At 49.4% G+C, this 144,179-nt stretch overlaps 1 long non-coding RNA gene across 1 annotated transcript; it reads left to right on the top strand.

The window, feature by feature from the left end:
• The first annotated feature begins 21,142 nt into the window (after positions 1-21,142).
• Positions 21,143-80,941, top strand: LOC144367069 (uncharacterized). Its single transcript, XR_013426275.1, has 3 exons — positions 21,143-21,229; positions 79,106-79,168; positions 79,792-80,941. It is a non-coding gene; the product is annotated as an uncharacterized LOC144367069 (long non-coding RNA).
• The last annotated feature ends 63,238 nt before the right edge of the window (positions 80,942-144,179 follow it).

Below are 144,179 nucleotides of genomic sequence, written 5' to 3' on the forward strand. Positions count from 1 at the left end.
CAGTTCTTCCCCGGCCTCTGAATGCCCTCTACCCTCTTTCTCAAGGGTCTCCCCCGTAAGGTGGGGATTGGGCCTCTTCCTCCTGTTCTGGGCGCCTGTGACCTGGTCCAGCCGCCATTGACGGATCTTGCTGTTTGCCAGACACAGAAAAAAGAGACTGTCAGTGTTTCCTGTCCTGGGGCCCACGGAATAAATCCCTGTCCCCGTGTGCCTGCGCCTTCCCCTGGGCCTTGGGACTCAAGAGGCTTGGCTTCACCCAAAGCGCCCACCGCCCAGGCCTAGACCACCAGGAAGACGTGTTTCAGGATACAAGCAAGACCCAAAGGCCCCCTCTAATCAGCCGGCGGTGACTAATGAGGGGCTTTGCTGTGCGGGGCCTTTGGTGGTGGTGACCACCATAGAAATCTGCACGCTGCTGCACACAGCCGCTCCCCGGCCCGCTTCCCCGGGAGCCGGCTCCCCGCTGCAGAAGCAGCATCTGGGTTATCGACACTGTTTGTGAGTGAAATAAATGGACAATTAGAAGCCAGACAGGTTGAATCCTTGTTGGAGCGAGGTTTTACCTACATCCATCCTGGGGTCTAATTGATGCTGTTGTCCTCGCCCGAGAGGAAATCATTGGAAGGTGATGAATTCAGTTTGGATGCATCCCCTTTTGCAAAGCCCAAGGACAGGAAAAAATGCCTAATTAGGAGGCCGACGTTTCTGTCTTTTAGAGGCAGCTGCTGGGTTTGTCACACGGTGTGGAGGCTTTTCATTTCTTTCCTTGCTTTTATGCACAAATATGATTTGCTCCACCAGCCGGGGGGGGGGGACCCTACCATCATTCTATAAGTGGGGTCCAAAAATCTAATCTTGTAGAGCGCAGGATTGACTTCGTGTGGAGGTTACTAACTGAGAACAGGGGCTGGGCGAGGTTTGAGAGCTGTATCAGTCAGACTCTGTTAGGCTTTGCAGCGATAACAAGTATGTCCTAAAATTCCTGCAGGCGTCACACAATGAAGGTCTCTTAATGGGTCATGGGAAGTTCAGTTGTGGCCAGGCAGCCCTTTTGTGCTGTGTGTCTGTGCTGCCTGGGACATGTGGCCCTTTAGTTGTAACAGGAGGGAAAGACGAGGATAGGCTAAGTATCACTCTGGTCCTCAATGACTGTCGTTCATTTATACACAGTGCCTTAGCCACGTGGCCCCCAACCCAACTCCAAGGGAAGCCGGGAATTATGGAAGGGTGTGGAGTGTTGGTAGCCTCCTCTGTTCCTGCTGGAGGAGGCAAGGGATTGCATCTGTCTTTGTAACACCATGGTGCACTTCTCTTACTGAGGCCTGGCACCAGGATGCAGATGAAACCTGAGAGGTGTTTAAGGAGACACACGAACAAGCCCACACAGAAATCAATGAGTGAAGACCAGTTTGTAGTAAATACTGTGAACAAATAGAACCGACTGATAGTGTCTGGGGAGCTCTAAGTTAGATGTGGCAGCCAGAAAGGCCGCTCCGTGGAGAAGGTGGCTTTTAAGATGAGACTTGAATGCAGAGGAAGAGTCAGCAGTAATTTTCTGATTTAATTAGCCTGGGCCAAGTCTGGACACCAGTATTCTTAAAAAGTTTCCCCCCGTTGTTCTGATACTCAGCGAGCAGGCACCAACGGGAGATCAGCGTGACTGGAATAGTGAGTGAGGAAAAGTGCGGTGTGTAATGAGGTCCTGTGAGCCCGGGTGTGGGTGTGCGCTGGGTCATGAAGTACTATTCAGTTCCTACTGGAGGCCCTGGGGAAAAGTTTTGAAAACTACCATAAGAAATAAATGTTAGCTGGACGCGGTGGCAGCACGCCTGTCATCCCAGCAGCAGAGAAGGATGAGGCAGGAGGATCGTGAGTTCAAAACCAGCCTCAGCAACTGCGAGGCACTCAGCAACCCAGGGAGACCCTGTCTCTAAATAAAATACAAAATAGGGCTGGGCATGGGGCTCAGTGGTGGAGTGCCCTGAGTTCAATCCCCAGTACCCCCCAAAAAGAAACAAATCTTACTTCGTAATCTGGCACTCATACATGATGGAAACTAAAATTTGACACAATAATACGCTTAGTAGGAGTGAAGAATGCTCCTTGGTTCACTCCGCTCCACTCTGCCTCTTTCCTGATGTAGCCAGGATGAGGTGAGGTGATGCCACCGTAACAAGTAGCCCCGAGAAGTCGGTGGCTTATTACTGTGCGTGTTCATGACTGATTCATACCACAGCTTCCAGGCAAGTGTGAGTGTGTATGTGATGTGAGCTTGGAGGGCCGTCTGCTGGAAGGACACACAGACTGAAGGTTGGCAGGGCTTCACCTTGACAAGGACTTCTGAGGTCACCTTAGGAGGAGGAGAGAACTCGATGAATCCCACGCAGGCTCTTGGGAAAGATTCCCTTTGGAAGTGGCACATGTTAGTTCTGTGCAAATTTCACTTATCAGTGCAAGATCCTGGGCCACATTTCCTTTACAGGGAAAGGGAACGTGGGCACACCGTGGCCCCCGGGAGGGCTGGAAGCCAGACAAAACGTGGTACGCGGCATTAAAGACGAACATCTTTTCATCCCATTCCACTTTCTGACTCGGGAGTTGTTTGAAAGAACAGCAGGCGGGGCCTGGAGCTAAGTAGCGCAAACACAGGGGCAGAGAGCGGGCAGCGCTGCCCCCTGAGGACTCACAGACGGTGGGAAAGACGGCTGGACACTGAGGAGCTGTGGTTGCTTCAAGCTACACAGGATGTGGAACAGAGGGCGGCTCCAGCACGTGGAGGAGGGATCCGCGCTGGGTGGCCGGCCTTGTCCCCAGGGCTGGTGGGCAGTAGCTGTCCCTCCTGGTGGCTGCTTCTCTGCATCTCAAATCTTCTCTCTGGCTTTACTTTTTTGGGTGGAATCATCTCTTCTCTGCAGCCCATTAGAACAATTGGGTGAGCTTCTTCGGAATCTGGGTGCCCAGGTTTACCCCCAACTTGTTAAATCAGAATCTCTTTTACAAAGCTGCTCCCAAGGGACCCGAAGGCAGCAGAAGTTGGGGGCCACTGCCATTAGCCAGAGCTTTTAATGACAATCATGTGGCCACATGGCAGTGATGATGGAAATCGTCATAGCTGTGGCCCTTGGCGGGGATGTGGCCAGTGGACTTACTGTCCTCGGTTCCATACCCCCTTAGTTTGCTCTGCTCGGCCTCCGGGATTCCCGCTGTTTTAGACCAAAGAACGGCAATGCTGTCCCCTTCCCTGGGAACATTTTTCCCACTTCCTGGATATTGTGTTCCATTTTCTCCTTTGCCAACTGGGAGCCAGGACTGTGTGTGTCCACAGTACTCGCAGCTAGACTCCCCTGGTTTGTGACTCAACCAATCAGCCAGGTATTGGGGTGCACACGCCTGTTATCCCAGTGGCTTGGGAGGCTGAGGCAGGAGGATCACGAATTCAAAGCCGGCCTCAACCAAAGCGAGGCCCTAAGCAGCTCAGTGAGACCCTGTCTCTAAATAAAGTACAAAATGGGGCTGGGGATGGGGCTCAGTGGTCGAGGGCCCCTGAGTTCAATCACCAGTACTAAAAAAAAAAGAAGGCCTGTGGAATTGGATGTGAACCTTAGAAAATAGGCGTTAATCACAATGTCACGTCAGAGCTCACGCTAGGGGTGGGGCTGGAGATTTTCTATTGTGCACATACGTGCTCATGATGAGGAAGGTAGAAGTCACCGGTCAGCAAATCAAACCAGAGGAGACTCTCAACAAGGACGGACAGTTCAGCATTTCTGTATCTGCCTCCCTGTCTCTATACGCACTCTGGATATTCCAGGATCCACGTCTCTGTTATATAATATCGTCCTCTGTTCTCCATCAATAAATGCAGATGCGTATTCTTTTGAACGGGTGAATCACCATCTTCTTCTGACCACTCCTCTATTGTTGGATATTCCTGTAGCTCACATTTTTTGTTATCCTCACGCTGTTGTGATGAAGATCTGTGTCCAGGAACCTTTGGGCTCTGGTGCCATTATTTGCTTGAGGAAAACCGAATGTTGAAAGGATCCGAGTTTTGAAATGGAAAATGTTCTCGGCGAAAGAGGCAGATGAAGCAGAGGCCTGGATGTGGGGGTGTACGGGGGGACACCCGTACCGAGACGCCACCGCAGGAGAAGAGGTCAGGGAGGCCCTGTGAGGGTCCACCTTCACTGACTTCTAGCATCTTCTTAAGAGCCATCTGAAGAGAGTTTTGCTGCCTGTTTTACCGATGAAGAAACCGATGAACAGAGAGGTTGAGTTCCTGGGCCAGATTACTCAGTCAAGAATTAGGAGTGGCTCTTAGTTAACTGGAGCCCAAAGCTCAGGCTCAATTGACTGCGGAGCGGTGAACAGAGTTCAATGTCATCATGCTGGTCATTTACAAACGGTGGCCTCATCCTTTACCTGGACGTGGGCATCCTTCCGTGGGCAGACAGATGTGGATAGACGTAAACCCCGGGGTTCCTCGTGAGCCCACAAGCCCTTCTCACCAGGACGGGGGGACGCCAGCAAAACTTCTTGCTTGCAAACGTGTTGTCTTGAGGTGGGCAACCTGTCAGCTGGTTGCCATGGTGACCAGAGAGCCCCAGGGAATGAGGGACACACAGGGTGAGCTGGAGACACCAGCCTCGGTGGAGCTGGTGACAGCAGGTGCCAGACCCTCAGGTGCTCAGAAAGCCCACGGTATCCACGCGCCACCCCGTGTGTCCACGGGTCACGGCTTCGCTATTTATGGGGTGTCAGGGCCAAACCCGTTTTGTGGGTGATCTTACTTACCTCTCCCTTGCTTGACAGACGATGGTACGGCGACCCCACTTTATTGGTGAAGTCCCAGGGACATGGAGAAGCTCAAAGATCCTCTCCCGGGTCTCAGCTACCGACGGCAGACAGCTCCCGAGCTCAGACACCCTCCAGGTTGCAGAAGAGTTTCCAGCAGACAGCAGCTCCAGGGCGGGGCGGCCCTTAGCTTTTCAAGGTGCCCAGAAGGAAGCGCGGGTTCTTGCAAGAAAGACTTGGGGCATTAGCGGGGATGTACAAACCACAGTCGGGGTGGAGAAATAGAAAGAACCTAAGTTCAAGACTCTCCAGGCTGCAATCCTTGTGCCTGCAGGTCCCTTGAAGGTCCTCCCTGGGTGTGAGGCTGGGGAGAGTGGGAGAGAGGGGGTCTCTGTCTGGCTCTTTCCTGTTCAGCCTGGGGATGCTCAACCAGGCCAGCGCTGCCTGCCCGCGGGGCCCAGGTGGGTAAGCCAGGAGCCAACGAGGCGACACTGGACCAGGCGCCCTGGGTGGGCAGCTGCAGCTGGCCCAGACCCCTCTCTGCCCACTGTCCCCCAGGTCACTGTCTCCCTCTGGTTTCCAGATCTGATTATTTTAGAAGTTGGAGATCTGGATGCTTCTTTGAGTCTTCTGATTTTTAAAAATGTTATCAGCCTTTCAAACCCAGCTCTGTGCTGGGAGATAAAATAATTCCACGGGCTAAACTCAAGCTCTGGGCCCTTGAGGGAAGGTCTTAGTTCTGAAGTTTGGTTCATGTTTAAAGAGTCCTCTGCTTTTTTAAATTTATTTATTTATTTTTTGGTACCGGGGATTCAACCCAGGGGTGCTTAGCTGCTGAGCCCCATCCCCAGCCCTATTTGGTATTTTATTTAGAGACAGGGTCTCACTGAGTTGCTTAGTGCCTGACTTTTGCTGAGGCTGGCTTTGAACTCGAGATCCTCCTGCCTCAGCCTCCCGAGCCGCTGGAACGACAGGCACATGCCAACTGCGCCTGGCTATTCCTCTGCACTTGCACTGAGGGAAGCGTGCTGAGGGCAGGTCACAGTGGTGAGGCAGCCCTACACTTCTGTAACTTAGAGTCCAGCTTGGTGTCTAACTGAGGACCATGATGAATTAGCGTCTCTCCAAGTCAATGAACAGGTGGCAGCCAGTTCATTGTAAAAATAAGACAAAATAAGGCAGAAGCCGGGTGCAGAGGTACCCTGCGATACCAGCAACTCCGGAGCCCGATGTAGGACAATCACAACTTTGAGGCCAGCCTTAGCGATTTTGCAAGGCCCTCAATAACTTAGCAAGACCCTAAGCAACTTAGGGAGACCATGTCTCATAATTAAAAAAAAGGGGGGCTGGGGATGTGGCTCTGTGGTTAAGTACCCCTGGTACCAAAAAAAAATCATGGAAAATATTAATAGCATATAACAAAAGTAGGAACTGGTTTGTAGAGCACTTGCTATACTATGGATCAAAGTGACTAAATAAATAAATAAAAGAGAATTAGCTTTTTCAAAGTGATTGACAGGTAAAAGAAGGGCATCTCAACATTCCACTTCTGTTCAACACTGGGCAGGGTGAGTTTCAGTCTGCTTTTACATTGTGGTTAAGATCCTGAGCTCTGCCACATGCCAGCTGTGTGACCTTGGAGAACCTGCTTAACTTCTCTGTACTTCTGTTTCTTCATTTATAAAAATAAAAGGAACCGGGGTACGGTAGACCACATCAGTAATCCCTGCAACTCAGGAGGCTGAGGCAGGAGGATCGCAAGTTCGAGGTTAGCCTCAACGACTTAGCAAGACCCAAAACAATTTAGGGAGATCATGTCTCAAAATGAAAAAAAAAAATAAAATAAAAATGGGAGCTTAGGGATGGCAGCTCAGCCGACGAGCAGCCCAGGTTCAATCCCTAGTATTAAAAAAAAAAAAAAGAAAAAAGGGTTGGGAAGATTAAATGAGTCAATGCATGAACACATTGGCACATGGACATTCTCGGTGGCTGTGAGTGCTGCTGCTGCTTTTCCTGAAGTCCCGCATCCAAGGGCGGGTCTGGGTGAGGTGCCCGCGGGTCCTTCACTTCTGCACAGTGGAATCTGCTACGTTCCAGCGCCCGACGGGGCTTTCTCTGGGTCAGTCTGAAGCAGTCTGAGCTGTCAGCAGTGCTTTCCTCCAGGCTCAGAGATGCACTTGACGGTGGAGGAAGAGACCAGACTCTTCAGAGAGGGGGAGCTCGCGATCGAGGTCCTGCAGGAGGTGGGCAAGGCAGGAGCAAGGTCACGCAGGTGCCATCGGTCTGCCTGGGGCTCCGGGGTGGGAGAGTGTGGAGCCGTGTGAAGCCCCAGTGGCCAAAAAACACAGTCAGAATCAGGGCATCGGATGCCCAAGAGGCACTACTGGATGATTCCGCCAGATCTTGATTCTCTCAGTAAGGCCCATTCCAACACGTCAACACAGTGGCTCCCTGTTTGATGAACTCTGGTTTTTCTGTATTTGATGAGCCCGTCTCTTCATCCCCCAGTGATAAGAGAGTTTGCCCAGTTACTTTTGGAAATTCAGATTCTGTTCTCTGTTTAGCTAGAACGACCCCCAGGGAGGCAGCTTTACATAAGGTTGTCACAAAACCACTTGGTTATCTTAATTATCTCACATCCTCAACTGAATTAAAAAAAAAATAACACAGAAAAACAACAACAAGAAAAAGTCTTTAGAGGCTGGAATCTGGAAAACAGTTGGGTGGTGTATGAGCAATGACTACAGAGACTGCTTCCCATGTTTGAGCCCTGAGCACTGTGCCTGAATTATCCCCTCAGTCCTCACCGTGACCTTGGAGAAATTGTTGTTATTTTCACTTTATAGATGAGGCAACTGGTTAGTAGAGGTGAAGTAATTGACCAAAGTTCACAGGGATAGTTCATCCTTGTGTTAGTCAGTTTTCCATCACTGTGACAAAATGCTTGAGATAACAACTTAAAAAGTGGAAAGGTTTGCTTTGGATGAAAACCAGTTCTTGGTCACTTGGCCCTTCTGCACAGTCCATACGGTAGTAAGACATGATGGAGGAGGTCTGTTCACCTCACAGCAGCTGGGAAGCAGAGACAAAGAGGACAGGGCCAGGGTCCCCATACCCTCTTCAAGGGCTTATCCCTAATGACCAACTTCCTTCCACCAGACGCTGTCTCTTAAAGGTTCCACAACTTCCTAGTGGTACCACAGTTTGGCGAGCAAAGCTTTAGCATGTTGGCCTTGGAGGAACAAGAGAAGACAGCAAACTCCCATCTTACTGTAGCAATAGTAAAGATAGGAGTCGGACCCAGAGCCGTCGGATTCCTCTTGGAGAAAACACTGTCAACTTGCACCCTGCCTGACTACTTCCCACTCCAGCTTTGGAACCTTCTCCCCTTCTCCTTCTCAATGTGGAAATATGGGAGAGCATCAGTTTTGACTTCCCTTCATCTGTCTCCTTCTGGTTGAAGCAGATCCCATGCACGGCATCCGAGAGCGAGCAGAAAACGAGAAACCTCCTGTCCCCAATCCAAGACGGACAAACAATTCTTACTGAGATTGACAGACGGCAGCATCCAGGATGGACGGAGGAGGGGCTGGGGTGGATCAGTCATGTCTGCCACGAGTCCTGGATGTGCAGCCTGAAGTGGGCAAAGCCCCCTTGTCCTTCCGGCTCTTGTGTTATTTTCCCCCACAAATCTACATTTTTCTAAAGCATAAATAAACACCTACACATATTATTACAGCTTGATCTTCAGAGCAAGGTTCATGGTTTACAGCTAATATCCAAGCTGGGTGGGTGATATTACTGCCGATTACTCTTTATATTATAATGTTGAACCCCTGCTCTTTCTGTCTAACCCTCGTAAAGCAAACTCTCCCCACAGGATGGTGTCAGCACGATGCTTGGAGATGATTGCCAACACCCACGGGCCTGATAAAATAGAGCTCAACCTGAACTTGTGATGGATTTGCCCTGATTTTTTTTTTCCCCCTTCTGGCTTCTTTGTTGCTCAATTGTAGTCTAGATCTCTGACATTGGCTCAGATACTTTCCCTCCAAGGTGGGACTCAACCAACAACTGGAACAGATGCGTCCCAGCACCAAGGGACGATAAAGACCCGATTCTAGGCTGTTCCATCAGCTACGGCTTTCAAAGAAAGATCACCATCAAATGGCAAAATGTGGAAATGGAGCATATAAATAAAAACACTGTTGACTTACGCTTCTAAAACAGAGCCAGGAGGCCAGGAAGAGAAGACACTCAGATGACAATTATTCTCTGAAGCCTCTCACCAGGCCAATCCAGCAAACCAGCCTGCCTCATCTTTAAGACCATCTTGTTCCTCTTAGCAATTGTCAAGTGAATGAATGGCCAGCCACAGGCGGAAGGCAAGCTTCACATAGAGGCTGCTGACACTTTTCCCTCGGAGCTGGACACCTCCCCTGGACCCGAAAGTGCCAATAAACTTTCTTTCGTAAGAATTTGCACAGATTTCTTCAAAAATCCCCAAACTCTGCTTGTCTGCCTCAGATTGTCGTTCTCTTCTTTATTCCCCAATAGAGGTTCTTTATTGGCGATTCTTCTTGCATTTTTTCTTCTTTTTTTTTTTTTTTTTTTTTTTGGTACTGGGGATTAAACGCAGGGTCACTTAACCACTGACCACTGACCACATCCCAACCCTTTATATTTTTTATTTTGAGACAGGATCTTGCCAAACTGCTGAGAGCTTCATCAACATTTTGAGGCTGGCCTTGAACTCGAAATCCTCCTGCCTCAGCCTCCCAAGCTGCTGGGATGACAGGCGCGTGGCACCATGTCTGGCCTCTTCTCTGGACTTTTCTTCTAGACATGCTATTTTTTTTTCCTGCTTAGAATCCACACCCCCTCCCCCAATAAAACAAACACAAGGATCTTCTGTGCAGAACCATCCCCTTTCCTGTGCAGGTAAGTGCCCCACCAGTCTCCAGCAATAGACTCACGACACATGACCAGGTCTGACCAATCAGAGACTGGAGTGTACTCCTCGGGCACAATGATTGGTTCAGGGTTGCAAACTTGACTGAAACCTGGCCAATGAGGCCCAAGCCTGAAATCCCCCTCCCCGCCCCTGCAGGAGGGCTTAACTGACAGGTTGCAAACCTGGAGCTGCTGCCCCCCCTTCCTCCCCAGTCGGCGCGCTAATCCCTTAAGCCCCTGGATCTAGTCTCCTCTAGAGCTAGCTTTGTTACAGGAAGGCCCAGTCATGAGCGCCTGCAGAGTTAGCTAAAGCCAGTTTGAGTGTGTTTCTGCCCCTGGGGACATATGTAGAGCTAATGTCCTCCACAAAAACCTCAGGTGATTTTCCATGCAATGAATTGGATATTTGTGTCCGTCCTCTCAAATCCACATGATGGAATCCTGATGCTCCAGTAAGGGGGGTGGGGGGCCTTATGACCCCATTTCCATTTCCACATCTGCTGCCCCTTGCTGCACTCGGGTCACATGGATCTTGTGCTGCTTTGTAGCAAATGACTTGCTTTCTCCGTAGCATGCCAGGCCCTCCCCTGACCCTTGCCCGGCCACTCTACCCTCCAGCAGCAGCCCAGGGCTGGTCTAAACTGTTACCCGCTGACCTGCTTCACGGGGACCCTATGTTCCTTGGATAAATTCCACAACGTGGAACAGGACATCGGCTGCATAGCATTCTCTGGTCCCTTTTGAAATAAAAACAGCCAACAGCTCACATTTACTGAGCATATACTATATACCATCTATGCGCCCTCCCCCTGGGGTGGCTTAACTGACAGGTTGCAAATCTGAGCGGCTGCTGGCTGTCCTTGTCACCAGGCGGGGGGAGCACTAATCTTACCGTAAGCCTCTGAGTCCAGTTTAGCTAAGCTGGTGTAGAGCTAGTCTACCCCAGGAAGATGCAGTCACGTGAGCCCATATGGTTTGCTAAAGCCAGTTGGAGCCTTGTTTCTTACTCTTGGGACATAAGTAGAACTAATAGCTTACTGTCTTCCAAAGCCACTGCTGGAACAGTGAGGACGGACGTGCTGGGCACCCCTGAATTGGCCAGGCCACCAGGACTGAGTGGGTGAGCCGTTCCCCGAGGTCAATCACTTTCCGGGGCTCCAGGCCCGGGGCCTCATCTCTCTGCCCTCGGGTCCTCTGCAGCCCACGGAGCAACCTGAGCACTGATTGTCTTTCTGCTTCTGTTCTCAGAGCTGTGAAGGGTTAAGAGAATCTGCAGCCTTTTCCCAGAGCAGCAAGGGCCGCAGAGCGTGCCGTGGTAATTGGGCTTGTTTTGTGGGGAGGAGACGCCTGTCTTGGTGTCAGGGCACCATGTAAAAATGTGTTTTTATTCCGTATAAATTAGTCTGTGTGCTCGCCCCGTGCTGCCGACGGCCTCGGCTGAACAGGGCTTGGCATTCCCCGTGCCCATGGAGATGACTCATTAGTACAGAGCAGGGCCCTGTCCGCATCCTCCTTTGTCTCTTTCCCCAGAGCGGAGGGGAGCGCGGGGTCTCACTGGGAGGCAGATTGCAGACCAAATGCAAACGGGGGCTTTCTTCTCTCTCTCTCTCTCTCTCTTTTCTTCCAGATATTTCTTTCCATCCTGTCTACACCCGCAGAGGACTCATCTGGGGCAGAGGCAGGTTCATTCTGCCTGAAAGTCAGAGACTTAGAAGGTTTAGTCATCAATTCAGAGAATCTTAATGAAGAGCTGTTGGATCCTAGATGCTCAGAATTGTGGCATCTCAGAATTTTGCGTTCCTAGAATCCTAGGAATAAAGATAAAGCCAGACGCTGGGACCACAGATATCTCCCTCTGCATTATCTGATTTTTAGTTGGGTGGAACCCCCCTCCTTTCTCATGTGGGCCAGCACAGTCTGCCTGGTTCCTATCGTCATTCAGGTCTCAGCCCAAATGTCCCCACTCATGGGCTGCTTCCCTCCACCTGTGGGCTATTATGGGATGAAAGCATCTCATGGTTAATGAGATCTTTAAATGTTGGCTGGTCACTGAGTCCCTGGGGCTGGGCACACCCCTGACAGTGTGGAGGTAGTGGGTATGTATTTGTCGGATGAATGGAAGGAAGGCTGATCTTGCATTCCATGGCTCTTGGGACTGGGAGGAATGTGAGTGGCTGCCACTTGGCTCCTCCCGCCATATCTCTGCAGAGTCGCTGAGAAATCCTCTGAATAGGATGGGTCCCCGCAGGAGAGGGGCGCTTACCGCTCCTGGAGCAGCGATCCACCCCATTCTACAGACACTCGCCAGGTTGTGAGGTTCTTAGTTGCCTAAGTCACATTGTTGGACCTGTGATGTGACTTCTCCACCCTTGGATGTCACTGTTGGTGAGATGGAGCACAGAAACGCTCGCGCTCACAGTCCCCAACAACTCACACAAGGAATATTTCCCAGAAGGTTTAACAGAGATGACCTAGGAGTTGTGTTTGACATACAATATCATTTTCTATTTCATGATTTAAACAAACAAAATTTCAACTACAGAGAAGTGCGTGTGTCCCAGGCATACGATTCAGTGAATGACACAAAATGAGCAGAACTGTGACTAGCATAGGTCCAGAAACAACATGGCAGCTGGGCGCGGTGGCACATGCCTGTAATCCCAACAGCTTGGGAGGCTGAGGCAGGAGGATCACAAGTTTGAGGCCAGCCTTATCAATTTAGCAAGGCTCTAAGCAACTCAGCGAGACTGTCTCCAGAATTGAAAAACTAATTCATGAAAAGGGATGGGATGTGGCCCACTGGTTAAGCGTCTCTGTTGCTGCCCTGTTGGCAGGTCAGCTCTGGACCACGTAGAAGAATCTACATCCAGATCTGGCAATACCGGACTGCAAGCGGCTGCCCTCTTGGCCGGGGATCCGCCACGTCCAGCCAACCCCCTTCTCACATCTCTGGCACTCCTGACCTCTCCCCTCAGTGTGGCTCCTGTGGGTGTTAGACCTTCCAGTTCCGGTCAAGCCATTTTCCCTAGTCACCGGCCCTTCTGACAGCTTCATTGCTTCCCGTGGGAAGGGAGCAGGGTGGTGCAGAGCCAGGGTTTGTTTGGGAATTGGACAGGAGTTAGAACTCGATTTGCTACCAGCTCAAGGGTTTCTGTAGGATCAGGCTTGAGACCCTGGCCTCAGGAGACAAGCTGGGTTGAAGTAAGTATCGTGGGATCTTGAGTCACTTCACCTCTCGGACCCTCAGTTTCCTCATCTATTCAAGGGGATAAAGGAATGGCCCACACTCCCCAGAACTGTGGGGAGTAAAAGCTCTACAGAGTGCTCAGGACTTTCCTCTGAACAAGGGAGAAGTGTTTGTTAAACAGCTGGCTACTACCCATAGGTGCCTCCCCCCGGAGACTCAGTTATCTCCTCTGTAAAGTGGGGTTGAATAATGCTTGCTTCTCAAGTTTGCTATGAGAATTAAATTACTTATTTTCAGAGGCTCCACAGGGTGACGTCTTCTTGATCTTGATTCCGATCACCCACCCACAACCAGGACTGGTTTTCCCCTTTGGTTTTGAGTTCCACATCAACAAGCAGATATCCGCAGGATAGAGCTGTGCCCTGGGTGTGGTGGCCCTGAAGCCACCATGCACTCTCTCACAGTGCCAAGGTCCCCAAGACAGTATCACTAGCTGTCACTATAGGCTTCTTGGACTTTCTGTTGTCTCACCTTATTTATATTTGAACTTGAGTCTAGATATTTTTTTCCCTGTCCTAGTCACAATTCATTTTTATAAGAAGAAAGACCTAAGATGTTCATTTCTCTATTTTCTCTGTTCTCTATTTTCATTTCAGGAGTTTTTCCAATGCTGTTTAGCATTTTTGAGTCATCAGATCTGTTCTAAGGAGAAATCATGCAGCCAGGAATGGCATGGTGTTCATTCATGTGTTCATTCATTCATTCATTGGTTCATTCAGGCAATTATTTGTTCAATCATTGGTTCAATTGTTCATTCAATCATTTGTTCTTTCATTCACTTGTTCATTCATTCACTTGTTCATTCATTCACTTGTTCATTCATTCACTTGTTCATTCAATCATTTGTTCTTTCATTCACTTGTTCATTCATTCATTTGTTCATTCATTCATTTGTTCATTCATTCATTTGTTCATTCATTCATTTGTTCTTTCATTCATTTGTTCTTTCATTCATTCTTTCCTACAACAGGTCTTAAACACCATATTGTTTCTTAGGAGCTAAAAACAAATCCTTAGCACCTAAGTATCATTAATTTCCTTCATTTTCACAACAAAGCCTTACATGTATTGATGATTGCAATGTTGATTATAAGGATGTGCTCATCGCTAGTCCTGGCCCTAGATGCTTTATTTGCCATAGTTCATCCTCCAACAATCCAGGGACTAGGTGCCGCCATGTCTGTTTATAGAAGAATAATCTGTCTCTAGTGTAAGGTTGCTCAGTAGGCGATGAGGACTCAGGTTTCTGGGAGCTAACTCAAAGGTTATGTTCTTTCTACTTGGTCTTTTCATCTTCATCAACAAGGACTCTGTTACCCAGGGCAGAGGACCACAGTTTCTATGTCCAAACCATCCGAGTCTTCATGGAGCCCTAGATTACGGCTGCTGATTTTTTTTAGAAAAAAATCATTTTATGAATATGTATTTCACATACCATTTAATTTACCCACTTAAAGCAAACTACTCAATATTTTTAAAGTATATTCATGAAACTGTCACAATAACCTAAGCTTGGAATATTTTCATTTCCCCTAAAAGACACCTCACATCCATTAGTAGTCAGTCCTGGTCTCGTCCTCTCTGCCTTCCCTACAGCCTTAAGCAACCATTAATCTAGTTTCTGTGCCTCTAAATTTGACTATTCTGGATATTTCATGTAAATGGAATCATGCGAAGTGTCGGTCTTGTTTGCTTGTCTTTCACTTGGCTTCTGTTTCCAAGGTCATCCAAGTTGTAGTACGAGTTAGTGCTTTACTTTTTTTAAAATTGTGGAATAACTTTCCTTTATATGGACAATTCAACTTTATTTATCCATTAATCAGTTGATGGATATTTTGTTTCTTTCTATCCTTTGGCTATTATGAATCATTTATGTGTGTCTAAGAATTTGTCCATTTTGTCTTAGTTATCCAATTTTTTTTTTATCATTGTACGCCTACATCATATTTTCCTGTAACTTTTAAATTTCTGTTAAACTTAGTGCCTTTTGCATTCCTGGCTTTGGGTTATTATTATTTTTTTTGTAGGGTTAGTCTAGCTGGAAAAGTTTTATACAAAGTTTTGGAAAAGTTTTAGAAGGGTATAAATTTTGTTCATCTTTTTAGAGAACCAGTTTTTGGTTTTATTGATCTTCTCTGCTATTATTTTATTCTCTGTTTCACTTAGGTACACTCTAACCTTTATTACTTACATCTTTCTGCTTACTTTTTTTTTGCTAATATCTTTCTTATTATTTATTTTTTAAATACATGACAGCAGTGGAAAGCAATCTTATTACACAGGTAGGGCACAAGTTTTCATATCTCTGTATATAAAGTATGTCCACGCCAATTTATGCCTTTTTACATGTACTTTGTTGTTGATTTTTTTGCATTACAATTCTTAATACCCATATATACCACAATTTTTTGTATCTCTGTTTGTATATAAAGTATGTTGACACCCAATTCAAGTCTTCATATGTGTACTTTGGATAATGATGTCCATCACATTCCACCATCATTGCTAACCCCCTGCCCCCTTCCTTCCCCTCCCGCTTCTCTTCCCTATCTAGAGTTCATCTATTCCCCCCATGCTCTCTCCCCCTACCCCACTATAAGTCAGCCTCCTTATATCAGAGAAAACATTCTGGTATTTGATATTTGGGATGGGCTAACTTCACTTAGCATTATCTTCTCCATCGCCATCCATTTACCCGCAAAAGCCATGATTTTGTTCTTTTTGAATGATGAATATTATTCCATTGATTATATATACCACAGTTTCTTTATCCATTCATCTACTGAAGGGCATCTAGGTTGGCTCCACAGTTCAGCTATTGTGAATTGTGCTGCTATGAACATTGATGTGGCTGTGTCCCTGTGGTATGCTGTTTTTAAGTCCTTTGGGTATAGTCCAAGGAGAGGGATAGCTGGGTCAAATGGTGGTTCCATTCCCAGATTTCCAGAGAATCTCCATTCTGCTTTCCATATTGGCTGCACCAATTTGCAGTCCCACCAGCAATGCGTGAGTGTGCCTTTCCCCCACATCCTCGCCAACACTTATTGTTGTTTGTCTTCATGACAGTTGCCATTCTGACTGGAGTGAGATGGTATCTTAGAGTAGTTTTGATTTGCATTTCTCTGATGGCTAGAGATGATGAGCATTTTTTCATATATTTGTTGATTGATTGTATGTCCTCTTTTGAGAAGTGTCTGTTCAGGTAATTGGCCCATTTGTGGAATGGGTTATTTGTTTTTTCAGTGTTGAGCTTTTTGAAATTTTTTATATACCCTAGAGATTAGCGCTCTGTCTGATGTGTGAGGGGTAAAAAATTGCTCCCAGGATGTAGGCTCTCTGTTCACCTCACAGATTGCTTCTTTTGCTGAGAAGAAAATTTTTAATTTGGTTCCATCCCATTTATTGATTCTTGGTTTTAATTCTTGTGCTATAGGTGTTTTTTTAAGGAAGTTGGGGCCTAATCCCACATGATGGAGTTTAGGGCCTGCTTTTTCTTCTAAAAGACACAGAGTCTCTGGTTTAATTCCTAGGTTCTTGATTCATTTTGAGATGAGTTTTGTGCATGGTGAGAGATAGGGGTTTAATTTTATTTTGTTGCATATGGATTTCCAGTTTTCCCAGCTCCATTTGTTGAAGATGCTATCTTTTCTCCAGGGCATGTTTTTGGCACCTTTGTCTAATATAAGATAATTGTAATTTTGTGGGTTAGTCTCTGTGTCCTCTATTCTGTACCATTGGACTACCAGTCGGTTTTGGTGCCAATACCATGCTGTCTTTGTTACTACTGCTCTGTAATATAGTTTAAGGTCTGGTGTAGTGATGCCACCTGCTTCACTCTTCCTGCTAAGGATGGCTTTAGCTATTCTGGGTCTCTTGTTTTCCAGATGAATTTCATGATTGCTTTTTCTATTTCTATGAGGAATGCCATTGGGATTTTGATTGGAATTGCATTAAATCTGTATAGTGCCTTTGGTAGGATGGTCATTTTGATAATATTAATTCTGCCTATCCAAAAGCAAGGTAGGTCTTTCCATCTTCTAAGGTCTTCATTGATTTCTCTCTTTAGGGTTCTGTAGTTTTTATTGTATAGATCTTTCACCTCTTTTGTTAAGTTGATTCCCAAGTATCTTATTTTTTTTTTTGAGGATATAAAATCAACACCCATAAACCAAAGGCATTTCTATATATCAGTGACAAATCCTCTGAGAAGGAAATGAGGAAAACTACCCCATTCAAAATAATTTCTAATTATCCTCTGTATTTCTGTAGAGTCCATTGTGATATTGCCTTTTTCATCATGTATGCTGGTAATTTGAGTTCTCTCTCTCTCCTTCTCTTTGTTAGCATGGCTAAGGGTCTGTCAATTTTATTTATTTTTTTCAAAGAACCAACTTTTAGTGTTGTCAATTTTTTCAATTGTTTCTTTTGTTTCAATTTCATTGATTTCACTCTAATTTTAATTATTTCTTGCCTTCTACTGCTTTTGCTGCTGACTTGTTCTTTTTTTTCCCCCTAGGGCTTTGAGATGTAATGTAAGGTCATTTATTTGTTGAATTTTTCTTCTTTTAAGGAATGAACCCCATGCTGTGGTAGTAGGAGCAAATGTGACTCCATTTTGTTTTATGACTTCATCCTGTAAACAACCATGCCAAGTAGAAGGGTCATGACTGGAGCAAGATGTTCTTTTCCTTTTGCTATAGAAACCTTTAAGAACACGGAACTACCTCATGGGGTATTGTTTCTGTAACTAGGGTAACGGGGCTCTGTTTCTGTAACTGGGGTGACTGGGCTAACTGTGATTGGTTAGGCTTCCCTCCGCTTGACTGCACTGTCCAGCTTCTGTAACCTGGCTTGCTTGCATTGGCTAGACCCCCTGAACATCCCTTTTGTGGTTTTCAGGCTTATAAGGAGTGCCCTTGCAATTGTTCGGGGCTGATCAGGGGAACAGCCTTATGTTCTGGTCAGCCGCCACCGGTGTGCTTCAATAAAGGCTTGATTTGATTATACGTGCGTGGTCTAGAAGTCAGTTTATGAAACCCTGGGACAAAGCTTTAACTATAACAATGCAACGAATTTTCCTCTTAGAACTGCTTTCATAGTGTTCCAGGGATTTTGATATGTTGTGTCTGTGATCTCATTTACCTCTAAGAATTTTTTTTATCTCCTCCTTGATGTCTTCTGTAACCCATTGTTCATTCAGTAGCATATTGTTCAGTCTCCATGTGATGTAGAAATTTTTATTTTGTTGTTGATTTCCAATTTCATTCCATTATGATCTGATAAATGCATGGTAGTATGTCTACTTTTTTGTATTTGCTAAGACTTGCTTTGTGGCATAATATATGGTCTATTTTAGAGAAGGATCCATGTGCTTCTGAGAAGAAAGTGTATCCACTTGATGCAGGTTGGAATATTCTATATATGTCTGTTAACTCTAAATTATTGTGGTATTGAGGTCTATAGTTTCTTTATTCAACTTTTGTTTGGAAGATCTATACAGTGGTGAGAGAGGTGTGTTAAAGTCACCCAAGATTATTGTGCTGTGGTCAATTTGACTCTTGAACTTGAGAAGAGTTTGTTTGATGAACGTAGCTGCACCATTGTTTGGGGCATATATATTTATGATTGTTAAATGTCTTGTTGGTGTATGGTTCCCTTGAGCAGTATGTAATGTCCATCCTTATCCCTTTTGATTAACCTTGGCTTGACATCTGCTTTATTTGATATGAGTATGAAAATCCCTGCTTGCTTCCGAAGTCCATGTGAGTGGTATGATTTTTCCCAACCTTTCACCTTCAGTCTGTGTATGTCTTTTCCTATAAGATGAGTCTCCTGGAGGCAGCATATTGTTGGGTATTTTTTAAATCCAATCTGCTAGCCTGTGTCTTTTGATTGGTGAGTTTAAGCCATTAACATTTAGGGTTACTATTGAGACAGGTTTGTATTTCCAGCCATATTTGTTTATTTTTGTTATTTAACTTGACTTGGTTTTCTTTTTTGATTAGCTTTTCCTTTAGGGTACCACCACCTCCCTCTTCTGACTTCATTGTTGTTTTTTGTTTCCTCTTCTTGAAATATTTTGCCAAGAATGTTTTGTAGTGCCGGTCTTCTAGCTATGAATTCTTCTAACTTTTGTTTATTGTGGAAGGTTTTTATTTTGTCTTCAAATCTGAAGCTTAATTTTGCTGGATATAAAATTCTTGGTTGGCACCCATTATCTTTCAGAGCTTGAAATATGTTGTTCCAGGATCTTCTAGATTTTAGAATCTGTGTTGAAAACTCTGTGTTATCCTAATTGGTTTTCCCCTATATGTGATCTGATTCCTTTCTCTTGTGGCTTTTAAAATTCTCTCTTTATTCTGTATGTTGGGCATTTTCATTATAATGTGTCTTGGTGTGAATCTGTTGTGATTTTGTACATTTGGCACCTGTAGGCTTCTTGGATTTGGATTTCCATTTCATTCTTCATGTCTGGAAAGTTTTCTGATATTATTACATTGAATAGACTACTCATTCCTTTGGTTTGGACCTCTATGTCTTCCAATAACTCTTAATTTTGGTCATTTTATGCTATCGCATATTTCTTGAATTTTCTGCTCATGGTTTCTTATCATTTTTGCCATGTGGTCTATGTGCTTTTAAAGATGATATATTCTGACTTCATTGTCTGATGTCCTATCTTCTAAGTGGTCTACTCTATTGGTGATGCTCTTATTTGAGTTTTTAATTTGGTTTATTATTTCTTTCATTTCAAGGATTTCTGTTTTTTTTTTTTTTAAATATGTAACCTCTATTTTCCTGTTGAGTTGATCTTTTGCTTCTTGGATTTGTTTATGTAGCTCATTGTCAAAGTGATCTTTCACTGTCTGTATTTGTTGCCTTATTTCTTCTTTAAGATCCCAAAACATTTGATCATGTATATCCTGAAATCTCTCTCTGTCATTCTTTCTGCTGTACTTGTCAATTCTTCCAGTGATGTGTTGTCTTGAATTCTTTGTGGTACTTTCTTCCCTTTTCTTTTCATGTTGCTTGCATTTCTTCCTTTTCTGCTCTGTGGACTGGGGTATTATTGTTTTTACCCTATAGATTTGTAGTGCTCTGGTATGGCTCCAAGATCCCTCCTTCATGGAGAAGGACAATGTTAACACATCCTAATATCAACAGTACATCACCCATGAACAAATTATTGTTATTAAGGCATTTATAGTTAGTTTCAATGTCCAGAAATGTTGGATTCAATTATTATTTAAAATATAATCAGTAGTTTCCTAAAAGGTTTACGGTTTCTGGTGGCGGACAGTGAACTGGAGGTCAGGTCATCTAAGGAGGAAAGATGTGAGGGCGTGGGATTAACATAACTTAGGAAATTTGAAGAACTCCAATGAAGAGGGTTAGTAGCAGGAAATAGACAGGAGGTAACTTAGGGTAGATAAGTATGTGGGAGGAGTGTAGAGGACATAAAAGCAAACACACATGTGTTTTTAGAAATTTACAGGAGTTAAAATAGTGAAATTTACAGGGTGAAAGAAGGAGAAAAAGAAGAAGGAAAAAAATGAAAGAAAGAAAGAAAAAGAGAAGAAAAAGGGGGGGTTATGCAATTCCTCCATATTATACTCTTCAGGTGACTCAGTTCTCCTAGTTCTATTCATGTAAAGTTCTTGGTTTCACGTATGTTGGGATGTGAGGGCCGGAGGACAGAGGGAAGAGGAGGAAGAATACAGATAAGAAGGAAAAAAAAAAACCTTACAATTCCATGTCCTTGCTGCCTCCTTCTCATCCACTAGGGGGAGCTGTCTGTTTTAAGCTGAGTCTGTCCTCAGGCTGGTGCAGGTGACCAGGTGAGAGGACTTGAGCCCCGGGTACCGACTCCCTCTCCTGCCTGGAGCTTCCCAATCCTGAGCTCTCTGTTTTGCTCCAGGTTTTAGTCCCCTCCCCTCCTTTTAGCTTATCAGGTCCCCACTGTGGGACCTCCCACCCTTAGGGTCGCGCCCCAAGTGGGTGCAGCTTTTGCGCTGGGCGGTCACTGGGCCGAGTCACTACAGCTGGGGAGGAGCAGGGCCTGGGGAGCTGGGACCAGGCGCCTGCTCACACGAGGTCCGGCGGGTAGCCACGCCCACAGCTGGCAGCCACGCCCACCGCTGGCAGCCACGCCCACCAAAATGGCGGAAGAGGTTTTCCAAGATGGCTGCGGCGGCCTGCTTCCAGCGCCGGGTATCCTGTGAGGCGGCGGGGGAGGTAGGGTGGCCTTGTGCTGGGGCAGCCTTGTGCTGGGGCTGGATGGCCTCCATGTGGCCTGCGTGGGAGCGGGCGCCGCTGATGAGGTGACTCTGCCGCATTGCTTGAGCGCCGTGTGCGCCAGACCTGCGGCTTCGGGTCTGAGTTGGGCCTCACAGGGTCGCGGAGGCTCTGATTCCTGCGCGGGTGTCGTGGCTCTGCGGAAATCCGCCGCCTAGGGCCCTGTCGCCCGCTCTGAGGTGTGGGATTCCGTCTGGGTGACACTTTGTGGTCTCCTTCCGCAGAGCGGCCCGCAGGGCCTCCCCAGCCGCCATCTTTCCCCTTCTTTCCGGGTCTCTGCAGGTGGAGGCCGCTGATTGGCCTGGACTCCGGCCTCCTGGTCAACCCGATGCTTCTTGACGACGTGGATCTCCTCTGGGGCTGCGTTCGCTGCCCTGGAGGTCTGCAGACATCTGGACCCTCTCTGTCCCTTCTTGTCGGACACATTCTTGGGGAAGGGGTTTTAAATCTCACCTATTTATGGATTTTTCCAAATCCCTTGGGTTCTTGATGGTCAATTTCACTCCTTGTATTTGGAAAATGTACTTTGCATGTTTTTTGGTCCTTTGAAATTTGTCGAGACTTTTTTTTTTAAGGCTCAGCCTGTGTTCACTGCTGGGACCTGCTGTGTGTGCTGTGGCTGAGATTGTGGATCCTCCCGCTGGGGACAGGAGTGTCCCATTTCGGTGCAGGGCTGTGATGTCCAGCTCAGTCCATTAATTGGTTAGTTGGTTCCTAGGGTCCTGCAGACGTCACGTGCCCGTGTGGACCTTTGACAAATCCTTGCATCCCTTAATGACAGGGGGCCTGTGGGAGTCTCTGTTATTTTTAAGTTGCCTGTTTCTTCCTTCAAGTCTGTCAATTTTGCCTCATGGATTTTGGTTTTTATTTGAAAGGTGCGTATGTTGGTGATTGTGTCACCTAGGAAGCAGTTGATCCTGGTGGCATGTCTCTGCTCACAAGTTGTGTCTTCAAACCTAAGGTAAACATTGGCAGGGCCACTCTGGGTCTTCGATGGTCACTGTTTGTACGGAATCTCTTTTCCACTATTTTGCTTTCAGCCTGTTTGTGTCTTTGGATCTCAAATGTGACCCCTGTGTACCACCTGAAGTTGATCTGAGACGACATCTCTGGCTTTTCACAGGAGCATGTAATGCATTTATATTTAATGTTATTATTGATATGGTTGGATTTACATTTGCTACATTTTTTTTTTTTGGTACCAAGGATTGAACCCGGGGTGCTTAACCACTGAGCAGCACTGCCAGCCTTTTAAATTTTTTATTTAGAGACAGGTTCTCTCCAAGTTGCTTAGGGCATCGCTAAGTGACTGAGGCTGGCTTTGAACTTGCGATCCTCCTGCCTCAGCCTCCTGGGCTGCTGGGATTACAGGCGTGGGCCACGGCGCCTGGTTGCTATTTTGTTTTCATGTCTCCTAATTTCCTCCTGTGTTTTTCATTTCTCTACTCCTTCCTAATTGCTTTCCTTTGCATTAAGTGGTTACTTCCTAGTGCTATGTTTTAATTATTTTGATAATTTCTATTATATTAGTTACTCTCTAAGTAGTTGCTCCAGAGCTTACAATACACCTCTTAATTATCAGAATCTACTTCAGATTTACACTGACTTAATTTCAGTGAGACATACAAACCTCACTCCTATTCCCTCCCAGCCTTTTTATGTACAATTTTATATGCCTGTAGGATATAGACCCATTAATACCTAATTATCACCACTGTATATAATCTAACTTTTTTTAAGCAACGGGAGAGGAGAAAAGAGAGCAGTTGCATATTTATAGAGATGGCTACATTATCCTCCTTATTTTTTCTTTCTGGTCTCTATGTCTTCTGTGTCTTTGAGATGCTATTTTCTTATTTCAATACCTGACCTTATTTGCTGTTCTTGTCAAATATATTCTGAGCATAACAGGCCCAGCCACCCACCATACGAATATTTACAATTGTGTGTCCCTTAACGGTGACAGACATACCTTCTGAGACAAGTGTCCGTTGGTTGATTGCGTCATCATGTGAAAATCATGGAGCCACTGGCTGTGACGTCACTGGGTCCCCGTCACCTTATATACATCCCATCTGCAGTCATGGAAGGAATGCTGTTTATGTCACACAGCTGTGGTGTCTGGCTTTACACACAATTGCTTTCTAAAACAGTCCAGGAAAGAAAGGAGAATAAACAGGGAACTACATGCTGTCTTTTGTAATTACTTATGTAATTATCTTTATGTGTATTCTTTGTTTTATGATCTGGCTTCAAGCAACTCTCTGATGGGACTGAATTCCTGGAGTAATTCTTGTAAGGGAGCTCTGCTGGTGAGAAGTCTCTCAGGATTTATTTATCTGGAAATCTCTTTATCTCATCTGCATGTTAGAATGATAGTTTTGCTGGATAGAACAATCTTTGTTGACAGATGTGTGCATGTGAGAGTTTAATTTTCATCATTTTGACTGTTTGCCGGTGGTGTGTGTTTAGATGACAGGTCAGTGATTGGGCTGGGGATGGAGCTCAGGGTAGAGCACTTGCCTAGCATGTCCAGAGCCCTGGATTCCATCCCCTGTACTAAAAAGAGAGTGAGTGGTCAGTCTTACTATGGCTCTTTGTACACAATGAGTTGCGATTTCAAAATTTCCTCTGAGTCTCAACATTTTACCTGTGATATATCTGGTTGTAGATTTTTTTTTGCATTTATTCTACTTGGAGGCTCATTGAACCCCACGTATGTGTAGCATGTTTTTTTAATCAAATTGTAGGAATTGCCAGGTAGTGGTTGTTCAGTATCTTCTACGAATCCCTTTCCTCTCTCTAGTCTCATTATGCATACCTTGGGTCCTACATTACTCTAAGGGTCAATGTATTATTTTTGCTTAGTCTTTTTTCTCTCTGTCCTTCAAGATGTGATGGGGGCTTAGAAATTTGCCTTTGCTAAAAGCATCCACTTTCCTTAGGCCTGCAGCTGCCCCGTGGGACAAAGCCTGGTGCCTCTGCCCTCACTTGCTCGTCTCTGTCTGTTGGTATGTTAATCATTTATGGAGTGTTCACCTAAAAACTGGTAATAAAGGTTCATTAGCCCCAGTGTAGTTATAAACCAACCAATCTTGTCCCCCTGCGAGACAGAGGCAAGGTTTTCAGACTCCTTTAGTGGCCCTAGAGGTCTTCTGTTGTGGTCCGGTTCCATCCAGGAACCTCAGGACCAAGCATCTCATGGGACCCTAATTGCCCACTTCTGGGATCACAGATGTGACAGATCAACTTCCTGCACCCTGCATCCTGCAAAGCCCCCTAAAGCGACAAGGACTTCTTAAATCTCCTTGCAAAACCAGAACTGAGAGAACAATCAACCAGACCACAGTTTGATGAGAATGGCTCAATTCTGCACTTTCTCCCCACGCCTGCTGCCAGAATTCTGCCTCTCTTTAACCTAAGGCTCCTGTCAGCATCTGGAAGACAGGGCTGAGAGGCTGGATCCCACTTTGCCTTCCCAATAGGGCCATATGGATGAAGGTTTCCTTTTCTGCTTCTCAGTTTACCTTTCCTGCTTGGTTTTGGGGTCAAGTGGCTGGAACTGGTTTGCTGGAAACCCTGAGGTCAGGCCTCTGACCTGGTCCAGTATCAACTGTACCTGCCTCCAGTGATCTGTCTTCAAGTTTTCTGACTCTTCTGTTTGCCCAAATGTATTGTTGAGCTCTTCAGTGAATTTTTCATTTCGGTGCTTGCAGTTTTCAACTTTAAAATTCCCATTTGGTGCCTTTCAACGTCTCTATCTCTGGTGAAACATTTCAATCATGCTTTCCTTGAATTATTTATAGTTTAGTTGTTTTGAGCATATTTATAGTGGCTACTTTGATGCTTTAGCTGTGAATCCCACCATCTGTAGCCTTCAAAATCATTTTGCATTACCTACTCTCATTTCTAAATAGAGATAATGTATTTCTGTTTCTTTGCGTGTCTGGTTTTTGTTGAACACTGGGCGTGTTAGGTAATATATTGTAGCAACACTGGCTGCTGCTGTTCTCTGCTGGGCCATTTGTCTAGAGTGGGGGAAGAACTGATTCTGCAAAATCTATTTTTCTGTTCAGTCGGTAGCCTCTGATGTACCTGCTCAGATTCCAACTCCCACACCCCACCCTGGCTCCTTCGCCTGTCCCTGGGTAGGCATAGCTGCTAATCGGTCAGCGATTGTGCCAGCAGCCCCTTAGCCAGTTAAAATGTTTACCCTGACATTGAACATGTGCATGGCTGGGAGCAGCCTCGCAGCTCTTGGAGTTTACTGATTGTGTCCCACATTTAGCCAGAGAGAGGCAGCTTTGAGGTTCTCCCTCTCTGGCTGCCCTGAGCATGTTCTGTCTTCCAGAACACCCATGGTGACCGGGACCTTTGGAAGTCCTGGTGTCCTGTTTGTTAGAGGCAGAGGAGACAGGCTTTCTAAACAAGAGCTCCCAGGACGCAGAGCATCTAAGCCACCTGCATTGCTGCACCTGGGAGTGGGGAGGCAGGTGGTCAGTTGGTGAATGGCTTCAGATGGCCACCTGTGGAGGTGCGGGTTGCCATAGCTGACCTTTGACCTAGAGATGCATGTGGCCTGCCTGTCAAGGGAATCTTCTTGACCTTATCTGCATCCCTTTCTTAAACCTCCCCTGGCTGCTCTTTGCATTGTGCTGAGGAGACGCAGGGTGAACCCTGACCTTCTAAGACCCTCACTGGCCCTGAGGAGGAGGATGGACTTTGGACCAGAGTCCTCCATCTCCCCCTTCAGCCAGCTTTTCCAGTATGGTCTCTTTCCTTGCCTCCACCCCCCGACCCTCCACGTGACTGGCCTGTCATGCAGCAAGCAACTGGGCCCGGATTTGGTAACCCCTGGTCCTCACTGCTCAGTCTGCGTGGGGCTGAGCTGTGCTTCAGCCCTTGTTCCAGCGAGGCTTTGGCTCTGTGGAGACGCATCTGCATGTGGCTTGGACAACCCTTCTGAGTCTGTCTACATCTGAGTAGGTGGCGCCTTGTGTATACACAGCACTCCCAACCACCAGAGTGACGGCTCCAGTCCATGGCTTTTCCTGGGTCTCTGCTATTGGTCTTGTATCAGGCCCCAGCTTCCTCTTAACGCCCTCCACCAAAATCTCCATTGGTTTTGATGATGCCCTTGGGCACAGTTAAGTGCCCCTGGTTCAATCCTGGGTACCAAGAAAAAAACCAAAAAAAAACTGATCTCGGCTCTCGTGGCCTTGTCAGGTCAGCAATGCGTGTCCTTTCTTAGCCCTCCTGGGTCGCATGTCCTGCCCTGGTTGGACTGGAAGCATCTCTCAGAAGAAAAGCACAGCACTACAGGTCGGTACTTCTGCTTGTTTAACTCTGAGCTTCCGCGGCTGTGTTTTAGCAGCAGCTACGACAGCTCACCTTGGAGCTGCTCTGAAGATGGCCTTCCTGACTCACGCTGGTCACACACGACCGTCTTGTTGTTAGGAATGAGCACTTCTTTATTTTTAAGAACAGAGGAAGACCTGTTCTTGTTTCCAACAATGAAATTAAGAACAGGTCTTTCCCTTTAGACTGAGTGTTACAGAATCACAACTAACCTTGACCCTGTGCCTCGTGGAATTCTAGGTTCTTTCCCACGAACCTCAACGGCAACCTTAAAAGTAGGTGGAACTCAGTTTGTAGATGAGGAATCCTCAGAGGCAGAGTGACTTCAACAAATACTAAGTGGCTTGTAAGTGGCCCAGCTGAGATCAATACCCACCTTGCTCTGTGTACCCCAGTTCCTGGGTTGGCAGGCAGTTGGTTGACTCCCCACAAAGCTGTACTCCATCTTCCATTGTGGAAGAACCCCAGTCTTGGGGGGATATCCACCTTCCCTCCAACATTACCCAACATTAGTTTTAATGTCTAAGATTATTCAGGTCAATTTATTTCCCTTGCTGGTGACTAATTATTTCCCTTGCTGGTGACTAAACTTAGGAAGGAACATATATAACACAGTTCAGACCAAATGTGACGTGACAGGAAGGGGGGATGCATACACTCTCTCTTTTCTGGGAAAGATAGAAAGAGACACATGGGGAAAAGTGTAATGCCTGGCATCATGGCAGCCTTCTTGTGCTCTGAAGGGAGTGAGCCTGAGAAAAGTCATATTTGAGAATGGAAATCAACCTGCAGGAAAACTTGGGTCCTTGTTGCCTCTGGAATGACTCTGTGACCTGCCTTCCCTTTAGGCGAGATAACTCATTTTCCTTGAGGGAGCTTTTCTGCATTGTCAGCTACCCATGGATACATCTATCCATGGAGCGAAACTACAGCAAGATTCATAGTGGGGCCGGGGGTAGGGGAAGAAGGAGCCGGCACCCAGCATGCAGAGAGAGGAGAGGGTGGTGAGCTCCGGTCGGTCTTTGGGCTGCAATACAAAAGCGATTGGATTCTGGGATTGGTGGGAAAGCTCTGCAAGGCCTCCTGAGAAGGATCTGATCTTGCTGCCGTTTGAACACTCAGTGACTGTGCGGAGGATCCTCTGGGTGGTGACAGAGGAAGCCCAGAGGGGCACCAGGAGGCAGCTGCAGGGAGCCACGGGGTTGGGGGAGGCAGAGAGGAAGGAGTGGGTGGGTCGGGGCAAATGAGGGACACCTCAGGATTTGCAGAAGGCATCCAGCCGGGGGAACCTGGCTAGGGGAGGAGTGGCCATGAGCCGGGCAGTGAGCCGGTACCAGGTTGGCACCAGGCCCCTCTGCCATCACTGCTGATGCGCAGAGAGATTCTAGGGCCTGAGCCACACCCACATTCTGCGTCTGTTTCTGTTTTATTTACCGCAGACACTATGTGACATAGGACAGAGAGAAAATGGGAGTTGGTGTGGGACTGCAGATGCACTTGGTGTCACTCTGGTGGCCCGCTGGCTGCCGAGCCTGGAGCCACCCAACATGCAGAAGGGCCTCCGTGAGTGAGCGAGTCCCCTGTGTCTCCGTCACGAGGAGCTGGGAGGAGATGGCAGAGACACACTGAGCTCCCGGCTCGTGCCGGGGACCTTGGTGCCAGGACATTTGGCTGTCACTCATCCAGACGGCAAACCTGCTGGGTCATAAATTCCACTGCAGACTAATATGCCATGATAAACATTAATTAAACACTTAATCCTCCATCATTTTCCTTGTCACAATTCATTCTCAGAGGCCACCGAGGGCTGCTCTGGATGGGCTGAGGATCTTCAAAACACATCCAGGAACGTTCAGCTCATGCATTTCTTTTCTCCAGATGAAATTTTCTGTAGCGAGCGGAGAGTGCTTTCTGGATGCAGTTGCAGTAGCTTGTTTACTTGCTTATCGGTTTATTTGATCACTTATTTGTTAATCTCGCAAATGTGTATTTAATGTCTATTGACTGCAAACACTTCACCAGTTCCAGGGATACAATGGTAAACAGGGGCGGGAGAAAGGGCCCTGCTTTGTGGGGACGCCATCGTTATCAGGAAGACAAACATCGAGCAAATGAACATATCAACAACATAATTTAATAGAGTGATCATGTTTCTGGAGAAAATGGAGCAGGATATGAGGCTACAGGGGGGTTGTGACTGGGAAGTTCCTTTAAATCAGGTGGTTAAGCAAGGGGCTGTGTTAGGAACAGGTTTCAGCAGGAGCAGGCCGAGAAAAAGGAACAGCATGTGTAAAGGTCCTGGGGTGGGAGAAGAAGACTGGTTTGTCTGTGGAAGAGAAGAAACTATGAGGTCGAAGAGCTACGCGAGTAAACTGCGTATATGCAAAATGAAGAGTCAAGATGGAGACAGTTCTCTGCTCTGGACTTTATTGGGCCGTGCCTTCATCTGTCCGTTCAATCTGCAGATGCCTCTTTGGGGCAGATACTGGGTAAGGCAATACCCTGAAATAAAGACCAAAGTCCAGAAGATTTCAAAGTGCAGCAACCAGAGAAGCCAACAATCTCTCACATTATAACCGACTCTCCTGATGGATGGGTTATGGAGGAGGACAGCCCTTCCCTTTTCCCTGCTGTGAGCCTGGTTTGGTCATGTGTTTGGACAGGACAGTGTGAGTGAGCTACGAGGTCAAGTTCTGTCTCATGTGCTCGTCTTGGGGTGTTGGGTTGCTGTGGCATGACACCAGCCCCTGGGGAATGGACCACCAATAGAAAAGTGTTGGCAGCGAGGACATCCAAGATAGGGGGGCCACATGTGCATGTGACAAAGACCTCCTTGTCACATTATAGCATCATGGAAGGGTAAAGAGGAACAAGAGATCAGGCCTGTAGGCTCAGGTGCTTTTGTAAAGGCCACCAACCCATTTTAGAAGGTGAAGCTCTCACAAGCCCAAACATCTCGACGTTAAGATTCCAACACGTGGACTCTGGGAGACACATTCTTTCAGGCTGAGTCCCCTGCTGCGTGACCCTTGTCATGCTGCCATCTGCCACAATGACCAGAAGTGCCCAAGGGAGAGGTCGCCCTGCCCATCAGGGTCCTGAGCAGGAATGGGGTGCTGAATGGATTGGTAGCGGGAGAGAGACATGAAACTTTGTGGCTGATGTCTCTGAGGCCTTGGGGTCGTGTGTTACTGCAGCATCACCCAACGTCTCCTGACTGTCACAGCCAGGGTTAGGATCAGCATGAAAGCAGAACACAGTGACGGTGAGGAAGTCAGAGGACGCTTCCCAGAGAGGTGCTGTCTTTAAAGAGTCTGGAAGGACAATGAGGAATCACCCAGCCACAGGGGAGGGAGCTGGTGTTGTGGAGACTAGGAGAGAGACCTGTCCCTTGGGTGGGTAGCGAGGGTACAAAAGGAAACAGGAGAACCGTTCAAGTGAAGAGCACAGGCCTGGGTCACCCTGTGTCCCTCTCTACATCTGTGGCTTCGGGCAGAAGCTCCTGACATCTGAGTATCAGTTTCCCCTGTCACAATAGGCATGAAGGTGCCACCCTGCTGTGCCTGGGGTGTGTGTGTGAGGGCTCTGTCAAGGCGGTGGCAATGTGAGATGGGCTTGCAGAGGTACTCAGACCTGGGCCTGGCTTGTCATGGCCTTTGTCAAAATTCTAAGGCCGTGACAGTGATGGACAGCTACCGCACAGGTGGCCTTAGCACATACCCATTCCTCAGCCCTTCAGGTGCATTCCTGAGCCCTTGCATGTGACCACTGTGCCCATTTTACTAACGAAGGGGAGCCCAGGGTGTAAAGGACATGTCTAAAGCCACCCAACCGCAAAGTGCCCCAGCCAGAATTCAGACCTGGGGACCACACTCCAGAGTCCACCCCTGGGACCGCGGCATCATTTCTTGCTCCTGGGCTTCGACGGCTGAGTATTTCCTGGGTCCTGCTCGGGGCCAGGCTGCTCTATGCTCTCGAGAACTTACAGTCGTGAGATAGTGTCCACGCACACCCCAGGTGCTGCCCACGGGCCTCCGATCCCGCAGTCTCATGGAAGAGACGGATAAGCCCCAGGAGCTCTTGAGGACAGCCCCAGTGGTGATAGGGTCCTTGTCTGGCCTTGACGATGACATCAAACTGGAAACGCAGCAGCCACGTACGAATGACCCCGATGAAGAAAGGGGAGGCAGAAGAACATTCCAGAAAGAGGGAGAAGCACGTGCAATCATCCAGGAAAGCCAGGAGGGCGTTGTGGACGGCGGCATCCTGAAAGGCTCTCCTTGAGGGGAGAGAGGAACTTGGGGTGGGCACGGGGGCTCCCTCCTCTGGGCTCTGTCCCCAGGGCAAGGGGAAGCCAAGGAGAGGGCTTTAACTGGAGGAGCCACAGAATCAGATTTTCCTTTGTGAAGTCTCACTTTGGTGGCTGTTAGGATTGCAGGGGCACAGGGCCAAGGGCAAGGGGACCATTTAGCAGGCTGGGCCAGCATCTGGCCTGTGGGAAGGCGGTCAGGGGCTGCGGAACGGGACAGTGGGTGGAGCCGCGCACTGAACTCCTGGCCCTGGATAAAGGCTCCGGTGACATTTTGTCCCCGTCCTCCTCCTTCTCCGCCCAAAGGGCCACCTGACCTATATTTATCTTTCCAAAGTGACCAGTTCTGCAAATTGCCACTCTGTGCGACATCGGCCCTGCCTCTGTTCCTGAGTACACTGTGTTCTGGGTCACAGGCAGGTGGCCCTGGCAAGCTGTTAACTGGCTTTTCATTTTGTTGTGTTTTGTTTCCTGAGATTTCTGTTTGCTCAGTGCCCGGCCCATCCCAGGCTCGAGCTCAGGAGGCCATTTGTCCAGATCCCATTCGGTCATGGGTCGCAGCTTGGGCAAAGTGGCCCCAGGTGAGCTGGTTTTCAGGACTTTGGGCCTCATGCTCCAAAGGGGACGTTGTCCCTGTGGAATTCCAGAAATCAGGGGGTTAATGTTCTTTTCCAATTAGCTCTGCATTTTCTATAAAGACATAATCCTTTATTAAGTTAATGAGGCATCATAATTATTAATTGCTAATTATTCATAGTCGCTTAGTCGACTTAAAAGGAATGATACCAGTTAGAGCAAGATTTAAAGATATGCAAATACCAAACAGCTTCCCTGGCTGTCCAGCTACTCTGCGCTCCAGCAGCAGGGACATGGGTTTTCTCCTCTGGATGATTCAAATTGTGTTCTAAATTCTATGATTTGGAGCATCAGCTCAGTTCCTGCGTGTCCTCCACCAACCTCCTGATTCTGAATGTCAGACCTGATACCCACGGGCAAGGCTGTTGGGGTTCACCTGAGATATTGTGAGCAGAGTGCTCATCATCGTGCTTAGTAGGTATCAGAAAGGTCACAAAATATAAGTTATATTTTAGAAGTTGCTTCTTTCTTTAGCTTAACTGTGCATATTTTTGGGGGGTTAGGGGTACTAGACATTGAATTCAGGGCATTCAACCACTGAGCCACATCCCCAGCCTTATTTTGAATTTTATTAAGAGACAGGGACTCACTGAGAGGTTTAGTGCTTTGGTATTGCTGAGACTGGCTTTGAACTTGCAATCCTCCTGCTTCAGCCTCCTGAGCTGCTGGGATGACAGGTGTGTGCCACTGTGCCCTGCCTGGATATGTCGTGTGTGTGTGTGTGTGTGTGTGTGTGTGTGTGTGTGTGTGTGCACACGTGCGTGCATACACATGTATGTCTTAGTTCATTTCCTGTTGCATCTGAATGCCACAGACGGGTGATTTATAAGGAGTATGTTTATTTAGCTCATGGTTCTGGACCTGGGAAGTCCAACGGCATGGTCTTAACATCTGCCCAGCACCTGGCCCTGGCCTGGAGAAAGATTTCCCACCGTGAGACAGAGCAGACAAGTCAGAGAGCTCACTTTCCTACCAAAGCCACCTTGCTATACTCATCAATCCACTAATCCACTAATCCATGAGTGGATTAATCCACTTAAGAGGACAGAGCTCTCTTGACCCAAGCAGTTCCCAAAGGTCCCACCTCTGAATACTGTTAACACAGGACTTTGGGAATGAAGTCTCCTACACGTAAGATCCGGGGACCGTGGCTGGTGAGTGTGTATCTGTGCCGGTGTCTACCTCTGTGTCTTGACCTTGTCTTCTGAACTTCTGCTGAAACTCATGGGACTTGAGGCGCAGCCCTCAACCTGGACTCAAGGGTCTTGAGCCTTCAGGACAACATAGAGTGGTCAGCCCACTTGGAGGCAGCTCAAATGTCCTACCAGGACACTGGGGCTTTGGAATCCGAGCGACAGTGGCTTCCTATTCCTGCTCTGTGTTGTTTGGTGAAGAACCAGGATTCTTATACCTCCTTGTTGGGTAAGGGCTAGAAGTTAGCCAGACCTGAGGCCCAGAGATTGGGGACCTCCTGAGGGTGGTAGGGTTCAGAGACGCCCCTGAGTCTTCCAGACTGCCAGCTCTGATGTCCTGAGCCCTGGGCTTTATTTTTTTATGCCCCATTCATCCGTGGTTGGGGGCTTTGGTTCTATTTTGCATTCTGAAGACTGCAGTCGCCCACCCCCGACTTACAGAGGGAAACCCCAGTCCTTTTGCAGAATCCTGGTTAGGGAGGGTGCCTGTGCTGGAGGGAGGAGCCTCTCGCCTTCGTCAGCTCGCCTTCCCTGAGCTGGGAAGAGCAGAGCAGCATGATCAGCTGCAAAAATAACAGGTTCCACACTGGCAGCAATGGGGGGCTGTGCCAAGCCACATCTAGCAGTGACAAGGAGATCCCCAAGGGAGCAAGGGCAGCGGCTGTGGCAGGGGAGCTGAGGGAGGTGGGCCTGGGAGAGGCTCTGCCGTCATTTGTTCATAGCCACGTCCAGACACTGAGAACCTTCGAGATGCCGGATCTGATCTCAACTGCCCTACAACATCTGACCTGTCCTGAATCGATTATCGTTGTCTTCACTTCCTGGGGCCAGTGAGTTGAGGGCAGTCTCAAGCCATGCAAGTGTGAATCCAAGAACGTGTGTCCCTACCTGTGCCAACACTCCACTGTCTCCTTTTAATGGTGCCCAAGGTTCAGTGAGGGGGCCACTCAGGAGGTGTGAGGGGTCCAGGCGTCCCTGTGATGGCCAGTCTGCTGTCCTGGCCAGTGCATTATTATCATTATCTGTACCCACTTATCCCTTCTCCTAAAGAGGTGGGCAGGCCCAACTGACGTTGGAATACAAGAACCCACAATTCCTACTGGGTGAGGACTGCAGGCAGGATAAGGGCAATGTCCTAATCTCCAGAAACTGTCAACATGTTGGTTCGTGTGACAAGGGGCAGTCTGGGTGCAATTGGAATTTAGATTGCTAATCCGTTGGCTTCAAAATAAAGAGATGATCCTAAATTATCCTGAAGGACCCAGCGTCACCACCCAGGGTCCACATGGGAAAGAAGAGCAGAGAGTGGGCACAGGAGTGATGTCACAAGACCCCATCTGCCATTGCTGGTTTTAAAGACAGAGGAAGAAGATTGGGACTCGAGGAATGTGATAGATTTTAGAAACCAGGCAAGGCAAGAAAAGGGAGTAGCCCTTGAACTTCCGGGAAGGAAGCAACTTTATATTAATTAGCCTGGTGAGTCCTGTTTCAGACTCTTGACATTCAGAACTGTAAGTTTTTGTTTTTTTTTTTTTTAATGTGTTGTTTTCAGTCAGGAAGTTTGGAGTGATTTGTTATAGCAGCAATAAGAAACTAATACCACAGGGTAACTGCACACTTAAAAATCATGTACTAATCAAACCTTTGGGTTACAGACTTTTCATCTCTAAGAATGCAAAGTAGAGGAACCATTGTAAAACAAACCCACGGGAAAGCAATGAACCCCACCCAAATAAGCAGCATTCTGCAGGACAGTGGGCTCAGGGATAAATAAGGGGAGGGGATGTTGCTACATGATGGCCTCTGGTTTATGCTGTAGTCCTGATAAATTATTAACATCAGCCTCTGTTACTCTCAAACGTGTTCAAGTTTAAATGACCAGTCTTATCATCTTCCTAGTAGAGGGTGCTCAAGAGCACCGAGTAACAGTGAATGAAACTTCTGTGAATTTATTTGGAAAAATTGACTCTAAAGTATGGGTGCTTTTAGACAATGGGGAAATTTAAATATAAACTGGGTTTTAGACAAGGCCATAATTTTGTGAGGTGATAGCATTGTGATCAGGTATAAAATTTTCATTTTTAAATAAGATTTTACTAACGTGCTTAGGTGCAGATGCTGTGATGTATTAGATTTGCTTTAAAATAATCCAGCAAAAGGTGAGATCCTGATGGCAAAATGTGGACAGTTGTGGGTGACGGATTGCGGGGGTTGTTTACTCTCTACTCATCTATTTTAGACTTTTCATAATAAAACCGTGTTTTACATGGTCCTACTTACAGTTTTGGCTTTTTTAGCCAAAGGCACAAACATTTCTCTCTGTCTCTCCCTCTCTCTTTTGGTATCAGGTATTGAACCTAGGTGCTCTAAATTGCTGAGGCTGGCCTCAAACTTGTGGGTTACAGACCTGCCTCTGCCCCCCGAGGTACTGGGATTCCAGGTGTGGGCCACTGCTCCTGGTTTTCTCTTTGATCGTCTTCTTAGACTGGATTTGTGTCCGGTGGCTGGTTGGAGGTAGGATGCAGACATGCAGGGAGAAGGTGTCACCAGGTGTCTTCAAACAAGACCAGGGCACCAGTTTCACGAGTTGTTTGGGGGATCGGATCAACTACGGTGGACAAGCAGTATACTGACACCTTGATTTTCATTTACCTTGACCTTTCCTGGAAAATGTCATGGGGAGGTGTGGCTCTGGCTTAGAGTCGAGATTCAGCATCCCTACTTTCAGAGGGATGGAAGAATTCAAGATGAAAGGCCAACTGCAAACTACTGCCTGGTGGAGGTCCGTCAAAGCCAGCCCTGTGCAGGGGAAGGACAGGAGGCTGGGGGCCAAGTGCCTTGTTTTAATTTGACATAGTTGTGTGATCTTTCAAAAGTGACTTCTCCTCTTGGAATCCCAGATTTCTTATCTGAATGTTGGAAAAAAATTAATCCTTATTTCTTGTGATCATTGGGAAGATTAAAATATGGCATTAAAATATGCCATAGCATATTGAAAAAAATATTAGACACAGTAAAAGTTTAATGAACATCTGGTCCCCACACTTTTGAATCTTGTTGAGTGGCTAATGATTTGAATATCACTAATTTCTGTTTTATCTTGGATACTATCATGTGTTTAGAGATGTACTGTTTTTGATTATTGAATAATGTATGCTCATTGTAGAAGAACCCAGGAATGTTAACTCATTGTAGAAGATCTAGAAGATTATAGAAACCCATGAAAATACAATAAAAATCTTCCATAAAACCAGGAAATGTTTCAATTGCACGCATGCTATATTGTGATTTTCTTCTGTTCAGTAAAAATAATTGGGGTCAACTGAGATATAGACTTTTCCATCTGACTTTTTCAGTACGATTTTTTTTTCTTGCTGTCTATAGATTGTTTTTTCAATGTTTAACAATAAAAGCAGAGAGGAGTTTGGAACTACAGCAGCTTGCATCAGAGAAATCACATCTCTATCATGTCTTATACATTTGTCTCTGCAAAAATCCTGTATCGTCTCCCCTGAGGTCTGTGTGGGATTTAAATGGTTTAAGGTTGATAAAGCTGTTAGAACAGTGACTGAAATAGTGCTTATAAAATGACGGTGTCTGTTGTTGATATTGATTAGACTACCGTGTCAGGATATGTTATGCTGCAATAACAAAAAGCCCTGAAGTCTCAGTTACTTAACAAAAATTTGTTCCTTACTGCAAGTGGAAATCATTTTCTTGGGTAGCTCTCTTCCGCAGGGTGATTTATTTAAAGTTTCAGGGTTTTTTTTTCCATCTTGTAGAACTTCCATTGCATATATTTCCATAATTGCCAGGCCAAGGGAAGAGAAATTGGAAGATGTCAACTAGCAATTAAACCCTTGGATCCAGAAGAAATAGGATCCACTCTACTCACAACTAATGGGCCCAAACTAATTATATGACCCCACATTTAAGATGTGTGTGTGTGTGTGTGTGTGTGTGTGTGTGTGTGTGTGTGTGTGTAACTCCCTCATATGCCCCAAAAGAAGAGGAGACATGGGCATTGATAAGCACCAGGAGTCTCTGCCTTGGGATTATCGGTTAGAAGATTGTTTGCTCTCTGGGGAGTTAGTGGACTTGAACTCCTCGAGGTCAGCTCCCAGTGTGTCTGTGTGTTCTAAACCCTCCTAGAGGAAGAAGGGAAAGGCAGGGGCATGGCCTCCCCCTGGGTCTGTCTGTAGCTGGGTTCCCACCAGAGTTCCAGCACCTGTTTGCTCTCTGTGCCTGGGAATCGCTGCCTCAAGCTCACCTGTGAGTGGTGCACTTAAGCACCAGGGCTGGGCTGGCCTCCGAGCAGCATTTCATCCGAGCCCTGTCATCGCCATGATCTACAGCTCGTCCCAAGGGCCATCAGTCCCGGGAGAGAGGTTATCAGGCCCCACTCTGGCATTTAGTGCCACATATATCACCGTGGACACTAAGTAGACCTGGGCCAGGCCTGGTGAGGTAGAGGCCTAGTGTGAGCTGAGGGCTCCTGGGGAATTATCAATCATACCACCTGAAGAATCTTTTTTTTTTTTGGTACTGGGATTGAACTCAGGGGCACTCAACCAGTGAGCCCCATCCCCAGCCCTATTTTGTATTTGATTTAGAGACAGGGTCTCCCTGAGTTGCTTAGGGCCTCACCATTGCTGAGGCTGGCTTTGAACTCATGATCCTCCTGCCTCAGCCTCCTGAGCTGCTAGGATTACAGGCATGTGCCACTGTGCCCAGCCCTAACCTCCTGAAGAATCTGCAGGGAACTTTTGCTTTGGGGGTTTCAAATAGTGGCAGCCTTTCATCTTTCCAGATACTGGCAGCAGGGCGGAAGGAAATGACTTAAGAGTCAAACACACCTTAGGTATGCATTATGGCTTTTCCCTGTGCTAGCTGTGTGGCCTGAGGAAAGTTGCTGCCCATCTCTAAACCAGCATTTTTTTTTTCATTTATGTAATGGAAACAGGATCAGCTCTCTGATTTCTCTCATTCTCTGATTCTGTGACCTCATTCTTAAACTAGGTCCAGAGCTTGGATATTGGGGGAGCTCCCTGTCAGAGACCAGCTTGTTCAGTTAGGATGATTTTGGTCATAAGCAACAGAAATGTCGACTTAGATGGGCTTTGAAAATACAGATTCCACTGCCCCATACAATAGACTTCTGGACAGAGTGGGTTTTAGAATCTGTGGACATCAGCTCAGCCAAGCCTGCAAAGAACCAGGTTCCCAGCAGCTTGGGAGGCTGAGGCAGGAGGATCGCGAGTTCAAAGCCAGCCTCAGCAATGGCAAGATGCTAAGCAGCTCAGTGATACCCTGTCTCTAAATAAAATACAAAATAGGGCTGGGGACGTGGCTCAGGGGTCGAGCCCCCCCCCCCAAAAGATCCAAATTCCTTCTGCTTTCTGCCTAAGCTGTGGAAGTTGCCTGTTGATATTTCAGAGATCAGAGTCAGACATGCAAACCATCAGACCAAGAAGAGAGAGGATCTCTTCCAGTGGGGCTGTCCTGAGAGCCAGAAATGGGCTGAAGACCACCCAGAAGTCTTCCCCCCTGGCCAGAGGTCTTTCCTATTTCTCAGTGTTGAGGTCACTGTGGAGGGGTAGGATCGCCTTGGGTCATCAAGTCCGTCCATGGAGTCTGAGGTGAGCTCAGCAGGAGAAGGGGTGGGTTCAAAGGGTACCTGAGACAAAATCAGGAATCTGTTTGAAAGGAGGCTGGGGCTGGTGGCACCGCAGCATCAAATTCTCATTAGGAACATCCCATAAGAGTGACCTCAACAATGGGATTTAAAAATTTTTCTGTGACAGCTGGAGAAGGAGATGTGGCCCACTCCAGGAGTGGTTCAATAGCTCAATGGTGACATTCAAGACTCAAGGTCACCCCGTATTTTTGCTGCAATAGCTTCAGCAGATGGACAATGTCTCCTTTTAGGGCCTCCAAGATGCCTGGTCTTCATCTTAACCTGCTCTAAATCAGGAGGGGGCAAGGGCAGGTCATGAAGAAGCTCTGTTCATGCACTTCTGTCTTCTGTCAGGAAGAAAACCATTCCTGACGCTCAATAGCTGACATCCCATGGGTCCCGTGGGCCAGAGCGGAATCACATGGTCAATCCTAGCTGCAAGAGAGGCTGGGAGGGGGCTGTGTGTTCATTTTCTGCGTTTGAAGTCTGGTTCGGGCAGCTCAGAAGAGGGGACAGGTTTGTCCTTGGGAAGATGACCCACAGTGCCCATCGCAAACGCCCAAGATGCTCCACGGTGGAGTCTGTATCTTAATTCTTTGTATTTTGATTGCCCAACGAAGCCTACAGTTTTAAATAACTGTCCATTAAAATAATTGAATGATTTACAAAGTTTGGGGCTCTTGGGGGGAACTTGTGGAGAAGGACGACTGTGGATGGAAGGATCACCCAGGCATCTTCCCCCAACATCCTACTTCCTGCCTGTCAATCATTTAGACTTTTTTTTTCTTTGTTGCCAGTGAGTGATTCCATGATAAAACGCAGATGGGCAGAGAGGCAAAGAAGATCGGGCATGTTTCCTGTGTGAAAATGATGAGGACAGTGTGTGAAACAGCTTGTCTTTCATTGAGATTCCAACTTTTGTTCTTGGTTCTGTGACTTCGAGGTGACCATGTGGGGAGCTCCTACCCTCAGATCCTTCCCTCTGGGAGGCTGGAGCATATGGAAAGAGGGCTTACCAAAGTCCACTGGAAATCCCACCACTGGGCAGAGACTGAAAAGAAAAGGAATTCATTGTGTCAAAGAGACAGCCAATCTCCTGAGCTGATTTAAAAAATGATCCGTAACAGCTCAAATATGGAGCCAACCTCGGAGTCCATTGATCGGTGAATGGCTAAAGAAAATGGGATACATCTACATGTGATATCTTGATATATATCTCTATAAATCACATATGTATGTATACTCACACACACACACACAATGGAATATTATTGAAGCATAAAAATGAAATCTTGCCATTTGATGCAACCTGGTTACAGGAGGACATAATGTTAAATGAAATAAGTCCGATTCGGAAAGAAAAATACCGAACACTCTCACTTCCGCGTGGAAGTTAAAAAGTGGATCTTATAGGAGTGGAGATTAGAATTGTGGTTGCCAGACCTCGGGAGCATTTTGGGGGAGGGAGGAGGGAGAGCGATGGTGGATGGGTAGAGATACAGTCGGATGGGAGAACACCTTCTAATGCTCCCCGCAGGGGAATGGTGGTCGATAGCAATCAACTATGTATTTCGACATAGCTAGTAGACAGATTTTTTTTGAACATCTCAATCCAAAGAAATGATCGTTGTGAGGTGAATGATACGCCAGTTATCCTGATCCAATCCTTACCCATGTATCATGTCACAAGGAAACCCGCAAGTATGTAGAATCATTTGTTAATTATCATTTTTTTAAAGTCAATTACAAAAGGACATATGGAAGAAATTCTGCTGGAGAGCATGCTCAGAGGCTTTCTTTGGGGGAAGAGCTAACCTGGCAATGAGACTGGCCTGGTGAGGACGAGTAGGGGGACCTCCGTGAAGGAAGCTGTCCACTGCCTCAGCTCCTGGTGTGGGCAGCCTGCCCAGCTCCCCAGCAAAGCCCTCTCTCTGGGTGGTCATGGTGCAGACCCCAGACAGCACTTCTTGCTTGTGACCGTACATTGGAATCATTGTTGGGGGCAGTGAAGTTGGGGTAGAGGGGCCAGCTGCAGAGGGACCTGAAGTTTCCCCAGGTGGCTCCAAGGCACAGACGAGGCTGAGATCTGCAGCTGTAGAGGACATTGCCTGCACTCAGAGCCTGGTTATGCCACTGCTTCTGTGGCCACCGACACAAGTTCATGAACACATCGGTGCCTCAGTTTCTTCAGATGTAAAATGGGGCCAATAACCACCAGGTGTATCCTGAAGGCAACAAGCATTGTTCATAGAAAGCACAGCGCAAAGTGACTCGGGGCCATCAGCGTCATTGTCTGCCCGTCCTGTGTGATACTCACCAACAGGCCTGGCCGCTGCACCGCGGGGGATCCCATCGTCTCAGGTAGCCACTCCTGCAAGCCCTTCTGTCCTGACCCACCTTGGAATCAGCCCTGCTGGATGGTTCCTATAGTCTAGAACATAAAAGAACCATATGCCTCCCAGAGGCAGTGTCTTGGGTATATCCTTCCTCCCTTGGGTAACAGAATTGCAATTGAATCGTCTTTTGCAGGAATCATCCTTCCATCACCCCTAGCCCATGCAGTTGGATGAAACTGAGCCCAGTTCCAGCTCCAGGCTTGTCAAGAATAAAGCCAACACAATTTTCTAATTCTCATGGGAAGAAGGCCTCACATTGCTCTTGGCGTTGCTAAACTGGGAGGATGTAAGTCTGTAGTTTCTGGAGATCATTTATGCAAACAGGAGAGGAAAACCTGCCTGAGGGGGGCAACATCTACATGGGGGAGCCAGAGGGAATGATTAGGAGGTATATATTCCCTATGACATAATTTGAGATCCTTGATCACACAGCACCTGAAACTGGATTTAACCACGGGCTTTTCAGAGACATGAGCTAATTGCTATTGCTCAAGTCTCCTTGTGTTAGTCTTCAAGTGCAATGGACACAACCTGATAAATACAGTTCACCTTGGCTTACTGGCCACTCCTAAGGCCACAACCTTCTGTCTTGGTATTGAATCTTGTTCCCATAAGAGACCACGTCATGCTCCTTTTCTCCCCTGAGAGTACCAGGTATGCTAGGGGTTCAGAGCTGGGACGATGGCGACAGCCTCTGTTGGGCTGAACATCCAAAGACATCTGTAACAACTCCCATGTTCCCAGAGGGAATGAACATTGAAAACTAAACAAAACCAAATCACGTTCCATTAACCAGACACACAAACCGGAAGAAAGGAGGGAACTAGTCTCCCACTCTGCTCTGCCTCTGGAGGGGCAGATCTCACAAGCTTTCTTTCACTTGCTTCTTAATATTGCACTGAAAAAATGGCTTCCAGGGAGCAAGAGGGACCCCGGTGGTGAAGGAATTTCAGCCTATAAAGACAGGAACAGCTTCGGAGAGAAAAGAAGGAGGGCGTGCTCATTAGGAGGGAGAATTTTCATTATTAACGTGTAAAGATCAAAACCATCTCTGAGCAAAATGGGCTGACTCATAGGGGAGACTCCCTGTTGCTACAGGTGGAACCGGGCTAGGGAGCTGTCCTGGGTGCTGAAGAAGGGCTGCTGCAGGGTGGGTCCCCGGAGCCGATCCCGAGGCAAGGGTTTGTATGCAAGTGGCTCCTGATGGCTGGAGGGTGGGGCTGGGTCCCAGGGAAGGCCTGCAGGAGTCGGGGAAGTGAGACAGGGAAGGGAAGGAAGCCTGTCCGGGGTGCATTAATGAGCTGCTTCCTCTAGTGGGAAGGTGGCGCCCCTCTGAAAGGGTGGAGGCGACACCCAGAATTGTCCCTCTGCGGGGAGGAGGCTGAGGTGTTCAGTGCTGGACCCTGGTCCTCATCGGCTGGGGCTTGCTCCCAGGGCCCAGCCCCTCCAGCCTGCCGGGGTGGGGCTGAGCGCTGGGAGATGCAGAGACGTTCCTGACCTCCTGGAGGGGCGGTAGCTGCATTCTGCCTGTAGGGGGCGCCCCTGAACTCGCTCGGAGTTCAAGGAATTTGAAATAAACCCTCTAATTCCCACTGACTCCAAACGGTCTCATGAACATCTGTCCAGCTTCATCCATTGCCTCTTATTGCCTGGAGGTCCCTCCCTGACACTGGTTGGTGACGTCTCTTCTCACGCCACCTGCATGAGGAGGGCTCTGCTCAGGAATTCTCTAGTGGCCCCCATCCACACCTAGGGCAGAGCAGGGTGTGTTTGGAGCAGTGAGGCTGAGTCGCCCCAGCATCTTCCATGTTCCCAGGTGCCATCTGGAGCCAGCTCTTTCCAAGACACAGTGATGATGACAATATGTGCACAGCACTTGAAAGTTTGTAAGATGCTTCACAGGCTGGTTGCTGGGTGGAGGGCTGAGAAGCAGGAGGCGGCTGCAGATGTGGGCAGAGGAACAGTCAGGGTGAGGGGTGGGGGAGGCAGAAGAGGAGGCCTGTTGTCCCAGTGAGTCACGTTTTCCCCTTAAAACAGTGGTTGAGAGACAGTGAGGCACGGATCTCCAGTCTGCACCCAGGAAGAGGTGGAAAGAGACACACCCATGGTTAATTATGTACAATCCTAGAATCCCTTGGCAGCACAGGAGACATGAGATAGTGAGTCCCTTTCTCTTACATCCTGGAGTCCCTTTCTTAAGTAACGGACTCATGCCACAGGGGAAGGAGGAGGACAGGGCTGTGTGGTCACGGGATTTGAAACAAAGGGGCCACTTTCCGGGTGCCTGCTAGTCCTTCTTTATTGCCTATTCTGGGCTGCAGTTCTGGCATCAATATAGAATAAGCATAGACACTGTCTGAGTCATAGAAGAGTGACAATACCTCTCCCAGGACTCTGCACTCACTTATTTTAAAGATGATGGGGGAAGAGAAGGATAACATGGCAGAGACCGAGGGGGAGGAAGAGAGCAAGCTTACTGATGATCAGGGGATTAGTTATATCTCTCCCCAAACCCATACACTGAAGTCCTAACCCAGCCCCTCAGAATGGCTGTATTTGGAGATCGGATTGGTATCTTCGTAAAAGAGGGAATTTGGACACACAAAGCCATGCCGTGTCATGTGCACAGGACAGGGCAAGGAGATGTTTTATTCCCCTGGACCTCAAAAATAGATTCTGAATCCACTGAGAATCGATTCTAGTTATTCTTGGTATTGCCTTGTATAAAGTCACCGCGAACACTGAATTAGCAAATACCGAACCGTGAATACTGAACCCCCCCTGGTTCTGTCGACCCCAGGGGAAATGCAGGGCAAGGTTTGTGCAGATCTCTGGTCTTGACATCCCCATCCATCTTTGACTGCATAATTTTCTTTCATGCATGTTTCTGTTTAAAGGCTCTTTATTCAGTATATACTGCTGATGCATTAACACTGTACTTATAGTCAGTCGCACTAGAGGTCACACCCGAACGGAGTTGGGCAAACGTGTATTTCCCCCATCAGGCACATCGAGTTACTAGGTTGCACTTAGGAGCACCATTTGGGACTTAAAACTGCCCCCAAGGACCTGTTAATACAAAAACAGCACTGAACAGTGAAAACATGGCATTTGAAAGGCTGGGGAAAGGCAGGGTATCTGTCTCCTTGTTCAGCCTCGGCTGGGAACTGGTGCATCGGGTGACCCCAGTTTTGGTCCTGCATATCTACACAAAGTGTCGTGGGTATTGATTGGGGGTTACAGAGAAATCGTAGTGAGCTGGCAGATTTTCAGAGATGAAATCCATGGATCATGGGCATCAACAGTACTTCTTATCTTCTCTGTTGTATTCCTGGTCCAAGTTTCTGGGTTACTCTGCCAGGTCCCTCTCAGGGCTCCCTGCTTCCATTCTTCCTCCTGTCCCACTCCCTTCGTCCCTGATGGGAGACGCCCAGAAAACCAAAAAAGAAAAAAATACAAACAAAAATATCCCCTTGAATTTCCACATGGCGTAGAGCTGGCCTGTGGAAATGAACATCGCCGACTCTCCCGTCACGGGGCATTCGATGCCGTGATATCACCATTACAAGCACCCGTGAAATATTTGCATAGCAAATAGTAACGTGGCGTGCCCAGGATCTTTAGGGAAAGTGAGAAGGAGCCGGAGGACATGTCAGTAAGGAGATGGTTCTGAAGCGCTCCTGGCTCTCCTGTAGCCCGTGCCCATTAGCTGTGAGTTTCTTGGTGAAAGCATGGCACTCACGACCCCAGGAGGACCACTGAGTGCTTATGGAAGGACAGGCATTGAACTAAGCACGGAGCATGATAATTGATTTCATCTGCACAACCACTTGATTAGAACAGTGTTTTATTGATCAGGAAGCTCAGGCACAGAGAAGGAAAGGGGTTTGGTAAGATCACACAGCTCATAATAGAAGAATGAATTTAAGTACAGGTCTACTGACCCCTGGGGTTTACATCACCAGTTGACGTCAAATAAGGAGATGTGCCTCGTACATTTAGGGCTTTTTTTTTTTTTTTTTTTTTTTTGAGGGGAAGGCATACTGGAGATTGAACTCAGGGGCATTTGACCATTGAGCCACATCCCCAGCCCTATTTTGTATTTTATTTAGAGACAGGGTCTCACTGACTTGATCAGCACCTCGATTTTTGCTGAGGCTGGCTTCGAACTCGTGATCCTCCTGTCTCAGCCTCCAGAGCCACTGGGATTACCGGCATTGGGGCATATGTTTTCAGTATATATTTGCGTCTTAGAATTCCTCCACCTTTCCCCGAGCTGTGTCCTTCCTGTTCTATTAGTTCTGCAGGCACACTCTACATCTGCCTAGGTTCTGTGGCCCCATGGAGGCTCACGAACCACAGGGAGACGTGGACCACAAAGCCACTGTAATATCGAAGGTCTCTTTGCCCCCACCCCCCCACCGCCCCAGAATGCTTGCTGAGGATAAGATTTTGGGGCAGTCTGCTGTGTGATCTCTGTCAGTTCTAAGCATTTTAAATATATCACTTTATTCAAGAAGCTTATGTAGTTTTTTCTAATTAGTTATCCATGACAGCAGAGTGCATTTTGTTTCATAGTACACAACTGGAGCTCAGCTTTTCATTTCTCTGGTTGCACACGATGCAGAGTCACACCATTCAGGCAATCATAGATGTACTTAGGGTAATGATGTCCGTCTCATTCCACCCTCTTACCTACCCTCCTGCTCCTTCCCTTCCCCCACCCTTTGCCCTACCCAAAGTTCTACCCCTCTTCCCATGCCCCTCCCCCACTATGAATCAGCATCCACTTATCAGAGAAAACATTTGGCCTTTGGTTTTTTTTTTGGGATTGGCTTATTTCACTTAGCATTCTATTCTCCAACTCCATCCATTTACCTGCGAATGCCATGATTTTATTCTCTTTTAACGCTCAGTAATGTTCCATTGTGCATGTGTACCACATTTCTTCATCCATTCATTTATTAAAGGGCATCTAGGTTGGTTCCACAGATTAGCTGTGTGAATTGAGCTGCTAAAACATAAATGTGGCTGCATCACTATAGTATGCTGATTTTAAGTCCTTTGGGTACAGAGTGAGGAGTGGGATAGCTGGGTCAATTGGTGGTTCCATTCCAAGTTTCCTAAGGAATCTCTATACTGCTTTCCAGATTGGCTGCACCAATTTTCAGTCCCACCAACAATGTATGAGTGTGCCTTTTCCCCACATCCTCACCAACACTTATTGTATTCCTGATCACTGCCAGTCTGACTAGTGTGAGATGAAATCTTAGAGTAGTTTTGATTTGCATTTCTCTAATGGCTACAGATGTTGAACATTTTTTTCATATATTTGTTGATTGGTTGTATATCTTCTTCTGAGAAGTGTTAAGAAGCCTATGCATTGTTTATTATTTATTTATTTGTGAGGTGCTGGTCTTTGATCCCAGGGTCTTACTCATGCTGTACCGCTGAACTCCACCTGCCAGTCCTATTTATAAAATTTTTGACTAAGAGATGTTAATTGCACATACTCATGACAAGCAGTATGATATCTGTGATATCTGCACAGGTGTATAAAGTGCACACTGCTCAAATCCAGCTTCCCTTAATCCATCCTACTCTCTGCCTTCCTAACTTTTATGAACAACTATTCTATATAAAGATTACTTTTTTTTAAAAATTCCAACATACAAAAGAGAACATGTGATACATGTCTTTTTTGTGTCTGGCTTATTCCACTTAATACAATGTCTTCCAGTTTCATCCATTTTGGATGCAAATAACCAGATCTCATTCTTCTTCATGGCTGAACACTACTCCATTTTGTACATATGCCACATTTCCTTTATTCATTCATCTGTTGAAGGGCACCCAGGCTTCCTGGGCAGCTTTTAGCCAGTGAAGGGACTGAGACACAGAGAGATGAAGTAATCTGCCTGAGCTGACACGGCATGGTACTGAAGAAGGAAAGATTTGAACTTGAGAAGGCTGGATTCTGAGTACAGCTCTTTAAGCAGTGCACCACACCATGAGATCTCCACATGAGCTGTCTTCATATCCATAAGATGCTTTGAAGTTTACAAAAACCGGTGAGAGAAGCAAAAGCCTCCTCCTTAGTGAATGTAAGAGGAAACTGAGGCCCAGGGAGAGGCTCAGGACAAGAAGAAGCAGAACACAGATCTGAATGGGAGTTACGTTCTGAGACCCTGTGCATGCCCCTGCTGAGCAGATTCTCTTCTTGTCCCTGGGCTGTCCCCTCCCCGTGGCTTTCTGGAGATTTCCATCCTCCGTGCCGCCGAGTCCCATTCCTACCCACACCCTACGCTCTCGCAGAGAAAGTTCCATCTCATTAGTCAAATTAAAACTTACTTTTGAACTTGGTCTGTAGCTGTGTGATAGACTTCAAGTAAATTATCATTTTATTTATAGCTCCCTGTCTCCCAGAGACTTAAGCAGCAATATGTTATTTGGCTCCTGAAGAAATAAAAATAAAATAAAATAAAATGACACCTCGAACGGCACTGTGACTAATTAGGGAGACTTCCGAGCGGCTGTTAATAGGAGATGCTGAAATGTGCACCAGCCGTCGCCAGCCGCCAGCCCCGAGTTCCCAGGGAGGACAGGACTCAGGTTTCACATGAAGTCCAACAATTACTTTGACGGGTAGAGGGAAGCTCCACCAAGTGCCATTATAACGGAATCTTTCCCTTGCTGTGCCAGGACGGTGGCACCTGGCAGGGGGAAGCGGAGAGATGTCGCGGAGATCTCCCCAAGCCTGGTAGCAGGCATCCGCTGACCCCAGATCCTTCCAGAGACTTATTTACGTATTTTTGAGGCTCCAGGGGAGAGTCCAGAGCTTTGGGATTGGGACGTGGATAAATCTCAGGAAAGGACAGCCGTGGAGGGAGCAGGCCCGGGCTCACGTGTGTGGGAAGGGATTCTGATTTCTGCCTCTGTCTGCCTCACCGCTGCTGTTATTGTTCATTTTTATACTTGCAATAACTTGAAGTGCACAGCCGAGTTACAAAGATAAAATAATTATGGTTCCCATATACGTTTACCTGGCTTCCTCTAACGCCACCGTTTTGCGTTACCAGGGGAGATTCCCCATCCAGACTTCTTCCAGGTGCTGAGGGGACATCTGTTAAGGGAAGCAGATGTGCTCCCTGCCCCCAGGGAGCCCACGGTCAGCTGGGAAGGACACACAAGGACACCTTGGCCGGGTAGCCGTCTCTCCCCGGCCATCTCTTCCTCCTGGGGAGGAGTGGCCACTGCAGCCGATCCGGGGTGATTACCTGGATTCACAAAATCAAGGGGAGAAGCATCCTGTGGCTCTGGACTCCAGAGGGAAGGCAGTGACCGGTGAGTAAGGACAGCTGAGGACACAAGCCTTTGGGACCCGGCAGAGCCACCCTTGAATCTTTATGCATGTGTGGGCTGGGGTGAGACACTCGGCGCCAACGGTGGAAATGGGAGGGGGGTGGCTTTTCCTTTAGATTGACATGACGGAGGCGGGTGTCATTAAGTTTCTTTTTTCTTTTTTTGCGAAATAAAAAGAGCAGGCTCTGCTCAGCACAGGGAGTGAACGGAGTGAACGATTGCTGGCTGTGCATTTGCTCACCTGATCTGTTGCAGAAGCAGCCTAAAGCTATGCTCTCCCACATATGGCCACCTGGATCTTGTCCCCACATGGCAGCCAGAAGGTCCTAAGATGTCCCTGCGCTGTGCAGAATATCCAAGCCCTCCTCTTGTCCGGCTGCAGGAAGCCTTGTAATGTCACCTTCTGCCCTGGCCTGGACTCTGTCGCCAGCCACCCTTGAACTCTCCAGCTCCTTGGCAACCCTGAGCTGCTCCTGGGACATAACCCACATCCCCAGCCCCAGACCTTCACCCGTCTGGTCCCCTCAGCCTGCAGATCTCCGTCCAGGACTTTGCCGAGTTTTCTCCCCACTTGGTTGACCTCTAGCTTGCCATGTCACCTCCTGGAAAGGTCCTACGGAAGCATCTGATCGAAACGTAGTTAGCGCCTGGCTTTGCTCTCTCCCCAGGACACTTCACAACTAGACAAGGGCTAGATGTGACTTATTCCTTTTCCTCTGCCTCCTGCCACGGAAACTGCTCCATCCCTGGTGCCCAACAGCAGTTGGCTCATAGAGAGCATTTAAGAGAGATTTGGGAGGTGAAAGTTGGCCTGAATTCCTCCTTCTCTTCCTCCCTCCCTCCCTCTCTTCCTTCTTATTATGTGATTGCTCCAAGTCCACCGTTTGCCCCTGATGTGCATGGGGGGCCCTTTGGGATGCTTTGGCTCTGAGCTCCCTTCCCTTCACTGGAGTCTCTGGGCCGTGCTGGTGTCAAATGCCAGAGCTGGCACTGCCCCGTCAGGGCCAGAAGCCACACCTCCCAGCTACGTCCTTCCCTCCCTTCTCCTCTGAGCCTGGCTGGGCACAGGATGGACGCACGTGGGTGGAGACCTCCGGGTGGCTGCTCCCTGGTCCACATCCACCTATCGTTTTCTTCCCGACACGGCCGAGCGTTTCAGGTCTGGAGAAAAACTCTCCTCAGACACCTGCGTCACCCACTTTCCCTCGTTCCACTTGGTGGGGTGCGGGGTGAGGAAGCGGCCGAGTTGGCATGGAGCCTCAGGCAGGCTGACTTCGGGGAGTCTTCTGTGACCCGAGACGCTGGCCTCCATCTGGAGAAGCCCGGGCAGCCCTCTTAGCCTGGGCCTTCCTCGCTGTCTGACCGGCAGAAGGGGAATGTGCTCTCCGTGGGGCCCAAGCAGTCCACTTCATCAGATGGTTCTAGAAGATGTGCCCTGAGCAGGAATGAGAGAGAAAGCCAGAGAATTTTTTTTTTTTTTTTTTTTTTGCAGGGGGAGTACTGGGGATTGAACTTACGGGCAGGCACTTAACCACTGAGCCCCATCCCCAGCCCTATTTTGTATTTTATTTAGAGACAGGGTCTCCCTGAGTTGCTTAGGGCCTCGCCATTGTTGAGGCTGGCTTTGAACTGGCGATCCTCTTGCCTCAGCCTCCCAAGCCACTGGGATCACAGGTGTACACCACGATGCCCAACTCAGAGCACTTCCCAGTAGACTTTCCTCCACCCAGCCTGAAAAGTTGGCAATTACAGCATCCACCCAAGATGGGTAGATGTATTGAACAGGATAATATTATTAATATTAATATTAATATTAATATTAATAATATTAATTAATACACCATGTATTAATACACCATATATTGAACAGGATGTATATTCAAGGCTATGTCAATACATTATCTCATTCATCCCTCCAAAATCCAGTGAGGTATTCATTTCTCCTGTTTGACAGATAAAACAGCAACAAAAACCTGTCCTGAGACTCAGAATTGGCAGCTCAGCCTGTGACTCCACTGTGGTGAGTCAAGGTCTAGGAACAAAGCAATGTGTTCCAATGAGAAAATTCCATCTTGTGATACACCTCCCTGCAGATAATGTATCACCAAGCTGTGACCACCCAGGGAGAAGTCGGCTCACCTGAAGCCTGTGAGGTCGAAAGGCATTTGTCTTTCTTGGTCTTAGAGCTAATAAATGGTAGACCCAAGTATAAAATAGCTTGATTGCAAAATTTATAGATTGAATCATTATGTAAATCTGAAAATGTTGCAAAATGGTGGCCGACGCAGGTTTTATTTCACTTGGAGAAAAAATGCTAGATTTTTGAGTATTCATTGACCTTTAAAAATAAGGGATTTCCTTTTTTTAAAAAAAATTTTGTAGCATTTTACTTTGAATTATCTCAGATTCAAAAGAAATTGTGAAATAGTACAAAAGTGTTGTTATACTCTTGAGCCAGCTTCCCCCAGGATATCATCCTGCATGACCATTGTACACAGTCAGAACCAAGACATTGACATCTCTACAACACTATTAACTGAACCACGGAACGCATCACATTTCACTGGTTTGTACATGAACTCGTTATTCTGAGTAGGTGATTTTTAATTAAAAGTATGGAATTTGGATATCTATTAGAAAATCCATACATGACAACACAAGGCTAGATTTCAAGGAAGGGCAAGATGGGTGATGGCGTCTTCATTTTGTCAAGGTTAGAAGTTAGCTGACCTCTCTTGTTTCCATAGCCTGCCTGGCCTCTAATGGTGCCCTGTTTGTGACTCTGCTGTTCTGAGAGGTGCAAAACAGGAGGTTCCAGTGAAGGGATCTGACCTTGTGAGAAGGCCACCCTGCAGATAAGATATCGCCTGCTCAGCTGTGGTCACCCATGGGAAGCGGGTTAACCTGGAAGGCTGTGGAGTGGAAGGCGTTTGTGTCATTCTTCAGGATCCAGAGCAGAGCTATGAGCCAGTGCTGGAAGCCAGAGATGGGTAAATTTTAATGCATCCTAAGGAAGAACGTTCCAGTCATGAGATGTCCCTGGAGAACTGGGCTTCCCATTGAGGTAGGGAGGCACCTGGCATTGGAGGTTTTCAAACAGAGACCAGATGGCCATCTGCTTTAGAAGTGGGAGAAGAGGTTGTTGTAAGAGGGAGACAAGTTGGTCTTATTCCTAAGACCATTTTAATGTTGAGGTCCTTGGGTTCTGTCTGACTGGGTCTGGTGGTGGTGGTGGTGGTGGTGATGATGGTGGTAGTGGTGGTGTGTGTAGACACACTTGTGGGCCTACATGTGCATGTGTTGTATGTATTAGCTCATTTAATCCTCATGATAACAATCCAGGCTAAATGCTGTTTTGCAGCCCATTTAACAGAAAATGGAAACTCTCAATGTGCCCAACTCAGCTAGTGAGTAACTGAGTCTGAATTCAGACTTCAATCTCTCTGCCTTCAAACTACCCACTTTTCCTCGTGTATCACACTAACTACCAACACCAGCACCCTTGGATGGAATTGTTTTTATGCATTCCCATTTCTCAGAGAAAGAATCCGTAAGTCTGCTAGCTGACATCATGGGCTTGCAGTGTCTATTCAGCCGTGGGTCCTGCCTCAGTGCTGTGGAAACCCTGGCCTGTGCACTGAGGTGGAACTAGTTCGACAAGGACCACCGGGACTGTTCCTTACAAATGAGGGAGCTCAGGCCCCATATCTGGAGGGTTTGATTCTGAAGGTTTCCCAATTGGAGCCTAGGAATGTCATCTGTAGCAAGCTCCTTGAGCTTGTTCCACGAGAATCCTTTCCTGTGACGACAGCATTGGAATTTAACGTGAGAGACTTCTGCAAGTTTCCCCATCATTTCTGAATTTCCTATTTCATTTACTTACATTCTGAGAGATGGATGTAAAGCAACTACTATGGCCAGGATCTGACCTGGGCACCAAGAAACTCATTAAGGAACCAAACAGACCAAGTAAATAAATAAAGACCTTTCCCTCAGAGTGCTTATCCACTACTGGACGTAGTTATGCTTAGGTAGACCAGATTCTATACAGCAAGGTGGGAAAGAGAGTTTAAGTGGTTTATAAAGAAGTTGAAGGGGTGAGGGGAAATTTCAAAAGTGGCTGATAAGTGATGGTTGCCAAGATGAAATGGAAAACGACCAAGGAGCTTCTTTCCTGGATGGTGGAATGTTCTGGAATTAGATAAGGGTAATGGTTGCAACCATCTGGTGAGTATGCTAGAAACCACTGATTTGCTCAGTCTACAAAGGTGAATTTTGAGACCTGTGAATTACATTAATAAAATAATAAGTAAAAACTAGAATGTGGAGAAATTGGCTCACTCATTGGGATTGGGAATGTAAATGGCGCCATCTCTTTGGCAGCTCTTTTCAAAGCTACAAAATGGACTTAGCCCACTGTGTTAGTCAGATTTTTGTCACTGTGACCAAAATACCCAACAAGAACACTGAGAGGAGGCCTAGTTTATCTTGGTTCATGGTTCCAGAGGTTCTGTCCACGGCCAGCTGAGTCCATTACTCTGGGCCCAAGGTGTGGCAGAGTGTCATGGTGGAAAGTGGAGGAGTGCTGTCCATTCATGGTGGCCAAGAAGCAGGGAAAGGGCCACAGGGAAGATGTCCCCTTCCAGGGTACCCATGACCCACCTCCTCCTGCCACTCCCCATCTGCCTGCACTACCTTTCTGATTAACCTAGGGTGGGCTAGTTCGGTCACAGCTCTCACAGTCTAATCATTCCACCTGGGAATTTTCGTCCATTAACATAGGAGCTTTGTGGGGACACCTCCTATCCCAACCATAGTACCCCCGGACAAGCAAATGTACTCTTGGGCATTGATCCTAGAGAAATAAAATTGTATTTCCATTCAGGAACCTGAACACAAAGTATTCATAGTGGCTTTATTCCTAATAGCTCCAAGCTTTTCTCCATGTCCTTTAATGGGCAAATTTTTAAGCAAAGTATGATCCATCCATACCACAGAATACAACTCAGAAATAAAAAGGAATGAAGTATTAATGCACTCAATAACTTGGATGAACCTCAGGGAAATTATGTTAAGTATTAAAAATATTTCAGAAAGAATGATTTCATTTATGTAACATTCATGAAAAAGCCTAATTATAGAAATGGTCGGGCATGGGTTGAGGGAGTGGTGTGGCTAGAAAGCATAAAGTTCTTGTGCTCATGGTGAAGTTAAGCTTCTTGATTTGGGTGCTGGTATACAGGATACAGATGGGACATAATTTCAAGAAGTTATATATGTCCACCCCAACCCCAGGAGTGCATTTATTACTGGTCATATCCAAATAATGCCCAAGAAGGTCTATGGATTGCACCAATGTGAATTTCTTGATTTTGGTGTTGTACTATCGTTGCACAAAAAAACGTTAACCTTGTGGGAAAATGGCAAATGGTGCATGGGGTTTAGGAGTACATTTCTCTTCAACATTCTGTAACTATTTTAAAATTAAAAGTTAAAAGAAAGTGACCGGTAATCACCTTTTCTCCATTCAATCCAAAAAAATAAAAAATAAAAAAATCCAGCACCAATTCATCTTATTTAGGATTTTACTATTTGTGTCAAATAAGCAGATAAAATAAATTTCATACATGAACTTGCTTGTATATGCATAAACCATCTTTGCAAGAGTAGCAAGAAGCTGATAAATTTGTTTGAGTCTAGAAATAGGACAAAGTGTGGGGGTAGCCGTGAGCAGAGAATTTGAATCATATGAATATATTATCCACCGATAAATAAATAGATTAATTAACAAATGCACAAAGACATATTATAAATAATTTATTCTGAGTTCTTCTACTCCTGGTAAGGTGGAATAGACACATTTTCCTCCTATCCCTCCAATAAGTATAGCTTTTGAAAGTATAAAAAGTCTTGGACTTTACATAAAAAAGCAAACATAAGAAGACTCTGAAAATTTTTTCCTCTCAGCAGACTGGATAGGTACCTCCAGACCTGGAAAACAACATGGTTTTAAACTCTCTGGAGATTATTTTGTCCTCCTACTCCAGGAGAGACCAGCAAACCATAAATGACAATTGGTACAACGTTCCAAAGAAAGACTCTACTCCTTATAGCTCCCAAGAAGGGTAGGTACCTCCTGGCAAGACAGAAACTTTTAGAGAATAACTAACTGCTCTACTCCAGCCAGACATCACAGAAAACCAATTACAGCCCCACTCCCGTTTCCATCGGTGAAGACGGAGCTGAGAGCAGAGATTCTCCCTTCCCAGGCTGTAATGAGGTGCAGCACTTCCTCAGCTGGATGGTGTCGGCACTTCACTCCCGCCCAGTGGTACCCACCCAGGCCCCTCCTCACTGGATTGGAGTCTGAGGAAGCCTGGTGGAGAGTCACGACTATCACCAGTGCTCAGCAGGCAGGGGGCTACCCTCCGTGGAGTCAGTGGGGGCTGCACAGGGAGTAGAAATAGGTCTCACCTCCCTTCCCCAGCCAGGGGGACCAGGTATTCCTAGTGGACATCCTCAATTCTCATCCTCAATTCTCACATGCAGGACATGTGAAAAAGCTGGAACTGTCCCCTCCCTTCCCAGGGAACAATAATAAGGTGGAGTCTCCCCTTCCCTATTGGATCAGCATCAAAGGGGAGACCAGCTAAAATACAAGATTTAAATTAGATCCAGAGTCACCACATAATACCCCAATGGGTAGCTGTCAATCAAATATCACTCATTATTCCACAAGCCAGGGGTAGCTCAACTTGAATGAAAAAGGCAATGAACAGCATCCAACACCAAGGCTACCGATACGTCAAGACTCCTCTGACAAGTACATTCAAGCAGCTGTCATAAAAAATGCTTCAGTGAGGGGATTGTGAACACAGTTAAAACAAATGAAGGAAGGTTCAGAAAAAAAGTGGCAGGAAATCTTTGGCAAAGAAATATAAGACGTGAAGAAGAACCAAATGCAATGCTTTATAACAAAACAATATAAACGGTGAAGGAAAAACTCAAAAAAAAAAAAGGGCTGACCAACAGAATGAAGAAAGTAAAGGTAAGAGTTGGTAAAGTTATAAAAATTATCTGATCTGAGCTACAGAGAGAAAATGGGAAAGAATGAACAAAGTCTCAGGGGAGGGTGGACGAGAGCGAAAGATCCAACATTTGTGTGACTCTCCGTGGAAAAGAAAATGAGGGAGGATGAAAAAGTATTAAAAATGATGTCTGAAATCCCCCCCAAGTTTGGCAAAAGATATGAACCTTCCGATCAACAAACCGAGAAAACTCCGAACAAGAAAAATCCAAAGAAATTCATGACCAAGCCTAACACAGTCCAACTTCTGAAAACTAAAGATGAAAAAAAAATGTTTTTTTTTTGAAAGTGACCAGTCAGAAATCATACATTGCTTATAGGTGGGAAAATATCAGAACCCAATAACAGTCTCTTATCCGAAGCCACAGAGATGCGTAGAAAGTGGTGCTATGTTTTTCAAAAGTGTTGAAAGAAAAGAACTATCAACCCCAGGTTCAGCGTTCAGAGAAAATATCCACTGAAAATGAAGGGGAATCAAGACACATTCAGAGGAATGGAAACTAAGAGGAGTTGGCACAGACAGACTCCAAAAGAACAGCCAAAGGAAATTCTTTAAATAGGAAATAAAAAGAAACTCAGGACATTGGAATGGAGGAAAGAGCAACATCTACAGCAGAAATATGGTTGGGTGCAGTAGTTTCTCTTCTCTCCTTGTGTTTTAGAACAACATTCTGCCTACAACAAAAGCTGTGATACTGTTTAATGTGACTTTCAATATAGATGGAAGTAATATTTAAGGCCATTATGTTACAAATGGTTTCATTTAAAGGGACATAAAAGGAAGTAGGATTTTGATATTTTTAGTTGAACTGGTAAAATGTCACTACAAGTAGACTGTGATAACTATGTGTCTACAATATAATACTTAGAATGACCACTTAGAATCCTGGATACACGAAAATACTAGGAAAATCAAAACAGAATTTTTAAAGAGTATTTAAGTAACCCAGAAGGAGGCAGGAAAGAGAAAACAAAGAAATTAAAAATGGAAAGAACAATCAGAAAACAAAACTTTAAGTGAGAAACTTTAACCCTAACATATCAGCAATCACATTAAGTGTAAATGGTCTAAATACAGGAATTAAAAGGCAGATATTGGCATCATTGATTAAAAATAGACACATTGCATACTGTGTCTAAGAAATTCACTTCCACATATAGGTAGATTGAGAGTAAAATAATGGAAAACCATATGCAGTGTTTTTTTTTAAAGGTTTTTTTTGTAGTTGTGTAGGGACAGAATGCCTTTATTTTATTTGCTTATTTTTATGTGGTGCTGAGGATTAAACCTAGTGCCTCACGTGTGTGAGGCAAGTGCTCTGCCACTGAGCTACAGTCCCAGCCCCATATGCAATGTTTTTTTTGTAATAAAAATAAAACAGTAATGGCTATATTGATATCAGATAAAAAATATTCAGAGCAATGAAAATTACTAATGAAAGAGAAGGTCATTGTATAATGAAAAATGGGTCAATCCACAAAAACATATCAATCCTAAATGCACATACACAAAAGAGCTGAAAAATACATGCAACAAAATTGATAGAAATGAAAAAAAATAGACAAATCTACACTTAACCTTGGAGACATCACCACCCTTCTGTAAATAATTGAGGAAGCAATTAGACAAAGAAAAAAAAAATCAACATTAAAGTCAACCTCAACAACAGCATTAACCAGCAGACCTCGGTAGCATTTAAAGCATATTCCACCTTCCCTGTGTCAGCTTCTCCACTCTCCCTTGGGATTCCTGGGATCCCCTTTCAAATAGATGACCTTACTCCAAGTCTTGTCTTAGAGTCAGTGCCGGAGGCATCCAACCAAACCACCACCGCCCAGCATCCTGTCTAGAGTACAGACTCATTTCTTAGGGTTAAACTTAGATGTTTATTTGATCCCAGGAAATGCAGAGGAAGAGTGGGGAAGGGAAGGGAGAGAAATCAGGTACGAGGTGCCTTCATGCGTAGGTGTCTGCTGTGGGCACCTGGAACTCCGTCTTGCTGAGGCACTTCTCGGGAGCCCCAGCCTCTCCCCACCAGGTTTTGAGGAGGCAGGGCCACTGTCCATTGGCCCTTCCCATCACTGTTCATGGTCACTCCTCTTTGTACTGAACAAGGCCCGTGCCAGAGAAAGCCAGGCCTAAAAGAGGAGCGTCTCCACCTGTTCTGCTGGAGATTGGGGTAAGGAAGTTGCGGTTGCCTTAAAATTCTTCAAAGTCCAGCGTAAGTGGTGCCCACCAGGAGACGTCTGATTAACAGCTGGGAGCCAGATGGCAGGTCATGGCTAGCATCTGCTCTGGGTGGACCCCAGGTACCCACTGCAGGCCACATTTGCATAGAAGCATCTAGTGATGATCTCAGAGGCACAGTCTTGGGGCCCATCCTCTCACAACAAAGGCAGCATGGTCAAGGCAGATAGAGAAGAGATATCAGCTCCCCTTTATGAGATGCAGAGACTGAGGACAGAGATTTGATGTAACTTGCCTTAAAACACCCAGTTTTTTTTTTTTTTTTTTTTTTTGCCAAAGCAAGACATTTCATGACCTCCATTTTTTTTAGATTTGTCCTAGAGGCTGGGATTCAGAAAACATTTTTTTTAATGCACATATTAATGAACCAGTGCGTCCTGCTCCCAAGGGACAGTCATCAAAGGGAATTTCAAAATGGTCTACTTACTCACTCCTAGAGAGAGTCCATGAGGAATAGCCAGAATTTGTGTGCCATCCAGCCGTTTCCTGGAGTTGAGATTTGTCAGTACGAGGCAGAAAGACGCTGAAGGGTCCGTTCCTTTAGACATATGAAGCTCCCTAATCGAGACAATCAAATATCCACGGAGCTCCATGGGGGGCAACCAAGGCCTGGGAACAGTGAATGTTGGTACCCGAGCCCACACACAGGCCAATGTGAGGCAGCCCCTGGGGTTCTGGGCACTGAGGCTCCAGCAGCCAAATTGCAGGAGCCTGTGAATTTGGAGGAATTGCTCTTGGTCTTTGCAGTCTGCTGGGTGAACCCAGGAAGGATGTCGAAGTCGTGATTTGGACTCTTTTGATATTGTCCTCATTACAGTTGGAATAGGAGGTGTCCCCCAAAACTCATGCCTGAGACAATGCAAGAATGTCCAGAGGTGAAGTAAATGGATAATGAGAATCGTAACCTAATCAGTGGGTCAATGCATTTGGTGGATTAGTAATTTGAATGGACTGGTGGGAAGTAATGGTAGGTGGGGTGTGGCTGGAGGAAGCAGGTCACGGGGGACGTGCCCTTGGGGCTTATGTTTTCCATGGCCCCTTTCATTCAAGCTCTCTCTGCTCCTGACTCATGGACTGAGTAGCTTTCCTTTGCCCACAACCTTCCTCCATGATGTTCTGCTTACCTCGGGCCCAGAGCAATGGAGTCTGCCAACCCAGGACTGCACCTCTGAAACCATAAGCCAAGGTAATCTTTCCCTCCTCTAAGTTGTTCTTGTCAGGTGTATTGGTCACAGCAGCACAAAACTGTCTAAACCAGTCTTTCTGCCACAGTTCCTGCAGGGTGGTGACTGTTATTATGTGACCCTATGCTGTGGCTTATCTGATTAGATCAAGGTGGATCAGGGGACTTGGCTGAGTGAATCAAAGTCTCTTTGGAGCATATAAACTAAGGCACACAAAAACTATCGGCACTTGATGGCGATTGGTCTAGAATCAGTTCAGAGCTGGGACCTTTGCGGTTATTAAAAAAAAAAAGACACGAGAGTCAGGAAGGATTCTTTCTACCTCAAGTGACAGAAAATTCAAAACAAACAAACAAAAAAAAAGAATTTACTGATTCAGGCAACGAAAATTCAGGATAATGTAGCATCGGGCATCGCCTGATGTAGGGACTCCAATGATATCGTACCGTTGGTTTGTCTTCATGGCTGAGTTCTGACCCACCCCGAATGCCCAAGTAATTCCCAAATAGGATTTATCTTAGTAGCTGCAAGATGAGTCTGGCGTTGCCTGAACCTACAGGCCTCATCCTGAAACGTCATGGTAAAGAGGGGAAGTCCCTCCATTTGGTGCTGGGGAGGGAACCCAGGACCTCAGGGCAAGTCCATCCAAAATGCCCCAGAGAAAGGCTCACTGTGTCTTATTGGCTCCGATTTGACCATGAGCCCACCCCTGAACCAATTTCTGTGGCCTGAGGAAAGCTAATGAGCTGACTGGCTAAGTCCTGGACAGGAGTCGCATCCCTAGTGTTGGTCAACGGGACACTAACCGAATCAGGAACCGACCAAGGGGGACCGGGCTCTCTAGAGAAGCAGAATCCACAGAAGCTGTCTAGATGTCTGATTTTCACAGGGGGTTTATCAGCTTGGCTTTCACAGCTAGAGCCTGGACAGTCCCACAGTGGCTGTCTGCAGGCTGGAGGGATGGAGGGACAGCTACTGCTCAGCCCAAGTGGCTGCAGTTTCAGAGGGACAATGACGTTAGCCCCAGTATGAGGCTCCCCAGAAAATCCCTGCTGGGAATCCATGTTGGAAGAGGGACGAGCTGGAGGCGGGGGTCCACAGGGGGTGGTGGCAGCCATAAAGGACCAGCTCAAGGAGAAAGGATTCTTGGTTCACCGTAGCTCCTCCTTCTCCTGCTTTCTGTTCCATCTGAGCCCCCAGCTTATTGGGCAGTGCTGCCCACCTTCCTCACCTCAGAGGGCTGTTCCAGGTGCCAGTCATCCCCAGAAACACCCTCAGGGACACACCTAGATGGCTCGTAATCCTAGGTGCCTCCTGGCCATCTCTGGAGCCCATCAAACCAACCATCCAGATGAGCCATCGCAGGAGGGAAAAGACCCCTGACCACGTGGAAGAAGAATGAGTGGCTGCTGTGTAGTCCAGGAGGCCAGGACTAAGAGAGGGAAATGGCCAAAACAGGGACAGAAGGCTGTGACCAGGCAGGGAGAGACCGAGAAGAACAGAAGGAGGGAAGAGAGGCAGGAAGGAGCAGGACAGAGGCTCTCTTCATTCCCTGCTGTCTTCATCCCATTCTGCTTTGGCTCATCTGGCTGCAGTAACAGAATACTATCGGCTGCATCGCTTATCAATGGCAGATATTTATCTCTCATGAAAATGAGAAATCCAAAGTGGAAGCCCTGGCACATTTGGTGTCTGACACAGGCCTGCTTCCTGGTTCCTAGATGGCGGCCTTTCTGCTGCGTCCTCGCATGGGGGAAGAGACAAGAAGCTCTCCAGTTCCGTAAGGGCACTGATTCCATTGATGATGGCCCCACCCTCAAAACTGCATCCTCCCATTTACATATTCCAAAGCTCCCACCTCCTAATGCCATCACACTGATGGTCAAGTATCAATATATACATTTTAGGGCCCACAACCCCATTCAGGCATATTCCCATTCCCGGAAGTCCCATATGCAATCGCCTTTGCATCCTGCAAATTCATCTTCTTTATTTTCCCTCCGGGTGGATATTTTTCTGTTTTCTGCTTTGGGGCTAGGGAGGGAACCCAGGACCTCAGGCATGCCAAGCATGCTGTCTACCACTCAGCTACAATTCCAGCCCCTTAACAAGGAATTTTTTTTTAATTTCTTAAGCACCACCAGAGCCACACTCGAGCCTGAAAAATCTTCTGTCCTCCTGGCCGCTAGGACAGACGGCTGGATTGCTGCTACATGGAAGCGAGTTCTGTGTCTAGATGCACTTTAATAGATGAATCATGAGCTCCAACGATTTCAGCATTAATTTCTCCAACTGCAATTGTCTCCCCAGTTACTAAGCACTGTTAGTCCTAATTAACCAGTTTGCAGGCAATTTTTCAACCTATCAAGGAGTGAAATAAAATAATGAGCTTGGCTGAGGAAGACTGGAGAGAGAGGAGTGCACTGGGGAACTAGGATTCCATTACCAATTCTACTCAGGGTGGAACTGTGCAGGGTTTTCTTTTTCTTTTTCCTTTGCCAGTTTCTTCCTAATCATACCTTGAAGTCAGGAGAATCCTGTCAGGATATTAAGATGAAAGATGCCTCGATGTTTCCCTTATAAATGAGCTCGATTTAATTCATGATTACACCCAGTTAATTTGGGTGCCTTAATGATCCCATTCACAGGGAAAGGAGATCAGATGAATGAGTTATGCCCAGCTCCCCCAATGACATTTCTAAGGCGTTTGCCTATTGGAAAACAAAATTTGAAAAAACCTTATTCCTCTGTGTTTTAATGGGTGCCTAGAATTTTTTTTTTGACATTTTTTTAAAAAAAAACATGGATGACTTTGAAGTCAACAGGAAGTGGGAGAGGGCATAAAGGGGAGCCAACTTGTTAAAATGGCAAGCATCCTAAGTCCTCCATGAGGTGGCCTGGTCTCTACCCTCCTCTCCTCCCAGCCCTCACCCTGACTCCTCATCCCGGGTGCTGGGGAAGCCCTCCTGAGCCGCCCCATCCTCCTGGCCTCTAGGGGGCGCTGCTCCCCCAGGGTGGCTTGGCTGAAGTCTGGGCCCACTTGTCTGCTCCAGGGTTCCCTGTAGCTAAGTAGAGACAGGTTAACATTTCCACAAAGAGCATTGCTCTAAAGGTGTGAGAGGATGAGGAAATAAACCAGGAAAATGCACTAGGGTTTAAAATGTTGGTGTTTCCTAGCCACCCATCCCTGGACCTTTCTGCTCCCCTTCTCCATGAGGCCAGAGGTACACGTCTTCCATGTTGGGGGCACCATCTAAAGGATGCTTTGCCTCCTCCCTGGAAAAAAAAATCTTTCCTTTCCATGAATTCAAACCTCTTCCCAAGTTCAACACACTCTCACTGGGTCTACAGTAGTGTCTCAAGGTGGAGGCTCCCGGAAGCAGCCACAGGACCTGGGAACTTGGCAGAAATTCAAATTTTCAAGCCCTGCCACCACCCCACCACCCCAGACTACTGAGTGAGAAGCTCCGGCTGCACCCAGCTCTCTGTGTTTTGGCACAGAGATTCTGATGCACACTAAAGTTTGAGAACCATTGGTCCAAAGAGCCCGGTCCATTTGGTAGAAACAGTACCAAGAGCTGTCCTATAAAGGTGGTAGCAGACTGCCATCATCATAGTTCTCAGAGACCTAGAAACAGGGACCACATGATCAGGGAGCTGCAGGAAGGTGTCAGAAAGAACCCTTGGGGCTCTGTTGCAAACAGAGCCAACTCCTGGGTCCCTGGTCAGATTTTCTGGCTTGTACTTGCATTGGTCTCCGTGGTTCATGGCCGATCTCAAACTAGAGCAATGGAAGAATTTGAATTTTATGGCTTATATAACGAATCAAATTACTTTTAATTAATTATCTAACTTTAAAAAATTGGAATCGAGAATTGGGATTTCTAGCTCCTTTGGAAAAAAAAAACCAAGATGAGCTGATAACCCTCACATGGTCTGAACTACCTGGAGCTAAGTGATAATTTCACTCCCCAGACGAAGCCTGTGTTCTCTTGATTTGCAACAGTCCCCACTACTCCCTATTGTATCCCCAAACTGAGGCTGATTGTTAGTTGCTGTTTATCTTCCATCTTGTCCTGTTGGAACAGATGTTGACCCAAGAGAATCAAGGGGTTTTCAGAAAAATGCTACAGGATTAATTTCTCTGTGGAATTGAAGTATAAGTGTCAATGTTTAATTTGAAAACTAAACGTGACTTTCATCGAAAGGATAAAGCTTAAGATGGTAACTAAATCTGCACCACCCCTGAATCATTTTTTAAATTGTATCTTGTTGGTTCACACTTACATTTGAGACCCCTGGGTGGTCTTTCTGTGTCTCTTTGCTAGGTCTCAGGGTCTTGTAGTTTTCCTTCCTGGTTCTGTTAGTACAGATTCAAGTGGTGTGTACCAGATTCTGAGAAGCACACCCAGTTAAGCCTTTCTGCCAGGTCCATCAGTAACGTGGAGTGGAGGCAAGATGTTGGCCAGGGTCTAGCAGGACTGGTTAGCTCAGTGCTAGGTTCTGCCTTCACAGGAGTGTCCCAGAGAGCATGGTAGACCCTGGCACTCAGCAGGTGTTCAAACCAGTGGAAGTTCCAAAAATAGCAGGTGGTTAGAGGTAGGGAAACAGTTCCACAGCATCGGAACAAAGTCATACGGTTAGAAATAATTCTAAGTATCTACTGTTGTAAAACAAACCACCCTCAAATTTCATGCATTTTTTGGGGTGTTCCTCTTTTTTTGTTTCTGAATGAGCAGAAGTTGAATTCTGCTGGAGAGCGCCTTGACTGGAAGAAGCAAGATGGTCCAGGCGTATGTCTGGGAGTTGGTGCCAACTGAGGCCGCCATCTTGGTTCTCGGTGTGGCTTCTTACTCTCCAGTGGGTTTGACCCAGCTTCCTCCTACAGTGGTCTCAGTGCAGTGTTCAAGGAAGCGAGCCCTAGAATTAAGCACTTACTCACCACCCCTCTGTAGGTGGCACGGTCGCACATGTCCTACTGTCCCAAGTCAGTCACAAAGCCAAGCCCAGAGAGAATGAGGAGGAAAGCACAAGGGAAGGGATACTGAGATGCAGAACGCGTTGGAGTCTTTGTACAGAAGCAAACCACCTGGGGGAATGGAGCAGTGACCAGTCCTTTCCTTCTCAGTGAGACCCACCCGCCAAACAAGGCACTGCAGTGGACACTCGAGTAGGATGACCAGTAAAAATATTCGTTTGTGTCTTGAATATTGTTAGGTCCAGGGGAAGAGGGAAGGAGGGAGGGAAGACACAATTGACCTGGACTCTGGGGTCGGGCACAGGACTTGTTTTCTGCAGCTCACAGGGAATGTGAGTGTCAGGACCTCATCGGAACCTCCAATTCAGCATCACTATTAGTACAGTCCTTGACTGTCACCCCCTGCACCTCTGTGTGACACTAACTCATCTCTGCAGGGCATCTCAGTGTTATCATTATTATTATTTTTAATGAGAAAGAAACTATTGAGCTGGACCACTGAAGAGTGTTTATGAATATTCTTGTGTGTGAATAAAAATGGATCCATGATACTCATTTCTTAAAGGAAAAGAGGAGTCACACTGAGATCTGTCCGTATGTGACAAAGGTATCTGAGATGAGACCATCGTCTTGCCTGGGAGGTGATGTGCTATTTTATCTCCATTTGACTGATCACTTTAGTGTATTTGTGCGTGCCTGTGTGTGTGTGTGTGTGTGTGTGTGTGTGTGTGTGTGAGGGGGCGGAGGGAGAGGAAGGAAGAGGGGGAGGAGGAGAAGTCGGAAGTTGAGGGAAAAGAGGAAGGAAAAGGAGAAGAGGAAGGGAGGGAGGCAGGGGCAGGCAGGAGAGGAAAAGGAGAAGAAAATGTGATCCTCACACACATTAATCTTGATAAAGCTCCCTCCCCACCCCCTGCCCAGACTAGCAGAGCTCCGAGCCATTTTTACGGTAGTGATGTTTTAGATCCATATCTTCTTATTTCTCTGGTCTTGTAGGCCTAACTTGCATTGCTATACAAACTGACAGTGAATAAAAATCAATGGCTAATAGATGGATAGACTTATTTCTGAGTTCTCTGTTCTGTTCTCTTGGTCCATGTGTCTGTTTTTATGCCAATATATGCCAATACCATGCTATTTTGTTTACTATAACTTTGCAGTATATTCTGAAGTCAGCCTTGTGATGCCTCTAGCTGTTCCTCCTCCTCTTCCTCCTCCTCCTGCTCTTCCTCCTCCTCCTCCTTCTGCTCCTCCTCCTCCTCCTCCTCCCCCTTCTGCTCCTCCTCCTCTTCTAAGTATTGCTCTGACTGTTCAGGTCTTTTGTGGTTTCATACCAATTTTAGGATTTTTTTTTTCTGATTCTGTGAAGAATGTTCTTGGTATTTTAACGGACATTGTGTTCAATGTGTAGATCACATCGGATAGCATGGACATTTTAACACTATTAAAATTATTCTTCCAATCCATGAACATGGAATATCTTTGTGTATGTGTGTGTGTGTGTGTGTGTGTGTCCTTTTAGATTTTTTTCATTAATGTTTTATAATTTCAATGCAGAGATCTTTCACCTCTTTAATTTAGATTCATTCCTAGGTATTTTTGTGGTTGTTACTATTGTAAGTGGAACTGGTTCTTAAATTTCTGTGTTAGATAATGCACTACTGGTGTATAAAAACACAACAACAAAAAAGAGGTGTTGTTTGGGTGTGGGGGAGGGGAGAATAAAAATTCATTGGATTAGACAAAAGGGAAGGAAAAGAAGGGAAGGAGATGGGAATAGGAAAGACAGTGGAATGAAGGGGGCATCAGGGTGACTCCACACCATGTATGACCACAAGACTGGGATCCCAGTTAGAATAAGTTATACTCCGTGTATGTAAAATAACACGTCCAAACACACCTCGTTGTCATGTGTGTCTAAAAAGAACAAATAGAGATAGAACAAAAAACAACAACAAAAAGAAATGGACTCAATCCACATGTCCGTCAACAGATGAATGGATAAAGAAGTGGGGAATACACACATAGCGCTATTCCACCATAGGAAAAAAGACGGAATCTTGTCATTTTGGATGACAAGGTTGAACCTGGGGGACATAACGTGAAGATTGACAAGCAATCTCACACATTTGTGGAATCTAATCATGTTGGTGTCATAGAAGCACCAAGAAGAACAGTGTCTAGGGAGAGTCGGGGGCGGGGGGAAGGTCACCAGGTACAAAGTAACAATAGGAGGGATACATTCTGGTGACCCAGTGCACAGTAGGGCAACAAGAGCTAATAATGGATCTTATATTAAAAAATAGCTAGAAGAGAGGATTTTGAGTATTTCACCATGAAGATATGATCAATGTTGGAGGTGCTCGATATGCTAATGACCCTCATTTGCTCACGGTAGCATGTGTTTACACAGGGACACGTTACATTGTACCCCATAAATCCGTACAATTATTATGCGACCATATCAACACTAAATAAAAAATTTGAATGAATAAATAAAAGACAGATTGCATGGATGAATGAATGAGGGTGGGCAGGATAAAAATAAGTAGAATTTGACAATATTTAGATGCTCTGGAAGGGAAAGCCATGGTAAGTTTGTCAGGGGGGCTCCGACCTCATCGCCAGAGCGCTGAGCCTGATGCACTGGGACCAGGAGGTGACAGAAAGGGACCTGGGGGTGGTGACCCGAGGAGGAAGGCTACTGAACTTAGGTTGTAAGGAATGTTCTCACCCTTTAGAAGTAACTTCTGCAGACGCTGAGGGAGCCCCCCCTCCCTGGGCGGTCCCCAACCTCACTCCCCATTTTATTAAGCGATTCAATTCTCTTCCTTAAACTTAGCAGAATAAACTGATAATTAAGCAATTAAGCATCAAAGCAAGCCTCTGACAGCCCTGGCACGTGTTCAGAAAACGAGCGAAGACTCTACAATGGAGATCAAGGTCAATGCATCTGAATCTTCCTTTCAGAGGATGTCCAGGGTCCGGGACTCTGCAACTCCAGGGCTCCAGCGCAGGTGTCCGGAGGGTCTGGGTGTGGTGGGAGGAAGCTCTAGCCGGGCCCGGGCCTCCCTGGGGCTTGGCTTCCTCGACTCAGCATCATTTCTCCCTCGGGGCTGGTTGGAGATGAACTTCACAGTCTGGGATCTGAGGGGCCGTGGAGGACCCTGGCTGTGCTGGGGGGCCCCAGAGCATGACGCTTCTTCCTGTCATGCCAGTGGTCCCCCCAGTGTTAAGACGAAAGATGCTTAAATTGGTAAATCACCTACATCATCATTTAAGAAATCTGAAATAGGCACCTCCTTGTTTAAAAAAAAAAAAATCATTCCAGGCACTTTCCTAAGAACTGAGAGTATAGCAGGGCATGCGACAACTCCTGGGCACATGGAGTTTATTTTCTAGCTGAAAGAGACAGATCAGAAACAGATAAATAAGCACAGCCTTTGGACCGTCAGGTGGTAATTTGTCTGTCACACAAAAATAGAACGGAGGAGGGAGATAAGTGACGTGGGGGGTGACGTTTAATGGGGAGGTAAGGAAGGAGCTGTGAAGCAGACACCCCAATGTGAAGGAAATGAATCTCACCAAGATCCTCAACCCCACCTGCATTCTCCAGAAGAGTCCCTTCCATTCTCTGGACATCCTGCCAGCTGGTCTCTCTTCTGTCCGCCTTCACACTCCAGCCAGGTGGCTTTCACCCATTCAGACCTGTCCACATCACTCCCTGCTTAAAATCCAAGATGGCGCCACGCATCAGTGGTAAGAACCCGCAGGTCGACCCACACCAGGAAGGAGAAGCGGGGCAACTGAGTGGTGTGGGGGCCCAGCCAAACAGGAGAACAGGAGCTGGGTCCCAAGGGACAACCCATCCACAGTTCCACTCAAGAAATATGGGCTCAGTGGTGCCAGATTTAGGATTTTGAAAATGAGAACTGAAATGGTTACATGAAATCTTCTCACTTTAAAACATTGGCAGTTGGTTAAAAGAATTGTAAACACTAAAGGGCTAAAGAAAACCTGTGGATGGGCTGAATCTGGGCCCCTGCGGCCTTCCATTTGCAAACTCTGGTGAGGGAATAAAAACGTAGTCACTTGAGCAAAGCATTTCAACATCTGCACAGACTTAGCCTCCAAGATTCATCGGCCTCCACTGCCGACCTCCCCAAGAACTGTGTTTTAGCTACAGTAAATTACTGCTTCCCAGATCCACTACTGTTGAGTCTCTGGGTTATTTTTCCCAGATGGATGGAAAACTCCTACTCACACTACAAGACCCAGCTCAAAGACACTTTCTTTGCGAATCCTTCCTGTACCTTTCATGCAAAGATAATTTCTCCTTCTTCAGAAATGTCGCAGGACGACTCATGTGTTTGCCATGGTCAATAACGCTGTCTAGGGTAAGTCTTTAACGTGTCTGCCTCCCCACTCATTTGTCATGCTCTGGAAGCTGGAAGAGTGATTTGCACTTCTTTTTTCTAAAGACCCTCTGAGGGCATCCAAGGTAAGGTGTTCAGTAAATAGAAGGAAGAGTAACACATCACGGAGATTAGGAGTTCAGGCTCAGGATACATCACTGAGATCTCAGCTCAACCATTTACCTAACTGCACCCGAGTTTGCTCTTCTGTAAAACGGGTCTCTCTCTCTCTCTCTTTGGGGAAAGCTATTATTTAATCCACTACAGAAAACTTTATTACCTGGGCTTTGGAGGAAGCTACTCCTTTGGTCCAGATGGTTGAAATCATATCTGGAAAGATTCTGCCACACTCTGTTCTCACGGGTCACTGTGTACCTTGGATTCTTGGCATAGGACCTGTATCGGGGCTCCTGAGGCTCCTGGGGGTGAGGAGAGGGTCCAACCCCAGAGTCCTGACACAGAGAACCCGAGACCCCACCGCAAGACCCTTGGAGGAAAGTACTTTAGTACTGATCGATGGGGATCAATGCTCTTTTTTTCCCCCCATGAGAACTGTGTGCTCTAAGAGAAGGAGGAGGCTGGGCATGGGTCACTTCTGATGGCCGTGACTGGAAGCCACCCTCCTGGTTTTGAAATACATTTACAGGCAAACACGAGCTGTCTCCAGTGTCACAAAAGTCACATGACGTTGTGCCATGAACAGACTCCAGGAAGCTCAGCACCCTCCATCTCACTGAGTCCTGGGGGCCGCGGGTGGAGCTCAGTGATAGAATGTTTGCCTAGCATGCGCGAGCGCTGGGTTCCATCCCCAGTCCTGCAAACCAACAAACAAACGAACAAACAAACAAAACACCAACAATAACAAAAAATCCAAAGCAGCACTGAGTTCTAGATCCCGCAACTTCTTTGAGAAGGTGCCTGGCAGAGTGGCTGAGAACTTGGCCTGACGTCAGAATATCAGCTCTGCCACGGTGGGCTTGGGCCAGTGACTGACTCTTCCAGTCCCAGCCTGCTCGTGTGCAGGATCATAAGTAATATCTGTGCTTATTGGGCAGAAATTTGGGCATAATGAAGATAGCATCTCAGTGTGGTGTTCTTAGCACAGTACCCGGCTCATGGACCTACCCAATATGTTTTAGCTTTTAATCATTTTTTAATTTCTTTTCCATTTCTTCTGAAGGTCTTTTCCTTCTACAGCTCTGAGGGTTCCCATTCTTCCTCCCCAGACATCCCTGCCCGGTTGGGCTAAAATTCAGAGCACAGCTGAGCTCCAGTGAGTCTCAGTATGTTGGTGTTAGGCAAAGAATTCCTCTGCTCTCTGGTTTTCTTTCCCCTGTTTACCCAGGAAAGGTGTCTTTATATAACAATGCTAGCATTGATCTGAGTTCCTCAGCTTTTAAAGTAATGAGTATATTTTTAAATCTGTACCTGCTCATTATAAGTCATTCAAACAGTGCTAACGTTGGAAGAAGGAAATAGAATAAAATCACCTCAAAAACCTTAGATCTTAAAAATCACCGCTGTCAACACGAAGGGTGTATCATTCTAGATAGTTCTCTAGCCCACCTACAGAAAGACAGAAAGAGGTAGTGGAGCAAACAGAATTGCTGTAATTTCCTATTTAATAAAAGTTATTAAGTGACATTTTCTGAACTTCAGGGAAGAAGTAGCAGTGGATGTAGGACTAAAAGATTTGCTATAGTGTAACTCTTTAGCAAAAAAAAATGCATTACTCCTCCTAAAGAGCCTTTGAAGGTTAAGAAAAAAAAACCATCATCAGAGGTAAGAGTTAATATTTTTATTTGAGTTCCCATTTTTGTCGTGGATCTGTGGAACGACTCCCGCTCTGAGGGAGGAAATAAGCATTAGTACTCCTATATGGCACGGAACGCCTCTGACCCTCTTGGCTTGTTAATTGTGTTTTTACTTCATTGTCATTATCGTGTCTGGGATTCATCCTTAAATGGACTCTCACTATTCACAAGGCTTTTTAACAAAGTTCCTCCTTCTCTGGGTCTTTGTTTTGTCTTAACTGAAAAGACGTTTTATTATTATATCCTTGTTTGAGATGAGCGCAGGGGTGCTATTATCTCTGATTTGTTTCGTCTTGGGCAAGCACCCGGTTGCCTGCATGCTCAATGGCACCATAGAATGTTCTAGAATTATTGTACTTTCTCTCAGATCTGGGCGAATATGGCTCTGTTCTCCTCTTGGTGTCGAATGCTACCCTGACTTTTTTGTACGTTTTTTGTTTGTTTGTTTGTTTTCTTTAGATTTGTTGTTTATAGGATAAAATCTTATTACACATATGTATGTATTTATTTATGTATTTTGGTCCTGGGGATTGAACTCAGGAGCACTCCACCACTGAGCCCCATCCCCAGCCCTATTTTGGATTTTATTTAGAGACAGGGTCTCCCTGAGTTGCTTAGAGCCTCACTATGGCTGAGGCTGGCTTTGAACTCGCCATCCTCCTGCCTCAGCCTCCTCAGCAGCCAGGATGGCAGGCATGTACCACTATGCCTGGCTTCTATATCTTTAAAATGACATATAAAAATTTTGGTGGGATTGCTTTCTCTTACCAGTTCTTTCGGGAATAGAACATAAGCTTTCATTCTGTAGATGCAGCTTTTCCGTCTGATTTTGGGAAATTTGTCTTATAGTGTTACTGTCCTAAAATTTTCCTTTTCTATTTCTTGGGCTCTGTACTATGGCACATCCATTATCTGAACATTGGATACCTTTGCCCTCCCTCTTTGCCCAATACCTGACTCTAAATGCTTTAATCTCATCGTCTGGTTTTTCTATTTTAACTGATGTCAAGATTTTCTTCATCATTGGGAAATCCACTTCTAACTCTGTTGTAGTCTTCAGTGAGTCTAAGCCCGAGCACTGGTCTCCCAGCTCAGGATGACTTCTCGTGGCCACACCACTTTGGAGCATGGTGCCATGTGACGTGTGGGAAGCCCGGTCCTTGCTGGACAGGCCCATCATGGGCACCATCTCGAACCCACCCTCAGCGATGGCGATGCGGGGCAGGGCACTGCTCTTTAATGAGGGACCTTCAGTCTCTGTAACCAGGCCTGGGTGGGATCTGATTTCTTCCCTGTCTGCTCATGTGCTTCTTTTGGTTTTGGGACTTAACAGTGATCCAAATGCCTGAGGAGCTCGGTTCAAAGCACAAAATAAGACATTTCCATCTTCACATCTTGCTTCAACCCAGGTAGACTCTCCAGGGCTGCTCTGGACCCAGAGTATATTTTACCTCCTACCTCCTTTCCTGAACTCCACACCAGGGAGGCTTCTCCTGTGTGACCCCCAGGCTAGGTCCTGAGGGCAGTGAGACCAGGCAGGGAAGACCTTGTCCACCCAGGCTGACCAAACATGGGCTACAGATCAACCCTGCTGCTGTGGACTTAATGTTCGGTTTAATATGCTGCACCTTAAAATCTGAGTTAGTTTCTTTCTTTCTTTCTTTCTTTCTTTCTTTCTTTCTTTCTTTCTTTCTTTCTTTCTTTCTTTCTTTCTTTCTTTCTTTCTCTCTCTCTCTCTCTCTCTCTCTCTCTCTCTCTCTCTCTCTCTCTCTCTTTCTTTCTTTCTTTCTTTCGATTGAATCCAGGGGTGCTTAACCACTGAGCCATATCCCCAGCCCTTTTTTAAAACAAAAAATTATTAGAGACAGTCTTTCTTTCTTACCTGTCCCTCTGCTCTCTGGATTGGCCACTCATAACTCTTATAGAATCACTGTTAAGAAATTGTTAATGCCAGGTATAATGGCACACACTCGTAATTTCAGCAGCTCAGGAGGCTGAGGCAGGAGGATCCTGAGTTCAAAGCCAGCCTCAGCAATAGCAAGGCACTAAGCAACTCAGTGAGACCCTGTCTCTAAATAAAATACAAAATAGGGCTGGGGATGGGGCTCAGTGTTCGAGTGCCCCTGAGTTCAATCCCTGATACCACAACCCCTCAAAAAAAAAGAGAGACTATTAATTACCTTATCCCCACTCAGAATTTTTCCACCCTGGATTTTATGCTTGACCCATGTGGCTTCTCTGGCCAAAGTGTGCTTCTTGGGCAGGCATGAGGTAAGTGAAGGATTTAAGGTTTTCTGATCATTTTTCTTGTCCCTGGAATTCCCATGAAACCCATGAGAAGGTCACGCATTGAGTCGTTAATGTTCCCATGGTCTTAAGGATATGGAGCAGACCTGGACCCAACTCGACCTAGGAGCAAACCCAGACAACCTGCATCCTGACAGTCGTTTGAGCCACGGTTGATCTGCAAATCTTGGAAGCACAAGAATAAATGATGCGACTGTAAAGCGTTGAGTTTTGAGATGGTTTGTTACACAGCTGTATCGTGCCAGCCGCAGACTGATACACTGGACTAGGATGTTGCCTCTGTACCTGGTCCCATGGGCCACCTATGTAGACAACCACCTGTGGATTTCTTCTCCAAGTCCCAATCTCAGATTCCACCCCCTCCCCACGGACACACAGCCAGTGTCCCATCCTGCCACGGAACTCATCCATCTAACGCAGAACTCAGTTCAACATACGCTCAGTGACCAAAAATGAGACCACAAACCAACCTGCAGAAGAATTCAAACACTCCACCACAGAAATCCGAGCTCCAAGATGGATAAAGAAAGTCTCTCCAAGTGCAACGTGAGGTACTAAACCTCAGAGGGAAGGCAAGGGAATGAGACTTCGGTCTTGAAGGCTGCTTATGTAATATTCTCATGCCTTTTGTCGGTAGAGGTATAATTATTTCATTATGTTTTCCTGTGAAGTGTGAAAACTCTCTTTACCAATCCTCTTAAATTAGTTAAATATAATATTCAGCGAGACAGGAGACAGAGCCATGTTAATTGAAAGTGAAGAGGTGTTTATAGGTTGATACCATGCAGCCAACTGTGACTAAGATTAATGTTTGGGGGGGGGGTTCCTGCAAATGCCTGATACCCTCGAGTTTATTCTATATTTCCAATAGCACCTCCCGGCACGCGGTGTGACTCCAGGTGTCACAATTCCAGCATGCTTTGGGGAAGTTTTTCTTGAACTGGGTCAGAGAATTTGCAACTTTAGTTACACTTCCTGTTTGTAAACTTTCACCTGGTGAAGTGCTGAGGTCAATGGGGGATTTCACACACAGTCCTCTGGGTGAATCACTGATGGGAATGGTCCCCGAGCCTGTCTCAGGACATGCCACACCGTCCGTCAAAGCTGGGAGCTCTATCATGTACGCCAAGCCACCGCTGGATTCTTTTGGATGGGAGTTACATAGAAACTACGGGGCATGAAGACACAGAGGTTGGCAGAAGGGTTAGTTCTGCCTGTTTTTTCTTTATCGTATTCACTGTCAAGAAATTCCCACGTAGTGGGGCACGCCTGTCATCCCAGTGGCTCGGGAGGCTGAGGCAGGAGGATCACGAGTTCAAAGCCAGCCTCAGCCAAAGTGAGGAGCTAGGCAACTCCTGTGAGACCCTGTCTCTAAGTAAAATATAAAATAGGGCTCAGTGGTCAAGTGCCTCTGAGTTCAATCTCCCTGGCAAAAAATATAGAAAGAAATTCCCAGTATGGTTGCTCCTTGGAAGTTGGTTCTTTAACCAACCGTGTGGTCCGTCCTAAGTTCCATTGCTTATTTAGTTGATAGAAGTGTCAGGAGAGAAACCCAGCATCCCCAGCTGAGCCTGCCCAGCTGTGCATTTCCAGTTAGTCGACCCTCTCAGCAGGAGTGAGCAGGACTAATTTGATCCCTTCCTTTACGTGGCTCAGGGCATCCAGTCACGTTTTAATTGATTTCGAACACATAGGTGCAAGACACGGAGGCAGGATTTCCCCCCTTTCCTTTGTTAGACAGGCAGCCTGTGTTTTGGAAGACGTGTCAACGTGGTGAGCTCATGAAGGATACATGGTAATCGCAATCGTTAGACACCACATCCTCTGATTCTAGCCAAAACCAAGGGCCAGGCAGCTTCCTGGACCCCTGGTAAATGTCTAGTTCTCTGTGTCCAGCCTTAACGATGTTCTTCTTGGGCTTCCTGCTCAGGGCCACAGTCGGGAGGAGGAGGCACACTCCAGTCCTCAACCAGCAGCCAGGGCCTTCATCACTGACCTTCCACCATTTATTTTCCAGAAGGAAGACAGTGGTCCCCAGTGGTAACCTGGGATACTAAGACCATGGGTGCCGCAGTTTGGCTGGGCGCAATTCAGGAGCCACTTGTCAAAAGAAACTAACTTTATTTTTAGAACCACACACGCCAAACAAAACAGCTCCTCAGGAAAAACCCTCAGAGCCCAACTGCCACCACCGGCTTCCACAAGCCTCTCACCCCAACCCCAGCCTCTCTCACTCCCACAATCCTCCTGCTCTTGAGGCCGATTGGCTGGGTCATGTGGGCGGAGCCAAAGAAGTCCCCCAATGAGCAGCTCCGTGGTCTGAAAGGGCAGGGAAACAGCCCAATGAGCATCACCGCAGAGGAGCCAATCAGCTAGATGTTGCTGGGGTCGCTGTGAGCCAATCATCAGCTGGCAGTCTGAAGGGCGGGGAAACAGCCCAATGAGCATCACCGCACAAGGGAGGTGTTTTTCCAAAAGAGGCCGTGACCACATCTCTAGTTTTCTCCGGTTCTGTGGTTGAATCAACACTGTGCTGCCCCGAACATGCCCATGCTCACGTGAGTTAACAACGCACTGGACTTCAGGATGTCTGTTTGGCCAGACTTCTATTTTTGAAACTTTTTTGGAGTGGGGTACCAGGGATGGAACTCAGGGCACTCAACACTGAGCCCCATCCCCAGCCTTATTTTGGATTTTATTTAGAGACGGGATCTCACTGAGTTGCTTAGGGCCTTGCTATGGCTGAGGCTGGCTTTGAACTCGTGATCCTCCTGCCTCAGCCTCCCAAGCCTCTGGGATGACAGGCAGGCGCCACTTCATCTGACTTATTTATTGAAACTTTTTTACACCCCAAGGTCAGAAATCTCCTCCTCTGTCTACATTTAATTCATTGAGGAACTTATTTGTTCATGAAGTCATATCTCTCTGCAGAAGCCTCCATTAATCGCCCAATCTAAAATACATTCCACCTTGCCACTTTTGATCCCTATTTTATTTTATTATTAATTTTCTAAATATAGGCATATCATCATTATTGATTTCTTTATTTTCTTGTTTGGCCATTACTGGATGCAAAATCCATTACGAATGCAGAATCCGTGAAGTCCACTTCCTTTCTATTTTACTCCCTGTTGTCTCCCTCGGACCCTGAGCAATGGCTGCACATAGTAGGTGCTCGGTAAAATTCCATCAAAAATAATGCATGCATAATTTAATCTCCCCTCCTCCCCTCCTGTTTCCAAATTATCTCTTCTGCAAAGAGAGCCCTCCTTTTCTTGGGTGTCTGTCAGTCAAACGTTTTGGATTCGCTCCCTTCCCATGGTTTCTAACGTTTGCATTTCAGTCCCACTCTTCGAGAAGATCTAAATTTGTCAATGCTACATGTCAAAATGTGCACCCAGAGCGAGACATACATATTTCAGCGGTGGCCTGGGAAGAGGCAGTAGATATTGCCTGAGAGAGTCTTAATGAGGAGACGAGATAGGAGAAGTGAGTTTCAACAGGAAGGGAGCTGGGAGCAAGGGAGAGGACTCTGGGAGGACCTTGGGGCGGAGCTATGGAGAAGGCCTGGTAGATCCCGCTGAGTGTCCAGCCCTGGGTGGGTGCAGCTGGATATCTACAAGAGGCTCCCCAAATTTGGAGGACAGTAGCCAAGAGGGGGTGAAGGTTGGACTTTCACAGAGGACTCTGTCTGGCTGCAGAAACCCCCTCTTGACCATAAATTTTAAACCAAAACTTCTCATTGAGAGAAAAGCCTAAGGACGCTTAAAAATGCGCAGCTGTCCCCACAGCCTTGTGAAGACTTTCCCTTCCGGCTCCAAACGAGTTTCCCTGGATTTAACAGCCTGGGGGGGGGGGTCGGGGGTGGAGACGGCCCCGCAAGCTCCTCCTTCAGGATAGATCCAGTGCCTCGACCCTCAGGTCCCCAGGAGAGGACGGGCCATGTCGTGACGCCTACTGTCCTTTACGCCTCTCAGGCAAGTTCTCCAGGTCCTCGGGGACAGAAATTATGCTCCACACAGAATCCCACCTGCTTCTTGTCCTCGTGTATTGACAGAATGGCCCGGAGTCAGGGGTCTCCCAGGGCCACCTGGCCTCATCTTCTAAGCCACCTAAAGCCACAGGGGAGCTAGGCCACTTCCAGTGTGGGGGCTGGTGTCCCTCCCCGGCTGTCCCTCCTGGTCCAGGGCACCTCGTCTTTGGCTGAGGAGGGGGAGGACTTTTGAAGTTTTTCCGAGTCATCTCTAGGCTCCGAGGTGACAGCTGTGTTCCTAGCCATGGCTCTTACTGCTGGCCGGGTTGCCAGCCGCTTGTGTCTGCCTGTCTGTCTGTCTGCCTGTCTGTCTGCCTGTCGTCTGTGGGACTGGGCCTTGGAGACAGGCCCTGAGGGTCCCGCCCAGTCCCTTCAGCCTGTAACCCTCCACTCACCCTCAGATGCGTCTACACACAACTTCCCAGCTCACATGGGCCACCTGGCCTAGGGTGACCCCCTCTTCTCCAGACACACTTGTGCTGTTAGGGGACTCCGGTGCATATGGTGCTCACTCCTGTCCTTGCCACCGATCGCCCTGGGTTCCCAAAACCCAAAGTCCAGGGCAGCGCTCTTCGGCGCCTGGCGTGGCGAACATCTCCCCAGTCTCTCAGCCTTCATCAGGGGCCGTCTCCCATGGCGTCCTGCGTGTTCAGTGGCCACACATCATTTCAGTATCCGTGCTACATGAGGAGGCTGTGCCCATGAGGCCGGGGTGCCGGACCTACGGGTGGACTGGCTCTCCCCTTGGCCCGCACCTTCCTCGGTGCCTTCTCCTGCAGGGGTGACCCCCACAGCCCCCCAGCCAGTCTGCCCAGACAGTGTCCCCACTTGGAGACAGGCCACTAGATGGAGTCTTGCTCCCATGGAGCTGTCTCCGTAGGGGCTCAGCCTCCTGGAATTGGAGCTTGGTTGCTCTTGGGGCTCTCCTGGCCTGTGCCCTGACCCCTGCCTGCAAGGGACCCTGTCCTTCCCACCACCCTGCCCCCAGGCGTCCCCAAACCAGCCAGGGAAGGAGCAGAGCCCAGCCTTGGCCCCTCTGCTCTCCTGGGGGCGTCTGAGGATCCCCTGAGGCCTGGTCCCTCCTCCTCCACAGGCCGCCCTGGGGGCTGAGGGAAGCCGCCTGGCCTGGAAGCAGCCTTGCCCCCCAGACTCTGGGGACCTGAGGGAACCCGGGAGGAGCCCTTGCAGGGAGGGGACAGGCCATCACAAAGATCTGCTCCAAGAGCCGCGTGCTATGGACTCGCTGGGAGGGCCTGAGGCAGCTCCCAGCCTCCGCTTCCTAACGCGGGATAAGATCTGGGCAGCCCCGAGCCTCAGGGTGAGGACCGAGTGGTGCCAGGTGTTCAGCGCAGCCACAGGAGCCGGTGACAGTGGTGACGTGTTGTTCACTGGGTTCCTTTGGCCGTGTCCCCTCTGGGCCACGGTGGCTCTGTCCTGGTCTCTTGGCTCTTTCCTAATGCTGGTTCATAGTCCTGACAGGGACGCGCCTCCTGACCCTCGTGACCTCGGTGCAGCAGAGCCTGGGGTCCCTTGGGGCCGGCCTGGGGCACAGGGCCACCTGCTGGTGCGAGGGCTGTGAGCAGCTGCTGTTGTGGGCCACCACCCCACACGCTGCCTCTCTTTATATATCCAATGCAGCCTGGGGGCGTCGTGATGGGGAAAATTCAAGGTCAGAAACAAACAAACAGATAAAATCAATTTTACCTTGGGAACCTGCTCCTTGACAGAGGGCTGTGACGGCATCAATGGCCCTGGCTCAGGCGGGGACAGAGGCTCCCAGGATCCTTTCAGAGGATCACAACACAAAGCAGACCCACTCCAGGGAGAGAGAGGGAGAGAGAGAGAGAGAGAGGGAGAGAGAACAGGGGTATCTTTTTCCCTCTCCCTCCCTCTCTCCCTCTCTCTCTCCCCCCACACTGCCGGATTTCTCTGTTCTTTTCTTCTCGTCCCTCTTCCTCCTCTTCCTCTCACTCTCTCTGTCCCCCTCTGTCCCCGCTCTGTCTTGTCCCTCCTCCTCTCGGTCACCGTCCATCTCTACAGCTGCTCCCTGGAAGTACAGAAGCCCCAGAGTCTCTAGTGGCCAGCGCCTGGGGTGGGGTGGGGGTCCCGGGGCTGCTCCTTCTGCGGCTGGGGGATTCCCGTGGTGGGAGGTTGTCCTACCCGGGAAGGGCCAGGCGCAGGCCCTGGGGAGGGGGATGGGCGAGACGCAGAGGGGGCTAAGGACACAGTGGCCCTGAGTGCCAGTGGCCCTCTGGTCCTGTCCCGTGACAGCCGCATCTGCAAGAGCGTCCACCTCCCTGGAGCTAGTGACAGCCCCGTCCCCTCACAGCCCTGGGAGCCCAGCTCTTCCTCCAAGGGAAAGGAGCCAGGGCTTCCAGCAGAGGGGGTGGGGCTGGGAGGTCAGCTCCGTCTTCCAGGGAGTCCAGGAGCCTGTGGCCTCAGTGTGCTCATCTGCCAAAGGGCGTCCCTGGTTCCCGAGTCACTCCCAGGAAGGGGAGAGGCCGTGAGCACAGTCAGAACCCTGACATCGGACCTGGCTTTGACCAGCACTGCCAAGGTTTCCGTGGCTTAATAAAGAAGAGCGACAAGGTGGCGTTGGCTATAAATGGGTGGAGCCGCAGGCTGTCCTGCCAAGTGGAATGAGCCAGTCCCCAAACCAAAGGCGGAATGTCCTCTGTGCCATGTGGATGCTCACCTGCAGTGTGTGTGTGTGTGTGGGGGGGGGGTTAGAAGTACTTTGGATTACACAAAGGGGAGTGAAGGGGGGTGGGGTAGGAAAGATAGCAGAATGAATCCGTCGTAACTTTCCTGTGCTCATCTAGGAACCCACCACCAGGGAGACTCCACATCATGCTCAACCACAAGAATGCGAAGGTGCACTCCATGTACGTATGATCTGCCAAAGTACATTCCACTGTCACGTATAACTAAAAGGATAAATCTAAAAATTTAAAAGGATTTTAAAAAGATTTCTGTGGCTTGTAAGCACATCTCTCTGTGTGTGTATATGTGTGTGTGTGTGTGTGTGTGTATTTTAAAAAACTATATGTATTAAGCTCTATGTATAGTTTAATTCTATATAATTGGTAACTAATAAAGTATATAGTTTTAGTCTGTTTACATAACATCAGGAGTTTTATTTTATTTTATCTGAAAATCTTTAAGAGTGCAACCATCAGAATGGTGAGGATGTCTAGGGTGGGTTAGATGTGTTCCATAGATACACAATGGAATATTACTCAGCCTTAAAGAAGAATGAAATGATGGCCTTTGCAGGTAATTGGATGGAGCTGGAGAATATCATGCTAAGCGAAATAAGCCAGTCCCCAGATACCAAAGGCTGAATGTTTTCTCTGATATGCAAATGCCAATTCACAATAAGGGGCTGGGGGCTAGGGAAGAACAGAGGTACTTGGGGTTAGCAGAGGGGAGTGAAGGGAGGGGACAGGGTCTGGGGGTAGGAAGGGGCGTGGGATGAGTTGGATGTTACTTCCCTGTGTGCACATAGGATGACGTGACCAGTCAACTCGACGTCCTGTACAACCAGAAGCATGAGAAGTTGCACTCCGTGTGTGTAGGATGTGTCAAAGTGCACTCTACCGTCAGGTTTAACTAATTAGAACAGATTTTAAGAAAAGGAGAGCTACTGTGTTTCCAAAGCCCTCTCTGCCACCGGGAGCAGAGCCCACCCTGACGGCAGCCCCAGCTCCGGAGAGCCAGGTGCAGAGGCAGCAAGGAACCGCAATCTGGGCTGACGTCAGACAGCTGTGGCCTCCTCTGATGTAGAAGGGGAAGCTCTTTCTCTGCAGGGAGTCGGTCTGGGCTCTGCCTCTTTTCTTGACCTGATTAAAGGGCTCTAAGCCTGGCTCTGGGCACTCACTGCTGAGGTATCTGGGAGTCGCCAGGGTCCTGTGATGTCAAGAGGCCAAGGCCTGGTGAAGGGAGCTGAATGAGGGGCTCAGGCGTCTGCTCCATCCCTGGCCCTCCCCCTCGTCCCTCCCCCTCGGCCCTCCCCCTCGGCCCTCCCCCTCGGCCCTCCCCCTCGGCCCTCCCCAGCCCAGGCTGCTTTGGAAAAGTGCCGCTGCCTTTGTCCCACACCCAGGTACTGAGCTCAGAGCACGGTCTGGGTCTGGTGACTGTACTCAGAGCCAAGCTGAGAGCCGGGGCAGAATGAGCCTGGCTCTGGCCCCCTCTAACCCCGTCTCCTCCCCACCCCGGGCCCTGGGTCCTCTCCTTCCTTCTCAGTCATCCTCCTGCCTCCCACAAGCTCCAGGAAGGCGGTTGGCTCTCCAGGACGACGGGCTCTGCTCTGGGTCAATGATCCTGGGTTGTTTCTCGCGCAGGTGACCCGGCAGAGGACCCTCAGGTCTGGGCCTCGCTGGCTCCCATGCTGGGACCCGGATGGAACCAGCCCTGGCCTCGTGGTCAGGAGAAGGCCAGCTCCCCACCAGCACCCAGGGGCTGCATCCCGCAGGGAGCCTCAGTCCCCACAGCCCAGACCCGGGGCAACCACGTGGCCCTTCTGTGCCCCTCTGGCCTCCCGCTCTGGGGCGCCACGTCCCTCCTCCTTGGGAATGTGGCTCTCCACGTGGGCAGGGGGGTGCCTGCTCCCCGGTAAACTGGAATCTGCTTGAAAGTTTTTTGGGGAAAAAAATAAACAGAATAAACAGTTCACCAGGGTGGGTGCTTCGTGATTGACGGCCTGCAGCAGTGCCAACCCGTGGGTACCGGGCACACGGCGGGCAGCGGGAGGGGAGGTGGAGGCACCAGCTCACACCTCCTGGCAGCTCACGAAGGGTCCCCTTGTCCCCTGTGCTGGCAGGAGAGGGAGCAAAGGCTCCGAGAGAGCAGGGCTTCCCAGCGGGGGCAGGGCGGAGCCGAGACGGGAGGCGGAGGGTCCTAGATCCCAGCTGGGAACCACCCACCAGCACACCTGGCACAGGTGAGGGAGCAGACGACACCAGTGTGTTGTGATGGCCGGTGGTGGCTCTCCAGGGAAGGGGGCCATTAGGACACGGGTGGACGTATTCCACCCTGTCTGTGCAAACACAAGGAGTGCATCCCATCGTGAGTGTTGGTACACATGTCACACACACACGTATCGGTTCACACACACGTATACACACACAGTTCTGTATATGATTTATGATAAGGTCTTGGTTCTTGCAATTACAGAGACAGAGGAGTCCCACCGTCTGCCACCTGCAGCTGGAGACTCAGGCTGGAGCTGTGGGTTGGGGGCACGAGAGCCGGAGGGCTAATGGTGTGGATCCAGCCTGATTCCGGAGACCTGAGGACCAGGGGCATCAAGGGCTAACGATCTACGTCCCTGCTCAAGCAGTCAAGGGGACAGCAAAGCCAACCTTCCTTCGCCTTTTAAAAAAAATAGATATATTTTAGTTGTCAATGGGCACAATACTTTCATTTTGCTTATTTATTTTTATGTGGTGCTGAGGATGGAACCCAGTGCCTCGCCCGTGCTAGGCAGGCGCTCCACCCCCGAGCCCCAACCCCAGCCCCTCCTCTGATTTTTTGTTCTTCCTGATCTTCCGTGGACCGGATGACGTCCATGTGACTGGGCATCTGCTCTCCTGGGTCCACTACTTCCAATGCTCATCTCACGGACACTCCCAGAAATGACCTTCAACCAGCCGTCTTTGCATCCCAGGGCCGAGTCAAGTTGTATAGTTCGGGTCTGGAATGCCTGGTTCCCAGCGTGGGGCTTTTGACACAGGTGGAATCTTTGAGAAGTGGGGTCTCCTGGAGGTTTTAGGTCACTGAAGGTCCATTAGGGATCTTGGGACCCCAGCCCCTTGGCCATGTGGCTTTGCTCCGCTACACCCTCCTGCTCTCACAGGCCACCTTGACTCAGGCCTAAAAGCAACAGGGCCAACTGATCAAAGACTGGAAACTCCAAAACCGTGGACCTCCAAAACCTTTCTTCTTTATAAGTTGATTGTCTCGGATATGTGTTATAGTGACAACAAACTGACTAACACATGGAAATAAAATCACCCAGCCCTGCAGCGTGTAGCAGGGCTTCTTAAACCTTGGGGTGCTCGCACATCACTTGTGGAAACCTGATTCCAGGTCACAGGTCCAGGGTGACACTGAGACCATGCATTTCTAACAAGCTCCTGGGAGATGCTGGTCCCAGATGACAAGAGACAGATAGACAATGACAGCAGGTCCCTGGGAGTGGTCCAGGCCAGCACTGGAGTCCGTCAAAAATGCTAAGCCTACCTCTGCCAACCTGTTACAGAATGACAGTGACATCAACTTCTCATATCTGTCAAGGCCACAAAATTCCAGCTGTCCCCGTGAGCCTGGAAGATTGCAGTCATGGAACAGCAGCGTGCTCCCCCTTCCTCACCTGGGGACACCCTTGGATCCCAGTGGTACCCAGCCCAGCACTCCCGCCTGAGCGCCACCTGCAGCAGGCCTGCTGGGGTCCCCAGGGATGGTGACAGAGCCCTACACTGAATGCAGAGGTCTCCCACGGTCACCCCGAACTCACCCTCGGGGTCCCATGCGGAGCTACCGAGTCCTCAGCCTGGACACCAGATCCAGGGCCTGTCCTCAGGCGCAGAGCCTCAGCCTCTCGTCCTCCCTGGGCCGCCACCCTCCCCAGCCTGCACCAGGAGCTCCGGCCGCCGCTGCTGAGCGGAGGCGGGGAGGTCAGGGGGTCTGAGGAAGGGAGACGCTGCCTTCCAGGGACATTAATTTTTCAGTTTGTGTGTTCGGGTACGTGGCAGCTTAGGGCTGACAGGCTGCATGGCGGGCCCCTGACAGGCCGGGAGCAAAAGGACGGCTCTGGTTTAGAATGCAATTTAGTTGTAAGCGAGGCTCCCCGGGCAGAGGCTGCGGGGACCGGGGTTGGCAGGCGGCAGGAAACGCGGAGGTGGCTCCCAGCAGCAGCGGACAGGGCTCCATTTAATTAATCAGCACCAAGTGGTGAGGGATATCTAGCACCGTCCGCAAGCTAGAGAGGAGGAAACCGAGGTTCAGGGAGGTCACCATCACGTGATTGTTCTCGTCCATTCGACAATCAGAGAGCAGAAGTGAGTTTATGCCAGGAAGCTCATCGGCACTGGGGACACCGTGGCCACCAAGACAGACACCTTCTGTGGCCTGGTGGGGTGAGATCTCTCTAATCTCCTTGAATAAAAATGCAATCAGCAAACTAATGAAAATGATTGGAGAAGCGAAAACTCACAGGACCGAGAAGAAAGATAAGGGAGGAGATCTACTTCACACAGAACGTCCTCAGTGGCCTCTTCAAGAGGCCGTTCACCAGATGAGGAGAGGCTGAGAAGCAGTGGCCACAGGAGCCGGGCGTGGTGGCGCACGCCTGTCATCTCCATAGTTCGGGAGGCTGAGGCAGGAGGATCACAATTTCAAGGCCAGCCTCAGCAATTTAGCAAGGCCCTAAGCAACTTAATGAGAACCTGTCTCAAAAAAGACTGGGGATGTGGCTCAGTGGTTAAGTGGCCCTGGGTTCAATCCCTGGTACCAAAGAAAAGAAAACAGAAAGTAAAGAAGAAATGACCCTATAGAGCAGGTAGAGCGGCGGTGTGGACAGCCTGGGTACAGGCTAGGGAGTGCGTGAACTTGAGAAGCCCAAGAACATGAAGGACGGTCCATGTGCCTGTTGGACAGTGGGCAGGGCAGGGGCCACGAGGGGGCAGGGGCCGAGGGCCAGATTCCGTGGACTGTGGGTTTCGTTGGGCCGAGGACCCAGGACTTTGGGGGATTTCACCCCAGGCCTTCCGATTCCAAAACCTCGCTTTTTCCCATGACGGCGGAGGTTTTCAAAGATGAAATTTCAAAGCCGTGGAACCTTGTATCCAACGAAATCGCAGGAGGATCCCTCCAACGTGGGAATCTGTCCATCTGGCTTCACCAGGGGGTGCATACCCCTGCCTCCACCCCCTTGTCCCCTTCTTACCCCTGCGAGGGGCACGAGAGGCCACGCTCCACAGGGAGTAGGTGGTGTCATTGGCTCAGAGGTTGATCTGTGCATTCATAGGGCACTTATTTATTAAGCACACAGTATGCGCCAGGCACTGTGCGGGGCACATGGAGTGGTGTAATGGACAAGAGAGGGGACCATTGTGTTCCAGGGTGAATGCCTCTGTGGAGCCAGGAACCACAGGGGAGGTACAGCAGGTGCACAGCAAGTTAGACTCAAGGAGTGACTGGCATGGGATGGGGCACCAGGGGAGGGGTTGGAGCAGAAGGACACAGCCTGGTTCATGTTTCAACAAGGTCCTCTAGGGGAGGGGACAGGATGAAAGGAGGGACACCAGTCAGCTTCAGGGGCATCTATGCTGTCTCCCTGCGGATGTCCTCTGCCCAGGAAGGCCCCCAGTGACCCTTTCGGCTCCCAGCCAAGACACCACCTCCTCCAGGAAGTCCTCCTCCCTTTCCCTCAGCCAATGCACATTCCCCCTTCCCTTTAATGCACAGGGGCCAGGACCTACGGATTAACTGAGCAGTGACTATGTGCCACCTGCGTACGTCTGGTTAGTTAAAGTCATCGCCCGTGAAGACAGTGAAGTTAGGAGACATTGTCACCGGCGCAACCTCAGCTGGAAAGAAGCCCCGTGGCTCTGAGCCGCTCCTTGTAGCCTGGCTGTGCGGCTGCCCCCCGCCGCCCTCGCCTGCCTGGCCTTCCCCTGGGGGTGGGCCATCTCACCTGTTGTAGGTCTCTGCGTCTCCTCCTCCTTTAGGCCAAAGCACACCGAGGTCCTCCTGTGACCCTTTATGGATTGAGAAGGTGACAATGGATTTTAGGAGAAGACAAAAATCCTCCTGGTTAGTACTGACACGAAGGAGAAGGTGACGCTCACCTTGAGGCGGGTCCTCTGAACCTCTGGTTCCGAGGCTCTGGACGGGGGGGTGGGAACTCGGCTCTGGTGGACTTTGGCAGGCAGCACGGGCAGCGGCAGGTGAGTCCTGGTGCCATTCATTCGGTGATACAAAGACTTTGGTGACTCCTAGACCGAGGGCCTCCTGGAAGTGGACCCAGAAAGGCGTCCCTGGGGTCAGCAGTGACCACAGCGCTGGACCTTCAGCCTGGAGCAGGGCTTGGGGAGTCTGGGAATGGAGGAGTCTGGGAATGGAGGCATCTGGCCTTGTTGGGAGAGCGGTGGGCTCCCCTGGGCCCTCCCTGGCTTTCTCTTGCACAACCTCAGTCTCGACGTCTGTCAAACGGAGGGGATAACGAGACCGCTCTCAGGATACGGGGACGAGGCGTTGCATAACATGACTCGGACCCTCTGTGAACATCAGTTTCTTCTTCCTCTCTCCAGTTCCTTCCTTCCTCCCTTCCAGCTGTGTCCAGCAAGGCAGGGAGATGATGAGCAAGTCCTTGCACGACATCGTGGCCTGGTTCCTGGACTCAGGTCTGCTTTGGCTCGCCTTTGAGTCACTGTGAACAAAATACCGACAAGAAAAACCGGGAGGAGGAGTGCGCATTGGGAGCTCACGGGTTCAGAGGTCTCCGTCCACAGGTGGCTGAGTCCGCGGCTCTCATCATCTGACCCACTCCCACCTGAATACCCCCACATTCACACGAGGTTTCGGGGGACACCTCAGATCCAAGCCCTAGCAGGGCCCATGGGGCACATGGCCACCCTGACACTGGTCACCCAGATTGGCACAGACCCACGGGGTCAGGGCTCAGTCCCACGCGGCCAGTTGCGAGTCCCGCTCCCGACCCACTGGCTATCAATGGAAGGCTCCCCTGTCCCCTCCGATGCCTCCTCCTTTGCTAGAACGGCTCATGGGACACAGAAGGCGCTGCCCTTAGTGGTGACTGACTTATGACAGAGGACACCACCAGGAACTGCCCGATGGGGAACAAACCCAGGGAAGGGCTGGGGGTGGAGCCCCCGCGCTGCTCCAGCCACGCCACCCTTCTGTGGCTCCGTGGTGACAGCCATAGGTTCTCCCAGCCTGTCATTTGGGGGGTTTGGTGGAGGCTTCCACCGTTCCATCATCGGCCAGCGGCACCTGATGGCCATCTGCAGCCCATGTCTGCTCCTGGGAGGTTGGGGGTGGGGGAGAGCTCCAGGGCCCAGTCCACGTCCTGAAGCCGCCAGGAGCTCACCAGGGGCCCCCTCATGACATAAACCCTGGCGTTCTTGTTAGAGTCTGTGAACAAGTCGGGATGGCGCCTGGCATTTTGCCAGGGGGAGTGGTTTGTGAGGTGGCGCCAGTGAACCATTAAGTGTGGAGATTCCTGATTGGTTGACTGCTGTATCTAGTTTATGTTAATTGAGATAAGCTGTGTGGAATGTATATATACCCCTCCTGTCCTACAATAAACGGCTCCCACTCCTGCTGCAGCAACCTTCACAAGTTGCTCGTCACCCCCTGGTTAGTTTGCTGCAGCCGGACTGCGGCACGTTCTGAATGCAGTCCTGTGGCTGGAACCAGGGGCAAAGACCAACCCTGCCCGTCTCCCTCTGGGCGGCGTGGAGACTCGCTGTAACTAAGAAGGAACTAACCAGGAGCCACCTCCCACGGGCTGGACCCACAGCAGGTGCCCACAGCAAGCCCAGCTCCTGCAAACCCGTGTGTGGCTCCACCTGACTTCCTGGCTCCTACTTTGATGGGTGGGGAGGTGACCTGGGTGTCCCACACCCTTGTGGATGCCGCTCTCACCAGAAATGGCTCTGATGCTGGGATCATCCCTGGATTGTCCAAAGAGCATCAGTGGGTGACATAGTCCAGTTCAGCTCTGTGGACAGCCAGGGAGGATCCAGCTGGACATGGCACTATAGTGCGGGGTGGGCCGGGAGACGTGGCAGGTGCTGGCCCAGCACCTGTTGATGGTATTGTTGTAGGGACAGACGAGGCCAGGCACCGAACACAGCAGGAAACGGTTTTATTTGGCTGCAGCCAGGTGCAGAGGGCACAGCTTTTGCTGTCATCAATCAATCCCCTGAACCCCGAGTTCAGGGAGTTTCAGAGTTTTATACGCAGCGTGTAAGGGGAGGGGCTCAGAAGTTCACAGTCTGCAGAAGTTCACATAAAATGACCTTTTTTTTTTTTTTTTCCTTTCACTGTTCTGGGCAAGTTAACCCTTCAAGGACAACACCGGAGAAGGGGGGAGCTTCTTCTCCCCTTTCCTCCTCTCCTGCCAGCTGTGACCATGGAGCCCAGTTGGTATCTCCTCTTATCTTAGAAATGCAGCCATCTCTGGGAAGCCCAGCTCAAGGGCAGAGGCCTTGTTTGCACATTTCTGCAAACTGCTATCCTGGAAACTAGTAAGGGGGTGTCCCGCACCTGGAGAGCTGGGATCTTCCTGGCCAGGGGCCAAGTAAAACAGGGTGACACCAAAATAGGAGGTTTCTCTGCATTGGACTCTTTTGCTGACAGTCCCAAAATCAGCCCTGGTGGAGATTTCTGGGGAGGCCCAGGTAAGACCTTTCTGTGGGGAAGGGGGTGCCACCTCACCCCAGGAGCCCTGCTGTCCCTCTGCTCCTCTGCACCGGCTTCCTCCTCACTTCCTAGTGGCCAGGATGGCGGTGGGCACCCCCCAGCTGCTATCTTGCTGGCCTTGGAGGCCTTGTGAAGAGGGAGGCCTCATCCCCACACAGTCACAGACCTCTCAGGTGCCACCTGCCTGGGCTCAGCTGCCATCCTCTCTCTTCCCAACCCAAGCTGGTCTCAGGCCGGGTCTCGCCATCTTGCCTGTCCCATCCCTGGGCCACCTCCCGTTCCTATCTGCAAATAGACCCAGGGCAGCCTCCGGACCACCCCGCACAACTCGTTACTTGTGCAGAAACCCTGCATGGCTCTTTGTTTTGTACATGCTCCACCAACGGGTCTCTCGCACGTACACACACACACACACACACACACACACACACACACACACACGCCCAGAGGCAAGCGTCGTCCTCTCAAGTGCGTGTAAAATGTCAGCCTGGCCTTCCTGGGAGCGCTCAGCAACAGGACAAGAGACCTTGGCGAGAAGCCGGTGGAGTGAGTAAGCGTTCTTTCTTCTTCTACATTTTTTTTTTCCCTCTTATAAAGGGTTCTTGTCACTAAGCCTCTAAATTAGTTCCCCCCCTTCTCTAGACAATGAGAATCTTCTTTCTGCAGAGAAAGGGAAACACGCACACAGGCCTGTGTATCGTGGCTGCAGGCGTCTTGTGTCTGGGGGCTGAGCCTGGCTTGGCCATCGGAAGCTCTTTGGAAACCCTGGTTCCTGCTGGATTCTTCCAGCCCAATCCCCATGTTTTTCTGGAGAGAGAAGGATTAAACCTTCCTCCCCATCCCACACAGAGACATCTCTCTGCCCCTGCAAACCATCAAGAGCACCAATTATGAAGTCCCCCGTTTCCAGATCATACGGTGTCATTAGTCACTGATTTAACAGTCACCAGAGCGATTACGGATCCAAAGTTCTGGGTGCTTTTCTGAGCGCTGAAGGTTGCATCGACTCATGGAACCCAGCGTCACCTCTGCGAAGTCGGTTCGACCATTAACCCTCCATTGGTACCTTCAGAAACGGAAGCATAGAGAGGGACGCAGCTCTTCTGCCCACAGAGGTGACAAAGGCAGAACTCGAACCCAGGCCAGCTGGCTTCCCGGGCCTGAGCTCTGCCTTCAAGGCTACTCTGTACAGTTCCGTCAGGGTGGTGCAGGGCTGGGGACCCCCCCACTGAGAGTGTAGGATGGCGAGTCCCCAGCACCACCCACTTCTCAGTGTTTCGGGGACTCGTAGAGAATAGCACCCCGCTCCATGCTACCCTTGGCAGGAGGTGCCCCAGAGACGCCGGCCGAATCTGGCTGCTGGGAGGAGCAGGGGACTCTCTCCTCCGCGGCTCGCTCCCTCACGCTCATCCGCACTCAGAACGGCTCCAAAGAAATCCTTGAGCCTCTGAAACCACTTCTTGGAAACTCCAATTGTTCTATTTCCCAACAAGGGTCTTTTCACATCATCGCCCGACGCCGAGCTGCGCTCCCGTGGCTCTGGGAGGGGTTTGCGCATGAAGCCATTGCTCAGAGTGGCCTCTCTCTTTCCTGGGATTTTTTTTTCTTTTTTTAAATCATCGCTTGGAGGAGGCTGTGTCAGCCTCTCGAGGATCCAGTTTCCAACCGACAGGGGCCAGGAGCTGGGGCTCCAAGTACCGACTGCCCCATTGGGTCCCCTGGTGTCCTTCCTTCTGTCCTTCCAAGGATGCCCACAGAGGCCACCGCTGCAGCTCTGCACCATTGAAAGCAGCGGCTCTGGGGGCGGCGAGACCCTCCTAGACTGCCAACCTGGCCAGGGCCCCTGTCCACTTAAAATCCCGGTCCCTGGTGTCTCCCACTGACCTCAGGCCAAACTCCTAAGCAAGTGCGGCAGCTCCACCTTGGCTGGCGGCTGCCCCCTCCCATAGCCTCGCCCTTGACACCCGCTTCTCGTCCAGCTGGACCCAGGGCGGAGCGGACCCCTCCCTGCGCCAGGCCTGCTCTGTGTCGAGGCTTTGTCTAGAGCGAGCTGCAGCTGGGTCACCCTTCTGCCCCCTTGTCATCCTGCATTATCTGCCGGTACCCACCGCCAGGGGCCAGCGCCTCCTGGGTGCTGCAGCCGGGGCTGCGGGGTGGCACTCAGGCCCGGCCTGTGTCCCTCTGTGGCCTCCTCATCTGACGTCTTCCCTCCTCCGCTGCAGTCTCCAGGATGCAGGGACCACAGCAGCTTGGGTCCCTTTCACATGGAAAGCAACTTCCTGCTAATAACAGGTTTCTCTGCCTTCAGAGCCTCGTCCTGCTGAGAGTGGAAGTGGAGGCTCCAGAGAAATAAAACGGACCTTTTCCCCAGGAGCCTGGCCTGGCTCCGTCTGCACTTACCTATCCCCCGCCTTCTGCTCCACGTCCCCCGGAGCCCCGCAAAGGTGGACGTTTCAGACAGAAGGTCTCCTCTGACTGCCCCCAGGGTTGCCTTTGAACAAGCCTCTTTTCCTTCACCAGGAGAATGTCAGGGGGGCCCAGCCGTGGGGCCTCGGGTTCCTGGTGACAGTCTCCACATCCAGTGATTCTCGGCTCCAGCCAGCCCGCCGCGGCCCCGTGGCCCTGTGTGTGGCTTCCCGCCTCCCCAGGGGCCTTCGGGGCCTCTCACCGTGGGTCCCGACTGTCCAGCCCCGCCCCATGCTGTCTTCCTGGGGAGGAGGGTGGGGTCCCCAGCTGCAGGAAGACAGGGGGCTTCTCTGTCCTGCCCAGAGTGATGTTCTGGTGCCCTGCACTCAGTAGGTGCTCAATAAATGTCCGTTGAATGAATGAAAGCACCACTTCTGTAATTCCTAGAAGGGCATCCAAGGAAAACCGGGGTCCTGAGTCCTCGTTTGTCCAGCACCTAGGGTCAGAGGCGTCCCTGACCTCCTTCAGACTCTCCGGGAGCTGCCTCTGGGGTGGACATTTTGCTTCTTTCAGGAGCTCTGCTGCTGGAATTGGGGGGGCTGATCCCCCGGGCCTGGGCGAGGGATCCCCTCGTCTGTCTCTGTTGCTGTGTTTCTTCTCCTTGGCTCCAACAAGAGCGGCCCAGGCTGCTTAAGGAGCCTCAGCCTCCCGCCAGAGGAGAGATTTCAGCTCTTAGGAGAATTTATTGCAGAGATTAGATGCTGCCAAAGCCTTCAATATCGGCTCCCATCTCAATCCAGGCTCAGGAGCAGGAGTGAATTCAAGATGTCTCTTTAAACAGGCTTTGCAGACTTCAGGAAGACGCCGCCTGTCCTCAAAGATGGATTTGCAGGAGGGGAGCAGGGAAGGCGGGGCGTTCAGAGGCACGGCACCCCGGGCCCAGAGCCTCAGCTCACCAGGGGACAGTGGCCCCAAGCAGGCGGGGGTGGGGATCGTCACTTCTGTTTAGCGCTTGGGGGCGGGAGCCTTGGTTACCTCCTGACACCAGAGCTCCCTGGCTCCTACTTAAAATCAAGGCCACCTTATCAAGTGACACGATGAGACAGATTAAGCCAATGAGCCCCCTTTTTAAAAATGGCAGAAATTTACAATGTGTGCATAGGATTTAGCTAAGGTATCAGGGGGGAAATGACAAAATGACATCATACACAGAAGGCAGATCAGAAAGCTCACTTCAAGAGGGTTCACACCTGGAGTGAAACAAGGTCAAAGTTAAAGCCCTGGTGGGAGGGAAGGGTTCTCAGGGGAAAGTGGGATGGGATATAAGATAAGCTGGCGATGGGAGCGACAGGATCTCACCAAATTGCTGAGGCTGCCCTCCAACTTTCTATCCTCCTGTCTCAGCCTCCTGAGCCGACAGGATCACAGGCAAGCACCACGGTGCCTGGTCATCTGTTGGTTTTGGACACTGTCTCTCCCTGGGGACACAGCTCTACCTACTCATCCTGGGAGAAGAAGTTCTCACATCTCAGCTCGGAGATGAGCGTCTGCCCCTTGTAGCTCGTACCAGTCCAGTGAGGGCCAGCGGGTGAGACGGACCACACCCAGGGTACCAATTCGTCAGCACCCCTTGCATGCACACCCTTCTGTGCATCCACCAGAAAGGAGGGACTCTATTTCTCTGACAGCAGGCTGCCAATCAAATGCCACAGTGAGTCACATGCTACCTCTGCAGCTCTGGACCTCCTGTGGTCACCATGACAACATACCGGGCAGTCCGGCTGGAGGAGAGGCATGCGGTACAGAGCCAGGTCAGCTTAGTTGCTTGAACTGGCAGCCAATTGACAGCCAGATGCGTGCACCAGACCGCCCGAGACCAAGGGAGGCCCTGGCCGATTCCCAGCAGGCCCCAGCTGCATGACTAATTGTCGGTTTTTACACATCACAGAGGCTTTTGTTGTTTGTGGCTCAATATTTTTGTAGCGATAGATCACTGATGTGCTCCATGGCTGCGTTTCAGCCATCAGAGTTGGGACTGAGACTCTTGCTAGAACAGTACCAAAGCATTTATTTTTCTATTAGTGGTTTTATGCAGACAAGAATCCAGCCCAGAGCCGCTGGAGGATGCCAGGTCAAATTAGGGAAAGCCTGCTGGAGATTGGCACCAACACAGAAGAATGGAAATTAAGACATGGGAACGAAGGATCCTAACAATGTTTTGGAGCGCCTGGATCCAGCCATGCCTGAAAGAGTTAAGTAGACTTCAGTGAACATGGAATGAATGGTATCTTCTACCTTTTTTTGCCAATGATATCTTTTTTTTTGCCCATCAATGTAGAGTGGGTTTTTATAATCATGAGAGTCCCAGTCACTAGAGTATCTAAAATGGATTGGGAAGATTAATGAGTTAAAAATGTGCCTCTCGTTTGGCAAGAGAGAGTCTAGGAAAAACATCGCTGATTCCGTGAAGATCCAGAGAGTGACAGACATAATTGTTTTCCGTCCTTTCCTTTCCAGGGACCCAGAGGTTGGGGGAGTGAATTTTGAACTTGGCTGAGTGGTAAAGACGTGTTGGTGAAGACAGCGCCCACAGCTGTCCCCAGTACCTGGAAACCAGGGTGACTCACTCCTGACTCAGCCTTGGTAACTGCAGGATCCAAAGCAATTCTGAGAAAGCCGAGTGCAGCTCACTCTTCCGGGTCAGGGATTTCATTCGGGTCCCAGATGAAAGAGACCGTTTTAGACCTGGAGGAAGCGGCGAAGGTGATCTCACCAAAGATTCGTGGTTCACCAGGAGGAGACGAAGGCACCCGGATGGGAACAGACAGCTCTGGACGCGGTGTGTCCCCTGAGCAGGGCAGAGAAGATGGGCTCTGGGGACCGCGATGGCGCTGAGAACCTGAGTGTGATCTGTCAACTCGGCCGCCCTGGGCTTAGCGGCTTTAGCTGCCTGAGCGTCAATTTCCCCTTCTGTAAAAGAAAGAAACAGTGTCACACAGGAAGGGTACATTGTCGCTGAACATAGATACCCGCAGAGGGAGCGCTGGATCCTCCTCCCGTCCCCAACTGAGGGTGGACTTGACTCAGTGGTTTGCTTCCAAGTAATAAAGTAGGAGAGAGGAAAAACGGGAACTGGAGGCAAATAGTATCTCAACTAAAAGGTGGAGGTCACCATCCCCAAGGACGCCACGTGGCATCATGTACCCCCGCCTCCATGAGGATGAGGAGACCACTTCTTCCTCCAAACCCCAAACTATTCACCAGAAATGCATCTAACAACCCTGAGAGCAGGGCCTTCTGTGCCATGCCCTCCCAGTCTTCCCCCAGGGCTGAGAACCTGGGACCGATGGCAGGGGACCGGGGCCATGGGACCACCCAGAGCAACGTGGAGCCTGTGATGGGGTCCTGGAGAGGGAGGAGGCCCTCACAGAAAAGCGGGTGAAGTCACAGTGAAGTCTCGAGCTCCGTTTAAGGGGGTGGGACAGCGCTGAATTCTTCGGTTGTGACACACACACTGTGGCCACGTAAGGTCCTTAACCAGAGAGGAAACCGGGTGAAGCTCCACGGGGACCTTCTGCCCGTTACGTTGAAAACGACTGAGCAGATTGTGTCGTGTGCCTGTGCGAATGGACGTCACCAAACCCACTAGTAGGGACAACTACAAGGCACCAATTAAAACAGATAAAAAAAATTTGGTAAATCTGAACTTACTCCAAGAGAAAAAAATATATGAAATATAGAGTCGCCTTTGATCCAGTCATTTAAAAAAATTTAGTTTTCTATGACAGTAGAGTGTATTTTGGCAGAATATACACACATAAAGTGAGGTTTATTCTATCAGGCTCCCACTCTTGTGGTCGTACATGACATGGAGTTACCCTGGTCTTGTATACAAAAACAAAGCGAGGAAAGAGATGACCTGTTAATTCTACTGTCTTTCCTATTCCCCTCCCCGTCCCTTCCCTTTTTACTCTTTGTCTAGTCCAAGATATTTCTATTATTCCCTTCCCCAACCTCCCTTACTGTGTGTGAGCATCCACAATTTCTTTTTTTTTTTTTTTGAGATTGGCTTATTTCACTTAGCATGCTAGTCTCCAGTTCCATCCATTTGCCAGCAAACGCCATAATTTCATTCTTCTTTACGGCTGAGTAATATTCCATTGTGTATGGATACCACATTTTCTTTATCCCTTCATCTGCTGACGGGCACTTGGGTTGGTTCCATAGCTTGGCTATTGTGAGTCGAGCTGCTATGAATAATGATGTGGCTGTGTCACTGTAGTCTGCTGATTCTAAGTCCTTTGGGTCTAAACCGAGGAGTGGGAGAGCTGGGTCAAATGGTGGTTCCATTCCAAATTTTCTGAGGGTCTCCATACTGTTTTCCAGAGTGGTGGCACCAATTTGGAGCCCACCAGCAGTGTACGAGTGTGCCTTTTTCCCACATCCTCGCCGACATTTTTTGTTGCTTGTATACTTTATAGCTGCCATCTGACTGGAGTGAGATGGAATCTCGGGTAGTTTTGATTTGCGTCTCTCTAATTGCTAGAGATGCTGAACATTTTTTCCATATGTTTTTTGACCATTCCTATTTCTTCTGTGAAGTGCCTGTTCAGTTCCTTTGCCCATTTACTGATTGTGTTAATTTTTTTTTTCCTGGTGTTAAGCTTTTTGAGTTCTTTGCATTTGATCCAGTCTTAGTGCAGACGTAGGTATCGGAACCATTTTCTACCTACAGATCTAGAACCAGCTCAGTCCCCAGACTCAGGGATGCAGGAAATAAACTCAGTGCCTGGGTGTTTCCTGCGGAGGCTACAGGAAATTTCTCTGTATCATTGAAGTCTTAAGTGAAACTCTCCCAGTGGAATGTCTTGCTGTGCGACTCTGAGGAACCCATGAAATCAGAAACTCCTTCAATTACTTGTTTGCTTAGAGTCATAAAGATTTAAAGTATTCAGCTAAGCCAGGTGCAGTGGCACAAGCCTGTGATGCCAGGAACTCCGGAGGCGGAGGCAGGAGGATCGCAGGTTCAAAGGCAGCTTCAGCAACATAAGGAGGCTCTAAGCAACTTGGTGAGACCCAGTCTTAAAATACAATAGAAGAAGGGCTGGGGATGTGGCTCAGTGGTTAAGCGGCCCTGAGTTCAATCCCTCGCCCCAGGGGGAAAAAATTCAGCTAACTCATATTGGTGAGGGCAGAGAGTTCTGAGACTGCCTTTTATTGAGCACATACTCTATGCGAGGTTCTCTAGGAGAACTTTGTGCATATTTTCTCACCCCATCCTTGCACACACATAGCATCAGGAGAAACTCAGAGAGGGTGGGCGTCTTGTCCAAGATCACACAGTCAGGAAGAGGAAGAGCTGGGCTTGGAACCAAGTTCTTTCCGCTTCCAAATCATGTCTTCTTAATCCCGCATCCAACTGTTTTAAGTAGATTGTTGTTATTTGGGAGGTTTTTTTAAAGATATTATCTAATGTAGACATGGGAACATGGTGGTCTACAAGCAAAATTCCATTCTGAATTCACAGATGATTTTGGTTTGAAACTGAACCATAGCTTTTTTTTTTTTTTGGTTACAGTTGTTTCATTTTCAGATTGGACTGACTGCCAGTATTTGAAATAGGGAGATGCCACTTTCAAATGTGGGATTATCATTTCTTAAAAAAGAAGAGAGGGAGAGACAGAGAGAGAGAGAGAGAGAGAGAGAGAGAGAGAGAGAGAGAGAGAGAGAGAGACACTCTGGTGGCATCATTGAACTCCTGGCCCCCTGGAGCCTGTTCACCCCACTCTGCCTCTGTGCCTGGCCCCTGTGGTTTGCAGCCTCTGACTTAGCCCAGCTCACTATGGAGAAAATTGCCACCCAGAGAGGGATAGTGACTGGTCAGAAGTCACACAGCAAGCAAAGTAGCCATCACTCTGAATACTCATCAATCTCGTTGGAGGCTGGCCCCAGGTGTGGCGACGTCCTCATTCTCTGACTTCCTGTGGGTTGCCTCTCGGTCCCTCTGCCTCCTCTATAGCTGACTCCTCAGCCACAATCTTTGGGTCACATCTTCCCCACTCAGGTGCCCCGAGGGAGGCTGTGTGGTCTGAGGACGGTTTCAGACTCCATAGGAAGGTCTTGTTCTTGTGAATACTTTCCCTCTTGCTCTCGGAAGGACGGAAAGCGAGTTGGAGACTTTTGCAGTTTAATTTCATTTTTAAAGGAAAGAAGGAGATGGAAAGAGAGAGAAAGGGAGGGACAGAGGAACTAGGGAGGGGGAGGAAGGAAAGGAGGAATGGAGGAATGGAGGGAGGAGGGGGAGGGGGAGGGAGGAGAGGGAGGGGAGGGAGGGAGGAGGGGGAGGGGGAGGGAGGAGAGGGAGGGGAGGGAGGAGGGGGAGGGGGAGGGAGGAGAGGGAGGGGGAGGGAAGGAGGAGGGGGAGGGGGAGAGGGAAGAGGAAAGGGGATGGGAGGAGGGAGGGAGAGGGGGGAGGGGAGAGGGGAGAGGGAGGGAGGGAAAGGGAGTGAGGGAGGGGGAGGGAGCGGGAGGGGCCACCCACCTGAGCCTGTGGGTCCCTAAGCAGGTCCTGAATCCAGGCAGGACACAGAAATGTGGCCTTCTGTCGCCTAGCGCCCAGGCAAAGATCTTGCAGGGGCCATCTCCATTGCTTCTTCTCTTTAATCTTAAAATTAACGTATTTCTGTAGCGTTTCCATATTGTACATAAAGGTGGATAGAGGGCGCATTCAGGGTTCACAGACCACACTGAAAATGGACATCTGGGCGGGAGGTCACTGCCCTTCCAGTAGAATGACGCTTCTCTGCCCGTCGGTGCCTCTCCTCTGAGGCCGACTCTCCCCTTCACCCTGAAAGGCTCTCTTCCCCGAATTTGGGGTTAATCATTCTAATTGTTCACCCCTTAAGTCACTCATTTTTCTTTCTTTTTTTTTTTTTTTCTCATGAAAAAGGTCAAACAGGCAGGAACATAAAAGACTCGGGACTGTTGAATCCGGTGGAGCCACCACCAGACAATGGGATTCAACACTCTCTAAGCACGGGCTCTTGATTCATGGGGTTTCTAGTTGCTGACCCATTATTGAAGCGTTTACTTTGTGAAGTATCAGCTGGGTGTGAAGGGGGGTGGGAGGGGGCCCACCTCCTCCCCCTCATTCTCAATCAGAGGGCATCTCTTTCCACCCTTCCCCCCGTCATTCCACGCCTCCCTGGCCCCATCTCTGGGTTTTTAAACATATATTTTACTTGTTGATGGACCTTTGTGTGTGTGGATATATATGATGCTGAGGACCAAACCCAGTGCCTCACACATTCTAGACAAATGCTCTTCCACGGAGCCACAGCCCAGCCCCCTCAGGGTTGTTTTGGAGCAAATCCTGGGCATTATATAATTCACCTGTAAATGTTTAAGAGAAACAAAGAGGAAAGATAAAGCCTCCTTTAAAAACAGAATGGGATTGTCGCTCCCACACCTAAAACATGGATGCAACTCTTCTTCTTCTTCTTCTTTTTCCCTTTGGTCCTGGGATTGAACTCAGGGGAGCTTAACCACTGAACCCCACCCTCAGCCCTTTTGTATAGTTTATTTAGAGACGGGGTCTCAGTGAGTTGCTGAGGCTGGCTTTGAACTCGCGATCCTCCTGCCTCAGCCTCCCGAGCACTGTGAGGACAGGCGCACCTCATCCCGCACAGCTCCGATGCTTTCTGAATAGCAACAAATGGCTTGCCAGTGTTCAGGTTCTCTGATCCTCGCTCTGTCCCTCTTTCTAGCGCTCATCTCTATTTCCATGGCTGCCGCCTTTGAATTGGGATCCCAAGTCCCCATTCGTGCACCTGGTTGAGGATGGCTTAATTCTCTGGGTTCCAGGGGCTCCGTTTTGTGGCCCAGGGTGACTTGTGGAAAGTTCCTTCCTCTTGTGTAACTTCCCACCGTCTAGATTTTGCCGAGTCGGCCTTTGGGTGCTACCTAACATGTTTTTCTTTCACTTTTTCTTCTCTTCCCTGGGAGTAAGCTGCTGAGGCTGGACCGGGTCCATGCAGGGTTTTTTTTGGCAAGAGGATTTCCTGAGTAGCCTTGTAGATTTGCGGTCAGAAAGGATGGCATGTCCTGTGGTCTCAGTTCTGAGATGGTAAGCTGGTTCTGACGTTTCCCCACATAATCTACCTGTTTCTAGGTCCTTGTATCCAACTGTTTTTCCTTCCTCTAACGAAAAAGCTGAGGCAGGCTAGGTTTACCAAGAAAAGAGGTTTCTCTGGCACACAGTTTTGTGGGCTGAAATTTCCAGCAGCATTGTGCAGGCTCTGGTGAGGGTCCCGTGTCTGCACCACCTCAGGGTAGATAACAGTGACAGAAACACAGTGAGAGCAGGAGATCTATCACCAAGCTGGAAATAGAGTCTGTGTTCCCCTAGTCCCTCCCAAGGACAGCCCCCAGGGGTGGACAGTCTGCTAGGCTCCGCCTTTTAAAGGTCCCACCTCCCAGTAGCCCCACACTGAGGACCAGACTCCCATCGCATGAACTTTGGGGGAACAAACAACACCCAGACCATAAAATCCCCCAGCAATGTTACCGGATAGATTGGGCAGCCATTGACGATCATTTTCTGGGTGTCAGGCTGAGTCATTTTAATTCGTACTCAGACCCCATGCCACTTTACCTTTAAATACTTATACCATTAATCGCCCCAAACCGAGCCTGTTATTTTCTTACTCGACATCACTTGCCTACCTATTAAAATTGATATTGCATTTTTAATGTCCAGTTCATGTTAAAAATTTCCCAATCATCTCCCAATTCATTTCCCTATTAATCCCCTTTCATTTTAGAATAGTTTTAGATTTAAAAACTGGAAAGATACCCCCCCCCCGCCCAGCCTCCCTTATTAACAACATCAGCCTTAGTATCGGACTTTTGTCAAAATCAATGAACCAGTAGCTAGAGCACACAGCATTTCCGGGTTTTCTTAGATTTTTCCCTAATGCCCTCGTCTGGCTCAGGGTCTCAGCCGAGATGCCACGCGTCACTTGGTACTCCTGCCTCCTTGGGCCTCTCTTGGTGGGGAGCCTTGCCATTTGGTTTCTGTTTTCTGGGGCGGCATCTCCCCTATGATCCTGTTGGATGATGCATGTTCTAGAATGTTCTGCGTCTATCTCATGGGGATCTTTAACCTGTAGCTTTTGCATTTCTTGGAAAGTTAGAAGCAAAGGCTCCATGAGATCTGCGTTAAGTGGGTTTTGCCCAGAATGCTCCATAGGTGATGCTGAGGACCAGGATGATGGTGGAGACGGAGAAGGGTCCACAGGAGCCTGAAGGGGAACGAGGAGCCCCGGGCGGAGGTGGAAATGAGACTCCGTCCGTCTCCCAGAGTGAAGACACGGCTGTTCCCAACGCCCTTCATGACTGGCTCAGTAAAATCAGCCCCGTCCTGTACATTGTTTCAGCTTGTTGGTAGGACCACCTCATTCTTCTTCTGTCTTAGACGGTGGCTGGGTGTTTACCGCAGTAGATTTGTTGGCTGCAGTGCTAATGTGAGCAGAATGCGTCTGTCAAACTTAGCATGCGTTTGACGGAAGACGTTCTAAAGTTGTGGGGGCCAATGGAACACCTCTATGATTTTTTTTAATCTTTGGAAGATTCTTAGGCTTAATTTCTGTTTTTCTTCTCTTCATTTGAAAAGGGAAATGGACTATAGGATATGAAACTATGCACCTGTGAAATCCTGTACACACACACACACACACACACACACACACACACACACAGGAGGGGCTATATAAAGAGTAAATAACTGTGGATGTGTCCATTCCAGTTTCCTTATTTAATTATCCCCTCCAGTTAAGGAAGGTGCACTGTGTCACAGGGTGCAGGGGCCACCCGGTACAGTTCTGTGGCAACTTCCTGCAAATCCAGAGTCATTGCAAATAAAAAGTTTAGAAAAAAACATAACCAACAATCGTTGCTCTAAAATGTGTGGCCCGTGTAGAAGAGCAAGATAAAGAAGTGATTTAAATGATGGAAGGGGAGATAGGTAATGATCATTATTTACAGATAATATGGCTGTCCACTGAGAAAAATAGGACGGAAACGTTTTGAACTAACGTAAGTGTTTAGTAAGGCACAATCTAAAAGATGAATAGCTACCATTCCCAATAAGAGCGGCCAAAGCAAATTAAAATACCTAGGAATGAACTCAGTCAGTGTTGTGCGGGCCCTCCACGAGAAAATCACGATACCCACCAAGGGATGGACAAGGTGACATGAGAAAGAAAATGAAGAAGAGGTGGGGGATCTATATTTATTATTCAAAGTGTAAAAGACAGCCAACCATCCTCGGTTGTGGTATAAAGAACAGCCTAGGGCAATTGGTGAAATTCAAATAAGATCTGTAGGTTAGATAAGAGTGTTGTATCCGTGTAATTTCCTGATTTCGATGCTTAGACCGTGGTTGCATACTGTGGTTATCAGAAAAGACATGCAGAGGTATTTAGAAGTAATGAGATACCACATGTGCAACCCATTTCAGACATTTAGAAGCTCATAAGTATTATATCTAGATTCCTACTGATCTCTACGTATGTGGACCTTTGTACATTTATGAAGGATGAGAACGTTATTTGGGGGATCTGGGTGAAGAGGATGCGGAGATTCTTTTTACCACTCTTATAACTTTTCTGTAATTTCTCCATATAGCATACTAATAATAGCAGCGTGTGGACATTGTATCTGGAGGTGATCATCAGATCACATAAATCTCTGAGGGTTTAAGAGGTTGTCTGTGGGTCATTGAACTTGGGAGAGAGAAGAGAGGTGGGAAGGTTTAACTTCTTTATTCTTATATATATACTGAGCATTGAACCCTAGAAAACTTAACCATAGCTTTTTAAATTTTACTTATTTATTTATTTATTTATTTGTTTATTTTTAATTTTGAGTTAGAGCCTTGCTAAGTTAGTGAGGCTGGCCTATGAACTTGCGATCCTCCTGCCTCAGCCTCCCGAGTCGCTGGGATTACAGGTGAGCACCACCCCACGTGGCTACTATTTTATTCTTAACTCTTCTGCTGGTCATGCCTCATGTTGATGAAAACTTAGAATGGTTAGCAAGCAAAGGTGGAATTGTTCATGAGTAGTTTTGGTATAAATAATTAAAGAATTAAAAGGCAACATGTTTGGAAATGATTTGGAGGAAAAAAAAAACTTATGAACAATTAGTAGCAGGAGAGACCAGAATTCCTTCCTTCCTTCCTTCCTTCCTTCCTTCCTTCCTTCCTTCCTTCCTTCCTTCCTTCCTTCCTTCCTTCCTTCCTTCCTTCCTTCCTTCCTTCCTTCTTAATTTTGAGCTGGGATCTTGCTCTTGAGATGGGATCTTCCTGCCTCAGCCTCCCGAGTTGCTGGACTCCAGGTGTGCACTACCTGGCCGGCTGGAACCCAGCATCTCTGCAGGCTGAAACAGCAGGGAGTAGAATAAACCCTCGGCAGCGCTTCTCCCATCTCCCCACCCAGCGAACCTCCTGGAAGTGACTCTGGGCTGGCAAGTTGATGGATCCCGACGAAAAAAGATACGGAGGAGATTTTCCTCTCAGCTCTATGTAAGCACAATGGCGACAGCAATAGACCCGAATGCTCCGTCCCAGGGCATATTGAATAGACTGGCGTATCTCCTTGTAAAACAGCATTAAGATTTGAGTCTCCCAAGAGCATTTAATAGCAGAGAAATGGCAACAGGTTTCTCTGTTCAAACTGGTTACAGATGACCATTAGATCAGCAGGATGTTTACATTGTTTAAAAAAGATGCTTTCCCATGGAACCCGAGGTGGAATGGAGACAGAGAAAGCTACAGTGGTTGCTTGATGTGGTGAATCACTGGTGGTGTGAGTGTGTGTGAGTGTGTGTGTGTGTGAGTGTGTGTGAGTGTGAGTGTGTGAGTGTGTGTGAGTGTGTGAGTGTGTGTGAGTGTGTGTGTGAGTGTGTGAGTGTGTGAGAGTGTGTGAGTGTGTGTGTGTGAGTGTGAGTGTGTGAATGTGTGTGAGTGTGAGTGTGTGAGTGTGAGTGTGTGTGAGTGTGAGAGTGTGTGTGAGTGTGAGTGTGTGAGTGTGTGTGAGTGTGTGTGAGTGTGAGTGTGTGTGAGTGTGAGTGTGTGAGTGTGAGTGAGTGTGTGTGTGAGTGTGTGAGTGTGTGGGTGTGTGTGAGTGTGAGTATGAGTGTGTGTGTGAGTGTGTGTCAGTGTGAGTGTGTGTGAGTGTGAGTGTGTGTGTGTGAGTGTGAGTGTGAGTGTGTGTGAGTGTGAGTGTGTGTGAGTGTGTGAGTGTGTGAGTGAGTGTGTGAGTGTGTGAGAGTGAGTGTGAGTGTGAGTGTGTGAGTGTGTGTGAGTGAGGGTGTGTGTGAGTGTGAGTGTGTGAGTGTGTGAGTGTGTGGGTGTGTGTCACTGTAACATATTGTTACATTTCGGTCTTCAGTAAAAATATAACCCTTCAGGTCAGAAGTGGAGAGGTATTTTGTCTCTCTGAAGTGTGCACCGAGGATCCGTAAGTTACTTTGATCACCTTCTTGGACTTTGGCATGTAAGCAAACAAAGATATGGCGGGTGGCCATCTGCTGTGTCCACGGAAGCCCAGCTTCTGAGAGGGGAGGAGGGGAGCTCGTGGGCCCTCCAGCCTTGCTCTCCGACACGGGACTGGGAGGCTCCAGGATTCCCGGGCTGCAGCGGGAGGTGGCCGTCCTCCAGCGCGACCTCAGGGTTCCAACCTGAGACCTGGACAGGGAGACTCCCCTGGCGGGGGCCAGCTTGGGGCCCCTCCCCCTGCACCCCCCCTCCATGCTGTCTAACGTGCTCAAGACGGAGACCCTGCTGTGTGGTTTTCTGTCGTGTGGGAAACCACCAGGGCCCAGGAAGGAGCTTGGGCAGGGGAGGGCAGGGGAAGGAGGTGGACTGGGGCTGAGAGTCACCCCGGCGTGTCGTGTCATGCTTAAGTGTGAGCCTCCCGTGCGCCAGGCACTTGTGATGGTGCAGATACACCCTGTTGAATAACACGGTCGTGGTCTCTCCTTGGTGGAACTTGCAGCCCCATGGAAGAGACAGATGAAATAAATGTGTAATCTCAGGTCGTCAAAACTGTGACGATGGAAAAGAGCCAAATGCACGGATGGGAACATTCACGGGCATTCGTCTGGTTTTGTTCCAGCCACACTGTGCTTCCTGTTGGGACCTAACACTTCAAACAACGACCTGCCTCAGGCCCTTTGCACTTGCTGTTTCCTTTGCCAGGTGCTCTCACCCACAGAGCTGCATGGTTCACTCACTACATTTATGTCTCTGTTTGAAAAATCACATTTCAGAGAGATTGCCTTTGACCACCCCATTCAAAATATCACCCCGTACACAAACAGATTCCCTCTCTGTGCCCACGGCCTGCTTTGTCTTTCATGAACCCACCTAGTACTTTGCTTAATGTGAACAGACACGTAGGTCTATGGAGGCCCCCACAAAACACATGTTTGCTGAGGACCTACTATGTGCCAGGCACTGTAGCAGGGGTTGGAGCGGTGGAAATAGGTAAGCGACGTCACTGCCATGGCAATCCCCCTTTCCACTTGAGGACAATCTGTCTGTGAATCGGGGTGTCCCCCGAGGCAGCCCTACGCTCTGGGGAGGAAGACGGAAACGGGATCAAGTGAGTGAGTACTGGAACACACTGTATTGCAGAGAGGAGCGAGCGGGTGAGGAAGAGCCAGCCAAGGGGACAGGGGACACGGGGCTCCGCAGCTGTGCAGGACTCTGGAACTCATTCTGCAGGGGACGGAAAACCTCCCGAGGAGATAAAAGAAATTTTATTAACGTCAAATTTATCCAGGTGCCATTTGCATAGAATAAAATGAAATAAATAAATAAAATTGAACCAGGCCTCACACAAGCGGGACAAGAACTCCACCTCCGAGCTGCACGCCAAGCCCCCGTCTGTAGACTTTAATATGTAACTTTTTCCCCCCGCTCAGCCTAATGTTTCTGAGATCCGTGCATGTGGTCTCTGCCACTCTTCTTTTTTTTTCCCTTATTACAAAGAAGTCTATAATTGTATGAAAAATGTCATGATTTGCTTTTCTGTTCAACTCCTGACAGCCACTTGGATTTGGGGATCTTATCAACCGTGCTGCACAGAGGAGTAAAGACACTCACCTCACCTAGCACAGCGAGGACGTAAAGAAACCAGGAGGTGAACCTGCCTTGTCTGTCATTAGGGTCCGTGTCACCTACACTATGCCACATGGTCTCCCTATACCTTCCTGATCTGCTCCAATAACAGATCAGACTGTGTGGGCAGTTTATAGCAATGTGGTTTCAGTTAGATTTTTCATTGCTGTGACCAAAAGACCTGACCAAAACGACACCCAGGGGGGAAAGGTTACTTTTTAAAAGCTCTTTAAGAGCTCGTGTTCCCAGTGACCGCAGCCTGGTCCATAGACGCTGATAGACTCTTCATCTGCTTGTCCCCACCTGGATTTGGCCCTGCACGGGGTGACAGGTCTAGTTTTCTGTTCCTCGTGAATCACTTCCAACAGCTGGATTCCACTTTCCAGTTTACCTTAAAGGGAGGAACCAAACCCTTTTCCTGTGACCGTGGGAAGAAAGGATGCAAGTCTCTGACCTGTCCCCAACCGCCCTGCAACCGCCCGCAGCTCCTGGGAGAACGTTCCTGTTCAGCCACCGGCAGGATTCCAAGGAGGAATGAAAGGTTGTCAGATGGGAAACGCCTGGGGCCCGGAGTGAGCGGTCACTGCTGAGCGTCTGCAGCTGCTCATCTCCTGGTGAGTCGGCCCTAACCCTCCTCTTTTCCCTGGAGCTTGGGTGTAATGACCTTCCCGTGTCCTTCTGGCATGACCAGGAGCTCGGCGGCTGGCTTTCAACGCCGTCTTTCTCTGCTCAGCCTTCTAGAACATTCACTAAGACGGGGCAGTGAAACCCGCTTGCTCCCACGCTTCGTTGGCTTTAAAAATGTTTGTTGTTTTGGAAGAGATCAGAAGACCGGGTCGTAGAACACCATTTCCCGGCAGGGTACCAAGGACAGGGGACAAGAATAAAAGGGAACTTAGCATTCATTGTACATCTCTTGGCATTTTTAAAATGAAGGACCATGTAACTCACTGGCAATGCGTGATTCTTGAAGTGCAAATATCATTATCTGTCTACAGTGGTTTCTTTCTTTCTTTTTTTGGGGGGCAAAGAACGTCAGACTATTCATGGTGGCATCTTACACCCAAGTTTGGCACGAAGCAGGTAGTGTTGTGTAGTGGTTAAGAATTCCTACCCCAGCTGGGCGCCGTGGTGCATCCTATAATCCCAGCGGCTTGGGAGGCTGAGGCAGGAGGATCGCGAGTTCAAATCCAGCCTCAGCAAACGCGAGGCCCTAAGCAACTCAGGGAGACCCTGTCTCTAAATAAAATACAGAATAGGGCTGGGGGTGGGGCTCAGTGGCCGAGTGCCCCTGAGGTCAAGCCACGGTGCCCTTCCACCCCCAAAAGAATTCATACCCCGAATAAGATGGACCTGGATTAAATCCTCCTGCTACCAATCATGACCTGTGTGATCACGTTTATCTACTTCTCCGGAACCCAGTTCCTTTACAATGCACCATGATGCTCAGTTTTACATCTCAGGACTGACTGCAGGTCTGCATGGGACCTGGATGCCCGCATAGCTTAGCACAGTGTCGACACAAAATACCTGCTCAATAAAAGGCAGCTTTTATAATTAGACACTGAGTAAATGACTTTTGGATTCCTGCTGAACCCAACAGCCAGATCCTGTGCAAAACCAACCAAACAAACAAAAGACAACTCAAGTGTCCACTCATCCTGGATCAGTGCTGCCTCGGTTAGCCTGTCTGAATTTACTCTGACTGTAATATAATCAAACGGCCCCCAAACCATCCTTTGCATGCGGTTTGGCATTTGTGGATGGCCGTTTGAAAAAAAAAAAAAAAAGATGTTTCTTTCCAAGGTAACCGCATTTTCAGAGTGAGGGCACCAGGTCCGGGTGGGAAATGCTGAGGAGGAAACTTTATTAAGAGATTATTTAATGTAATTGATGCATTGCACCGAGAGTCGAGGAAATGTACCGATCGATGGTTGCCCACGTCAATGTTTGATCTACTTTTAGCCCTTTGCTGGAGTCTTTAATTAGCTTGTGATTTGGAAAATTGCGTGGCGTACCCAAGGCCATGAACATTCTAGAACACAAAGCAGAAGAGATTATTTGCTTCCAGCGTCTTAGGAAAAAGAAAAGCTAGGAAACATAGAGGTGTGGGGAGAACTCAAGACAGGTGAGAAAGGGGTGGGGAATCTGCAGGCGGGAAGCTCACATGTGTGTATCTATTTATTCGCATTTACTCACAGGTGTGTTTGTGTCATCTAGATCTCACTCCTGCCCCCAACAGATGGCGGTTGTCCTTATTTTGTGGATGGACGCAGGGTTGGGGACTCTGAGCATCTTGCTCTGAGGTTGGTTCTTGGGAAGGGTATTGCTCCGAGTCCCTGCTCCCCAGGCTTCGACCTTGGAACGTCACCGTCACTCACCTAGTGACCTTGCAGTGTTTCTTGGAACCTCTGTTTTACCAGTGAGTAAATGACAGAGAATGGAAATGATGAAATGTCCCTTTGGGCGCTTAGGAGAAAGGACATGCAGAATAATGTCCCCCGCCTCCTCCCCAAACATCTGCATCCAAATCCCTGGAAATTGAACCCGTGGTTCGGTTCCACGGCAAAGGAGGATGGATCTTCAAGATGGAATTGGGCTTCCGGTGATCAGCTAACCGGGAGACGGGGAGAGTATCCTGGATCATCCAGGTGTCCCCAGTGACATCACAAGAGTCCTCGGGAGTAGAAGAGGGAAGAAGTGACGGGCAGCCAGAGAGACCGCTAAGTGAGAAGAACTTGGCCTGAGTGTGCTGACTCTGCAGAAAGAGGAAGAGGCCACCAATCAAGGAATTGCGGGCAGCATCTTTTAACTGTAAAAGGCAAGGAAACAGGTTCCCCCAGAGCCCCAGGAGGGAACACAACCCTGCCAGCCCTTTGATTCCAACCCAGCGAGGCCCATGTAGGACGTCTGGCCGTCACAACTATAATAAATGTGTTGTTTTAGGCCAGTAAGTTTTGTTGACTTGTTATAGCAGCAACAGGAGACTAATACTCACCACACTTCTATTGCGGTACCCATTAGTCCTTGCATTGGAATTTGCTCTTCACCAAGTCCTGCCCATCACTTCCAAGAAGACACTTCTAATCTGATGGGATCCTCGTCTAGGACAGAGGCTGGACCATGTTTAGTCGACTGTGAGCTAAAAGACAATGATTGCAAATGTTTAATGTCTGTTTCTGCCTTCTATTTCTCCAGTAACGTATGTCCTGTGACCTAATCCTGCACGGGGGAAGGTCTCCCCAGCGGTCTATTTTCTGAACCTGGACACTCTGGCCTCTTACCTGCTGTCCCACAGGGTGGCCAGCTGGTGGTGTTCTCTGGGCTTGGGCTGAAGGGGAAGAGGGGGGCCTAAAGAGCATCTGCAACTCGTTCATTCACACACTGTGCTTGGCACTTCAAGTTCACGTCCAGATGATCCTGGAGGAGGGCTCTGATTGATTCCTTTTTTGGTTTTCGTTATTTTTATTTCTCATTCAGTTGGGAGAAGAGTCTGTCAATTGGACACAATGTTTAGGCATCTGGCTCAAGACCCCACCTTAATCCTGAGACAATTCATGTGGATCTCCTCCCCAGTCCCCCTGCCCACAGGGGACACTGTCTGTGTATCCAAGGGCCTGGAACATGGCTTTGCGGATCAGGAATTGATGGACATGTTTATGGAGACTGAGAAGTTGTGCAGTCTGCTGTCTGCAAATCCAAGGCCTGAGAACCTGGAGCCAAGGGTGTACATCCTGGTCCAGAGGCAGAAGACAAAGATCCAGATTGGCAGGCAGGTGAGAAGCAAAGGGGCACATTCTCTTCCTCCCACTTTGGAAGGACCCTTAGAACAGAGGCCACCCCCATAGGGAAATCGACCATGTCCCCCCAATTCAAATGCTGATGTTCTCCTCACAGACACATCCAAATACCTGTGTCATCTGGGCACCCCCTAGTGCAGTCAAGTTGACTCATACAATTAACCCGACGACCAAGTCCTAGGAAGGTGTTCCAAATGACAAGGACATCTCTCACAATATTCTCAAAGTTGACAGGGTGGTGACTTCTTCCATTGCCACCTCCTCAAATCCAACCTGTCCTTCAAGAGCAAACTAAATTGTCATCTCCTCTAGGAAGCTTTTCCTGCTGCTCAGACCCGACGTGAACTCTCTGTCCTTCAAACCACTCTCCATCCTCCTGTACCTTATCCTTCACTTCAAGCAATGAGAAAAAAAAAATATTCCAAAGGGGTTGGAAAAAGAGCCATCAGCCAGGTGTTGCCTTCACCTGGCCTGGGGCCTATTTCTGAGTCTTCATTTGCTGAGCATCTTTGGGAAAGTTACTTCATGTCTCTGGGTGTTGGTTTCCTCATCTGCAAAAGCAGGATGTGGCTGTTAGGAGAACAAATTGAGATCCACGAACAGAAAGAGGAGCACCTGGCTTCTAGGAGAGGCTTCGTCACTGTCCATCATTAGAGCACTTACCATTTAAAGGAACACACGGACCTGGAGAGGGATAAAATTCCAGAGAAAGACTTTAAAAATTCGATTGTTAAAATGATGGATGAGCTAAAAGAAGACCTAAGACACACAGGAAGGGATGAATTAAGAGGGAAGTGAGCCGGATGCAGGGGCGCACACCTGTGATCCCAGCAGCTCGGGAGGCTGAGGCAGGAGGATGGCGGGTTCAAAGCCAGCCTCGGCAAGGGTGAGGCCCTGAGCAACTCAGTGAGGCCCTGTCTCTAAATAAAGTACAAAAAACAGGCTGGGGGTGGGGCTCAGGGGTCGAGTGCCCCTGAGTTCAATCCCTGGTACAAAAAAAAAGAAGAGAGGCGGGGGGACCATTTTAATAAGCAACTGGAAACCAGGGTCTTGGCCCGAATGGTCTCTACCAAATGCACTATTTTAAGTGAATGAATGACTCAGCCAGCCACGCGCTGCATCTCACCTTACTGGGGTGCCTCGACTTACCTGTTGGGCTTTGCACTGGGTCCCCTGTCTCCTAGGGCTCCCTGGCAGGGCCCTGTCACTACAGCGGGCCCTGTCCCGCTGTGCTGTCCCCCCCAGCCTCCCGGCTTGGGGACTGCGAGATCTCTGATGCAATCAGTTCCATCACGGAGGTGAATCACCTTGTTCCCGTGTACCTTGTCAGCGGGAAGGATTTAGGGGCGCGAGAGGCCTCTTCTTGGAGACTTTCATCTTTCCGTTGTCCCCAGGCTCCCCCCGCCCGTCCTGCGGGTCCCCATCCATCAGCCACCCACAGTTTATATATATATATGTATTGTCCCGCCCGCGCCTCCATGGCCTCCTTTGAGCCGAACACAGGTAGGAGGTGACCGGGAAGATGCACTGCGGTGACAGAGGACATCTCGGAGACGCTTTAGGGATGAGCCTTCTGTTCACGGCTCCCTGCAGCTGAAATATGGTGGCGGGAGCCGGGAGACAGGCCCCGTGCTCTTCTCCCCACAGAATTGAGCCGTCTTTTCCTCTTGCCGCCTGCCACCCGCGCTGAAAGGTCAATCTGTTCCTCTTCTCCACTCGTGCATTCATCATGGGAAGTGGTCTGTGTGGGAAGTATTGATCAAGGGCCTGCCTGGTCCTGGCCGGGCGGAGGTGGAGTGTTGCAGTCAATCAACGGCTGCCTGTCGGGAGGGGCGCGGCCCTTTATCTGTATCGAGGCTCAGGCATGGAGGGAGGGTCTGGGAGAAGGGTCTTCCAACGGCCTCTCCGGACTGGCTAATGGGGCAGGGTCCCCCCTGTCCCTGTTGCTGGGCTGGGGGATCTTGGGAATCTCAATGTCCCCGAAGACAAAGCCAGGCTCCGTGTGTTCCCATGAAGAGGAACCCTCTCAACTGCTAAGCCAGGCAGGGCTCATCGAAATGACCTCTCCAGGTGCAGGTGGCGCTCAGAGAACTAAATTTATGGAGATGGAAGGAGTCGGTTACACCCTCTACCAATAGGTCCTCGTTTTCAGAAACCCTGATAATCTCTCTGCACAAATTACGCTGCACTTGGAATCAACTCTGGAGCCAGGTGCGGTGGCCCACGCCTGTCATCCCAGTGGCTCGGGAGGCTGAGGCAGGAGGATCGCAGGTTCCAAGCCAGCCTCAGCCAAAGCGAGGCCCTAAGCAACTCAGGGAGACCCTGTCTCTAAATAAAACACAGAATAGGGCTGGGGACGGGGCTCCGTGGTCGGGGGCCCTGAGTTCAATCCCTGGTACCAAAAAAAAAAAAGAAAAAAAAAGAATTATCTGTGGACTCTGGTCAGCGACGTGGGGTCTCTCCCTTCTTTCCCTCCCTTCCTTCTTACCTTGTCTCTTCCTGGGAGGACCTTCTCAAAATTGTCACCAAGTAGCCACCAGGGGCCAGGCGCCTTGCTGGGCGCCAGGAACAGTAAGATGAGAAGCGGCTCCCCACGCAGCTGGCCATTCCCACTCCTCTGTGGACAGAGACCCTTTAACAGCGCCTTGCAGTCTCCTGAGCTCCGGGGAAGGAGGACCAAGACCAGGCCACCATCGGGGACCCACCCCACCTGGGGAGCAGCGCACCGAGGTCAGCTTCAGGAGAGGCCGCGGGGAGGCCGCGGGCAGGCTGTGCAGAGGCTCTGCAAAAAGCCTTTTGTGCGTTGACCCAAAAGCCATCGGGCCAGAGGGACGGGAGGGCACGTCATGAAGGGCAGGGTGACAAGCCAAGGCGCCCCTCCCAGGAGTGGGCGGGGTCGTGTCCGTGGGGGACGCCGCGCGGTGCTTGGCAGAAAGTAGGTGCTTGACTTATTTCACTCCCGGCCGTAAACTGAGATCATTGGTTGTAAGTGACAGGGAGCCACCTGTATCCATCAGGGTCACCGCAGGCAGCCGATGGAACCCTCCGTCTGTGATATATGAGTGGAGTTTAATAAAGAAACTGTTTGCAAAAGCATGAAGCCGCTCCAAAGGAGAACTCAAGGCGTCTACAGTGCAGCAGGGAGCCAGTGAGTGAACGTCGGGCCTCGGTCTCCTCCCTCCCTCCCACCTCTGCCAGGGCTCCCTACCGCCCAACCCTGTGGGGAGTCTGAGCCTTGGGAGCCCGTGAGGAAGCAGCCACTCAGCCTCCAGGCAGCCCCAGGCTGGAGAAGGGGGGGATGTGACTCCAGATGGCAGACAGCCACCAGCTCATGCCCAGTCTTGATTAAGCCACACAGTGATGGCACCCGGTCTTGGGAGCAGAGCTGCCTCCAGGCATGGCTGATCCTGCGGTCCCTCTGCGCTCTGCTTTCTGAGGTGCTGGCTGAGTTTACAGACTCTACAAAGAGGCTGCTGACCTCGAGGCTAACCTTCATCCAACTAGCTCTGCAACACAAGTGGGCAGAGCCTCTTTCCTATAAATCCCAGAAATCGTGTGGACCTGAGTAGGACCTGACTTCCCTTGGTAAGGTGAACCTTGCTTAAACGTTTGGATCCTCCATTTTCCCCGTCTTTAAAATGGGAACAGTATCACCCTCCCCAAGAAAAGAGGCAGAGTAAATGATGGCCAGAATCACGGACTTTAGAGTCACATGACCCAGATTCCAATAGCAGATCTTGTACCTACAGGCTGGTGGCCTGGGCTGCCTCAGTCACACTGAGATTCACCTTGAGATTCACCTTGAGATTCACCTTGGGGGAGGAATGGAAAGAGTGCCTACAGAATCAGGTTGTTGGACAGTGGATTAGGTAAAGTAATGCACGAGGACATTAGCAGAATCCATCAAGACCTTGATAAGCGTTGGTTGATGTCTTTTGTTGTTGGTAGTATTATTATCTATACCCACATTCTGTCCAGGTTGGGAGAATCCTCGTTTTGAGGCATTTTTCAGAAGGAGTATTCTACTAGATGCTCTTTACGAAATGTTACCCAAGGCTGGGCATGGAGAGGCACACCTGGAGTCCCAGCAACTCAGGAGGCTGAGGCAGGAGGATCACAAGTTCAAGGCCAGTCTTAGCAACTTAGCAAGGCCCTAAGCAACTTAGCGAGACTCTGTCTCAAAATAAAAAGGGCTGGGGATGTGGGCTGGGGATGTAGTTCAGAAGTAGAGCACCCCTGGATTCAACGGGAGGAGAAAGGAGGAGGAGGAGGAGGAGGAGGAGGAGGAGGAGGAGGAGGAGGAGGAGGAGGAGGAAGATGAGGAGGAGGAGGAGGAAGAGGAGGAGGAGGAGGAGGAGGAGGAGGATTAGAATTCTATTCTTATCTTCTTCTATGAACTTATTTCTTGTTGACTCCAATTCTCCTACAGCATCCAGAAGATTCTATTCAGCTGTAATGGTCAGTCTCTCTTGCCCTGCAGAGATGAGTTGGCAGTGACCTCCTGGCCCTGCCCATGTGCTCACTGCTGGAGATCCGTCCCTGACAGCGCCCGGCGAGAGCCAGGAGGACGTGGCAGGCATGTGGATATCATCGAGGATGGGAGAGATGGGCTTCCCGGGTTCGACTCCCCCACTCTCATGGACTTCCCTTTCCTGGTCAAGGGCCATGCTGGGAAGAAGAGGGAAATATTCTTTTTTATTTTCTTTTTTTTTTTGCTTTGTGAAAGAATCAATTGTCCATGAAATCAAATAAAGGTGAAACACCTATTAAAATACCGTGGGTCTGCTAAAATCAGATGAAAAGACAAAACTCTGAAGTCGTGCCAGCACCTGCCTCTGAGATCTAGAATCACGGTACGTGACTCGCAGTTTGGAAACAACAACAAACAAAAATGTCAGCGTGTGAGTTCGGAATAGGATTCGGAGCAGCCCCGGGTCGTGCCGGAGGCCCTCAAGGAGAACGAGGAGGGCAGGTTCCAGTCGGCACCCATGCACGTTCCCCTGGAAGAGTCAGTTCTCCCGTCCGTACAGTGAAGGGGTGGGGCCTGGAACATTCTAGAACCTACTCCAGATTCACATTTTTTTCCCTATGATCATCTGGTTTGCTGAGAGTCTTCTAAAGGATTTTCTACTCTGAAATTGAAGTCTGAGTTTTATTGAAGCCTCCTGGTCTGGGTTTCAAAGGATGGTCACCACAGGGCAATAAAGAAATGACCAGCGGAAGGAAAGGCCTTGATAGATGAAGCTCTTATAATCCCAGGAAGGGGAGATCCATTGATGGGTGGCTTTTTCCTGTTTCCTCTCCATCTGCTACATCTGGAAAGATCTAGAAGGTCACGTCTGTAGTGCTTGCAGAAGCCCAGGGCATGTCGGTCATTCAAGCTTTCTTCTGTGGACCAGCTCTTCTGACTACGTGGAAACTGTGGAGCACAGGCTGGGGTGAGGCAGAATTGGTTTGGTGAGATGAAGAGAAGACAGGATTGTCTCACCCACCCAAATGGCCAAATCAAGAAAGTCGGGAATCATCAAACATCGGGAGAACCTGGGGCAACCAGGACTCTGGGACCGCTAGACGGAGCCTGTATTTGCACAAGAACCGCCTTGGAAATGACGTGTCCCGCTCTGCTAAGTTGTACATGTGCCCACCCTGAGGCCTGACAGGTTCCCAGAGGTGGCCATATGTGAGCACCAAAAGGCACGTTCAGGAATTTCATAGCAGCAGTATTCTTAACGGTCCCAGCTGAAACGGACCCAAACGTCCACCGCAGTACCCCAGGTGAGAATTTGTGGTACAGTCACAGAGCGGGATACTATACAGCAAGGGAAGTGAATGGAAGCTCAGCAACCACAAAACATCAGCAGATCTACTCCATATTGTGCAAAAGTGGAGAGCCACAAAAGAGGACATGCTCCAGATGACTCCATTGATGTGAAGTTCAAGGTCAGGCAGAGAACATCTTAAATGAAATACCCTACAGGAACAACGGAGAGGAGGAAAGATTTGTTTGGGTTCATGGTTTCAGAGGGTTCAGTCCCTGGCGGGCCAGCTGCATCCCTCCAGGCCTGGGGTGAGGCAGAGCATCATGTGGAGGAGCGGGGCACAGAGATGCTGCTCAGCTCCTGGGAGCCAGAAGCAGGGGGCAGGGCAGGGGCCAGGGACAAGATAAACCCTGCCAGGGCGCGCTCTCAGCGACCTAGCACCTCCAACCACCTCCCAGTAGTCCATTCGGCTACCAAAGAATTGATCCGTGAAAGGGATTAATGCACAGGTGAGGCACCAGCCCCGTGATCCATCCTGGCCCCAAAGCCCCGCCTCTGAACCTTACTGGGTGCAGAATCGTGCTTTCCACACATGAGCTTTAGGGAACATTCCAGTTCCAAGCCACAGAAAGGGGCCCCGGGGGGTGGCACTCCATATCTTCACCCGGACGCTGGTTACCTAGGAGTGTTCATGGGTGGAAATCCACTGATCTGCACACTGAGACTGGAGAAGAGTCCTGGTCCAGATACACCTTCGCCCCTGGCCTAGACGAATAAACCTGTGCTCTGTGTTGGTAGTCACAACTAATGTGTCTACAGGAAAGCAGACACTTACTTGTAAGGAGCTAAAGCAAAAAGAGGTTTCTTGAACTTCCACATGAATGAAAAGATTGGCTTCAGGTGTGGCTGGATCCAGAGGTTCAAACAGAGCGCCCTGATGAATTCTCTCATATTTTCATTCTCTGCTTTTTGGCACTACAGTAATTGGGACTGTGGCCACTCCACGATCTCTCTTTGCATGCAGTGTTTATTCTATATCTTTGCCATAGAAGAGAACCCATCTTTCTCACCTATTCCCATAAAAGAGGTGAAATCTGACCTCACTGGTCAAAAGAAGGGTCATGTGCCCACTACTGAACCCATTGGAAAAGCCCAGGAGATGGAGTATTCTGATTGGCTAGGCTGTGTCACGTGTCCACTGGTGGAGTGCTGTCAATCATTTGGAAATCACGTCCTCATGACTGGAGGAAGGGCCTCCGGAGGAAGTGGAGACATTGTTACCAGAGCAAGGGGAGGCCAGGCTGGAAGGCGAGCACGTGGTCATCTCTGACGTGTGTTCTGGGTGTTTCTACCTGCAAACTGGGCTGGAGGCCGGGTTCTCCCCACTCAGACGGAGGCTGCATGATTTTGATCCTGCTGCTGAAGGATGCCTTGGTGGAAGGCAGTGGTCACCAGGGCTGTTCTACAGAACTGACCAAGGAGCTACCCAGCTCTGTAAATGCCGGGAGGGTGGTGCACGCCTGTCATCCCAGCGGCTTGGGAGGCTGAGACAGGAGGATCGCGAGTTCAAAGCCAGCCTCAGCAACAGAGAAGCACTAAGCAACTCAGGGAGACCCTGTCTCTAAATAAAATCCAAAATAGGGCTGGGGATGGGGCTCAGTGGCTGAGTGTCTCTGAGTTCAATCCCCAGGACCAAAAAAAAAAAAAAGAAAAAAAGTGAGACTCAAGAGAAATTAGGTGACTTCCCCCAAATCACGCAGTGGCTGTCACACCGGCAGATTCAAAACCTTCTCTTTCTGATCAGTTGTGTCTGTCAGGATTTCTGAACTCAGGCAGGTTGCCTGAGTTTGGAGGCACGTGTTTCTGTGCCGAGGGACGCTGCCCTTTTGTACTGGCGGGATGCTTTGCGGTATCTCAGATTCCTACTCACTAGTTACCAGGAACATCTTCACACCTCCCCCAAGTTGTGACGACCAAAAAAATGTCTCTAGACGGTGCCAAACACACCCTGAGGAGAAAACATCGTGGCTGAGAGACACTACTGCAAAAACAAGGACTGAAATTCAGACTCTGTGCCTGACCATCTGTGGGGCTGATGGGCGAGTACTTCCGTCGCTGAGCCTCGGTTTCCTTATCTGTAAAGTGGGGCTCCAAATCCAAGTCCCCACCTCCGTCACGGGTGCCAAATATAGAGCAACCGCCTGGCATTTTAAGTGCCTCATGAATGGTAGCCGAGCTAGTCTTTTCTCACCAACCTGCGTCTGATTTTTTTGCAGAGAGAATTCTTTATTTTCTGGCAAATTAAAGACACACTGAATTGCAAATGAAGACGGGCATCCTAGACCACTCCTGCCGCCTAATTAGCACAACTCCATTGACAGCGCTGGCGCCTTCAAAGGCTGCTCCCTAGGACGCGGGGCCCTCTGCAGAGCCGGCTGGGAACTTGGAACAGAATCAAATGTCCGACATCAAACGTGCCAGTGCTCAGAAATGAGGCCCGTGCTCTCCAATAGGGAGCTGTCTCCGTAAATGATCGCTTGCTTGTTAAATTCCTGCAGTGGCTGCTTTAATTGGACCCGCCTTCCTCACTTGACTAATCATGGCTGGACGGCCCTGCTCTGGATTGGTCTCCCAAGCACCATCCCAGGCAGGGACCTTGCTCCAATCTTTCTCTGCTTGTCAAGCCTGACTCCCCAGGTAGCCTTCTGTTTTTGCCCAAAGGGGCTTGGGACAGTCACTCACCCCTCCAAGCCCACGTCCACCATCTCTGCTGTGACCAAGAGACCTTTCTCCACCTCTGTGTCTCCACTGTCCAGCCCATGGCCGGGCACAGAGTAACTGACCATTAAGTGTTGCATCAGTGCAATAGACTAGTGCTGGGGCGTGACCTTGCCCTTGGACTTCTCGATGCCCATCTGATGCTGCATCCAAATGCAAAGACCAGGGGACCCAGGTGGCCTCCAAATTGCAAGTTTGCCTGCCTCTCCCCAACTCCCCATCTCCCAGGCCAGACTCTGTGGGTCTGTCTGCCAGACACGGCTGGAGCCGCCTTGGATCCTAGCCAGATGGGCAGGTGATCGGAATGTTTCTGAGCAGGGCACGGTGTTCTGCCGCTTCTCACCGGCTCCGTTATTTGACAGCTGTGCCTGATCCCCTAGGTCACCTTCCTGCGGCTGCAGGCATCCGAGATGGGGTCTGTGATAGGACTGTTAAGTGTTGGTCCTAACCCCGCCACAAGGGGGCGCTCAAAGGATGCCCTACCCCCATCCCAGATGTCACATGCACCTTAGTCCCTTGACCTGAGTCACCCCAAATAAAATGCAGAAGGAGGAGAGAATTGGTGCTGAGCCGGCGGCTAGGGGCTTGGCCACACTGCACCCGGCTCCTCCTGCCATCACGGTCCCTCCGCCTTCCTCTGCTTCCTGGCCTGTCCATCCTGTGGTCGTGTCCAGCTCCGTCACAGCTTCCGCCCCTCCTCCCCCTGCCGGCTCTCTTGCATCCGATGATCAAGTCCCCTCGCACCTGGTCCTTCACTGTTGCGTTTCGTTTCAATTCTGCTTTATTTTAGGGGGGTGTTGGGATCAAGCCCAGGGCCTGGTGCATGCTGGGCAAGCGCCCCCCCTCGGCCTTCTAAATCACAGTGGTCACTAACCTACGGGACACTGGCTTCCGGCGTGCACGCTGACCTCCTCCAGGGGCCTGGGTACAGCAGGATCGGGCTGATCAGAGGACTCAGTAATGGCAGCCTTCAAAGTTCAAACTGGGAGTATCTCCCCCCTTCGGGTTCAGTTCTGAGACCTCAAGTGTGGCCAACGCCCACCGGACCCAGCTCACCCTACCCAGGAATCAAACCCAGGGGTGCTTAACACGGAGCCACATCCCCAGCCCTTTTTATATTTTATTTAGAGACAGGGTCTTGCTAAGTTGCTTAGGGCCTCGCTAAGTCCCCGAGGCTGCTTTGAACTTCCGATCCTCCTGCCTCAGCCTCCCCAGATGCTGGGATGACAGGCCAACCCGTCCCAGTGAACTCTGCCCCAGGCAGGCCAGGAGCGACCTAGTCCAGCACTCTAGCTCTCAATCATCTCCGGGGAGGGGTGGGCCAGGAGCAGGGTGGTGGGAAAGTCCAAGTACAGGCCAAAGAAGTTCCAGGGCACATGCTTTAATTCTTTCTATTTCAAACAGAAGCAAATGCTCATTATGTTCAGCCAAGAGTAGGCTGTAGAAATTCCTTGAGAACAAATATCCCTGAGGGAAACTGGGTATTGTTCAAGAGCAAGGTAAATGCAGTAAAAATCCCATTTTAATGAACTTGAAGGGATGTCAAGAGTTTTTTACATCAATGGGAGTAAGTGGTGTCTGTGGAAACAGTGCCGGTCAGGCCCGGAGGGCATGCTTGGGACCCGGAAGGCTTATTTCTCAGAATAACGAAGTCACAGAATGTGCAAGGTGCTGCACACTGATTTTCTTATGTTAGAGTCAGGAGACTCAGGCCTAAGGGACAGGTGTCAGCATGGACCGTGGGAAACCTGAGTCAGCAGGCCGCGCTGCGACCTTGGACAAGTCACTCAGTTTTCCCACCTGTAACATAGGAAGGTTGGGGATATTTTTATTGGGAATTGGAAATCGGAATTGAGAATTCAAAATTATTTCTAAAGGCAAGCGGCGGTGTCCATTTAGGAATCCTTGACCATTAGTGACCAAGCCCAAGGTAGTGTCCCACAAAAAGACACAGAACCCACTCAGGGATCGCAGCATTTCCTCACGTACCTTTCAGATATTCAGTGGCACCTAGTACTCCTCCTGCTACGACTGTATGACGTAACTTCTCTTCATACCTGATGCTTCTTCCGCGGCCCCTGACCACTGGTTTCTGGCTGAGAAGACCTCAGTGTGGCTCCGCAGGCTCTTGTGAGCACTGTGTGTACTGTACCCAGGAAGGATGGTCTTGTAGATTAATAGACTCAGTGGCTCAGGAGGCTGAGGCAGGAGGATCGCCAGTTCAAAGCCAGCCTCAGCAATGGCAAGGCTTTAAGCAACTCGGTGAGACCCTGTCTCTAAATAAAATCCAAAATAGGGCTGGGGATGGGGCTCAGGGGTCGAGTGCCCCTGAGTTCAATCTCCAGTGCCCCCCGAAAAAAGCATCATAATACGTTGGATGGTCATATTAGACATGAACAGGGTCTTTAAGACTCTCCAGGTAATGAATCCCAGGAAGCATGTCCAAAGCTGCCCATCCTCTCAGTCATCTTAAAAACACAAATTGCATTTCTCATGGTGAAACGTTCCAGAGTCTAACGATGTCAAACCCTGGGCCGGGTACTGAGAAACCGGAGATCTTACCCACGGCTGCTGCGAGTGTGAATCCCACCGACATGGCCCGTGAGCCACCTGGAAGCTCGTGCTCAGGTTTAAAATGGGCAAACTCAGGGGCGGTCCCCCTCCTTAGATTCAGCCCCTGGTGAAACTCTGACGTTTCCTGGGTGAGGAAACCTGGACGCCACTGACGTTTGCTTCAGCGGATGAGCTTGGGGGTTGCTCTAGCCGAGGAGGGGGGCCCCCTTGGTGTCTGACCACGCACCCCAGCAAAACCACACCCAGTTTCGGGGTGCTCCTTCCTGAAGATGATTTCCGGGGGAAAGAGAACACATGGCGGGGGACAGAGACAGGAGAGGGTCCATTCCTCTGCCAGCTTCAAGGAGACTTCAAGGAGAACCTCGCTTCCCGTCCAGGATGTACTAGCAGCTTCCCGGGAGAGCAAGGCTCCTGGCTGCTGGTTGGATGGGGCCGGATCAGGCAGCTGATAGGGAAGGGCTGCCTAGTGGTCCTTGGAGACACAGCCACAGCAGGCTGATTGGGAGCAGTGACGGGCACACCAGGGTGATTCAGGCAGCAGGTCAGCAGGATGACAGAGGCTGCCTGTCAATGGGAGGAATGTGGCTCTAGGGTCGGGCGTCAGTCCCCCGCGGAGCTGACCATCATCACCAGAGGTGACCCTTCTTAGGTATGTGCTGGGTGTCCGGGACTGTGTGAAGCACGTTTCCTGCAGAGGAGACACCGCCAATCGCATCTTTATATTCAATCCTTTCCTTCTGCCTTATTAACAGGTCAGTGGTTTTGTTCATAATAGTGATGTGCCCCGAAAAGAGCATTCCAGAAATTCATTGTAGGTAAAAATGGCCTTGTGGTTTCTGTCCAGTGAAAGCGTGGCTAGTTGACCGCTTGAAGGGGCTTCTAGGAAAGGTTTCCATTTGCCTTCCTTCTCCCTGTTTCTTGGCCTCGAATGTGGATTAAAAAAGGTCAGGATGCAGCAGCCATCTTGTGATCAAGAGGAAAAGAAATTCATGTTAAAGACAGCAGGAAAGGAAAACAAAATAATTTGGCTCTGAGTAGTGACGGTATTATGAACTGCCTGCCTCAACATTTCTTGCTTTATGAGAAAAATGCAGGTATTTTGGTTAAATTACGTTCAGACAGATGCGATCCTTAAAGAGATACATTCTGTTATTAGCTCTGAACAATGAACTGGTGAGGTAGGTGATTGTCTTAGTATGTTTCCTGTTGCTATAACAGAACATCCCAGACTGGGAAATTGATGAAGGAAAGAGGTTAGTTTAGCTCATGGTTCTGCAAGAGGGGAATTCAAGAGCACAGTGCCAACAGGGGAAGCTGGTGAGGGTCTTCTTGCTACATCAAAACATGGCAGAGGGTACTACATGGTGTGACAGAGCCAACACGCTGCCTTGGATCTCTCTTCCACTTCTTTTTCTTTTTTTTTTTTTGGTACTGGGTATTGAACCTAGGGGTGCTTAGCCACTGAGCCACATCCTCAGCCCTTTTATTTTATTTGGAGAGGTGAGGCTGGCTTTGAACTTGTGATCCTCCTGCCTCAGCCTCCTGAGCCGCTGAGATGACGGTGTGCACCACTGCACCCAGATCTCTTCTACTTCTTATAAAGCCACTGATGTCTTCTGGGGGCCTCCTTCATGACCTCATCTACTCTAATTACCTCCCACAAGCCCCACCTTATTGAGTTTTAACATGTGAACTTTAGGGTGCACATCCAAACCTTAGAAGTCCTCTTACTCCCTGCATTTTATAGATGCAGAGCTAAAAGCTCAGAGAGGTGGAGCTGAAGGGTGGTGGAGTCATGGCTAGATCCGTATCTGACGGGCTCTAAATCCACCTGATCTTTCCTGTGCTGTTCTACATCTTCAGAAGGCACTGAGAGGAGGTTTAACCCAATTCCTGTGGCTTGAGTCAACAGAGAGCTTGTGTGTGTGTGTGCATGTGTGTGCGTGTGTGTGTGTGTGCATGTGTATGTGAGTGTGTGTGTGTGAGTGTGTGTGTGCGTGCGTGTGTGCATGTGTGTGAGTGTGTGTGTGTGCGTGTGTGTATGTGAGTGTGTGTGCATGTGTGTATGTGAGTGTGTGTGTGTGTGTGCATGTGTATGTGAGTGTGTATGTGTGTGCATGTGTGTATGTGAGTGTGTGTGTGCATGTGTGTATGTGTGTGTGTGTGCATGTGTTTATGTGAGTGTGTGAGTGTGTGTGTGTGCATGTGTTTATGTGAGTATGTGGGTGTGTGAGTGTGAGTGTGAGTGTGTGTATAAGGGGCCTGAGGGGAAGAGGGGCAGGGGGCCACACTGGTGTTCTCTCCCCCGCCGAGAAGCATAAATGGAATCGCACGTTCACCCAGTTCCTCTTTCCCTGGTGGGCAGCACCAGGCGGGAAATGTCCTCAGGAGACCCACGCAAGGGGGTGGTAGTGGAGGGTCCCGGGGATTTCCCATCATCCTCCTGGGGGCACAGAATGAGCAGCAGCATCTGGGCCCCAGTGACCGGGGAGCTAGGCCGAGCGAGCGTCCGGCGTGGACCCCACGGGGGACCTTCCCAGCAGGCGCTGCGCCGGGCCAGGGGCAGATGTCTCCGGATGCCACAGCGGTGCTTTTCTGCCCAGAAGCCACGATCCAGGAATGGGTGGAAGGTTCATTTCCCCTTCATCCCAAACCAGGGCCTCACCGCCACGTTCCCTGGGACGCAGACTGGAATGGGGCGGTGGGAGGGGGTTGGAAGCTTGGGGAACTCTGGAGTCTTGACCCCCCCCCCAACTTCACAGCTTCATGGTTTTTAAAGACCTCGATCAGCCTCTGGTATTGGTGAGTGACCCACGGGGAGGAGGCATCAGAACGTAAGGCAAATATGTGACCACCCCGGGCACATCCATTGGCACGTCCTTCCTCTAACAAGACGGGGGATGTCCTCATGCCTCCGTCTGTCCTTCTCTCCTGGAGGAGCCACAAGAATCCCCAGAGGACACACAGCATCTGCCACTTGCACCAGACGGGACGTCCTTACGGACCCGGAAGCCCTCAGCGCTGGGGACTGTTATCTACATAAATGACAAGCGGAGGCTCTGGAGGGCTACCTGACTCACCCCTGGGCACAAAGTTAGCAGGTGGGGAATCGGCGTAGAAGCTCCAGTGCCTGACCTCCACATTCTGCTTCCCACCAGGAACCCAGAAATTGGGTACCAAGTCCAATCCAGACACCCAGACTCCAGCAAGGATCTAGAGAAGGGCAAACATCCCCTGCACTGCTGCTCGGTCTCTGAGACAACCAGGCCACCGCCAGGGTGCCCGTCTCCTGGGACCTGCATCTGCTCATCTCCCCTCCCCCTCCCCCACTCCCCATATTTTTTTTCCTCTAAAAAAAAATTGAGAAGCATCTTCTGCTTGGTTCCAAGTTCAGTCTGCGGTGCTACAGGGCTTATGGGGTGGGTACGACACGCCTCTATAGGCTTTGAAGACTCTGGACTGCGGGACGAAGCCCCGGATGCTCCAAGAGATGAAGGCAGAGCTCACTACTGCCCCCAGGGGGAGAAGGAGGCTGGGCAGGACCCCCCAGGGGTTTGCACCCAGGGATGCTGACTTACCAGCTGGAGCCGTGGGGAGCAGCTGGTGTGGTGAGCAGATCAAATCGCCTGCTCTACAGGAAAGCTGAGCAGTCTCTACTCGGAGCCCGGAGCTGGGTCAAGACAGTACAATCCAAAACTGAGCTGAAGTCACAGTCGCTGCTGTGACTGGCTCATTACGTAGTAGGGAACACAGGCAGCTAAAGGCACCGTCACCAGGAGGTGGGCGAGCCCAGCGGAGAAGGAAGCAGGCTCTGAAGCCAGTTTTACACCCCAACTTCTCCAAACATGGGCTGTGTGAGCTTCTGCTGGGTGCTCAGCCTCTCTGAGCCTCCGTTTGTCTCCAGTAGATTGGGCATGTGATCATCACCATCCCTGTCTCAGAGGATAGGCTGAAGGAGCAAGTGAGTTCACGTAATAAAGCCGTCAGGTGAATTCTCTGCAAAGGACCCTATTCAATAAGTGGGAGCTACTATCATAAATATCATCATCACTAAAATGCTTAGAATGCAATGCTTGCTGTGGTGCAAAAAACATCAGGGAAAGGCCGTGAGAGCAAAGAGCTGAGACAAAGAGGGGCAGATTGACAAGGCACAGACGGTGACCCCTGGCTGGCCCTCCCACGGCCCTGCCTCGGGTGGTCTGCCTGGATCGGCATCGCAGCAGGCTGGCCCTGGGGGTCTGTGGGCCCTCAGCCTGTTTTGGGAAGCCCAGGACAGCTGGATGGAAGGGCAGGACAGACCCCCCATGGAATTCCATCAGGGGAAGGGGTCCTGGGACAGGGGCTGGCAACCGTGAGCTGCCCACGCGCTGGCCGCTTTGTGCAGAGAGAGATGCTTTTACGGAGTCATCTCTGAGACTCCCTTGGGCCACGAGGCTTCAGACCCCAGCATTAGCATCTCTGCTTGGTCCCCTCCGTGGGCAGGCGCACTGCGCAGGGTTAAGGCAACACCGTGAGGGGTGAAATCATACCTCCTGGAGGGCGGGCCTCGTGGATTACAGGGGTGCGGTGTAATCCCAGCCTTCTGTTGTTTTCTGGAGGAGAAAATGACTTCGCAGTGACATCGACTGTGAAAGAAGACCCCAGCTCTTGAGCAAAATCAGCCTAACAGCTCTTCCCATTTACATTCGGTAGCGCCCGAGAACTTGATCTTGGTGGATATAATCAGGGTCGTCCCAAGTAGGGATGGCCGTGGGTCCGTGATGCTTTCGTCCGGATTTACCAGGACAGGCTTGAGCCGATCCTTCGTTAACGAACTGACTTATTCGTTCCATGAACAAATATCTGTCACACGTGCTGCGCCCCAGAGACATCACGATACCGGGAGCTCCCTGTGGTCAAGGAGCTGCTGGTCCGTGGAGGAGCTGGACAGCCCAGGACGAGGTCCATGGCGGAGTGTAGAGGGCACGAGGTCCCGGGGCTTTGGGTCAGTTCTGGTGCAGGTGGACTCAGGTCAGCTTTCCTCTGCTTAGTCCTCAGTTTGTCATGGAGGGTCTCCTGGTGGCTTCCGGCTAACGGGAACAGACTCCAGCCGACCCACGGAGTGCTCTTTACGTTCCCACCAGTGGGTATCTGACTCTCCCTGGACAGGCTAGACAGACAGAGGGAAATGACTGACCCGACCAGAGCCTGCCCTGGGGCCCCTCCTGCACCGCCATATTGGGTGTGATTGGAAGCTGTTCCCTAAGAGGGGGGTGCACCTCCTAGCTGGCTTAGATGCCAGCCAAAGGCAAACTCACATCTGGGGAAATTAGACGGGCCTTCTTGGGAACCCGTAGAGGGAGTCTGAGGTCACCATGGCCCTTGGTGAGTCCCAGGGCCTGGCCTGCGATGTGAACACTGGGTTCTCCCAAATGGCCAGCCCTACAAGGGTCCATTACTTCTCCTCCAAGACCTGCCCCCCCCCTTGTCTGGTCTAACTGACTTGTGAAGGCACCAGAGTTATGACATGGACCAGCACCCGGTTCACGGAGTCCACACAAGTGCTATGACCATGCCCAAGTGGAACCAGGGTGACATACGGGAGGATTCTGCCGGGCGGGGGGCTGATGTGCAAATACTGGTTTGACGTTAGGGAGGAATCGTTTCATTATGTGTCTCGTTATTCATCATTTTGTTTTATTTGGGATAGAAAGAATAGGAAAACAAAGGTGACTTAACTTCTAAGCATTTTAAACAAAAATTTATATATTTCTAATTATATATGGGGGGGGCAGGTGGTGGCATTACATGTGCCTGTACCGCACAGCACTATATATACATAAAATTGTGTGTATATATGCTTGGGTGCCATGACATTGAATGCCTGAATGTGCATCAGTGCAGAGCAGGAGTGCGTCGTGGATATCCACACATATCTATTTGGGTTTCTACAATAACCAAACAGTGGTATGTGTGTGCATAGAACCATGTACAAGCCTGTGAGCTGACATCTGAAGGTGTATGCACATGTGTAGATCCCTGTGTAGACCTGTATGTGCATGGTGTGCAAACTGTCTCAGACCAGGCATGTGCACAAACGTGGATAGATGCATATCTATTCATGTGTGTATCCACTCACACATATGTGCTCCTGTGGATGCATGCTGTGATAAGGAGGGAGGATTCTCAGCTGTGTGTTGGCGAACACGGTTCATATCCAGTGGAGTAAAGCTACCCGACAAGGTGCAGAGTTTCTAACTTGAGGTCTGTTCTTGCAAGCTGCCCTGCATTCAGCCAGAACTCGTGCCATTATGGGTACTTCCTTGGGTAATGCGGGAGACTCCCATACTCTGCTTCCTGGAATAGATCAGTGAGCCACACCATTCATGGAAAGACCAGGGAGCACTGCGGAGACAGAAGCTCCAGATGTTGGGACCTGTATCCAGGGGCCCAAGGATCTAGGAACACTGATTCTTAGCTCTGGCCTTTGCCAGTCCTGGGGTCTAGGGCAGTTATGTGACCCCCATTGTACCCCCATTGTGCATCTGTAGGACGGGGATAATCATAGCCCTTACCACTAACATACAGAGTTAATGTGCATAAATCCACAGTAAGTGCTCAATATGCATTGACTATTTTCAGCTGGACACAGATCAGGAATCACTTTCTCATTCTTGAAGACTAAAGGTAAGCTCAAGCTTTTTTTACTTATGCAAAACCAGAATGTATTCACTCTAAGCACTTTGGAAAATACAGGGAGACTGCTATTAGAAGAAAAAAAAAAAAAAACGCAGCCTGCATTCTCTCTCTGTAACTAGAGGACCACTGTTGATATTTTAAAGTCCATTCATGGAAGTGCTTCTTCTATAAGTAAGCTTTCTGGCAACGGGGATTCCATTGCCACATGCTGCAGTGCTGTATCACATTGGTGGCCCCCGAGGGACCATGCTCCTGGGATTCATACTATTGTTTGGTCTTCTCCACTTGACACCTGGCTGGTCTCATGACTCACTCTAATGAATAGAATGCAAAAGAAGAAAAATTTATTTAAAAGGGGCTATGCCAATTCCAGGCCTAAACCTCAAGAGACCTGGAAGCTGCTTCTTTCTTTTTCCACACGGAAGTAGGTCTACGGGAGGAAGAGGCCCTGAGACTCCATGCAAAAAAAGAGGCCCAGCAGGTGCAGCCTTCCTGCTGGGCCCAGCCTCCGCCCAGCCTGCCGGTTGAACACCCGTGAAAGACCACCAGCAAGACCGTTGGAAGAACCACCCAGCTGAGCCCAATCTGGATTTTAAAAACCGAAAAAATTCTGTACAGAGCCACCAAAATAGTTGTGGCCGTTCAAGCCACCACATTTTGGAGTAATTTTTTACATAGTAGCAGAAAAACGGATGATCATCATTCCCTTTTGCTATTAAATTTTAAAACAAGACCGTATTTCTGAGTGACTTGAGTTGTGTTCTATGTAACTGAATTCCAGGTTAGATTGCCCAGACTTAAATTGTGACTTCTCCACATCTTAACTGTGACTTTGGACTAGTGATTTCACTCATATGTAAAATAGGCTTAATAATAATAATACCTACCTTGTAATTTTTTTGGGGAAAAAAAAGTTAAATGAGCTGTTACAGGTCATGTGCAGTATCCAGAAGAGAGCTAAACGTTCAGTGGATTTATACTCCACCCAATCATGTCTTCATGGCCCTGATCCGTCATTGCTATAATTTAATCCATCTCTCACTCTTTGGTCTGTATGTCGTTTCCAATTCTAGAATATGCAGAGTAAAAATTCCCTTTTCCCTTCAAAGGAGGGAACAGAATGGGGCTGGAGGAGACTGAGTATCTTGCCCCTAGTGAATAGATCTCGTTCCTAGCAGCAGGGCACCCAGCTTGATCATTCAGCAATCCACCTGCCTCTGCCATTATATTACAGCCATTTCCCCTGAGACTAGGGTTGTCATGAGCAAGGAAAGATTGTTCGAGGTGCTAATTTGGGGAAGAGAGTGAACCTTCTAAACTTCTCGATGTTGGTGGCTTCAGCCCTCTTGGGTGGAGAACTTGGTCTTTGCATCACCTGGTAAGGAAGATCAGGAGCCAGAGAAGGGCGAGGGTCACACATGATGGCGCGAACTTGACCCCATCAACGAACGGTTCCTGCATCTCACTTTGAGTTCTCTCTGCTCCTAACCATGGAACCAAAGGCAAGTTTCTGATCCCCGTGAGCCTCAGTTTCCATCAGCAAAAAAAAAAAAAAAGCAGTACTATTTCCCTTTTCCTCCCCTCCCAACCCACTGTGATGAGACTTAAAGGAAATAATTGATTTCAACGTGCCTGACCCGGGTGTTCAAGACGTGGGGATTATCACTGGATTCCAGAGATCATCGAGGGGACCTCGAAGGAGGCCTTAAATAACTTTTTCATCTTTCAGGCCTGGAGACAAGTGCAGCCCTGGGAACGGAAAATCTTTGGGATCAGAAATCTGAACTTGGTCTGGTGCTCTCTGAGGGGTCAGGAAAGATGGAAATGAAGAGTAAAAAAATCATTTCTACAAATGGGATCGCTTAAGAAAGAGGGTTCCGCCCAATTCCCCCGTCCCCGGCCACCAGGTGTGAAATCCTAACTTCTCATACGCCGACCTCCCGGCTCACTATCAATCTCCCCTCACCAGTGTCCACTTGATTTCTGCATCTGGCCCTCGGTGTCGCGGTCATTCCTGGTGGACAGGGTTGGCAAAGGGGCCGGGGGGTCACGTCAGGGGTGGCTGTTCCTGTGTCCCAGGAGGAGTTTCTGCTCCATGGCTCTGGGCCCACACTTCTCTGCTGCTCTCCTGGCCACCGTCTCCTGGGATGTCACTGGATCCGTCAGTGTCCAGCCGCTGGCAGGAGTCATTCCTCTCTGTAGGACTTGGACAGCTTCAAACAAGGCGAAGGAGCTGAGGTCCCATCTTCCTCCCTCCCTCCCTCTTTCCCTCTCTTCCCTCTTTTAAAACCTTACATCGGACATTTCCTACCTGACAGGTCACATGTAGAATGGAGAACGTGGCTTTCTACATCAGGGACAGTCCCAAACCTTCAGAGTTTCATGAAGGAGGAAAAGAAGCAAAAAATAAATAAATAAGTGAACATCTGTCACTCCCGGCCAGATTTTTGTCGAATAAAATGTCTTACTACAAATACTTGCTGGCTTATAAAATAGTGTTTGTTTGCTTGCTCTCATGATCGTAGGTCTGGGAGGATATTCTGGTTTGGGAACACTGCGGGCCAAGTTGGTCCCAGGACTGGCGTGGGCAGGGGATGCCGGCTTTAAGTGGGCCAGTCACCTGGGTTAGGCTCCAGGCTGATGCTTGATTCAGGTCATTCCCCCCCCCCCAGGGAGAAGGACAGACTGCCCCGGGCATTCCCTCTCCGTCATGGGCCATCGGAGTGCAGTGGGCAAGCCCGATCACCCTCGCCCGTCTGAGCCTCTCCTCCCACCAGAGACTCTGAACCTCCCCTGAGCAGAGCATGTCACATGGGCCAACCCAGCCTCCATGGAGCGGGGACCTGTTCTGCCACCCCAGGGAGCGAGGCAGAGAGTGGATACCTGCTGAACAACATTTCCAACCATCCCAGGAGGGACGCATAAACGGTGGCGGTAGCCGAGAGCGTTCTGGGGCTCTCAGGAGAGCGTCTGCGATGCCGCGGTATTATAGGGACACATGTGTAGTCTCTGTTCCCTGTGTATGACCCAGAGCTCCTGACCCCTGGGAATCGACTAGAGGATCTTTTGTCCTAGGGAGGTCACTCTTACGATTGTCTCCTGGATGAGGACAGGTCACCAGGAAGACCCAGCCACGAGGAGAAGCTTGGGAGGCCCCCCACCCTCTCCCTCTGGCTCCCCACCCTTCCCAACGCAGCTCCCTGAGCGTGTCTTAATCGGGCGGTTCATCTGCTGCGTTATCATCACCTCGACTGGATAAGGAATTGGAGAAAGCGTTTCCCTCGCTTCCCCGAGCCATCCCCTGGAGGGACAGGGGCACAGGAACCTCAGGGGACAGCCAGGGGACCAGGAACACGGGGAAAACCACCTGGGGCTCTGGATCGGCATCTGCGTGGGGCGTGGGCAGGCTTTGGGGCCGAACCCTCTGCCTGGGCCCAACTCCAGGCAAATAGTGTCCTCCTTGGAAAAGAGGGGGACGGTACGACAACATGCCCCTGAAATGCCCGTCTCTGCTCCCAACAAGCTGTCCACGTCCAGGGAGCAACGAGAGCAAGTCTGGGCCAGAAGGTCCAGATCCCCCTGACCCTGGAGGCCGCTGGCCGGCCCTCGTGCATGCGGAACGGGGCAGGCGGGCGCTCTCTGTGCAAAGCAGCTTCCTCGCCTGCCTGCAGAGCTCCTTGGGATACTGGTCCAGAGCGAGCTGGAAACCTGCTGTGGTCAGTCATGGGAGCACCGTGTGGAGGTGAAATGCTGACCAGAGCATCCCGAGGGACACTGTGGAAAACAGACTCGCTTCGGGCCTTCCTCACAGCATTTCCTAATAAACCCTGTGTCTCCTGGTGCCTCCTGTGGTCTCTTGGCCACCTGTCCCACGGTCCTGCACATCTGGGCTGTGGACAGAACACTCACCTAAGTGTGGACAGGAGAGCTCCGGGGTGTGGCAGAAGGGCTGGGGACTGGGCATCTCGACTGAAGCGAGGGGTTTGTATTCTGGGATGTAAAAATGGGGAAAAACACCTCCACGTGGTTCTCATGACAGACAGGACAAGCCACGTCCAGGGTCCTAGCTCACGATGTGACCAAGGGTCAGTGCTCAGCAGACAGTGGCTAACTAAACGGTCTGTGATGCATTGTTTAAGTCATGAGTTTATGTTTGAGACGCCTCTCTGAGCCTCCCCAGCTTCCAGAGTGAGAAAGGAACGTGGCCGGCGTCACAGGGCTAGTGTGGGACAGCCAGGGTTCGGACCCAGGAAATCTGAGCCAGAGATGGTGCATTCGTCTGCCGTGGTCAACCTGGGGCTTCCCTGACGTCCGTCTTTGCAGTGAGGGTGTGTGAAGGTGGAGGCAAGGTCAAGGTCACCTTCAGAATCAGCGCAGTGAATGTGGCTCCAGGCGCCTCCGATCCTCTGTGCCTGGCTTCAGGCTCCCTCTCTCCCTGGCAGCCCCAGGAGCCTACAGGGAACAGCATTGAACCCAAGGAGAACAGAGTAGGCTGAACTCCTTCAACATTTGGTGACTGACACGTGGGACGAGGTAAGCGAATAATCTGTGCCCTGTTCACATAGGTCACCCTGGTCCCAGGTTTTCTGTAGGGATGGGCTCATGCTGCGTGGCTTAGACTTAAATGACACAGGGGAAACCAGCAGCTGGGTCATCAAGGTCCCGAAGAAGCTAGAGAACAAGAAGGATCAGGCATGGGACGGCCACTCCCTCCTGCCACCCTACCAATGGATCTCCTGCTCCCACTTTGAGAATCAGGGTGCTGGTGACTTAAGATGCCGACATGCACCTTGGTAGGGCCACCCTGCGTGATCTAATCAGCCACACGGTCACGCATTATTCATGATGCCACCGACTCAACAAATATGCACTAGTGACCGCGAGCGAAGAAGAGTTCTGGAGGCCGTGGAGGCCGTAGTCGGAGGCTGATGGAGCGTCTGTCTCTACGGAGCTATTATCTTTTCATTGGGGGGAAACCGACGGCCAGTCCACAGACCAACTAGAAATGCACATTCGGGTGCAGGAAAGAGTTAGGGAGAAAAGCAGAGCCGGCCCAGAGGGGTGTCTTGGGAATGGAGCGTGTTTGAGAGGGAAGACGCTCCCAAGTTCTCTCTGAGGAGGTGATGGTGGAGGAGAGAGTTGAAGGAAGTGAGAGATCTCACCTCCAGGTCCCACCCAGCTTATCCCATCGATGAGATCTGAGGCTGGGCCAGAGAGTGCGGGACCCTAAGCCCAGCCGTGGGGGAGGGCTGCAGAGATTTGGCTGAGATCAGAAGGAAGAAGGAGGAGAAAGGACCCCGTGAGGGATGGGGAGGGCGGGAGGATGCTCAGAGAGGAAGGGACCGCGGTGTGTGAGGTCAGAAGGAAGCAGGCTGGGTGCCTTGGGCAGCGCGGGGGCCCAGGGAGCAGTGAGCCCTCTCAGACACGGGATTTGCAAATATTTTCTTGCAGAGGTCAGACTTCACTTTTTGGGAAACGTCCTTTGCTATACACAAGGTTTGAGTTTTCATGCAGGGCGACGGATCCGATTTATTCTCTTGCTTATACACTCTCATGGGGTGCAGGTGAACTAGGGGGTGTGGGCACCGCCCGGGAGGAGGAGCCTCCTGGGATGACCAGTGGGAGCACCCGGGCAAAGCCAGAGAAGGGCCCTCGTGAAAGGGCCTGCGCAGCACCTGGCTCAAACCTTTCTCTTATTTTTTTTTTTTGTTCTGATCTTCAGAAAGAATTGTGATTAAAATACATGCAACACGAAATTTCCATCTTAACCTTTTAGAATGTGCAACACAGTGGCACGAATGACAGTCACGATGCTATGCAACCATCGTCCTCGTCCATTTCCAAAACTCTTTTATTTCCACATATAGAAATCTCATACCGATTAAGCAACCGTTCCCCTCCGGCTCCAGGTTACCGCCAATCTTTATTGTCTTTGTAAATGTGCTTATACTAGATATTTCATCTAAGTGGCATCATATAAAAGTGGTTTGTGTCTGGCTTATTTAACTCACTGTAATGTGTTCAAGGGGCGTCCACATTGAGTTATCTATCAGAACTTCCTTTTTTAATGGCTGAGTAATATTCCACTGTAGGGGATGCCATCTTGTGTTCATCCATTCATATGTTGTTGGACACTTGAGCTGGATGCCACCTTCTGGCTGCTGTGAATAATACTGCTGTGAACACTGGTGTGCCAAGATCCACTGGAGCCCAAGTTTGGAATTCTTTAGGATGTATGCTTAAGAGTGGGATTGCTGGGTCATCTGGTAATTCTGTGTATTACTTTTTGGAGGAACTACCAAACTGATCCTATGATGATTGTGTAATTTTGCATTCCTTTCAGCTGTGCAATCTCCACACATCTTCTCAATATTCACTATTTCCTGTTTTTATTACAGTCATTTTAATGGGTATGGCATAGTATCTTATTGTGGGTTAATTTGAAATTCCCTAATGACTAACAATGTTAACCTCTGTTCATACTTGGCCATTTGCATCAAATCTTCTTTGGAGAAATGCCTAGTTCAGTCTTTTACTCATTGTTAAATTGGGTTATTTGGACTTTCTGTTGTTTAATTACAGAAACTCTTTATATATTCTGCATATTAAGCAGCTCTCAGATATGTGAGAAATATATGAAAATACTTGCAAATATTTTCTTCCATCCTGTAGGTTGTCCTTCACTTTGGGGAAATGTTCTTTGATGTACAAAATTTTCAAATTTTCATGAAGTGTGATGAATCTCTTTTTGGTTTTCTTGCTTATTATACTTTGAGCATCATCTCTAAGAATCTATTGCCAAAACTCAGGTCATGAAGATTTATCCCTGCGCTTTCTTCTGAGAGTTTATAGTTTTAACTCTTACATGTAAGAGTTGACAGGTGTGAGAAGCTCCCGTATGCTCTGAGTTGACTAACTGTCTATTTCAAAAGCCTAGAAGAAAGGAATTTTAAATGTTTTCTGCTGCAGTCCAGCTGCAGCAAACTAACCGGGAGGTGACGAGCAACTTGTGTACATTGATACAGCAGGAGTGGGAGCCGTTTACTGTAGGACAGGAGGGGTATATATACATCCCACACAGCTTATCTAATTAACATAAACTAGTTACAGCAGTCAACCAATCAGGAATCTCCACACTTCATGGCTCACTGGCGCCACTTCACAAACCACTCCCTCTGCAAAATGCCAGGCGCCATCCTGACTTGTTTACAGACTCTAACAGTTTTTCCCTAAGGAAATGATGAACACATGAGGAGAGAGATACATCTAACCCAACTCAAATATTACACAATGCACGTGTGGGTTGAAAACCACGTGGCACCCCGCGATTGCATAGAGTTGGAATTTTTTACGTATCAGTTAAAATTTTTAAAAATCAATAGGAGTGATAGCTATAAAATCATGGGGAGACTGCCTAAGTGCTATGTAAGATTTGGTGTAGTTCTATCTCTAAGTTTTACATTTCTTTTTTTTTTTTTCTTTTTTTGGTACCAGGAGCACTTAACCACTGAGCCACATCCCCAGCTCTTTTTATACTTTATAAAAAAAAAAACTCAGGATTTCACTGAGTTGCTTAGGGCCTCGCCAAGTTGCTGAGGCTGGATTTGAACTCACGGTCCTCCTGCCTCGGCCTCCCGAGTGGCTGGGATGACAGGCGTGGGCCGGCTTCACATTTATCTCTGATATTCAGATGTCTCCTCTGTTCTCCCCAGGTCTGTGGTCACAGGAAGGGGCCACCTCATCAATGCTGTCACCCAGCGTCTCAGTCCGCAGTCACGTGACTTCTCTGACAATCCCCAACGCCCACCCTTCTTGGTGACTCCTTATCCTGATACGGCTCCTTGGGCTCACGGTGAGGGAGGGACGGTAAGTCGCTAGTCCCCATGAACAAACGAGTCTCCCCAGGCAGCTTTAGTTAATTCAGGGAGCACAGAGTTATCTGGGAAGCACTTACTATGTGCTGACCCTTGCTCTAGGGGCTCGGATCCAGAAAAGACCTTACTTGCAGGAAACTGACCTTGCGGTGCATACAGAGGGCTAAAGGTCCGCAGAGCAGCAGATGAGTGCCCACGTCCGGGGTCTGCATAGAGCGATGGCCGGGCCTGACCTGTGGCCTGCCTGAGGCAGGGGGCAGGGGGCAGTACAGCTGGACAGGGCGCATGGGTGGACACCGGAGGGACGGGAAGGCTCAGCCAGGCCAAGATCAGGGCAGAGGCCGTGACAGGTGGCAGGAGCCAGCCCGGCCGGGGAACGTGGTCATATGGAAGAACCGCTCCAGTGCACGCTGGGGCTCAGGCCTTGGGGACCCTGCGCTCTGGTGGCCACAGACAAGAGCCAAACAAGCAAGGTGGGGCTGGCTGGGGGCAAAGGCGATGGCGTCCCTAGATGAGAGGGATGCAGGGGGCACCTGGGGTGGGGTCATTTGCAATGACCTCTTCCAGGAGGTGAAGAGTTTGAGCTGCAGCTGGGTGCCGTGCCTCATGCCTGTCATCCCAGCGGCTAGGGAGGCTGAGGCAGGAGGATGGCGAGTTCCAAGCCAGCCTCAGCAAAAGTGAGGCCCTAAGCAACTCAGTGAGACCCTGTCTCTAAATAAAACATAGAATCGGGCCGGGGACGGGGCTCAGTGGTTGGATGCCCCTGAGTTCAATCCCCAGTATCCCCCCAACCAAAAAAAAAAAAAAAACAACAAATATCCCAGTGGTCCTTACCCTCAAAGGATTTTACTACAGATCACCAGGTGCGACATCATCCATGACAAATAAATGGGCAAACATGAGGCCTATGGCAAAGCTTCCAGAGTCTTCCAGACTTCTCAGTTGTCACCTGTGGACTTTCCTCCCTGAGTTCATCACAGAAGTCCCTCAGGATTCACACCTCTGACGTTATTTTTTTCCATGAGTGTGAGGCTCCACCAACCCCTCTTCCATGAGGATATTTGCAGTGATTCGTCTCTGCACAAAAACCCGAGAATAAATGTCCTCTCGACTCGGAGAGGGGGATTCTGTTTCCTGTGGGTGTCAAAATGGAAACAGAATTCTTATTGGAAACCTTTGAGTTGAAATTCACATCCAAGCCGCGCTGTATAAGGATCGTGCAAAATAGGTGAGCTTTCCACGTCTCGGTTTCCTCACCCGCAACAGGGCAGTCCAGCCAGCCTCATAGGGTTCACTAACCAGCTGGAAGTGGGCAGCATATGGGGTCCAGAGCACCCCATTCTCCTGCTGTCCCCCCAAGGGAGACCCTAATCTTCCTGGCTGGGGCTAGAGGAGCATCGGACACCCCCAGATTGCCGGTCAGGGGCATGTGCAATCAGTCTTCATACCGCACTATCATATGTTCAGGAACGTTCTGTGTCTCCTGATCTTGCCCCCAAGATACTTCAGTAAAAAATGATTTTACGTAATACTGGCACATTTTTAAGGCTTCACATAATGGTCACACCTCCCATTTTTTGCAAAAAAACCCCCCAAAACATGAAATTTGTAATGATTAAGTGGTGAAATATGGTCCTCTGAACCCAGTATCAGGGTAACAGGCGGTGGGTGAAATTCTCACCTCCTTATTATGTGCACCTGACCCTACCTGGAGGCCCCCCGAGTCACGCTTCCACAGGACCGTCCACTGACTTCAGGTCGGTGACCACACTCTCGCACCAACTGCTCTTTATTTGGCTGTTGGCTCTCGCTGCCACTAGAATGTGAAGCCCGTGAGGCCGTAAGCTGGCGGCTGCGTCCTTCTGTGCTCCTGGTGTTAACACCCAGTGGATGTGCTATAAATTTTTTGGGGGGAGGGATAAATGACTGTTGGGGTGGGGTGGAGAGCCCCGCAGCCACAGGTCTGTTCAGTTTTGGCTTTTTCAAGCTCTCCCATCCGCTGATCCAGGTCTTAGGCTTGGAGTGCTGCCGCTTTGCTCTCTCTACCTGGCTCCCAGGATCCCCCCGACTGAGGCTCTGTCCTCCCTGCAGCTGACTTGCCAGGACTCTGATATTCGGCCCAGGTCTCGCCAAGCTCTTGCCTTAGGCAGCTGGTTCCCGAGTCCCGAATCCTCACTGCGGTCTGGGATCTGGTGAGCCTCCTTCAGCCACGGCTCCTCGGCAGAGGACAACTATGGCCAGAAGGCGCACTGGCATCTGGGCACTACGTATCACGTCCCTAAACTGCGTTGATGGGACCAGCCTTAGAGGAAGGCTCATGTCCCCCTCCTGTAGCTGCTTCTTCACCCTGTGATCTTCAGAATCACTGACTTCATCATCATCACCAACCATCAGATCACCATCGTCATCTTCACCATCAGCATCACCAACATCACCACCACCATCATCACCGTCACCACCATGATTCTTCTTGTCACCAACGTCACAACATCTTCATAACCATCATCATTACTATCACCACCGTAATCCTTACCGTCACCAATATCACCACCACCACCACCACCATCATGACCAACATCACCATCACTGCCACCACCATCATGACCAACATCACCATCACCACCATCACCACCATCACCACCATCATCATGACCAACATCACCATCACCGCCATCACCGCCATCATCTTAACCAACATCACCATCACCACCACCATCACCATCACCGCCACCATCATGACCAACATCACCATCACCACCATCACCACCATCACCACCATCATCATGACCAACATCACCATCACCACCACCACCATCATGACCAACATCACCATCACCACCACCACCACCACCACCACCACCATCATGACCATCATCACCATCACCACCATCACCACCATCACCACCATCATCATGACCAACATCACCATCACCGCCATCACCGCCATCATCTTAACCAACATCACCATCACCACCACCATCACCATCACCGCCACCATCATGACCAACATCACCATCACCAATATCACCACCACCACCACCACCATCATGACCAACATCACCATCACCGCCATCACCGCCATCACTGTCAAAATCCTTCAGCTCAGTCTCCTCATCTGGATTGGAGTCTCGCTCTATAAACCACTCGCTCTCTAATCTCGAACCCACTGCTGAGCCTCTCTGACCCTTCCTTCCTGGTCTCTAAACGAGGGGACGGTGATGATTTATGATTTTACCATAACATCGTGTGGGGAAGATCCAACGGAAAAATACAAGCTCAGCCAGGAGCGGAGCCTACGGGGTCAACACCTGATGGGGGCCGTGATCGATAACACCCCCCGGAGCGTCTCACTGCTTAGTAGATGAGACTTAGAATCCGTGACTTTGCTAGAGTCTTTCCATTCACTAATTCATCCAGATGTAGAGAATGCCCGCTATCTGTAGGCATTAGAGAAGATTCTAGAAGAGCGCTTTGTGTCGTCTGGCAGTGAGCTCAATGGACGAGCCTCCTTCTCATCGTCAGAGAAGACAGACAATGAACAACACCCAACACCACCTCCACCTAAGAATGGTATGGAGATTCCTTGGAAATCTGGGAATGGAACCACCATTTGACCCAGCTGTCCCTCTCCTCAGTCTATACACAAAGGACCTAAGAACAGCACACTACAGGGACACAGCCACATCAGTGTTTATAGCAGCACAATTCACAACAGCTAAACTGTGGAGCCAGCCTAGATGCCCTTCAGTGGATGAATGGATAAAAAAAAAAAGGTAGCATATATACACAATGGAATATTACTCAGCATTAAAAAAGAACAAAATCATGGCATTTACAGGCAAATGGATGGCATTGGAGAAGACAATACTAAGTGAAGTTAGCCCAATCCCCAAAAAAACAAATGTCAAATGTTTTCTCTGATTTAAGCAGGCTGACTCATAGTGGGGTAGGGAGAGGGAGGAATAGATGAATTCTAGATAGGGCAGAGGGGTGGGAGGGGAAGGGAGGGGACAGGGGGTTAGCAAGGATGGTGGACTGTGATGGACATCAGTATCCAAAGTACACGTATGAAGACACGAATTGGGTGTCAACATACAAACAGAGATAGGAAAGATTGTGGTATATATATGGGTATTAAGAATTGTAATGCAAAAAAACCACCACGTATAATGGCGTACATTGACGTGAACATGCTTTACATACAGAGACACGAAAAACTGTGCTCTGTATGAGTAATAAGGACCGTAATGCATTCCACTATTGTCGTATATTTAAAAAAATAATAAAATCAATTAAAAAAATCTCACTCCCATTTTACAGATGGAAAGAGCTCAGCGAGGTTCAGACTCACGTGCTCCACCCTTGTCCGGGGCATATCCTGGCACTTCCCCTCAGTCTGCCAAACCGTGAGGCCAACCCTCCCAACTCCCTTTACGGCTAACCTGGCCAAGAGACTCTCCCAGGTCAGCGTCCCCAAAGTCCCTCTGCAGGCCTCCTGCCGTCCCAGCGATCCCTCTGGGCGGCTTTAGAAACCAGGGCCAGCCGGGGCTCTGGTGACTCTCCTGCTTTCCTCTGGGCACATATTTGTGATGCCGGATTCTCTCTCCCAGTAGGAACCGCGTGTCTCCTGGTGGAGGACAATTTTCAGCTAAAGCCGTCTTATTCAAGGCTCTGAGAATGGCAGTTTAAGCAAATGCAGGAGAAGAAACGTATCTGAAAACTCTCCGTCGAAACCCCCCGTGGCTAAATAGGCGCCCCGCTGCGGGCTGCTCCAGGCACCGGGCGCCTCTGCCCTGCGGTAACGGGGCGAGGGGCTTTGGGGTTTGGTTTGCTGTCATTGATTTTCTCTATGGATCAGTTTGATACGAGATGTTAGAAGGTTAATTTCGGACGATGAACTCCTGCATGTCGGGATATTGGATTCCGTTCTCCTTTCAGACCCCTTCTCTGCATTGATTTTCAATGTCACACTTGCTGGGAGGCAGGGAGGCAGGAGGCTTCAGTAAAGGCCCAAGGAGCAGAGGTTCCGGAGGCTGCCCAGGCTCCCACCCAAACGTCCTCCCCGGGCAGGGAGGAGAAGGCGTGGGTCACGGTGTGAACCCCCTGCCTAGCCTGGGCTGGGGAGGCTGCTAACCTGGGCACACCGGAGCAGGTCCAGGCAGTAGTGAGCAAGAACAAGGGTTTCAGAGTACGCTACGCCCGGATTTGATGGTCACCGACTTTGTGACTGACCTTGGCAGGAGGTAGACGACTCTGGGCTTGGTTCCTCATCAGTAAGTGCAGGAGTGACGGTCCATTTGGTGTCCAGCATCCTGTTTCTCTTCTTCGGGTCGGAGCAGTGTGACCTTCCTCAGTGGACCAGGACCCCTCAACCCCTGGCCCTTTGCACATGCTCTGTATGTCTTTTTTCATGGCCTTCTCTCCAGACACTCCAAAGCTCCCCCCACACACTGACTCTCACTGGCTTCTCCAACACCTGTGGCTGACCCTATTCTCTACCAGGATCCCACCTCCTTCCGGAAGGCTTCTCTCTTGTGGCTGCCCTGTGCGTTCCTTGCACAGTCTCTGACACACAGCCAGATGGACATTTCTGGAAGCGTAAGGAAGGTCAACGAACAATTTTGTAATGTGATTGTAGATTGTGTAAGTAGAGACTTTTTTTTTTTTTTTTTGGTACCAGGGATTGAACTCAGGGGCCCTCGACCACTGAGCCCCGTCCCCAGCCCTGTTTTGTATTTTATTTGGAGACAGGGTCTCGCTGAGTTGCTTAGGGCCTGGCTTTTGCAGAGGCTGGCCTTGAACTCACGATCCTCCTGCCTCAGCCTCCTGAGCGGTGGAATGACACCGCACCTGGCCAGCAGAGATGTTTGAATTCTACAGTGTTCTTCCTGGGGCTCTGGCCGTGGCTTAGATGGGACTCACTCCTCTAGTGTGGCCTCCCATCGCAGGCACCCCCCACCTCCAGCATGCTCCTGGGACCCAGCAAGGGCTCCTGCACCCCATCCCCTCTGCCTCCCTATGCTGGTAACGCACTGGAGACTTCAGGTGCTCCCTCCGACTCTACCCTGAAAGTCCAGGCATTCATCAACAGATAAAACTTACGGACCACTCTACGCCAGGCACTTGGAAATTCTCATCTTCTCCATGAATCTGATTCTTGTGATGAAAGTCGCGGTAAAACTAGGAATGAACTGTCCGATATAGGAACTCACTTGGCCCCTCCTCTTTGGGCCTTCTGTGCCCTGGGAGCACCGGGACCCTTCGAGGTGACATGCTGGACATGGGTGAAGTGGAAGAGTTCTGGGTTTTAGGCAGCAAGGCTCTGAAGCTGGCTACTGACCACCACCTGGACTTGTGGAGCCCCCCACCCCCCGAGGTCTGGAGCTTCCTGGGCCCCGCTGACCCCTGTTACCAGTCCTGCCACTCTGGATCCCAGCCCGCGCCCCCTGACCTCTGGTGTCCTCTGTCCTGTTCTTCTGGCCACACCCCCCCTCTGGAAGGACGTAGTCTGAGCCTTCTTTTTTACTCCGATTTTGCTACTAGAGCGGAGTCTCTTCTCTGTGTTGCGTCCCCCACCAGGCGGGTCTTGGCCAGAGTCACCGTCGGCGTGCCAGGGAGACGGGGTTCACCTGGGCTGCCCCACTTCACCTCCAAGCCTTATTCCAGCTCGTCCACTTACCTCGGTCTCAGTTTCCTCATCTGGAGAGAGTGAGGTAGAGGAGGAACCAGACAGTCCTCACCCTTAGGTGTGGGTAAGACGGTGCAGGGAGAGGCGTGCATGCCAGTGACAGGCGCGTAGGAAGGGCTCGAGGCGAGGATGACGAGGGGATGCTGATGACGGCGACAATGACAAAAGGTGACGATAATGAGGATCATCATCAGGGGGTCGTTGTTAAAGGACACCTGTGCGGGGGACTGTGGAGGAGGCGCACAAAGGACAGACAGACAGACAGACAGACAGACACACACACACACACACACACACACCCCGCAGGGCAAACAGACAGAAGGATGTCAGACCAAAGTGGGTGCCTACCCCTCTCTGCCGTCGTCTTTAATAACCCACTTTAGCCGGTGTTCCCTAGCCCTGTGCTGGCTGGCTGAGATAAGGTTCAGGCTGATGCAAACACAGAGCCTGTCTCCTTCAAAGGATGTCACTATGTAAACCAGGTGGTGCAGGTGCATAGTATCTTAACCACCTCAGTGGGGAAGAGCTGGGCATTGAGTCATGGGAATCAGGGCACCAGTTACCCCCTGGGAGTTTGCTCACCAGGGAATGCTTCCCTGTCTATTTCCGTGGTCAGAAAATCTACAGGTTATGGTGGTCAGGAGAGTGATACTGGTGCTTATGATGATGACAATGAGTGATGGTGGTGACAGTAATGGTGGTGGTAGTGGTGGTGGTGATAATGATGGTGGTGGTGGTGGAGATGGTGGTGGTGGTGATGGTCATGATGGTGATGGTGATAATGATGGTGGGGATGGTGGTGGTGGAGATGGTGGTGATGGTGATGGTGGTGGTGGAGATGGTGGTGATAGTGGTGGTGATGGTGATGATGGGGGTGATGGGGGTGATGGTGGTGGTGATGGTGGTGATGGGGATGGTAATGATGGTGGGGTGATGGTGATGGTGGTGGTGATGGTGGTGGTGGTAGTGGTGATGATGGTGGTGATGGTGGTGATGGGGATGGTGGTGATGATGGTGGTGATGGTGGAGGTGGTGATGGTGGTGATGGGGATGGTGGTGATGGGGATGATGGTGATGGTGGGGATGGTGGTGATGATGGTGGAGGTGATGGTAGTGGTGGTGATGGTGGTGGTGGTAGTGGTGATGATTTTGATGGTGATGGTGGTGATGGTGGTGGTGGTGATGGTGATGGTGATGGTGATGGTGGTGATGATGGTGGGGGTGATGGTGGTGATGATGGTGGAGGTGATGGTGGTGATGGTGATGGTGGTGGTGGTAGTGGTGATGATTTTGATGGTGATGGTGGTGATGGTGGTGGTGGTGATGGTGATGGTGATGGTGGTGATGATGGTGGGGGTGATGGTGGTGATGATGGTGGAGGTGATGGTGGTGGTGGTGATGGTGGTGATGATGGTGGAGGTGATGGTGGTGGTGGTGATGGTGGTGGTGATGGTGGTGGTGATGATGGTGGGGGTGATGGTGGTGATGATGGTGGAGGTGATGGTGGTAGTGGTGATGGTGGTGGTGATGGTGGTGGTGGTGATGGTGGTGATGGTGGAGGTGGTGATGGTGGTGATGGTGGTAGTGGTGATGGTGGTGGTGATGGTGGTGGTGATGGTGGTGGTGGTGATGGTGGTGATGGTGGAGGTGGTGATGGTGGTGATGGGGATGGTGGTGGTGGTGATGGTGGTGGTGATGGTGGTGATGGTGGTGGTGATGGTGGGGGTGATGGTGGTGATGGTGGTGGTGGTGATGGTGGGGGTGATAGTGGTGATGATGGTGATGATAGTGGTGATGGTGATGGTGGTGATGGTGGTGGTGGTGATGGTGGGGGTGATAGTGGTGATGATGGTGATGATAGTGGTGATGGTGATGGTGGTGATGGTGGTGATGGTGGTGGTGGTGATGGTGGGGGTGATAGTGGTGATGATGGTGATGATAGTGGTGATGGTGATGGTGGTGATGGTGGTGATGGTGGTGGTGGTGATGGTGGGGGTGATAGTGGTGATGATGGTGATGATAGTGGTGATGGTGATGGTGGTGATGGTGGTGATGGTGGTGATGGTGGTGGTGGTGATGGTGGGGGTGATAGTGGTGATGATGGTGGAGGTGATAGTGGTGATGGGGATGGTGGTGATGGTGGTGATGATGGTGGAGGTGATGGTGGTGGTGGTGATGGTGGTGATGGTGGTGATGATGGTGGTGATGGTGGTGGTGGTGATGGTGGAGGTGATGGTGGTGGTGGAGATGGTGATAGTGGTAGCAATGATGGTGGTGAGGGTGGTGGTGATGGTACCAATGGTGGTGGACACAGAAGGAATTGGAGGGCACCCTGGAAACAGGATAGGAGAGGTGTGTAGGTGTGTAGGAAGGTATTTAGTGTGGGTTGCCCAGGAAAAGCGATTCTCAGAATTAAAACTGAAAAATAAGTAAGAATAAGAAGGTTTGAGGCATGAAATTGGGTCACGAGTTGAGAGACATTTTTAGGCAGGAAGAAGATCCTTCACAAAGGTTCAGAAGCCAGAGAACAAGCAACCCACCGCCCCACGGGGCTCTGACTCAGGGCTGGGTACGTCACCGAAGCCAAAGCTTCCAACTCTGGGTTGAAAACCTGACTCTTCAGATCCAGGCAGAGCCACATCCGAATGGAAGGTTGCTTGTTGTTTATTTGTTGACACATCTATAAATGCCGACCAGTGGATGTCATTTAGAAATGCATGACTCAGTGATTTTATTTTTTTAGGAACATGATTTCTATGTTTGGAAAATAAATTCATTCTGTTTTTACTTTAAAAAAAAAAAAAAGGTCTGACTCTTGCTCTTCCCACGGTCACACTCCTATTTCCAGTTCCTGGAATCATTCAGAATATGCGTCACCTCTTTCCTGAAATCATTCTGTGTCCCACCTGAACTTGAACCTCTTTTCCTCCAGACCCTCCTCTCCGGGGCCAAAGTGTCAGAGGTCTTCTTGTGACTTTGCACGTTCTCATCCTCGGGTCGTCACCCCGAACCTCGGCTCTTGGCCCCGATCTCGGGCATATTCAGTGCGGGAAGAGTTTGCTGAGTGTGTTTCCCCCATCGTAACCCTGGAGCAGACCCCCGGGGCCCTAGAGGCAGAGCCCCGGGGCTGGGCTGTTCCACGGCGGCTGCACCGTGGGGCGCGTTCCGCCCATACAGCCCGCAATGAGCACTCACCTTGGTCTAAAGGCTTCAAAAGACCAACCTTGACTTGAGAACCTATTAGGACCGACTTCCCAGACCCCTAATAGCTGGCCCCTTACCGCTCCCCACCTCCCAAATCACACTGCCCTCCTTACCCGCCTCCGGTATTAGCGGCTATTTGCGCCCAACAAGAAGTGTTGGCCCGGTTCAGACACAAAGCTTGTGAAATTGAGGTCACGTGGCTCCTGACCAGAGTTCACACAGCAGCTGGGAGCTGCGAAAATTTCCTTTGCAGACCATCAGCTTGGAGGAGGCCCAGCGCACGAGGAAGAAAGCAGCCAATTGTCCTCCCACACAGGTGACCTTGGTGAAATAAAGCTCCTCCAGGTCCCCGGAGGGGATCGGAGGTCCAGAGTAGGCAGTGGGCGGGGAACGGGCAGCTGGTCCACCCCTACAGCCGGGGGTGCAGGTTCCTGAGCGTCCCAGCCTCATGCTCCTCCCTGCAGAGGGGCATCTCCACAGGGAATGCAAACTCTGAGTC

This window comes from Ictidomys tridecemlineatus, chromosome 10 (genome assembly GCF_052094955.1).
Source record: "Ictidomys tridecemlineatus isolate mIctTri1 chromosome 10, mIctTri1.hap1, whole genome shotgun sequence".
NCBI lineage: Eukaryota > Metazoa > Chordata > Mammalia > Rodentia > Sciuridae > Ictidomys > Ictidomys tridecemlineatus.